Genomic DNA, 130,576 nt, shown 5'->3' on the forward strand with positions numbered 1-130,576 from the left:
TGGATGATGGATGATGGATGGATGGACGGGTGGTGGATGGATGGATGATGGATGGATGATGGATGATGGATGGATGGACGGGTGGTGGATGGATGGATGATGGATGGATGATGGATGGATGATGGATGGATGATGAATGATGGATGGATGATGGATGATGGATGGATGGATGGATGGATGATGGATGGATGATGGATGATGGATGGATGGATGATGGATGGATGATGGATGATGGATGATGGATGGATGATGGATGATGGATGATGGATGATGGATGGTGGATGGATGGACGGGTGGTGGGTGGATGGATGATGGATGGATGATGGATGATGGATGGATGGACGGGTGGTGGATGGATGGATGATGGATGGATGATGGATGATGGATGGATGGACGGGTGGTGGATGGATGGATGATGGATGGATGATGGATGGATGATGGATGGATGATGAATGATGGATGGATGATGGATGATGGATGGATGGATGGATGGATGATGGATGATGGATGGATGATGGATGATGGATGATGGATGGATGATGGATGATGGATGATGGATGATGGATGGTGGATGGATGATGGATGGATGATGGATGATGGATGATGGATGGATGATGGATGATGGATGATGGATGATGGATGGTGGATGATGGACGGGTGGTGGGTGGTGCAGTAGTGAGCACATACATTTCCCGTTTAGCAGACAAGCTCTCTCTGAGAGCTCTCTCAGAGGTCCTGGTCCCAACTCTTCCAAAAACCTGCTTTCTGCCCCTCTGGGCTCGGTTTCCCCATCTGCTCTGTGAGTGCCATGGCGTCGAGTACCGTGCCTGCTCGTCCCCCACACCAAACCCAGGTGCCTGGGAGTCAGGCCCAGGACACAGCCCGGCCACAGAGCCAGGGTCAGCACCTCCAGCCAGCCATCCTCCTGGGACCAGCCAGCCAGGGAGCGCTCTGCCCGCCAGCGTTGCCATGGGAACCCGGCACGGCTCATTTCCTCCCTGGCCGGTGAAGGACAGACTCTGAAGTGGCCGGCGGCACCGGCCTTGCCCGCCAGCTCCGACCTCACGCTGCCATCCCGGGCCGCTACCCTTTTCTGCCGCAAACAGACGGAGGCGGGCCCTGAGCCGTCGTGCCCACAGGGCCTGTCCTGGGAGCTGGGACACCAAGGGAGCAGCGGAGTGGAAGCAGTCAGCAAGGCAGATGCTCTGTGGGCCCCGCGGGAACGGGCGTGGGGCGTGGGTGACACAGGAGCACGGCCCACACAGTGCGGGCGGCCGGGCCTCACAGCTCCCTGAGGTGCGGTGCCCTGGACGTCTGTGAGTCGAGCCACGAGGCCGCCGGCCGCCGGGAGAGGCTGGGCCCAGCAGGGTCACACGCTCCATCAGCTCCGAGTTTCTGGGACTGACGCGCTCCCCGACCCCATGGTTCTGGGTCTTTCCGATCGGGAATCAGAGAGCTGGGCAGCACTGTCTCGTCAAGGGCAAGGGCAAGGCCCCTTCAGCGGCGGTGGTCGGGGAGGGCGGCGGGGGGAGGAAGGAGCAGGGCCAAGCGTTGCGGGCAGAGGGAACGGCTGTGCAAAGGGCCGTTGGGCCGGCAGCGGTGTGCGTGTCGGAGAGGCCTGGCCGCCGGGCTCACAGGTCCCTCTGGGCCTGAGGGTCCTGGCGGCCGCAGGGGCTCAGGTAGAGGGTAGCCCACACCGCTGGGCGGCCCTTCCTCCCGCCCGGCCCCCCTGAGGCCGCCCCGAGCTGCCGGCTGGGGCTCCTGTCCCGGGCTGCCTCGCTCTGTGACTGTGAGTCCGGGCAGGGGCAGCTGAGCGCCTGCAGCCCCGTTCAGGTCTGGCGACCCCAAGGTGGGCCTGGGCCTGCTGCCTCCTCATGTGCCGCTGAGCGGGGCTCCCCAGTGCCCGGTGGGCGCACAGAACAGGGGGGACCTGGGAGGGCCTCTCGTCAAAGCCACATCCCCACGCAGCTCGTGACTCATCACGCTGAGGGGCAGAGCCCCTAAGAGCCCACGTGCGGGGGTGCAGCCACGGCAGGGCGTCCCGGGGATCTGAGGCCCCCGACCCCAGCGGTGCCCATCCAGCGGCCTGCCAGCCCTCGAAGCGAGTCCCTCCGGCTCCGGGCTCCAGGCGGCCCCAGCTCAGGAGTGAGAGGCCTCCGCCCACACAGCAGGCCAGGCGCCCAGGCCTCAGTGAAGCGAGGTAGGGGCAGCCGGTCCTCTCTGGGCCGGGGCCAGGGAAGAGGCGGTTCCGGGACCTGCACATGGGCCAGCCTCTCGGTGCCCAGAGCAGGGCAGGGCCAGTGCCCCACCCGCTGCTGCCAGGCCACAGCAGCCAGCCAGCTTCCCTCGGGGGAGAGGAGGCCTGGCTGTGTCTCCCCCGGCCTGTCTCCCCTGGCCGTGTCTCCCCCGGCCTTCTCCAACGACTGTGCTGGGACCCACCCCACCATCAGCGGAGGCCCCTCGGCCGGGCCTGTCCCGGGGAGTGTGCTGGGAACCAGGCACTGCGGGTGGCGGGCTGGGCGGCCACGGGGACCCGGAGACCGTGAGGGGGCCCGAGACGCCCGTCTACACTCTTTGGCGCCTCCATCTGCTCTTTGGCTGCAAATCAAGAATTAGGAGGTCAGCCCTGGCCGATGTTGCTCAGTGGATAGCGCGTCGGCCTGCAGGCTGAAGGGTCCCGAGTCGATTCCAGTCGAGGGCACAGGCCCGGGTTGCAGGCTTGATCCCCAGTGTGGGTCGTGCAGGAGGCAGCCGATCCATGATTCTCTCTCCCTCGCCCTTCCTCTGAGATCTGCGTACATATATGAAAGAATCGGTCACGGAGGTGCTGCCATGGTGTGGGCACGGACACTGAGCACCCTCCCAGGCCCGGGTGTGGGCACCGACACTGACCACCCTCCCAGGCCCGGGTGTGGGGACGAACACTGAGCACCCACTCAGGCCCGGGTGTGGGGACGGGACACTGAGCTCCCTCCCAGGCCCGGGTGTGGGGACGGACACTGAGCACCCACTCAGGCCCGGGTGTGGGCACCGACACTGAGGACCCTCCCAGGCCCGGGTGTGGGGACGGGGCACTGAGCACCCTCCCAGGCCCGGGTGTGGGGACGGGACACTGAGCTCCCTCCCAGGCCCGGGTGTGGGGACGGGACACTGAGCACCCTCCCAGGCCCGGGTGTGGGGACGGGGCACTGAGCACCCTCCCAGGCCCGGGTGTGGGGACGGACACTGAGGTCCCTCCCAGGCCCTGGTGTGGGCACGGGGCAAGAGCACCTGGACCCCGAAGGGCGGGCAGGAGGTAGGCACATGGGAAGGACGGGCATCCCTGCCTCCCGTGGCCTTGCTGAGCCGGAAGTCAGTCCCACCCACACCCCACACCCAGTGCCCACCGTGCAGCCCACCCCTCACCCTCCAAGCGGCCCGCGGCGGCCCCCCGGCCAGCAGTGGACGAGGGAGTGAGCGAGAGGGAGCGAGAGGAATGAGCCACGGGGAGAGCGAGGCACTTCAGCAGTTCAGTCCCCTGGGGGTAGGGACACCCCGTGGTCCCAACACACAGGCTGCCGTGTCCCTCCTCCCCGACCTGGACGGAGGGTGCGTAGTTGTCATCTCCCCGCGTCGCCTGCAGGTGCAGCCGGGCGGCGGGGTGGGCGGCGGGGACCGCCGATGGCGGCGTTCTGGAGGGAGGCCCCCCTCTTAGCATCTCTGGGCCCACAGGTCCCCACATTCGACATCATCATAACACTTCCCAGGCATGGCCATTGCGAGCCGGCCACAGCCCTCCTGTCCCCCGACGCGTCCCCTCTGTCTCCGAGGGCTCCTGTCCCGGCCCAGACCTGGGCCCCCACCCCCGCGCCAGGAGCCCGCCCCAGCGCACAGCCTGGGCACCCACCTGCGCCTCAGAGCTCAGCGCTGGGCCAGGGTTCGCTTTTTAGAGTTCCGCCTCCAGGGCCGCCTCTCCGCTGCCCACGGCCACGGCCACGGCGTCCTGCTGCCGGGAATACTCCTCGCCGCCCCACGGGGCCACCCTCAGCGCCAGCTTGATTCTCCCGCGGGTCCCCCACTTCCGCCAACAACAGGCCGACAGGAGCGGAGGCTTCCTTCCCGCGGGCGCCCGCTCCCAGCTCCGTGCCTCGGCCTGAAGCCAGCTGTGGGAGTGTCTGACCCGTGTGATTTAACTTGGTTTGGGGAGATAAAAACACCTCTTACCTGCGCAAAAGTCAAAATAGGGTTTAAAAGACACTCAGGATTCTCAGTTCTCCTTAATGGCGACCTTGTGCCCTGCGCTGGATTTTCCTTCCTTCCTTTTTGCAAAATACTTCCATGGATAGGCAGGTAGGTAAGGTAGATAGATGATAGATGATAGATAGATGATGGATGATCGATATAGATAGGCAGATAGTGTGGACGGAAAAAAAAAAAAAGCCACATGCTGACCTGACAGCTCAGGGGAGGCCTGCGTGGCAGTCTTGCAACCTCAGAGACCTAAAGTCACCACAAAGGATGGTCTGAAATTAAACTTTAACAAAAAGCAGTGAGGGTGGGTAGTCACCTCCTAGGCCGGTATCTCCCCTGACAAGGTCAATCTTATCTTAACTGAGCTTATTGTCTTTTTGCATCTCCGATAACATGTAAAATGACAGGGTAACTTGTAACTTCCCTTTTTCCAGACTCCTCAGGGCACAACCAAATGCCCTGGGCGCCAGGACAGGGACCACCAATCCCTTCATTGTGATGGTTACCATGTTAACTATCCTGTACCCACCAAGAAAACAAAGAACGTGTCTATCATTTTACTCTTTATCCAATCCCAGAGGCCCCCCCTCCTTTGCTTTCTCCCGCCTCTCTACTCTCTGTCACCAATGGATTTCCTGTAACCCACCTATGTCTCCGCCTTCGATTGCAAGGTATAAAAATAGAGGAAACCCCGCCATTCTCCGGGCGTTATCCCAATCCGCTGAAACTCTGTTTCCCAGCAATTGTCAACAGTTTGGCTCAAATAAACTCACAAAAATTCTTCACAGGTTTGAATGTTTTTCCGTGAACAATATATAGATGATAGATAGATTGGCAGATAGATAGATTGGTAGATAGATAGAGGATAGGTAGGCATGTGGTGTGCATGTGCATATGCATGCGTGTGCGTGTGCGTGTGCGCGCCCTCCTCCCCGCTCCCCACTCCTCCCCTGCCCGCGGCAGCGCACCTTCAACCGCAGACCCTCTCGCTCTGGGCTCGTCTCACTCCCAGGACCCCGGGCCCAGCGCCCTCCCTCGAGGCACGGTCCAGGCTGCGGCTCTGCTCCCGGGTGGCAGGCGATGAGTGGCCACCGTGCGCCCCCCCCGCCCCCCACACACAATGCCTCCTGCTCACAGAGGCCCTGTGGAGCCGCCCCTGGAGCCGCCCCTGGGTGAGCGGAGCACCCGCCGGGGCTGCACCGGGACCCTGGGAGGCCCTCCCGCTCCTGCCCGCGAGGCGCTGCGGCTCCAACAGGAAGGAAGCCAGCTGAGTGTGGCTTTTGGGCGCGTTTCTTCACTGCAAGCATCTCTCCGGCTGTCGCCATCCGTCTCTCCTACACGCCGATTGTCCACGTCTTTTATCCACTTTCTGCAGAATTTTTTATTTCGTATTTAATTGGGTTTATTCGGTCGCACACACCAGGTTCCGGAGACAAACCAGGGGTCCGAAATGCCCACCGCGGAGCGAGAAGGCCAACACCCTGGTGCCCGCCCCCCCCCCCCCCCCCGAGGGCAGGGGGCACCGCCGCTCCGGGAACCGTAGGGCAGGTTCCAGCCAGGCCCAGCTCAGGCCCAGCTCAGGCCCAGCTCAGGCCCAGCCCAGGCCAAATCACCCCCCACCCCCCCACACCCGGAACCCCAGGTCCCCAAGCCCAGCCCCAGGGGAAGCAGGCTGGGCAGCACAGCTCTGGCAAGGGAGAGAGAAAGGCGCCGCCTGCTGGGGGCCCGGAGCCGCGGGTGTGTTAAGAGGCTCCGGGAACGGAGGGGACCAGCCAGGTGACGAGAAGTAAACCCACGTCCAGACACACGAGTGAGGCTGCGGCCCGAGACGGAGGGGAGCCGCACGGACCGTGGTCACCACGCCCCTCCCCGAGGTCAGGGGCGGCGGGCGGGCCTGCCCAGGCCCTGTCTCTCAGCCCCAGGGAGGGGCAGGCGGCTGCCCGGGCGCGGGCTGTGGGGCTCGGGGGCCAGGCAGGGAGAAGGAGCGCCATCCCATCCACCAGAGGCTGCGGGTCCATCCGGGTCGCGTGCACACAGGAGGCCGCCACCATGCTCTGTCTCACATCCTGTTTCTCTCTCCCCTGTCTCTCTCCCTTCCTCTCTCAAATCAATAAAAACACACTCTCGGGCGAGGATAAATAAATAAATGTGACAAATGAAAGCAATGCCACCAGCACAGCCACGGGCAGCCTGAGAGGTGAGTCAGCGTGGGTCCCCAGTGGGCCCAGCCACGGGGGGAGGGAGGGCGCGGAGGGCGTGGAGGGCGCGGAGGGGTCTGGGTCACGGTTCCTCCCGACCTCGGGCTCTGAGATGCGCCCGATGCCTTTCTGCGCCCGCCCTTTGCTGAGCGTCTCCCCATCTGGGGAAGGGGCGCTCGGTGGACCCGGGAGGCAGCCTGGCCAGGACAGGCGGCCTGGCTGAGAGGGCAGAGAGGGGGTGCAGGACAGCCCCCAGAACTCAGCCTGCACTGCCGGGTGCTCCCTGCCAGCCCCCACTTCCTTTTTTAAAATGTTTCCATTGGCTTTTAGAGAGGGAGGGAGGGAGAGGGACAGAGAGATGGCAATGATGAGAGAGAACCATGGATCGGCTGCCTCCTGCACACACTCCCCTCCCCCCACACACACACACCCCACTGGGGACCAAGCCTGCAACAGAGGCACATGCCCTTGACCGGAATCGAACCTGGGACCCTTCAGTCCACAGGCCGACGCTCTATCCACTGAGCCACACCAGCCAGGGCAGCCACTGCCTCTGTGAGAGACCGCACCGCGCGGGTCTCTGGCCACCGCGTGGCCCTGCCGCGTCAGCTCTCGGACAGTGAGAGTCCAGCTGTGGATGTCAGTGTAGAACTTGCAGAGTGAGGAGTGGAAAGGAAACCCCTTCTCCACAGAGGCCATGTGGGTGGGTACTGACTTCACACGGCGCACGCCCACCTTCTTGGGCCCTTGGGCGCAGAGTCCCGGACCAGCCAGCAGCCCCGCCTCAGCCAGGTGCCCAGGAGGAGCGCCCAGGACCCAGTGTTCCAGGTGACACCAGGCAGGTGCGGGCTGCGCCCCAGCACTGAGGCCTGCACTGCGGCCCCCCCTGCCAAGCACTTCCCTCTGGCCCATCCCGGCTGGTTCTGACTCACGGTCACTCCAAGGGCACATTCCAGGGTCAGGCGGGGCCCCCTCCCACTTGGGGAAGGGTTTCTCTTGCTGCCCTGCCTGGGGGCTGTGCATTCCTGTCTTCAGACCTAAAGACTGTCCGACCCACGCCCCACCAGACCCACCCCACCCCCGGGGCGCTCACCGTGTGCAGGCACGGGGCGGAATGGGGCCCAGCCCCTGTGCAGAGGCTGAGGGGCTAATCCACCGCCCAGGTGGCACAGCGGATGCAGAGCAGCAGGGAACCTGAGCTCACGACCCTGCTCCTTGTCACACCCCAGCCCTCCACCCAAGGCTCACCCAGTGGGGCAGGACAGGCAGACGAGGGACAGCGTTCCAGTTTAGAGACTGGAAAGGGGGTCACACGCATTAACATGTTAAAAAGCACAATACATGTGACATAGAAGGAGCATTCCATAAAATCCAATCTCTCTCTCTCTCTCTTTTTTAATCCTCACCCGAGGATATTTTTCCATTGATTTTTAGAGAGAAGGAAAGACAGAGAGAAACATCGATTGGTTGCCTCCTGCAGGTCTGACCAGGGCCCGGGCCGGGGAGGAGCCTGCAACTAAAGTACGTGCCCTTGACCCAAATCAACCCCGGGACCCTTCAGTCCACAGGCCGACGCTCTCTCCACTGAGGCAAGCTGGCAAGAGCTAAAACTCAATCTCTGTTCTTAAGATGTCTTAGCTGTTAATCTGATAAGAGCCTCTCCCCAAAACCTTGGGACGGCCGTCCGAGTTAATGGGCAAGTGCTGAAAGCTGGCCTCCGAGGCGCAGGGACACAGGGTGCCCGCGGGCAGGCAGCCTTCCCACTCACGGTCAGCCTGGATGTGACCGGGCAGCGGGGGAAGGTGTGAAGAAACAACGCTGTATTCACGGACGGCGGTGTGCGCACCAGGCTCTGGAGAGTCTAGAGCAGGCGTCCTCAAACTACGGCCCGCGGGCCACATGCAGGTGTTTTTGCCGTTTTGTTTTTTTACTTCAAAGTAAGATATGTGCAGTGTGCACTGGAATTTGCTCATAGTTTTTTTTAAACTCTAGTCCGGCCCTCCAACGGTCTGAGGGACAGTGAACTGGCCCCCTGTTTAAAAAGTTTGAGGACCCCTGGTCTAGAGAAAGATGGTCATGAACAGGGAGTTGAGCTAAGTTGTTGGGTTCAAAATCTATGTGCAAGATTCCACTTTCATCCCATAGGTGAGCAACTATGGTGGAAAAATAAGTTTCATGATAGACATTATTACAGAATCCAAGTCCGGGGGTGGTGCGCAGCGGCACCTCCAGGAAAGGCAGAAAACGGGTCAGAGGCCCAGAGAGGCCCCAGCGAAAGGAGACCAGGCCGGGGCTAGAAAACTATAGATTCTCCTGGGTGTGTTGACTCCTCCCAACTTGATTTATAGGATCAAAGGAACTTCTACCCAAATCCCAATCCAGTGTTCCTGGAAGGAAAATGCTGAACGCAAGATGCATAGGGAACGCAAAGTCAATCCAACACACACGCCGGCCTGGCTCCGGTGCGTCGGAGGCTAAAACCCACCACGGCTGCCCGTGCAGTTTCACCGTGAAGCCCCGTGATCAAAGGGGAGGGCGTGCCCTACCGGACGTGGGGCACACAGTGACAGGGAACATTCAAAATCAGATGTCACAGGAGCCGTCTCCGCACAGGAAGGCACGGTCCGACTTCTACGGAGAAGAGAGGAAAGGGGTCTGGGTGGCCGGGTCTTCTCTCTACCAATCCCCCTCCCCTCGCCCCCCTGCTCCCCTACCGGCCCGAAACCTCCGTTAAGGAAGCCCTAGCGCATTCGGCAGCAGTCCGGGCGCCCGGCATCACGAGGCCGCGGCGTGGTTGCCTGGGAAACGCTCACGTGCCGCCGCAGGGCTTCCTGGGCCTTGTAGTTCGCCGGCGGCCTCGCCTGGGCTGGTCGCGCGGGAAGGACTACAACTCCCAGGAGGCGGCGCGGCAGGGCGGGGCCTGGCGGGACCGCTAGGCAGAGGCACTGGGTCTCCCCGACCAGAGGAAGATGGCGTCGCGGAGGGACGGACCCGGGCTGCGCGGGCTCCTGGCGCCGCCGCTGCTGCTGCTGTTGCTGCCTCCGCTGCTCGCGCCCTGGCCGGCGGCGGGCCACGGCGGCAAGTACTCGCGGGAGAAGAACGAGCCCGAGCGGCCCTCGCAGCGCGAGCCCGCGGCGGAGTTCCGCATGGAGAAGCTGAACCAGCTGTGGGACAAGGCCCAGCGGGTGAGCGGCGGCGGGGCGCACCTGCCGCGGGGGGTGCGGGCCTCCCCGGGTCCGCGGCCGGCGGGGGCGCACCTGCCGCGGGGGGTGCGGGCCTCCGGAGCTGCGCGTGTTGCTTCATCCCGTCCGGCGCTGCGATCTCGACTCTGCGGCGCGCTCTCCAGTTCCTCTCTGGTCCAGTGCGCGGGGGGGCTCGGGTGGCCTCGGGTGTTGCGAGACCCGTGAGCCGTGGGCGGGGCGGCCTGGGCGCCCGCGGTGTGGGTGGGTGGGGCTGAGGGAAGCCCTCCGGTCGGTGCCGCCCTCTGGGCTCGGGGTCGCCGTGCGCTCTGGTGCTGCGGGGCGAGCGCTCAGGGACAAAGTCTGGGAGCCCCACGTTCTTTTCAGGGGTGCTGGGCCCCACTCGGTGGTTAAAGCTGGCGAAGCGCTTGGCCTCCGGGCGCGAGGGCGATGGTGTGAACGCCCCGCGTCCCGTGCGCCGCGCCGCCTGTGGCCTCGTTCCCTTCCCTGGGGCGCCACCTCCCTCTGCTCCAGGAGGGGCTCTGGAAGGGTCCCCGAGGGCGGGAAGGCTACCAGGAGGTGGGCTGGCCTGCTCTGTCCCTGGGGCTCCTTCCCTGAGCCACCATCAAGAAAGGGGAGGGTGCTGGAGGCCTCCAGGGGCCAGCGCAGCGGTGACCTCGCCCTGCCGGCCTCCTTGCGCTGTGCTCCGCCAGAGACCATAGCTGCGGGGAAACATCGGTGTGTGAGCCGCGCATTGGTTGGCTGCCTCCTGCATGCGCCCCAACCAGGGCCGGGTCCAGCCTGCACCAGACTCCATCCCGGACCTTCCGCCTGTGGCCAGACCAGCTAGGGCCCAGTAGTTTCTTTTAATCTGCCGAGATGTGGCTGACAGGCAGAAGGCGCAGTTAGGTACACACCCGGGTGAGTTGGAAGTGGAGGGGTCCCTGTGCGGCCATCGCCACCACCAGACATCCCCTGGTTTCTGCCCAGTGCTCCGTCCGCGTGTGGGTTGCCTCCCGGCATTGATGGTTTCTTCTGCTGCTTAACCTTGGACCTTCTGCTTTGCCTTTGGCTTCTCTTAACCAGCTCTTTTCCCAGGAGGCATCGACATTGGACTGGAACTTACAGCGATCCTAAAGATCCAGGGAGTGGGGGCGGGTGGGCGTCCTGTGCCCGCAGGCTCAGGCCCCTGCGGGCAGGTGGCTCCCTGGGGACCTGGGGTGGCGACCATGCCGAGCTGTAGACGGTTCAGACGAAGCCGGTAGTCTCACGCCCAGGGCGCAGGGCCCTTCAAAGTCCTGCAGGAGCGGGTGCGGGGTTTGAAGGGCTGGGACCGGGCTCTGTCTCCTGCTGGCCTTCCAGTGTCTGGGTCAGCCTGTCTCCGGGCCGTGTTGTCGGCCGTCAAGCAGCGGGGTCAGGTGTCCCCTGTCCCGCCGCAGCTGCAGCTCTCCCCCGTGGACCTGTCCGAGCTCCACGCCGACCTGAAGATCCAGGAGAGGGATGAGTTCGCCTGGAAGAAGCTGAAGGCCGAAGGCTTGGATGAGGACGGGGAGAAGGAAGCGAAGCTTATCCGCAACCTCAACGGTACCTCCTTCCTCCTGACCCGAGGGGCGGGCACCCGGCTGCACTTCCACTCGGCTTGTGGGCGGGAGCGGGCCTGCGGGCCGGGCCGCGGGCAGCTTTTCCAGTTCCCAGGTATTCATTGCACCGATGACATACGGGTCTCGGTGACACGGCCTGAGGAGCTGACCCACCGGCCAGGGCCCCACCGGGTGGCTCAGTGGGGGCCCTTCTGCAGCTTAGGGAGAGGGCTGGGTGGTCTGACGTCAGGACCCCTTCCCCCCCGCCCCCCCCCCCCGCCAGCTCACATCGAGCCCCGGGGGTCTGGCTTCCAGGTGGAGGGAGTTCCGGGCACAGGCTGCCTGTACCTCTAGACAGACGGGAGGCCGAGCCGAGAGCAGGCGGGCACAGCGCAGTGCCCAGCGCAGGCGCTCGCTGAGGGCAGACGGGCGAGGCGCTGGTGCGGAGGGCATGGGCCGAGGTGCCCCTCGCCGACTGGTTGTGTCCACAGGAAGGGCTGGGGTCGGCGGAGAGACTGAAAGGCGAGGGAAGCCCACGCCAGTTTCTGGGGAAGGAGGTGGGTGGGTGGGGAAGGGCCAAGGCCAGACCAGGGGCTTGTCCCAAAGCCCTGCCCCACGGGGCGCTGGGAGCCGGGCTGCTGACAGCCCCCGAAGCAGCCCAGCTGAGGGAAGTAGCGGCGCGTGCCTGGCTGCCCGCGGCGTTTCTCCTGTGGAAACCGCTCCCTCCAAACAAAGGGGGTCCCGGTTAGGGGTCCCCTCCGGCCACCCTGCGTCTGGGCACATGTCTCCGCATCCCCAGAAATGGGCTGTGAAAACCGCCACGCCGGTAATGACCCCTGTCCCGCGGGACCTGCTCCCTGTGGGAGCTACGAGGCGAGGCGGCCAGCGCTGGCGGGAGGGGTCAGGTTTGTCTTGGTTCTGCTGGGCCCGGTGGTCGCCGGAAACCAGGCGGAGGCGGAACCTGGGAAAGGGGAGGCGGCCTGCCAGCCGGCGGGAGAGCTGCTGGCCGGCCCCACGGACCCAGGGCCGGCGTGACTGGCGCCCACTGCCCTCCTAGTCATCCTGGCCAAGTACCGGCTGGACGGCAGGAAGGACGCCCGGGCCCTCCGCAGCAACTCGCTCGCCGAGGGCACCGAGCAGGACAGCCTGGAGGACCCCCGGCTGGAGAAGCTGTGGCACAAGGTACCGGGCGCACCCTCGTGTCCTGCTGTTTCTCTGGGGGGGGGGGGGGGGGGTGTGGCTCTGTAGGACCTCGTTACCCACCTGTCACCCATGGTCCTGGGTGGGGGGCACCTGAGGTGTGGACGAGGAGCCGCCCTGGGCGGTGTTCACGCAGGCTCCCCCCAGGCAAAGACCTCCGGGAAGTTCTCCAGGGACGAGCTGGACAAGCTGTGGCGGGAGTTCCAGCACCATCGGGAGAAGGTGCGCGAGTACAACGTCCTGCTGGAGACGCTGAGCAGGACCGAAGGTGTGTGCAGCCCCCCTCTCCCCCGTGACAGCCCTGCTCCCAGGGCGCCCTGCTCGCTGCGGGGGGAGCTGCGGGAGGCCGTCAGGGTGCCTTTGCGGGTGCGGGACGGGTCGATGGAGCACCTAGTGACCTGGTCTCCGCGGCCTCTCCACAAACACCGTTTGGCTGCTGTGGCCTCTGGTGGCACCGTTGTGTGGTCGGTGGCTCCCCCCCCCCCCCAGGCCCCGGGCCTCACCGGGCACCCGCTTCGCCTCCCAGAGATCCAGGAGAACGCCATCAGCCCCTCGGACATGCGCCGCCCGCAGGAGGAGGTGCTGCACAGCCGGCATGCGGATCTCAAGGACCGGCTGCGGCGCATCAGCCAGGGCTACGACCGGCTGCGGAGAGTCAGCCACCAGGGCTACGGCGCCGAGGCCGGTGAGCTCGGGCGGGCGGGGCGGGGCGGGGCCCACGGGCAGGCCCTCCTTCGCAAGTTCTCTGAAAGGTACACGCCATCCCTTCACATCCATGGTCCCTCGGCCCGTGTATCGGTCGGTACAGCTGGTTACGCCGCAGTAACACGCAGCTCCACACGCGGTGGCTCGTTCATACCCACACTGCCTTCTGGAGCCCAGTGCTCACACCGGGACCGCGCAGGGGCCTGGCAGGAAGTGGCCACGTCCAGCGCGTCCCGTACCTGCGGCTGAGCACGTGGGGGACGGGTGCCCACGGCGCTTCCCAAGGGTGCACACACGTGCGCGCACACACACACGCTCACGGGCCCCTGTGCATCACACACATGCCCACACCTGCACGCTCACACCCTGTGCCGGCGCACACGCAGCCGGGGCCACGCCGCCGTGCGGGTCTGAGGTGGCCCTGTTCTCCACAGAGTTCGAGGAGCCGCGGGTGATCGACCTGTGGGACCTGGCCCGGTCCGCCAACTTCTCGGAGAAGGAGCTGGAGGCCTTTCGGGTGAGCAGGGCACGGGCTGCCTGTCCTGTCGTCTCCCGGCGGCTGGGCAGGGGCTGCGGCCTCTTTATCCCTGACTGCAGCCGTGGCCCCTCCCAGGGCCTGCTCCTGCCCGCCCCCCTCTGTCCCCCTCCATCCCTGTCCGCCCCCCTCCGACCCCCTCCGTCCCCCTCCGCCCTTCTCCGCCCTCCTCTATACCTGCCCGTCCCCTTCCATCCACCTCCGTTCCCCTCCACTCCCCTCCGCCCCCCGCCGACCCCCTCCGCCTCCAGTGCAGCGGCCTCCCCGTGTGCGCGGGCTGCAGGGGGCTGCAGGGGGCCGCGGCTGCCGGGAGGTGGGGAGTCAGCGACTGGGCCGTTGCAGGAGGAGCTGAAGCACTTTGAAGTGAAGATTGAGAAGCACAACCACTACCAGAAGCAGCTGGAGATTTCGCACCAGAAGCTGCGGCACGTGGAGCGGTTTGGTGACCACGAGCACGTGAGCCGGAACAAGGAGCGCTACGCCATGCTGGAGGAGAAGACCAAGGAGCTGGGCTACAAGGCGGGTGCCGCCCCGGGCCTCGGCTTCCTGGGGGGGGAGGGACGGCAGGCGGGGGGGGGCAGGGCTTCCCAGCTCCCCCGCCCACTCCAGGCCTGCAAGGCTGGGACCTGGGGGCGGGGCTAATGCTCTGGCCCCTCTGGGTGGAGCCGGGGCGGTGGCGGCAGTGGGCTCAGCCTGTCCCCGGCCCGGCTCCCCTGCCCGGCTCACCTGCCGCGCTCTGTAGGTGAAGAAGCACCTGCAGGACCTGTCGGGCCGCATCTCCCGGGCGCGCCACAACGAGCTCTGAGGACCGTCCTGGCGCGGCCCGCGCTCAGGGTGGCGTCTTCGTGAGCGGGACCTGGGACCGAGGGGCCATGCCCAGCAGGGCGGTGGCCTCAGATGCCGCGTGTGCCTGGCGCAGGCCCCTGCTCCGCACCGAGCGCTGATTCGCCTGCAGCGTCACACCGCGGGACCCCCAACCCTGCCGCGGGAACCCGGCCTGAAAGCCCCGTGCGAAGATTGTATTTAATTCGTCCGTGACTGCCACTCGCTGTCCCTGTCTCACTGTGTCTGCCGCTCGGCCTCGGCCCACGGTGGCTCCGGGCACTGCCAGCTGGAAGTCCCCCTCCCCTCCCCACCCCACGCCCCGTCTTCCCTGATGCATGAGAGGAGGGAGGGCGGCTCGGGGGTGATTCTCAGCCCTGCGGGCACCCCGCGGGGAGGAGCCTCGGGTGGTCTAAGGGGCACCTCCCCAGGTTGGCACCTGGAAGAAGCTCGGCCATCAGGCACTCATCCCTTGTTGGAAGGAACCCCGGGCAGCGTGCTAGTGTTCGTGGGGTTGGGGTGCCGGGAGGGCTCCCCGCAGCCACTGGGTCCCCAGCAGGGCAGCTTTCCTGCTGGGCCTCTACACCATGTCTGTACTGGCCACTGCCAGGCCTCGGGCAGGGGGCCCAGAGCCGTGCCCTGTGCCTGGCCAGTAAGAGGCCTGGGACGAGTCTGGGCCCGGGACATGGAGGTGAGCAGAGGGGACATGGGACTCAGTTTACCTGAGTTGTTGACAGCCTGGCCTTCAGACGGTGTGGGTGGTGGTTCCTGCTCCCGGAGGAGATGGCTGAGGTGGGGGGAGTGGCCGTCACGGGGCGTGCACAGACCGCCTCCAGTGTGCTGTCCAGGGAGTGGGGCCCACCCCAGGACCCCCCACGCTCCTATAGCTAGCCACTTGGCCTGTGACCCCCACGTTCAACTACCAAGCCCAGCCCCAGCGTGTGGGATCTGTGGGTGGGCCCTGGGGGGTGGTTGGGTCCGAGGGGGGAGCCCCACTCGGGGAGCGCCTCTTCCTGCCGGGCGAGGTGGTGGCTTTCTGGACACCAGGTCCGTCTGCTCCCTCGTCTTGGATTTCCCGCCCCTGGGACAAATAAAGGCTTAAGCCACCCGTGTGCGGGTTTCTGTTCAGGGACCCTGACAGACAAGCCAGGCGACTTCCCTGTTTGAGCTTCACAGGTGTGAGTGTGTGTGTGTGCGCGCGCGCGCACGCGCCTCGGCCTCCTTGCCTTGGATGAGGCCAGCCCTGTGTGTATGTGCTTGTGTATATGTATGTGTGTGTGTCTCGGCCTCCGTGCCTTCGGTGAGGCCGGCCCCGTCCCCAGAAGTGCCCCGTGTCCAGTGTCCCGTCCCGTCTGCTGTGGTCACGCCCTCGCTGTGGGTGGGTGTGCGTCGTTCTGGACAGTGGTGGGTAGGTGTGAGCCTCTGGCGGCCACAGGGCTGCCCGGGCTCCCGGAGGCAGTGAGGCTGGGGGCCGACGGCCTCGGGCTTGGGTGGCGTTTGTTCCTCTGGTCGGTCTGAGGGCCACCGGAGGAAGTCACAGTCCTGGTTCCCGTGATGAGTGACGTGGGCGCCCACGTGGCCGCCACGGCGCAGGCAACAGCCCCACTGGAGGCACTCCCTTCCCTTTAATCGTCACCCGAGGACATTGGGGGGGGAGAAACGTCCCGCATGCACCCCGACCAGGGTATATGCCCTTGACCGGAACCGAGCCCACAACCCTTAGCTCCGCAGGCCAACGCGCTAACCACTGACCACACCGGCCAGGGCGGCCCCTGGCTCTGTCACCGTAGTTGCTGTTGCCCGTCCCTGCGTTTCACGTGAACAGACGGCCCGTCGGCGTGGTTTCCCCTCTGTCCCAGCCCCGTCTGCTAGGGAGCCGCTCCCTGTAGCCGGGTGGGTCTGAGGGAGGCGCGAGGTCCTGCCGCTGGGTGCACAGCCTGATCAGCCCTGGACGCGCGGAAGGAGTGCGCATCCGTCTTCCCAGGCCATGAGGGACTTTTCCACACACATCTTGGAATCGGCTTCTGAACTTGAACAGAAAAGCTGCTGGACTTCTGACAGGATGGCCTTGACCTCGGGCCGGGGGAGTGGCGTCCTAGCAACGCTGGCTCTCTGGTCGCGGGCACTGCTCGGTCCCTCTCCTCCGCTCGCCTGTCCTCAGCACGGCCGCCCGCGTCTCCCGGATCCACTCCTGGGTACCAGGTGCCTCATGCTGTGGTGAACAGGTTTCTGGTTTGTTTTTTGAGTAGTTTCTGTCCCCTGGGTTCACGTGTCAGTGGTCCGTCCACACGACCGCTCCCCCTCTGCCCTGGCCCGCGGCCGTCCACCTTCCTCCAGGGGCGTCGCGGATCTGCTGTGACGAGACCCCGAAGGTTGGTCTCTGGGAGCGACAGTCAGCGGGTTTTTGATGCCTGAGTGTAAAGGAAGTTGGCACGGGCCACAGAGCCCATTCCTGTGAGCATCAGCCGTGCTGGCGCCTGCAGCTCCCTCTCCGCTGTCTGTCGTGTCTCTGTTGCAGTGAGCTGGCCTAAAGAAGGTGAAGTGTCCGGCTGCAGGCGCGGCGTGGCTGGCGTGGCCTCGCTCCTGAGTGGGGGCTGGGGTCCGTGGGGCACCCGCCAGGCTGGAATCTCCTTGTGCCAAGTCTTAAGAACTCAGCTTTTAAAAACAGGCACGGGACTGTTTAGATTTTCCAATTGTTTTTTAAAAAATAAATGTTTGTCAAGGAATTTCCTCTGAGTTGTCCAGCGTTGGTCCTGCCCCTGGTCTCCCCGCTGTTGGCCGGCTCGAGTGGGATCTGCTCCCCGGAAGCTGCTGGTGTGCTGTGGCCAGGACGTGCGCCCTCCCCCCAGGGACCGGCCCTGGAGCCTCAGCGCTGGCCCTGCCCTGCCCTGCCCACCTGCAGCGTCTGATGCCTCCGCCTGCGAGGGGGCCAGGCCTGACTACGCCTTGACTCCCCAACTCAGGTCAGAGGTCGCTCAGAAGGTGGGGCTCGTGTCCTGCAGACCAAGACGCCGAGGGAGGACAGATGGAGGGTCAGCGCTCGCGCTCCCCATGGCGGCTCCCGCAGGCGCGCTCTTTAGTGGGCTGGGGAGTCGGTGGGAGGGAGAGGGACTGATGGATGCAGGATGGATGGACGGACTGACAGGCTGGTAGGTGGACAGAGGGAGGATGGATGGGGGAGGGTAGGAGGGAGGGAGGGATGCCTGAGCGGCCGGTTGGAGCCCCGGCGAGGTGGAACAGCCCATCTCATCTCCGAGACCAGGTGGGGCCCAGAGGACGGCCTGGTGCCCAGGCCTCGGGGTGGCAGGAAGCCCACCACCAGCCCCCACCCCCACCCCCGCACAGTCACAAACATGCTCCCCCAAAGCCACGGGCACCACTGGAAGGAAACACCGAACCCCACCTGGACCCACACGCTGGGGCTAAGCCCACCCTGAGCCCTTGGCCTGGCTGGTGGCTCAGTGGTTAGAGCGCTGGCCCTCAGACAAGGGTCGCAGGTTCGATTCTGGGCGAGGGCATGTACCTCCACTGTGGCTGGGTCCTGGGCACCGGTCAGGGCGCATGCGGGAGGCAACCAATTGATAGAAGACTAAACTGCAGGGCCGCCCACCAGACAGCCCGGGAGAGGAAGCCCAGCCCTTCAGGAAGACCACGTGGGTTACTAAAGAGAGCGCTGGTAGGAGAAACCAAGATGGCGGCATAAGGTAAACACCTAACTGTTGCCTACCACAACAATTTTGAAACTACAACTGGAAAACAGAGTGCACACTGTCCAGAACCACCGGAAAGCTGGCAGAGTGGAAAACCTACAACTAGAGAAAAAAAGAAGAAAAAAAAAAGAGAGGGGGGGGGACGCTGAGCCTCAGGAGCTGTGGAGGTGCGGAGATCCGTGAGCGTGGAAAGGGCGGGCGGCTGAATATGCGGCAGGCTTGCTCGCAGCGCGCGGAGAGGGAGGGCAGCAGACGCTGCGTGGCCAGCTTTCTCGTTCGGGAGAAAAACAAAACCTCCCGACTGCACTGAAATCCAGCTGCGGTCGGGGAGAAACTGGGCTGTTTGGCAGCGGGCGAAGCTTGAAAGCTGCCTTCTCTCAGAGGCGCGCAGCCATTGATTAGGGCACGGAGAAACGGCCCCTCTTAGGGCGGAGCAGACGGGAAACCAAAGCTTGTCTGTGCCACCCTGAGACTCCGCCCCATCCAAGCTGAGCACAGAAGCTCTCCCAGCGGAGACACTGCTGATCCTCACAGCCAGCTGGCTTGGAGATCAATTCCCGCCAGTGATACCAACAATCCCAACCACTCTGAACTCCAGTTTCTGGGGACACGCGGGGAACCCAGACGCCTACGGGACTCTCGGCCATCAGTCGGAGAGTGAGAGTGACTTTTCTGTCGGTGTGGACGACACCAAATTTCAACCACTCTCATAAGGGACACATTCAAGAGGCAGACTCAGTGAGCACCAAAGCCCTACTGTGTCTCCAGCACAGCAATTCTTCCGTTATAGACACAGCAGGCCCTCACAACCAATTGGACCAGAGGTCAATTCCTCCCAGTGTACCAACAGCAATCAGGGCTTTTAACTACACCAAGACTTTCCACTCAGCCCACAAAGGGGAGTACCAAGAGCGACCACCTAGGGTGATTGGGGAAGCTGAGCTACTGGCCCCTATAGGTCACCGACCACACAAAGCCACTCCATCAACACAAGGAGGCAGCAAAATGTGGAGACATCGAAGTATGTCACAAGTAGGAGAGATAGATGAAAGCAAACTAATGGAAGACACAGTGTTCAGAACCATATTTATAAGGTTACTCAAGAATCTTCTAAAAACCTCTAAGAAACTTGAAGAGACCTTCAAGGACCTAAATGAGAATACCAAAAAAATGGAAAAGGACCAGTCAGAAATTATGCATACACTGTCTGAAATAAAGAATATACAGAGTAGACCACGGCACCCGAAGAGTCAAACCAAAGATCTGGAATATGAGGAAGAAAAAAACACCCAACCAGAGAGGCGGAAAGAAAGAAGAATCCAAAAGTGTGAGGATAGCATAAGGAGCCTCCGGGATGGCTTTAAGCGTACCAATATCCGAATTTTGAGGGTGCCAGAAGAGAGAGAGCAAGATACTGAAAACCTATTTGAAGAAATAGTGACCAAAAACTTCCCCCACCTGGTGAAAGAAATAGACATACAAGTTCAGGAAACGCACAGAACCCCAAACAAGAGGAATCCAAAGAGGACCACACCAAGACACATCATAATTAAAATGCCAAGTGCAAAAGACAAAGAGAGGATCTTACAAGCAGCAAGAGAAAAACAGTTAATTACCTACAAGGGAGCACCCATACGACTGTCAGCTGATTTCTCAACAGAAACTATGCAGGCCAGACGGGAATGGCAAGAAATATTCAAAGTGATGGATAGCAAGAACCTACAACCAAGACTACTCTACCCAGCAAAGTTATCATTCAGAATTGAAGGGCAGATAAAGAGCTTCACAGATAAGAAAAAGCTAAAGGAGTTCATCACCACCAAACCAGTATTATATGAAACTAGAGGCCCGGTGCATGACATTCATGCACTGGGGAGCGGCGGGGGGCGGGGGGGGGAGCCTCAGCCCGGCCTGTACCTTCTCGCAGTCTGGGACCCCTTGGGGGATGTCTGCCTGCCAGCTTAGGCCCAATCCCTAAGCCCCCTAAGCTGGCAGGCAGAGATCCCTCTCGCAGTCCGGGACCCCTTGCTCCTTACTGCCTGCCTGCAGTGGAAACAGGAGAGGCTCCCACCACTGTCACTGGGCTAGCCAGCTGTCTGGCTGAGCAGTGCTCCCCCTGTGGGAGCCCACTGATCACCAGGAAGCAGCTCCTGCGTTGAGCATCTGCCTCTGGTGGTCAGTGCGCATCATAGCAACCAGTCGTTCTGCCCTTCGGTCAATTTGCATATTACGCTTTTATTATATAGGATGCTGAAAGGTATTCTTTAAAAAGAGGAAAAAGAAGCAAAAAGTAAAGATAAAAATTATGAACAACAAATACATATCTATCAACAAGTGATTCTAAAAATCAAGTGAATTAAAAATCTGAGGAACAGAATAAACTGGTGAACATAATAGAATCAGAGGCATAGAATGGGAGTGGATTGATAATTCTCAGGGGGAAAGGGGTGTCTGTGTGGGGGGTATGGGAAGAGACTGGACAAAAATCATACACCTGTGGATAAGGACAGCGGAGGGGAGGGAACCGGGTGATGGGGAGATATGGGGGGGAAAAAGGAGAAACAATTGTAATAATCTGAACAATAAAGATTTATTTAAAAAAATAAATAAATAAATATGCAAATGGTAAAAAAAATAAAATAAAGAGACCGCTGGTGGCTTTAAATGTTTACACGACTGACTGCTGGTCCTGAGAAGCCGTCAGGGAACATTGGCATCACTAACGACGTGGGCCAGCCCTCCCAGGGCCGGCTCGGCCGCGGCTCCGCCCCGAGCGCAGGGCAGCGATGCACAGGGGCCTGGGCGGGACGTGGGCCTCACTCATCGCTCGGGCGGCCGCCACCTCGGAAGGGAGGGCAGGCGCATCCCAGGGCCATCGGCAGGCAGCCCTGGTCCGGGCACCGGCCATGCCCCCGCTGGGGCCAGCAGGCCGTGAGCCACGGAACGCAGACCTCGGGGGTGGGCACAGGTGGCCGCCGGGCCCACTGTCGCCACTGCTCAGCCACGGGCCATCAGTCACTGGGGCGACGCCGCTCAGCGAGGGGCCCCTTCGTCCTGGGCTCCAGCTGGGCCAGCCGCTCCTCGCGGGCCTGTGCGTGCTGGGCCCCCGCCCGCCGGGCTGCCGCCGTGGCCGCCAGGTCGATCTGCGCGTAGCCGGAGGTGCTGGCCCCTGGAAGAGGCCCCAGGTGAGCCGGCCCCGGGGCCGCGGAAGTCGCTCCTCCCGCAGGGGCCTCGGTGGGACTGGGCGCGGGGCTGGGGGTCCCACCCACGCCCTCCACCCAGCAGGGCCTGAGCGGGGAGGGGGTCCTGGGCAGGAGCCCAGCTCAGCAGGAGGAAGCACAGGGCGGCTGAGGGCCCAGCGCCCGGTTAAGGCCCCACTCCCGTGGGCCGTGGGGGGACCCACCTCGCACGCCCGCGCCCGCCTCGGGGAGCTCCAGGCCCAGGTAGTGCAGCTGCTTCGCCGCGGAGGAGGGGCTGGCGGGGACGTTCACGTAGGCGGGCGCCGGGCCTCCTGCAGGGACAGGGCTGTGAGTCCCGGGGCTGAGAGCTCCCACCAGCCCCTCACAGCCCCCACCTCACTCCTCCAGGGCCACGTCCCTCCCTGACCGTCCCCTCCCCTTCACCCCGGGCTTCGGAGAGGGGTGCCCCACCCCCCACCCGCAATGCCCACTGCAGCCCAGTGACCACACCCTCTGTCTTTGGCCCCCTGCATGCCACCCACCCTCCACCCTAACCCCCAACCACCCCTCCTGGCCACTCCCTCCTCAGGTCCCTGCACCCCGCTCCTCCCACGCAGGACACCTCACTCGGTCCAGGCCCCTAGGCCGTCCCGGGTGACCGCCTACTCCAGGTCTCAGGAACCCCTCCCGAGCCCACATGTCCATCCACAGTGACACCTCCTCCAGGATGGCCTCAGGCACTTCATGTCCCCTCCAACATCCAAGACCTGCCCACTGGGTTCTGGCAGGGCCCCAAGATGCACACGCCCCGCCCTGCCTGCCTGGCTGGGGCAGGACTGACACGGGCCCAGGCCCCCTCCCCAGCAGCCCCCCTCCTGCCTCAGGCTCCATGGCAGCGCTGCCCTCTCCGCTGCAGGTTTCCTGGCTGGGCCGTCCCTGCAGCCACTGTGACCGCCCCTCCCGTCCCGTGCGAGCTGGGGCCGAGGCCAAGCCTACCTGGGTGTGTCGGGGGCGCAGGGGGTGAGGCGGCGGCTCCCTAGACCAGAGAGAGCCGGGTCAGCCATGGCCTGCTCCCACCCCTGCACCAGCCGAGCCGGGAGCTGACCCCAAGAGCCGCCCCGGAGAGACCAGCCTGGGCCCCTCGCCGTGTGCCCCCGGACTCGCCTGTCCCCGCGCCCGGCGCCCGCAGGCCCCGTGGGGAGAGGATGGGGCCAGGCCGCCTGCCCCCGCTGAGCTGGACCCCAGGACAAGGCTGTGGCGTGCAGCCCTGGCCGGGCCGTGCCTCTCCCAGGTGTGGACAGAGCCAGAGAGGAGGGGCGCTGGGGGCCCCAGAGCAGGGGACTCTGACCGGAAGGAGGGAGGGGTGGCCCTGGCCTCGGGCTCCCGGTCCCCCCGGGAGGGGCAGGGCAGGGGCCGGACAGTGTCCTGGAGAGGGCAGCCCAGCAGCGGGGTGTCGAGGTGGGGCTGGGAGCTGGCGGGGTGCCTGGCCTGCTCTCGGGGAAGGCGAGGGGCTGCCGGGCTCAGCACACGCCCCCCCCCCCCAGTCCGGGCCAGGCTGTGCACCTGCTCCAGGAGCCCTGTGCACGGGCCTTGGCCGGGGCCTGACCTCCCACACCCGGCGCAGGCCCCTGCCTCCAGGAGGGGCACTCACACAGGCCGCCCTGCCCTCGGCGCCCCCACGGCACCTGCTTCGGGGCTAGTCCTGCAGGTGCCTACCAAGCCCTGTGCTGTGGGGGGTGAGGGGCACAGCAGGTGCCGGGGCGTGAGCTGCATGCGTCCCTCCCTGGGGGCCGGCAGGGCAGGCACAGGCGGAGCCGGGGGACAGGGCTCGGGGCTCCTGAGGAGCGTCCGCCTCTGGGTGCCCCGGCCCTGCCACTGGCAGGAAGCCCCACGCGGCCCACCCGCCCTGGGAAGGAGGCGGGCCCAAAAGGCTGTGCTGGGAGCCCCGCCCCAGCCTGGGCCATCCTGGGACCCAGGGGGAGCACGAGGCACGAAATGCCTGGCCCCGAGAGCCCCAAAGGCCACAGCCACAGGGTCAGAGGCCATTCCCATGAAGGGTCCCGCCCTCCTCAGGTGAGGATGTGAGGCTGAGGGCTAGGGTTAGGGCTAGGGTTAGGGTTAGGGCTAGGGTTAGGGCTAGGACTAGGGTTAGGGCTAGATTTGGGTTAGGGTTAGGGCTAGGGTTAGGGTTAGGGCTAGGGTTAGGGTTAGGGTTAGGGCTAGGGTTAGGGTTAGGGCTAGGGCTAGGGCTAGGGTTAGGGCTAGGGTTAGGGTTAAGGCTAGGGTTAGGGTTAGGGCTAGGGCTAGGGCTAGGGTTAGGGTTAGGGTTAGGGTTAGGGTTAGGGTTAGGGCTAGGGTTAGGGTTAGGGTTAGGGCTAGGGTTAGGGCTAGGGTTAGGGTTAGGGCTAGGGCTAGGGCTAGGGCTAGGGTTAGGGTTAGGGTTAGTGTTAGGGTTAGGGCTAGGGCTAGGGTTAGGGTTAGGGTTAGTGTTAGGGCTAGGGCTAGGGTTAGGGTTAGGGCTAGGGTTAGTGTTAGGGTTAGGGCTAGGGTTAGGGTTAGGGCTAGGGTTAGGGTTAGGGCTAGGGTTAGGGTTAGGGCTAGGGTTAGGGCTAGGGCTAGGGTTAGGGTTAGGGTTAGGGTTAGGGCTAGGGCTAGGGTTAGTGTTAGGATATGACCTGCATTAGGGTTAGGGTTAGGGTTAGGGTTAGGGTTAGGGTTAGGGTGAGGGTGAGGGTGAGGTTTAGGGTGAGCATGAGGGTGTCGGGTTCGTTTAGGGTTAGGGTTAGGGTTAGGGTTAGGGTTAGGGTTAGGGTGAGGGTGAGGGTGAGGTTTAGGGTGAGCATGAGGGTGAGGTGTTCTTTTAGGGTTAGGGTTAGGGTTAGGGTTAGGGTTAGGGTTAGGGTTAGGGTGAGGGTGAGGGTGAGGGTGAGGTTTAGGGTGAGCATGAGGGTGAGGTGTTCTTTTAGGGTTAGGGTTAGGGTTAGGGTTAGGGTTTGGGTGAGGTTTAGGGTGAGCATGAGGGTGAGGTGTTCGTTTAGGGTTAGGGTTAGGGTGAGGGTTAGGGTGAGGGTGAGGGTGAGGTTTAGGGTGAGCATGAGGGTGAGGTGTTCTTTTAGGGTTAGGGTTAGGGTTAGGGTTAGGGTTAGGGTTTGGGTGAGGTTTAGGGTGAGCATGAGGGTGAGGTGTTCGTTTAGGGTTAGGGTTAGGGTGAGGGTTAGGGTGAGGGTGAGGGTGAGGTTTAGGGTTAGGGTTAGGGTTAGGGTTAGGGTTAGGGTTAGGGTTAGGGTGAGGTTTAGGGTTAGGGTGAGGTTTAGGGTGAGCATGAGGGTGAGGTGTTCTTTTAGGGTTAGGGTTAGGGTTAGGGTTAGGGTTAGGGTTAGGGTTAGGGTTAGGGTTAGGGCCAGGGCTAGGTGAGGGTGAGGGTGAGGTTTAGGGTGAGCATGAGGGTGAGGTGTTCTTTTAGGGTTAGGGTTAGGGTTAGGGTGAGGGTGAGGGTGAGGTTTAGGGTGAGCATGAGGGTGAGGTGTTCTTTTAGGGTTAGGGCAAAGAAGGCAACTCAAACTCTGGGGCCTCAGTCTGCTCTGGTCAGAGTGACGCTGGCCCTTACTGTTGATAAGGGACTCAGGCCCAGAGGCCCCGTGTAGTTTTGGCAGTACTGAGCCCAGCCCTCCGGGTCTCGCCCTGCTCGCTGGCAGCTGTAGCTCACAGCCCTGTCGATGTGCAGGCGGCCTGCGGGGTCCCTGTTGGGTGGAGGTGATAATGGCTGCGTTTGTAACGATAACTTTGCCAACACACCTCTAAAGACACCCTCTCCGTGTGCCCGGGAGCCAGGCCTGCTGGCCCTTCTGTGGAGGAGGAAACTGAGGCTCAGACAGGTGGAGTGACTTCCGGGCCCCCTGGCCAATAGGAGGGCCCAGCTCTCCCCAAGCCCGCCTTTCCCACCTGCAGTGCTGCAGGGCCCACACCACTGGGGTGTAAATGAGGGTGAAGGAGGGTGACAGGACAGGACCTGCCCCAGGACATGCAGGGAAGACCGTGGTGGGGTCCCTGGAGCTCACCACCCACGTGGACAGCCGGGAGCGAGGGCAGCCGAGCTCCGAGCCAGCACCCTCCCTGGCCCAGAACACGAGTGTCCACCTCCCCTGGACCCGGCAGCCACCTGCCTGTGCCCCAGGGGCCTCTGAGGACCTCACTGTGGTCTCCAGTGAACACTCAGAGACCACATATGTGCACACACATCATACAGACCACACACATGCACACACCATTTGTGCACATGCATGCACAAAACAACATGCACGCATGCTGCATGCACACGGACACGTCACACCAGGCGTGCACACACAGATGTGCATACATATACATAGGTGCACGCACACAGCTGCACATCACATACAATACACATCTGCACACACGTGCACACATAACACCCAACAATGCACACGTGCACACACACGAGCCCCAGAGGCTGTCTGAAGCCGCCACTCGTTTTCCACACGCAGCGCATTGAGGCTTTAAGCGGCTGGACAGGCGCTCGGATCCCTGCGGAGCGGGTGGGCGGGTGGGCGGGGTGGGGAGCGCTGGCCAAACAGAACAGGACAAGGTGGTAAGAAAAGAAGGTTTATTTCCGGTCTAAGAATTCATTACAAACTGTCAGGCTCTGAAAATGTCAAAGAGCAACAACCGTCTTCATCCGACAGTGACGGTGTGCAGCGGACAGGGCCGGGGAGCGCCGGGTGGTGCCGGAGGGACGAAGCCGCCCAGAGTCCCGGATCGCCGGGCCGAGGCTCCTCTGACACCGCAGAGCGGACGCCCAGCCGAGCAGACAGCCCTCCCCGCAGGCGGCCGAGCAGCCGCAGGCCCAGCCAGGCCCGGCCTCCGGGCGCAGAGGGACAGCCCGGCGGGCCCCCCCGCTTCCGCCGCCGCCTTCCAGCCCTCGGCAGCCGGGCCCCCAGGCTGGTCTCGGGGAGGCTCGGCCCCCCCCCGCCCTGCCGGACCGTCCCGTCCAGGACGCGCGGTTGGCGGTCCCGGAGTCAGGAGATCCGGCCCCACAAGTCCCTGCGCCTCCTGAGCCTCAGTTTCCCCCCCGCAGGACAGGCCGCCTGTGGGTGTGGGTGTGGGTGTGGGTGTGGGTCCGGGTCCGAGGAGGAGGCGGGGACAAGGCTGTCTCGGGCTCACGTCCCCGGACCGGACGCGTGAACGGAGCGGACACGGAGGGACTTAACCTCGGCGGCGGGCGGTGCCTGCGCGACGGGGGAGGGGACCCGACCGAGCCGCGGGCCGGGCGTCCGAGGCCGCAGTGGGCCGGGTGGGGGCGCCTCTGGGCCGAGCAGGGCCAGGCCTGGCCCCGCCCACCGCACGCCCAGCCCCCGCCCCGTGAACCCAGAGGCACTTCCGGCAGCGCCAGGTGCCAGGTGGGGCCCCGGTCCTGCGGGTCCGCCAGCGGCTGCAACACCCCCCCCTGCGGTCCCGACGCCCCGAAGGCCGGCCTGGGGTGCGGCCCTCCCCCGAGCGGCCGCCTAGGGAGCGGGGTTTACCTTGAGTCCTCCGCAGACGGCGCACGGGGAAAAGAAAGCCGGCGGGGGCCCCGCGCGGAGGCCGCCTGCTTCCCAGGGCTCTCGGGGGGCCGGGCCGGGCGGGGCCGCCTCGCTGCCCGGGGCCTCCGTCTCCTGGCCCCGCCGTCTCGCGCCCAGCCGGCCAGAGGGACACCCCGCGGACGTCGGGCCGCCCGGGTCCCCGGCCGCACCGTCGCCCGGGCCGCCCTGCGCCGCCGGGGTCCGGTCCCGGGGGGCCTGGCGCAGGCTGCGGGGCGTGTCGTAGTGCGGCCGCGGGGCGCCGGGCACCTGGTACTCCGCGGCCCCGGGCGGGCAGGCGCACAGGCGGGGCTCGGGCGCCCCCGCCGCCGGCGGCAGGCTGAGCTGCGAGCCGAACTCCTCGCCCGCGCGCCACACGTCCAGGCTGCTCCCCGCGCAGGACGAGCAGCTGCCCGAGTAGGAGGAGTGGCTGCCCGTGGCGATGCCGCTGTCCGAGGAGCTCTGGCGGCCCAGCTCCTGCAGCTGCCGCGGCCGCAGCGGCCTGGGGGGCGGCCGGGAGGCGCCCGGCGCGGCCTCCCCGAGGGCGGCAGCCGCCAGCCCGGGCCCCTCCTGCGAGGCGCTGGCGGAGGACGAGGACTGCTCCGGCCACGCGGCCAGCCGGCTGCCGGCGCTGACGTCCGAGTGGCTGGCCTCCGACGAGGAGCTGGACAGGCTGCGGTCGTCCCCTGGGCGGAGGGAGGGCGGCGCTCTTAGCGGGGACTCCCCGGCCCCGCCCCTCCCCAAGCCGCCGCGGCCTCGCCCCGTGGCTGCCCCTGGCGCCCAGGGCGGCACCTAGTGCCGGGCAGTGAGTGGGGATGAACGGTGAAAGGGTGGAGAGCACCGAGGGAGGGGGCGAAGGCTTGGAGGTCGCGAAGGCCCCGCCCCGCCCTCGCCCAGCCCCGCGGCCGTACCTCCGCTGCCCGGCCGGCCGCAGTGCGAGAGGAGGCTGAGCCGCTTCTCCAGCTGCAGGGCCTCCAGGGCCTCCTGGGCCACTCGCTCCTCCGCGGTGGGGGGCCCCCCGGGGCCGGCGTCTGCGGCAGAGGAACCACGAGAGGCAGCCCCAGCCTCCCCCCCCCCCCCCCAGGACCTCCGCCGCGGCCCACGCGCTGCCCGGGACTCCAGGTGAGCCCGGCCTGTCAGGGCCACGTGCACCCGGGGCAGCGCCCACGCCACGCCGGCCCCGGGGACCCGCTGGGAGCCCGCCGGCCACCCCCCTGCAGCCGCGCCTCGCCCGGGCTGCAAGGCAGGGCAGCGCCAGCAGAGGGCGCTGCGGGCGCCCAGCGGAGGACCGGGAAGACGGGCCGTGCAGCCCCCGCCCACCGCCCCTGCGACCTCAGGGGCCAGCGCCGCTCAGAGGTCCCCGAGTCCCGTCCGGTCGGGGCTGCTGGCGGACCCGCTGCCCACCCTGTCCCGGCCAGCAGGGTGGCCGCAGGGGGAGCCCGTGCCCAGGCCCAGCGGCGCCAGCTCGGCCCCCTCCTGCGGGGGGTGGGGAGCAGGGCAGGGCCGAGGGACCCTCCCGCTGGGACCGCTCCCCACGCACCTGGGAGGACCGGCCGCAGCCCGGCGGGGCCCTTGGTCGGGGAGATGCCCCGGACGATGCAGTCGAACAGGAAGCTGATCCGCTCCCCCTCGGCCGAGGCCAGGAAGAAGACGCCGGCCCCTGCGGGGACAGCCCGTCAGCCCGGCCCACCGAGGCGGACCCTGCGGGGCCCAGGGGGCGGGACGGGGGACCCTGCGCAGAGCCAGGAGACCCGTCAGGAGCATCCCCGCCCCCCGCCCCCCCGCCGGGATGAGTCTCAGCTCCACACCCTGACGTCTTCAGAGCCCTCTCCCGGGGACCAGCCGCACCCCCCTCCTGTGCGACAGGAACGGGTGGGGAGGAGCTGGCAGAGGGGTCCCGGCTGCACGGAGCCCAGCAGCCCCCCCACATCTCCGAGTCCATCTGAGGGGGCAGCAGGGAGCCTTGAGCAGGGCCCACCCCCGGGAGGGGTAGTGACTTTAGCCACGTCAGGGCCACACCTGTCCCCTTACCCAGGGTCATGAGTGGTGAGGAGGTGCTGGCCTCCCTGCCGCAGCCAGCGCCTGCCCCGCCGTGCCAGCCCGTGTGCAGGTCTGCTGTGGGCCTGTGCCCCCCCCCTCGCCCCCGCAAAGGAAGGGCCCGTGAGGACCCCAGCCCCAGGGTGGACAGAGGGGGCGCCTAGGCAGAGGGGGTGCCTGGGGCAGGGGGGGTGCCTGGGGCAGGGGGGCGGGGGGTGCCTGGGGTGGGGGGAGTGCCTGGGGCAGGGGGGGCGCCTGGGGCTGAGGGTGCCTGGGGCTGGGGGGCGCCTGGGGCTAGGGGGGCGCCTGGGGCAGGGGGCGCCTGGGGCTAGGGGGCGCCTGGGGCGGGGGCGCCTGGGGCAGGGGGCGCCTGGGGCAGGGGGCGCCTGGGGTCTGCTGCTGAGGTGGCAGAGCAGAGGGCAGGCGGGGTGAGTGAGCAGCGGCCAGGGTGAATGAAATCCCTCACGGCATGAATGGGATGTCAGTCACGGGGGCTGAGCGGCGGTGGCCTCAGCGCTCAGGAATGCCCGCGGCCCAGGCCTCTCCCGTTGCCCAGGGAAAGGTCCCTGGCGCCCTGAGCAGCCCCACCCCTGGCAGTGCCACTTGCTGCCCGAGGGGCCTGGCACAGGGTCAGTGCCCTGGGTCGGATGCAATGCCCCCAGCCTGCGACCTGCTGCTGCAGAGACGGGAAGCTGAGGCCCACAGGGGACAAGAAGTGGGCTCGAGCCAGGACCCCACAGGGACCCCCACGAGGCCCAGCCGCCGCCTCGCCCGCGGCGCCCACCAAGGGCCAGGCGTCTAATCCCAGCGCCCGGCAGCTGGCAGCCGCAGGGCACAGCCAGTCCCCCGACTATAAAAAACCACATTACCAGGGGAGCCACCGCGCATTCCCCGCGTCTGCCAGCGCCCGCTGCGGGCCAGGCGGCTGCCCACGGGCTCCCCAGGGGAGGGGGCGCTCCTGACCACAAGCTGCTGGACGTGGAGCAGCCTGAGGGCCGGGAGGCTGGGCGGGCCCCGAGGCCGAGTCCCCCGAACCCACTAGGTACAGCGAGCCCCGTGGAGCAGGGAGGACAGGAGGGAGGACGGGCGGGAGAGACGGGGTGGCAGAGGGCGGAGGGCGGAGGAATGTGCAGAAGCCACGCCGTCCAGAGACCCTGGGCCGAATGGGATTGCCTCCCACTTGGAGGAGCAACACCCGTCAGAAGTGAGCGGCCTCAGAGCCGGGCCTCGAGCTCCTCGCCTGACCTGACAGGTTCCTGTCCCCTGACCACAGCTCACAAACGTCCCTCCGTCCCTCCGTCCCTCCCTCCGTCCCTTGTCCCTCCGTCCCTCTGACCCTCCGTCTGCTGCCAGTGGAGGGGGCGGGGCCGCGGCTCAGGCTGCCCAGGCCACTGCACTAGACGGGCTGGTGCTGGGGAGGGGCTCCAGGCTGCACCCCCACCCTGGGACCCTCACCTCACCCCTCCTCACACCCCGGCCGCCCCTCCGGCGCCCCCTTCAATCACCACCTTGTTAGGGGGCCCGGAACCCAGAGGCCCCTCCCCCGACAGCTGCTGGGAACGCGCCCCCTCAACGGGCACCGCCTCAGGCCCTGCCTCCACGTCCGCACCCCGCCCGGTGCCACCTCACACCGTCCGCTGGGCCCGGCCTCCCAGCTCCGCCACCTGGGAACCTTGGCCTGGCCAGGCGCACGGGCTCCCCGGGTCGAGGAGAGCAGGGGCTCCAGGCCCCGGCAGCAGCAGTCGCCACCCCACGGCCACAGCAGGGCCACATCCCCCAGAGCCACGCCCACACCCGCCAGCCATGCCAGCCAGACCCCGCGCAGCCTCGGCAGGGACGCGGAGACAGCCCCGCAGGCGGCCAGCGTCCCCGAGGCCAGGTCCGCCCGCCGCTGCCAGGCCTCCCGCCCACCCGCTGCCCGCCCGGCCCTCGGCTGGCCTGGCCTCCCCCGGGGCGGGCAGCCCTCCCCCTCCCTGCCCGGGCGGGCCCAGGAGCCTGGTCCCGGGTGCGAGCGCTTCTCCGCGTGCCCCGCGCCCGCCTGTTCTTTCTTTTCTTTAAATCTCACTGCGGCCTCAGAGGCAGGCCGCCCTGTGGCCCGAAGGCCTCGGTGCCCCCCGCAGCTTCCTGCGGGCCCTCCTCTCACTCGGGGTCGGGGCCGGGGTCAGCACCCAGCGCCAGTCTGAGAGACACCACCCGGGCCCGGCCGGTCCCCAGCCGCCCGCCAAGCGGGTGTGAGCGTGGGGCCAGTGCCCCGGCCGCAGACTTACAGTAGCCACACCTGGTCCCGCCTTCCAGGATGAACCCGTTGGGCACCGCCCCGTAGCGCCGGAGGTCCGACAGCTTCCACTGCCCCGCCACGGCCGGGGGCACGTCCCTGGCCACGACCAGCAGGTCGTTGCAGAGGTGGAGGGTGGCCGGGCCGCACTCCAGCTTGGTGCCCGGGGCCACCGTCACGGGGAACCTGTGCACTGAGCCGGGCAGGGAGAGGGCATCAGCGGGGGCAGGGAGAGGGCATCAGCGGGGGCAGAGGGCAGAGGGCATCAGCGGGGGCAGGGAGAGGGCAGCAGCGGGGGCAGGGAGAGGGCAGCAGCGGGGGCAGGGAGAGGGCATCAGCGGGGGCAGGGAGAGGGCATCAGCGGGGGCAGGGAGAGGGCATCAGCGGGGGCAGAGGGCAGAGGGCATCAGCGGGGGCAGAGGGCAGAGGGCATCAGCGGGGGCAGAGGGCAGAGGGCATCAGCGGGGGCAGGGAGAGGGCAGGGAGCGTGCAGAGGGCAGCACCAGCCACGGCGGCTGCCCTCAGCTCCCTGGCCTTCAAGGCGGACAAGCCCTCGGAGCGGCTGCCCTGCCCGTTCCTGCCCCCACAGCCGGGCTTGGCTCTGGGTGGCTCCTCACGGAACCTCCCTCAGGAAGCAGCCCCGTGCAGCCCATTTCACAGACGGGGAAACTGAGGCTCAGGGATAGTGCAGCGCCTGGCGACAGGGCGCTCAGGAAACGCGGGCCCTCCCCTCCCGGTTAGGGGTCTCCCTGGTGCTGAGCTCACTCATCCCCCCTGGAAAGGGGTGTACATCCGGGGGGACCGGTCCCCTGCGCGGCACTGCACCATCCCCCCCCCTCCGCGCCCGGCCGTCGTGGGCACGGATGGAGGCTGCGCCCAGGCCCAGGCGCAGGGCACTCACCCTCGCCGAGGGCGTGGCGGATGCGGGCGTCCCAGGCGCACATGGCCTCGCGGCTGTCGAAGCCGAGCATGACGGCCTGCGACAGGCAGACGACGGCCAGCGTGTGGGCCAGGCCCTCGTAGGCCAGGCCGGGCTCCAGGCCGCAGATGTCCTCCAGCGTCAGGCTGCTGCGCTCCCGCAGGCCCTTGGCGCGCTCCGCCCGGTCCCTGTAGGCCAGCATCAGCAGGCAGTCTGCGGGGCGGCGGGGTGGGGCGTCAGGGCGCCAGCCGGCACCCGCCCCAGGGTCCCCTGCACCCCGCCCCAGGGGGTGACCCCGAGCAAGCCACTTAGCCATTTTGCCTCCGTGTGCTGGGGCTCAGGATGTCACACGCCCCACCGGTTACCCCAATGGTAAAGCCGGCAGCTGCTGGGGGGGGGGAGGGGCATCGGCGCTCCACACTGAGCCACAAATGCGGCTGCACCTCCACCGTGCGGCCCCCACCCCTACCCCCAGTCTTTGGTTGGGGTGCCGCATTCCCAGTTACGTGTGGGGCGCCCCGAATCCTGCAGGAAAGCGCGAGACATCGCCCAGGGGAGCAGAGCAGGGACGCTGGCGCTTTGATCCCTGACCAGCAGAGCCAACCCCCCCCCACCCCCCATGGACGGACGCTGCCCCTCCCCTCCCCTGCCCCTCCCCTCCCCTCCCCTGCCCCTGCCCTGCCCCTGCCCCTGCCCTGCCCCTGCCCCTGCCCCTAATGAGCAGCGGTGCTGGCTGGCTCCTGACCGGTCCGGCCTGAGCAAGGGGACCTGAGCGACATCGAGGCCACCACCCACCCGCAGACTCCACCCCCGCCGCGCCCCTCTGCCCCGTGGGGTGACAGCGGGTGGCTGGGTCCCAGCAAACCCGCGCTGACAAACTCGGTGAGGGGACAGTGCTGGGTCCTCACCTCCTGCTTAGCACCTGGCCACTGTGTTTAGAACGCTTCCATCAGAAAAATGCAAAGATTTCCCATTTTGAGAAAAAAAAAAAAGAAATCAGAACCCGTCAGAGGTTCCAGCGTGTTCTCTCCCACGTGTGGCCCAGAAGCAGCCGCGGCGGGCCCCAGGGTCAGTCACACGGCGGCATGACAGGCGCATGTCCCATGGAAATGTCCCCCACGTGTCACCAGAGGCCGAGGAGTCAGAACGCGAGGGAGCGGCGATCACAGAAGGACCAGCAGGGGACGCGGGAGACTCCTCGTGGGCCAGGGGGAGCCGCAGGGCAGGCAGTTGCAGGGGAGCAGGCCGGGGACAGCCCCCCCCCCGCGCCCCCCACAGCAGCCCCGCCCCCGTCCCCTCAGCGCTGGGAGCCTCTCTGTCCATCTGAGAAAGGGGCACACCCACCCCGGGAGCCGAGGCCCTGACCTGGCCGCCGGCCACACAGGGGCACCTGGGACCATCTCGGGTCCCTAAACACAGGGAAGGGTGCACACTGACCACTGACCCACCCCAGCCCTGCAGGGAGGGGGCAGTCGGGGACTGGCGCCGGTGGGAACGGCAAAGGGCCCGCCCTGTCAGGACCCTGCAAGTCCCTCCCTGTCCCCTGGGGGCCACTCCCACCTCCCCTCTGCCCCGCAGCCTCCCCGCCGCCCCTCGGCCCTCCTGCTCAGGGCAGCCTGGGGACCCAGGGGCAGCGGGCAGCCAGGCGCTGAGCGGGACGGAGAAGCCGTGAGGGAGGGTGATGGGGAGGGACAGGCACCCACGGCAGGCACCTGGGCTCAGCGTCAGAGAACAGACTGACTTCTGCGTGATGGAAGGAGCCGGCCCAGCAGCCCCACAGGGAACAGCATCGTGCTGGAGGGAACAGCCAGTGCAAAGGCTCAGAGGCAGGGACCCAGAGGGCTGGGCCTGCATGAGGGGGAGGGGAAGCGTGGTCCCAGATCAGCATTTAGGTCAGGGGGCCTGGAGCCCCATTCCAACGCCCCCGGGAGTCTGCGGGCTCTCAGCCAAGGGGCCTGGCCTGGCTGCGTGTGGAGAGGGGACGCGGGTGACTGCAGAGCCTCCAGCTCCAGCCGCCGCTCAGGAGAGAGGCGCTGGCTGGGCCGCCTGCGGTCACCACGGCGACACTCCGGGGAGCCTCACTCACAGGCCCTCCTGGAGGCGGAGGAGGGAAAGGAAGAGGAAGGATGCTGGGCCGGGGGGCGGGGGCCGGGCTGGGGTGCTGTCCTGGACACGTGAGCCAGAGGCCTATAGGGCCGAAGGCGGCGTGCCCCCAGCAGCTGAATGTAAAAATAGCCGTGGAGTCATGAGCACGCAAAGGCCTTTACGGGGGGGGGCGGGGGGGGGGCCTGCAGCGAAGACCAGGGCCCGAAGCTGCTGGAGATGGAGGGCCACACGCGGACGAGGCCGGCCGGAGCCGGGACAGAGGCCGGAGGAGCAGCCGCTGCATTGAGCCCTGAGAGGTCACAGTGACCTTGAGGCGTGTCTTCAGGAGAGCCGCTGCTGAGCCGGGATCTGCCGATGGTGTAGGCAGGGGGTGGGGAGTGGGGGGGGGCAGCCCCAGGCACTGGGGCTTGGGGACCACTGGCCGGGCTGGTCTGCAGGCGCCTCAGTGGCAGCCAGGAGGCACCGTGTGCCACGCAGGCCCGCTCCCCAGCTGGTGCAGGAAGGACGCGGGTCCAGGCTGGGCACCTGGGCATGGAGGGCGTGGGGGCGCACACAGGCCTTGGGGCACACAGGCTCCGGGGGCCCGGGCCTGGGCAGGGAGCACCCCATGTGAGCAGAGCCAGATAGGAGCCGAGGGGCCCCAGCTGCACCCACACTGTCCAGGCTGCCTGCCTGGCCGGGACCCACGCCTCATGCCCATCGGACACAGAGCATCCAAGGCCAGGAGACCCTCCGCATCACCCATCACCACCAGCCGGGGCCCACCCGCAGCGCTGACACCCCGGGAGGCCCTGGGACGCTTCGCCCCCCCCCCCCCCGCAGCTGTGCAGGTGCTGCCGAGAGCAGTGGGGCCCCCAGCCCCTCACCCAGCAGGTCCCCCTGCCAGGCTGCCCGCGAGGACCCGGGCTGCTCGGGCACCCGCCTCAGCACTGACCCGGGGGACAGGGCAGCCTGCGCGGGGCTGGGGGCAGGCTCTGCCCATAATAACGCCCGAGGCCCTGCCAGCGCTTCTCGGGGCTGGACGCAGCCCCCAGGGCACCCGCACAGGACGAGGTGAAGAGGGACCCCTAGCGTGGTGGGCCGGGAGCACCCAACGCTCCACTCCGGAAGCACCTCTGGACCCTCATCCCCAGGCAGCACCCTCCGGGCCGCACGCGACCCCCCCCCCCCCCCACCATCCTGAGCCTCAGCCGGGAGGAAGGGAGACGCTGCCCGGCCACCAGCGTGGGCCTGGGCCGCAGAGGGACCGGGCACGAATCCCCTGCCCGGAGAGAGGCTGAGGCCAGGACACGTTAGGCCCTGCGGGGAAGGTCTACCGGGTCTGCTGCCCCACAGGGTGCCCTCTGCGCCCTGGCTACCCCACAGGGTGCCCTCCGCGCCCTGGCTACCCCACAGGGTGCCCTCCGCGCCCTGGCTACCCCACAGGGTGCCCTCCTCGCCCTGGCTACCCCACAGGGTGCCCTCCGCGCCCTGGCTACCCGACAGGGTGCCCTCCGCGCCCTGGCTACCCCACAGGGTGCCCTCCGCGCCACGCACCCGCTGCCTCCGTGAGCGTGCGGGCCCTCCCGGGACGTACGTGTCTACGACGCGAGGGCAGGGCTGGTCCCCTCCTTCCCAGGCTCCCCCGTCGCCTCACCAGGGTCTGGGGGTCTCAGCTGTGAAGTCCTCACGGAGGGACCCTGCTCCCCGCACCCGAGCCCCTGGGGGAGCTGGTCTTCAGGGCGGGCAGGGAGGGGCCCGGATGGGTCGCAGCCCCAGCACCCGGCACATGGTGGGGGGGCAGGGCCTCTGCCTTGGTCTGAGGCGCCTGCAGTCCTCACGCCGGCAGGGTGGGCGCCACCCAGAGGGGCAGACCCTGGCCCGCGAGGCCCTGCGTGTCCGCCCGCCCGCTCCTCTCCGGCAGCTCCGCCCTCGGGCTCCGGGCTCCGGGCACTCTCCGGCGGTGGCTGCTCCACGATTCTGCCCTCTTTGGGGCCCGCGCTCCCCCGGCACCCCGCACGCTCACTCGCAGCTGATACCGGCATGAAGGCCACCCCGGGCTGAAATCACTGCCCCCCGCCAGACAAAGACCAACCCCAGGGCTGCTCTTCCAGGGGGACCCCCGGGTCTGCACAGGCCCCAGCTCACCACAGCCCTGCACCAGCACATGGGCCTCCCCTGCCAGCCCCACGCCCTCCCGCTTCCCTGGAGTTCCCGGGACGGGGCACCAGGCACAGGGGCCGGCAGGGGAGGCCCAGCAGGGAGTGAGTCCGGCCCAAAGCGGGCCTTGCGCTGCATCCGCGAGGTGCAGGCTCTGCAGAAGGGACGGAGGAGGGGACCCAGGAGAACAGGAGGCTCCCCACACCCCCTCTGGGAAGCGCCAGGCACGCAGGCTCCGGAAGACTGGCCGCCCGTGTGGGGCAGGGCGCGCCCCCCAGCATCCCACACAGCCCCGCCGGGCGGCTCCGGGCACCTGTCTCCCCAGCAGCTGCAGCCGGCGCCCAGCTTCCCAAGGGCCCAGCCACCCCGCAGGGGAGGATGCCCAGCTTCGGGCTCAGGGCGGCGTCCTCCCAGCCGGGGCGCCGCCTGGTGTGTGTGTGGGGGTGCCCCTCTGGGCCATTCTCTCCTCCAGGAGGGCTGTCCCCCACCCCCAGCCCCGCACCAGGGCCCGCAGCCCGGCCCCTGCTCTACCTGGGCAGGTGGGGAGGCTGCGGGGCAGGAGGGGAGGCTGCGGGGCAGGTGGGGAGGCTGCGGGGCAGGTGGGGAGGCCAGGCCCCACCCATCGGCTCCCGGCCCTCGGGCCCCTGCGGGCTGGGGGAGGGGCAGCCGGCTCCCGCACGGACCCCCTCCGCCCCGCAGGCCTGGCCGCCCCCCGCCCCCGGGCGCAGCCGGCCTCTGGAAAGAGGGTCCTCGCCCGCCCGGGCCTGGGGGTCTGACGCGGCGGCTCCGGCCCCGCACCGGCCCGCGGTGGGTCCGGCTTCCCGGGAGGAGGCCGAGGCCGCCGCGCTCTCCGGTTACAGCCTCAGCCCCGGTGCCGCCGGCTATTTCGGGCGAGCTGGCCGCGCTCCGGCCGCCCCGCGCAGGAGGCCACGGCGCCCGCTCCCCGCGCCCCGCGCCCCGCGCCCCGCTCCCCGCGCTCCCCGCCCCGCCAGGCCGCCCGCGCCCCGCTCACCTGCCACGGGCGACGGCTTGCGCAGCACCAGCCACCTACTCTTCCACTGCGGGGACAGAGGGCGTGAGCGGCCGCCCGCGCCCGCCCGCCCCCGCCCGCCGCGCGCCCGCACCTTCTTGCCGTCCCGCAGCTTGACCTGGCCCTCCACCAGCGCCGCCTCGGTCATCTTCTGTCATGGTGCCCGCCGCCGCCGCCGCCGCCCGGCCCAGGGTCACTTTCAAAATAGCTCGGAGGCGCGGGGCGGGGCGGGGCGGGGCGGGGCTCGGCGAGGTGTGCGCTCCCCGGCTCCGCCCGCAGCCACGCGGGGCGCTCGGCCCGTCAGAACCCGCAGCCTGTGGCTCCGAGCCGGCGCCCGCGGTGCCGAGGTGCTGCTCCCCGCCCCAAGCAAAGCGGACACCCCTCTGCCCACGTCCCCGGTTTAAAGCTGCTGCCCCACCGCCCTGGCCCCGCGGGCACCTGCCCCTCCCGTCGCCAGGCTGTCCCCAGACGCCCTGACTACAGACGGACTCTGGGGCGACTCAGCCCGCCCGTCAGTCCCCTCTCCTCTCCCTCGGAGGTCGCCCCACTCCCCAGCGGGGTGACGGGGGGGGGGGGGTCCTAGCGCATGGCCTGGGGCGCGAACCCCAGCTCAGCTGCTGCCGGGTGTCTGGTCCCCTGCAGCCGCGGGGAGGCCCTTCGCAGGGAGCGGGCGGGGGGAGGGGACTCAGCGCCAGGGTCCTCCTGCACCTGTAGCTCCAGCTCAGCGGCCCGGGTTCCCCAGGAGCCCAGGGGGTTGGGGGACCTGGCAGGGCTGCATCCCGGCGTCAGCCAGCCCCCATCGCTGACTCCAGGAACACCCAGGGTCAGGGGCGAGGCAGAGGCGGGGCGCTGCTCCACTGAAGTCCCCTCAAGGGCTCATGCTCTGGCCGAGGAGAGGGAAGACGTGGCGTGGTGGCGTCCCGTTAACCCGGAGTCCGAGCCAGGAAGCTGCCCCGGGGCCGGGTCTCTACACGGTCTGGGTCCGGTCTGGGTCCTTCGGGCTGGGTCCTGCCACCCACAGGGCAGGACGTGACTCAGAGCCACAGGTCCGCTCCGTCCGCCCGAGTGGCTGAGCCTGGACCGGGTGGGAGCGTGGCTGGGTGCAGAGAGCCAGGCCCCCCACTGGGGGGCTCCTCCCCACCGCCCCCGGGGTCTGAGAGGGGAGGTCCCCGGGGGTCTGAGAGGGGAGGTCCCCGGGGGTCTGAGAGGGGAGGTCCCCAGGGGTCTGAGAGGGCAGGCCCCCGGGGGTCTGAGAGGGGAGGTCCCTGGGGGCCACCCGCTTGACGGGATGCCCTGGATGTCTTGTCAGGGCCCAGGTGGAGCAGGGCTGGGAGCAGCTTGGCCCCGCCCCCGCCCGCCATCACCTGCATGGCTACCACAGCCCCCCCCCGCAGCTGCCCGCCATAGAGGCCCATTCATGCGCCCACATGTCTCAGGCCCCGGGCTGGCCCTGGACAGCTGGCACGGGCGGGGTGGTGGCTGGGGGCTGTGGCCACCGCCACATCCGCCACCCCAGGCGCCTGGCACTCGGTCATCCCTGCCGGGAGGGACGTGCCTGCATTCTTGAGGGCTGGCCCTGGCCCAGCTCCCGCCACGCCTGGCGCTGCACCGCTCCCGGACGGCCAGGGAAATTCGGCCTCAGCCGGGACAGAGTCCCCGCCCCTCCAGGGCCGCAGGGCTGCTGAAAGGCAGGGGCCTCAGCGCGGCTCCCACTCAGGACGCTGGGTCGGCTCCAGCCCCTGCTCCTCAGTTCCTGCTGCAGACCCCGTGTGTGTCCCCCAGGTCATGTGTGAAGTCCAGCCCTTTGTGTGCCGGTGTCAGGAGGAGGGGCCTTGGGAGGTGAGCAGGTCACGAGGGTGGAGCCCCCACGGGGGATTAGTGACCTTCTCAGGAGAGACACCTGAGGACACAGCCTGGAAGCGAGCTCCCCGGGAGCCCGGCCGCTGGCCTCTGGCCGCTGGGACTGTGAGAGCCTCCTGAGCGCATGCTCTGAGGTTGGCAGAGCCTTGAGGTCAGACATTGAAGAGCACGAGGAAGGAGATTATAGGCCAGTCTCACGCAGAAACGCAAAAGTCAAATCCTAAACAGAAATAGAAGCAAATCTGAAAAGAGCTCATAAAAAACAATAGTGTGACCGACAGCCAGGGTCCTCGCAGGCTGGCGTGACAGGACAAGCTGTATGGGTTTATTCACACGGCGTCATTGTGGGGGCCCCGGGGCGCTCTGCAGCCCTGGCTCCTCCAGACTGGGGCGAGGGAGGGGGAGGGGCGAGGAGCGAGGGGGGGGTGAGTTGCCGCAACTGTCCAGGGCCATGTGCGTGTGTGGGGAGTGGCCGCCGGTGGGGGGTCTGGGTGTACCGTGTGCTCGGCCACTGGAACAAAGCACCACAGACTGGGGGCTTCAGCCAGGGACACGGCGCCTCACTGTTCGGGCGAGGTCCCGGGGGGCGATGCCCACAGGGAGGAGCCGCTGCTCAGGCCGGTCCTTGGCTGTCGATGGCCACCTTCCCTGGTGGCATTCACAGCGGCTCCCCACTGTGTGTGTCTGCGCCCCACTCTCCCTTCCTTACAAGGACACCTGGTGCTGGGCCAGGGCCCACCCTGACCTCATGCGAGCCTGGTCACTCTGTAAAGGTCTTCTCTCCCGACAGTCACATTCTGAGGTCCTGAGGCCAACATGTGGGTTTCAGAAGGTACAACCTGTAACACTGAGGTGACCCCAAGGCAGGGAGCAGGGAACTCATCCTCCATCTCACTCCGCTCCTTCTCGGATGCCTGCGGGCTCCCTGAGGCCCCCCATAACCAGGGCACAGAGGTCATCGACCAGCCTGCGCCATCAGCCTCCTGGGCCGGGCACAAGCCTGGGGGCGGGGCCCAGGGACGAAGCTGGCTCACACCTGGCTCAGCACAGCTCCTCAGGAATGCAAAGCTGGCTTGACCCTAGACCAGTGACTCCCCCTAGCTGTGAGTCAGCTCTAACAGATCCACACCCAGCACCGGGGAGAAGGGCAGAGAGCTCGGCGGGAGGTGTATGCGGGCCTGGGTCGCGGCCTCAGAGGGGAGGCTGGGTTGGGGCAGCGGGCCAGGCTGGGCGAGCTGTGTTCTCGGGAGCAGCTTTATTGCCAGGAGGCAGGGACGGGCAAGGAGGCGCAGGGCCCGGGGGTGGGGTCTCAGGCGGTGTCTGCAGGCCGCTTCGGGGGCCGGATCCGGTCGTTGATCCAGCCCACGTAGTTGGCCACACGGGTGTAGACGCCGGGCTTGTTGAGCCGCCCACAGCCGTCGCCCCAGCTGATGATGCCGTACAGGTGGGCCACGCCGTTCTTCTCGCAGACCAGGGGGCCGCCCGAGTCCCCCTGCGGCAGAGCTGCCTGTCAGAGCCGAGGCCAGCTCCTCGGCACCCTGGAAAGAGCCCCCCCACTCCCTGGCCACATCCGAGGTGTGTGACCTGGGAAGACTGACGGGCCTCTCTGGGCCTCAGTTTCCCCATCTATGACGGGGGAGGACGCCGCTCCTCCGCCTCAGGCTGCACACACAGGTCCCGCCTGGATGTGCGTGCTGCTGGGACTGGCTGATGGGAGAGCCCCGGCGAGAGCTCTGGGGGAAGAGGCCGGCCTTTGGGGTCGCGTGGCCAGCCCTGCCCCGGTTGAGCTGGGCTGTCCGGCCTCAGGCTCCCGGTCTGTGTGAGAGGCTGTCTCTGCCCCACTGTGGGGCCCTCCAGCAGCGGGGGGGACGGGGGTGGGGGCGCGTGTGCTGTCTGTCTGGGCTCCCGCTGGCCCTGCGGGCCGGGTCCCCTTCCCCGGGGCGCGCAGGTCTGAGGCCGGGCTCACCTGGCAGGCGTCAGACTTGCAGTCGAAGTAGCCGGCGCACAGCATGTTGGGGCTGATGTCGGCCCCGTACACCTCGGGGCTGCTGCACTTGTGGTCGGCCACCAGGGGCACCAGCGCCTCCCGCAGGGAGCTGGAGTAGCCGCTCAGGTCTGCGGGCAGGGACCCGTGTCAGGGGGGGCGAGGCTCCCGGGCTCCCCGCTGCCCAGCGGCCCCCACCGCCACGCACTCTCGTCCTGGTGGCCCCAGCCCGCGATCTGGCACTTGTGTCCGGCGGGGAAGGGGCTGCTGGGCTCAGGCAGGCAGATGGGCTGGACGAACTGGGAGCGGACGGCACAGCGGTCCCCCTTCTTCCTCAGCCGGATCAGGACTGGGCGGGAGAGAGCCAGAGGTCAGCCGGGGTGGGGGGTCCGTGATGGACACAGCGTGGCCGCGGAGTCGCACCAGGGGCGCCCTGCTGGGCGAGAGGCTGTGACAGGAAGACCCAGAAGGGGCAGGAAGGCCAGGCCAGGCCCCTCCCCACGCCTCTGTCCCTCCGTCCACCCCTCTTCACATTCGCGGACCTGAGGACTCTCCCAGGATTCTCCGGGTGCCCACCCGCCCCTCCTGGCTGCACCCCCGCATGCCCTGAGCCTCACCAAGGTCATGGTCGCTGGGGTTGAACACCGAGTACAGGGGGTACGGGATGTACTTCTCAATGCGAAATGCCTGTGTCACGTCCGTCGTGAGGTTGAACAAGTGCTGGCCCAGGACCACAGAGACGCTCTCCTTTGGGGGGCTGTGGGGGGGGGGCAGCAGGGCTCTGGCCTCCCCTCTGGGCCCTGGGTTGGCTCTCCCTGCACCCATGGGGGCCAGCGTCCCAGAGACAGCCCCTCGGTCAGCCCCAGGCCCTGTCGGCACCTCCGCCTTCCCATCTGCTGTGCACGAGGGTCCCTCTCCCTCTGCTCAGCCCTCCTGGCCACTGGGGGACCTCGGCCACTCAGCCCTCCCAGGCCTTAGGCCTTCTGGGAAACGGCTCCCACGCCCTGGGCAGCCGATGCCCAGCGCACCGTGGGGCTCGGTGCCCCCGCCCCCGGGCAGGGCCCGAGGCTGGGCGGCCAGTGAGCGCAGGGCTGGGGACCCAGGCCTTGAGCGGGAGGGGATCCCAGCTGAGCCTTTGTGTCCTCTAAGGGGCGGGCCCTCCTGCGAGCCCACCTGGGGGGCCCAAGAGTCTGAGCCACGCCCTCAACCTCCTTCCTTCTTCCCTGTCCACATCTGTCCCGTCCCAGACTTGTGGCCAGCGTGCCCCCACCAAGCCTGGCCCCGCCCGGCTCCTCCCTCAACGTGGGAGTGGGTGCCTGCTCCCCTCCCCCAGCCTCTGAACCCTCAATGCCATCCTGGGGAGGCTCAGCCAAGCGCCTGCTGAATAACCGGTCAGCACAGGACTTGTGCCCACTCAGCCCCGCCCCCACGCTGCCGTCCCTGGGGTGACCACGGGGGTGCACCGCCAACCCCCCAGTCTTCCCCCAGCTCCTGACTCCTGAGCTGCACTGTCAGGACAGTCCCCGCCCCCAGGCTTCCGCTCAGAGGGGCCGGTCCCGCTGGGAGCGAGGGGCGGGCCCACACCCCGCAGCCCGCCCACTGGGCGGGGCCTCGAGTCCCAGCGCCCGAAGCCACCGGCAGTCCAGGGGCGGGGCTGGCGGGGCTGCAGGGGGCAGGCCCCGCCCGTCCCTACTGCGCATGCCTGACTACCCCCCCTCCCCCCGGGCACACAGACACACCCCGCGCCCCGAGGCCGCCCTCCCTCCCGGAGCCCCCGACAGCGAGAGCCTGGCGCCGCAGAATGGCAGGGATGGCGTCGGGCAGGGACCCGGTCTCTGCGGCGCCCAGTCCCACGGAGGCAGAGGGCGGCGCGGCCCGGGAGCGGAGGCACCAAAGGATGGAGGTGGCGCGGGTGGCGTGTGGACGGGCGGCTGGTGGGAGGACGGGTGGGGTGGGGTGGAGAGCCGCAGCGGTGGGTGGCTGCGCGGGGGTGGAGGCAGGGTCGGGGGGCAGGCGGGGGAGCCGGGCAGCCCACCTGTGGGAGAAGCAGTGGGCGGCAGACACGACCCAGCAGGTGTGGACCAGGCTCCCCGCGCAGAAGCTGTCCCCGATGTAGATGGCGGCCAGCCAGGGGTGCGAGCCGGGCAGCGAGGACGAGCCCCCGATGATGCGGGGCCGCAGGAAGTTCCTCTTCTTGTGCCGCCGGCCGCAGGCCGGGCGCGCAGCGGGGGCAGCCCCAGGCAGCCTCAGCAGGGCCAGGTCGGGTGGGTGCTGGGTTCTGGTGAGGGATTCTGGGGGCACAGGTCGCTGGTCACACGTGCCCCAGGCTGCACCCACCTGCCACCGTCAGGCCCCTGGGCGTTCACCCCCTCCCTCCCCATCCTGGCAGCCCCTCTGGACGAGGGTGCAGGGCTGGCCCCGCTCCGCCTCCGGGCACGGGACTCACGCTCTGAGCCTGTTTCCTCGTCTGTAGGAGGAGACCCCAATCCCAGGCTTTGGGGGGACCAGAGTGGCCTGCACACCTGGCAGGTGTTAGGGACCCCAGAGGCAAGGCCTTGGGGGAGCTGCCCACCCCAGCGTCTGCCGGCAGGGTGCCTGCTGGCACACCGCCCTGCATGGTTCGGGTGCGAGAGCTGCCCAGGGACCTGGGGACCGGCCTGCCTGCTGACTCCTGGGACCAGCCCTGCCCGGGAGCCCGTCTCCATCTCTCAGGTGGGCAGCGGCCTCGGAGAGAAGAGGCCGGGAGTGGGGGTGGGAGTGGGAGTGGGATGGGGCGGCGCCGCCCACCCTGCTCCCCCCTCCGGCCGCCGCGCACCGCAGGCCGCCAGGCGGCAGTACTCCCAGGAGAGCGCGTGCTCCTTCACCACGTAGCACCAGGGCCGCTCGTCCTTGTCGGGGTTCCTGGGGGCAGGGGAGGCGGTGGGTGCTGTCACGCTGCCCTCCGCGAGGGACGCGGGACAGGGGCAGGGGGACCCTTGCGGGGGTCCCTTCACCCATCGGAGCGGCCTGTGCTCGCTCTGCGATGGACGCAGGGGCCTGGGGCCTGGGGCCTGGCCCCGCCTGGCCCTTCTCGCCGGGGACGAGCCCCACAGGAAGGCCTCCCCAGGACGGACCCTGCCCCCGGGGAGGTGGCCCCGGGCCGGGCCAGTGCTGACCGGCAGTAGGCGTGGGGGCCCAGGCCGAGCAGCGCCGCGGCGGCCACCGAGTCCACGTGCAGCTCCTGGTAGAGCAGGTCCGAGTTCCAGGCCAGGCAGCTGAGGCCCGAGGCCGCCGTGCTGGCCACGCCCCGGTACTCCGTGCCGTTCCCCACGAAGCAGCTCTGTGCGGGCACTGTGGGCGGCGGCGGTGAGCCTGGGCCCGAGGCCGCCCCGCCCCGCCTGCCCAGGGGCCGAGCCACTCACCGATGTTGCAGAGCCTCCCGGCGTGGCCCGGGGCGCAGGCACAGACGGTGGTCCCGGTGGCCACAACCAGGTGGCAGGTGCCCCCATTCAGGCACGGGCTGCTCAGGCAAGCTGGGGGAGGGCTCAGAAGCTAGGCTCGGGCCGGACGCCTGGGTGGTCCCCGCTGAGTCCCTTCCCCTGGCATGGGACGCCCAGTGGGAAGGCTCTGCCCCCCGCCCAGCTGGGGTACCTGTGTGGCGTGTGTCCTCACACTGGACCCGGCCCCCCGCACACTCGCACTGCTCCACGCGGCCCTGGTGCACGCGGGCCCAGCTGTCGCCCTCCTCCAGGTACTCGTAGCGGGTCTCGTCGAAGCATTTCTCTGGGGACCACACCATGTGTCCCTGCTCTCTGCACACCACTGCCCCGTGCAGCCCCCCCGCATACGGGGGCGCCCCTCCTCCCAGCACCCGGCCAGGCCCCGCGGCCCCCAGCCTCCACTCACCCGTGCCACAGTCCTTGCCGGTGTAGGCCACGGGGCAGGTGCAGTGGTGGGAGCTGGGGTCCTGGGTGTTGGTGCAGGAGCCCCCATTGAGGCAGGGGCTGGAGGCACAGGGGTCCAGAGCCGCTGGAGACACGCAGGAGGGTGGGTGGGGGTCTCAGCCCGACCAGTCTGCCCCCCACTCTTCCCCTCGCTGCTTGCCTCTGTTGGGCCTGCCACCTTAAAGATGCCCCTTCTGGGGTCCCGGGAAGGGGGTCCTGGGAGGGAATGCCGGCCGCCCACAGCCCCACTCGGCACTCAGGGCCTGTGGCTCTGCACCTGGGAGCCTGGGAGCCCGACCACCCCGTCAGGCAGCACAGTCCCCTCCCTTGTGACCTGGGACCATCACAGGCAGGGCTGCCAGCACCTGCAGACGGGGCTGGCCTGTGGCCGCAGGGCCTGGCCTGGCCACCAGGGGGTGTCTTGCTCCCAGCAATGGACAAAGCAACCCTGTGGCCCCAGAGGGGGGGTCCCCTGGCTGATGGCTCCCCTGCCCCTGTCCCCTGGGCTCCCACCCCCTTCAGCATGTTGACTGGATGCCCCAGGCTCAGCCCACACAGGCCCAGCCCCCTCCTGGCCTGGGCTCAGGCCTCCCGACCCCCCGGACCCACCTGGGCCCTCCGGGGGCGCGGAGCCCTGCATGCAGTAGCCCCAGGCCCGGTCGCGGTCATAGTTGTGAGTCGTGGCACACCTGGGGGCGACGTGTGCGGTGACGTGGGTGCCAGACCAGAGACCTGCCCCTCCCGCCCGAGGCTGCGGCTCTCTGCGTGGCAGCACGCACTCACGCCCATTCGGTCATGCGTTCATTCACCACACCGGTGTCACCGTCTGAGCGGAGGGTGGGAGGGGCCGTGGGACCAGGAGGGGGAGACCCTGCCCAGCGGGACCCACCACTTCCTGTGGGCGCTGCCCTCCGACGTGCAGGAATGGAGCAGGCGGCCGCCCAAGCGGAAGGGGAACCGGCAGGGCTGCCCGTCCTCGGTGAGCACTGCGGGGAGGCGGCCAGCGTCACGGGGCTCCCCCCCAGCCTCACCCACTCCCCACCCACCCGTCCAGGTGCAGCCCCCCTCCTCCAGGAAGCCCCCCTGACCGACCTGGGCCCCCAGGGCTGCTGCTGGAGGGGGCCGCCCTGGGTGGGGAGGTGAGCCCCCCACCACGGGGACCCTCTGTCTCTGGAGTGCTCGTGGGTGAGGTCGTGGGGGTCACTGAGGTCACAGGAACAGTGGGGGTCCTGGAGGTCACTGTGGCATTAGGTTCTCTGGACTCCGTGTGGTTCTAGGAGGAGCCGAGAGCTGCGACAGCATCCGCGTGGGACCGGCCCCCCAACACTCAGGCCCTGCCCCGGGCCTCACGTACTTGGGCCCTCAGACCTCGGAGTGGGGACCGGGTGACACGGGACACCCTGAGGGTCCAACAAGCCCTCCCGCCGAGCCCAACAGGCCGCCGAGACAGAGCTGGCTCAGGGCCGGCCCGCCTGCTCGATCCTGGGCCTAGCACTGCGGTGAGGCCCTCCGAGGCCCCACCCCCACCTCAAACTCTCAGACCCCCATGCCCCGAGGTGGGGGCCCAGTAAGTTAGATGCCCAGGTTCTGCCCTGCCCACCAGCCCAGCACTCCCACCGCACCCCCATGGCCAGCCTTCAGCACCTTGGGCCCCTCGCCCGCTCCACACCCGGCCCTGGCTCGGCCTCAGGACCCAGAGTGGGCACAGGGAGCCCCAGGTCACAGCGCGATGGGTCAGTGCTCACCCTGCCAGCCTGGGGCTGGGCCCTGAGAGGCGCCAGCAGCAGCAGCAGCAGCAGCAGGGACAGTCCGGGCAGGGGGCAGGGGCTGGGGACCCAGGCCCAGCGCCCCATGGCTCCTCCCGCGCTGGTATGAGGGCAGCAGGAGTCAGGAGCAGAGTGGCCGGGGCAGGTGGGGTCAAGGCCGCCTGGAAATGATTAACCGGCTGCCTCCCCTGCCGGCCCACAGGCCCGCATCTGCTGCCCAGCTCACCCACAGGGCCGGCCTCCCCTCTGCTCTCAGCCACAGGGTCCTGGACAGGACAGGGTCCTGGGTCTCCCAGATGGCATGCAGGCAGGGGCCCGGGCCCCCAGCCCGGCTTCCGGTTCCCGCGTGGCCGCGGAGCTGGCCACTGAGGGTTTAAGCAGCCTGTAACCAGAGCAGCTGCGTGTCTGCTCTTTCCTGCCCGGCCTGCAGGGGGTGCTGCCAGGCGCAGAGGAGGCTGGGCGCGCTGGGCTGCGTGTGGCAGTGACCCAGGATGGGGACCTCTGCTGCCCCTCCAGGAGGAGCCTGGGCGGGGGGCCGGGCAGTGCAACACGGGGAGCAGGACCAGAGCCCCTCGGGCTGCCCTGACCTGGGGTGTCCAGGAGTTCCCCTCCCCACCTCTCCTGGACTCCCTCTCTGGTCCCCAGCAGAGCCGAGGCCAGGTACCCAGGGGCCATGAAGGGCCAGAGGCCTGGCTTGGGGTCCTGCCCTCTGTGACCTGGGCTGGGCAGTGCCCGCACACAGCAGTTACCCCTCCCGGCCCAGAATGCCGGCCGCCCGCACGGGGTGCAGGGGGGCTGGCACTGCACCCGCCTCGCTGCGCCCAGGAGGAGAGGGCCCTGGGCACGTGGGTGCCGCCCGTCTTCGTTCCCACACCTCCCCTAGGCCCCCTCCCTGGAAGCACCCAGAACCCACGGCCTGGCTCTGTTCTCTGGCCTCTGACAAACCCAATAAGACAAGACCCCACCCCTTCCCCACCAACTGAGGATGGCAGACCGAGGGGCGGGGGCCCTCAGCACTGAGCTGTACACTGGGGCTCCAGCGAGGCAACCTGGGACCAGGGCGCCATCTCCGTCTGCTTCAACCCAACACCACACAGGGCCCTGCCGCTGACCTGCCACCGTCCCCTCCTGACTTGGCTCAAGCCGTTCTGGAATCAAGCTCGCTCCAGCCTCAGGGGCTGGGCACGGCCCTGCCACTCTTGCCCAGGCCTTCGGCTCAGGTGATCCCTCCACAGACAGGTCAAGGGCATGGCAGCCTGCAGGTCCCCACTGTGCCCGGAGAGGAGCCTGCGCTGACCTGCAGGGGGTGGTGTGGATTGGACGAGACCAGGGCCTGGCCCGCAGGCTCACTTCCTCAAGCCCCTCCCACATGGTCCTGGAGGCCATGGCAACGCCTCCAAGGACAAGGACACGAGGATGGAGGACAGACGGCCTGGGGCCCAGCACCCAGCAGGAGGCCAACGCGGGGTCCTCGAAGACACTTTATTGGGGGAAGGCTGGAGGCCGCGGCAGGGGGCGGGCCCAGGAGCCCTCCGAGCCAGCCCTCCGCCTTCTGGGTGGCTTCCAAGGGCGCGGTGGCCGGGGAGGCCGCCAAAGGCCCTCCCGATGGCTGCGGCCGCCCCGGGACACGGCCTTCGGATTCATGTCCAGGCGTGCAGCTTGGGGGTCCAGGGGCATGGGGCCCGCCGGCGGGCGGGCTGCGGGCGGCCTCAGACGAAGGTGGCGTGGTGCGGGCTGGCTTTGGGCTTGGCGGGCCCACCTGCGACGGGGCTCAGGCCGGGGAGGTCTGGTGCGGGGGGCCTGCTGGCCTGTGGCCTCCGGGGGCCCATCCACACCCCTGGAGCCCTGCAGCCTGGGCCAGGGGCCGAGCCAGTGACCAAATCCACATCGATGATCGTGTTGACCGGGAGGCCTCGGCTGCTGTGGGCCCTGCCTCCTGTCACAGGGAGAAGAGAGAGGCTGTCACCATCACCCCTAGGCCTGCAGACACCCCGCAGGAGTCCCCACCCACCTGCCCTGCACGGACACTGGCCGTGGGACGGGTTCCTCAAATGCCCAAATGCATCCCGCAGGCTGGCCACCCCTGACCTTAGCCTCGGCCGGGGTCAGGGGTCTGCAGACCGCCAGCCTCAAGCCCCAGCCCCTCGGGGCCCCCTGCACGTCCGGGTGGCGGAGGCCCTGGCAGACGCCACACAGTGTGGGGAAGGTCCCAGGCCGCGGGGGCGCAGGCATGAATCGAGTGAGGAGGGCAGGGGCTGGGGCCCCAGTGCTGGGGGTGCAGGGCCCAGGTTCTGTGCCCGGGCACCCGGGGAGCCCCTACTGGTCACAGGAACACCCAGGGCTCCCTGCGCCCTGCCCTCATCCAGTCTGTGCCAGGCCAGCCCGGGTCCTTCAAAAGCTGTTCAGCACCTGGGCCCTGCCCCGCCTGCCCCTGCCCCCCTCATCCCGCCCCTCCCGCTGGCGCCCCCCGGCCGGCCCGCCCAGCCGAGGACGCTGAACTGCCCCTGGCGGGGCTGTGAGTGGGAGGTGTGCGGTGAGCGCTGCAGGAATGAGGATTTCTGGGCCCCAGGAGGGGCTGGGATGGCAAAGGAACTGGAGGGGGAGAGGAGGGGTCCCGGGGCCCCACGAGGCTGCAGGGACCCAGTGGAGAGCAGTGGGGGTGGGGAGGGGGCTGTCAGCACGAGAGACCTCCCTGCCGCCCTGGGCTCAGGGACAGAGCCGGCCCTGCTGAGACCCCCTCATCTTCCCTGACCCCCCCCCCCCCCCAGGCTACTGTGGCCCCAACTCTCCTGGGCTGTCTGCGGGGCTTGTCCTTAGGCCAAGGGCAGCTGGGGCCACAGGAAGTGGGTGCCAAGGGACGGGCCCCTTGCCTGGGCTAGGGGGGAGCCAGCTCTGGGTGGGGCTGTTCCAGACAGGACTGGCCCTCAGCACGGCCCCAGGCACTCCGGCCCCACACACAGACCTCCCTGCCAGCCTCGCTGCGGGACGCAGCTCACAGGCCAGCGTGGGGCAGGGGCGGCTCCAGAGCCCCCGTGCCCGCCCAGCCTGGCTGTCAGCTGTCCACCTCAGGCCCATGTCCTCACTCACAGTCCTTCCTGGCACCTGCCTGGGTTCTGGCTGCGCTCTCCTACCCCTTGGCCACACCCGGGCCTCGTGCCGTCCCCCGAGCGGACAGTCTGCCCCTCCTGCAGGCTGCTCAGTGCCCAGTGCTCCGCCTCAGCCCCAGGAGTCCTCGGGCCGCCAGAAACGCCTAGGCCCTGGGGTGGGCAGCCCCGACTCCGTGCTAGGAACCTCTGGGCGGGCCGCAGAGCCCGGGCGAGGCGCTGGAGGACGGAGACCTGTCTCCAGGCGCAGTCCCCAGGGGCCGGCATGGGTGGGCTTGGCAGAGGCTCCTAGCCCCGGTGCCCTCCACGCCCTCCTCTGGCTCACTGCCAGGACGGGGCGGGCTGTGCCGCCCAGGTTAGGGATGCCAGGGCCTGGCGTAGAATCTATAGGGTGTCGGTGAGCCCAGGGCCGAGGGCTCTCAGGTGCCCACGGCGAGCAGGCATCTCAGCCCGTGACCCACAACAGACGTGGAGTCCTGCCCCACGGACCAGCCCTCCCTGGGCCTTGGTTTCCCCAGCCTGGCTCCGCTTCCTCCGTGGGGTCAGAAGCCTGTGTCCCCAGCTGCTCTGCGGCCCCAAAGTCCCACCCTACTGCACCCCAGGCCTCCATGAGCGCCTCCACGTGGCCCCCAGGGCTTCCCCCTGGCTCGTCGGTGTCAGAGTGCCTGGCGGCCGGGCCAGGCGTGTCCTATTCAAAACAATGGGGAAGGGTTTCCCCCTGAGGTCCGAGGGCCCAGTCCTTTGGTCATTCATCACACACACCACTAGGCCTGCCCACTGGGATCCACCGTCCCCGTCTGTCACTGGGCCCCCATGCTCCACACGGCGGCTGCAGGGTGGGAGGGCGCTTCCATTTAGCTTCAGGGTGGAGAGGGCAGGGTTTGCCCCAGGTTCTCTGCCCGCTCGGGGGCATTTGGAGAGTCAAGGACCTGCGGCCCCACTCAGGCCAGGAGCCTGGCCCCTCCCGTCCAGCCCTGACGGCCCGGGGCGACAGAAGCTGCAGGGGCAGGCTCAGCCTCAGCCCGGAGCCAGAGCCGGGACAGCTCAGCAGGCCAGGGCGGGCATGCCGTGTCGGGGACGGGGCAGCTGGTGCAGGCCAAGGACCGGTATCGTGGGGGGTGGCCAAGGTCCAGGCCCTTCCTGCCTGCCCGGCCCAGATCTGCTTTCTGAGTGAGTGGCAGCCCCAGGCCTGTGACTCAGTGGCAGCAGCCCAGCCCCGTGCAGCAGACGGGCGCCGAGGCCTGGTGCCAGGGCTGCCGGAGCAGCTGCCCGCCTGGCCTCCTGGCAGGCAGGCAACACGGGACCCCACAGGGCCCCGGGACCATTTCCAAAGGGGGCCTGTGCCACTCCCTCTACCAGATGTGCGGCTGGGCCGGGACCTTGCCTCCGCCTCCGCCTCAGGTCGCCCTGCGGGCCCCTCCCCCCAGGGCTCCACAGCCCCACATCAGCTGACGAATTCTGTGGTTCCAGCTCCCGTCAGCCCCTGGGGGCCCAGCTGGAACGCCCACCGCAATCGGGGCGCCAGAGCCACCTCAGCTGCCGTCCCCGGGCCCTTCCTGCCCCCAGAGGGACCCTCCTTGTCCTCCTTCGCTGTGACTTCTGCCCACATGCTCTGACTCGTCTGCTAGGCGGGTCCTTTGTGTCCTTCCAGGCCACCCTGCCACTCCTCCGTGAAGCCTCCCGGGGTGCCCCTCACTCTCACAGCACAAGGAGACTGGGCACAGCTACACGGAAATATGGGGAGGGGAGGGGAGGGGCAGCCCTGGACACCCCACCCACCCGACGCTTCCTCGGAGGCGGAGTCCCTGTGAGCAAGAACCTCACAGCCCCAACCAAAGCCCTGGCTCTGCTCGTGGCACACACAGCCCCCTCCACTCGGACCCAGCGGGTGGGGCGGCGCTGTGACAGGCAGGGGCGGGGTTAAAGGTCCTCATGCAGCCCTAACGGTTTGGCTCAGTGGATGGAGCGTTGGCCTGTGGACTGAAAGGTCCCAGGTTCGATTCCGGTCAAGGGCATGTACCTTGGTTGCGGGCACATCCGCAGTAGGGGGTGTGCAGGAGGCAGCTGATCGATGTTTCTCTCTCATCGATGTTTCTAACTCTCTATCCCTTGCCCTTCCTCTCTGTAAAAAATCAATAAAATATATATTTAAAAAAAAAAAAAAGGTCCTCATGCAGCCAGTGCGTGCTGAGCGCCCTTGGGTGAGGCCACGTCCAAGGAGAATGGGGACGGAGGCTTTGACGACCCGACCCAAGGGCTGAGCCCAGGGAACAGAGGGCGCCTGTCATCAGGTGGGAAGCCTGAGCCGGGAGCGGGCACACCGTGCCGGGGCGCACCGAGCTCGGAGCGTGGAGCCGCAGGGGCCGGTGGGAACTGAGAGCCAGCCCACCACAGGGCAGCCGCGAGTCTCGGCCCCGGCCCCCGGGAACAGGCGGGAGAATCGGGCCTGGCCGCCTCCCCTCCCAAGGCGACAGCAGAGGCCGATGCCCGCCGAGCACTGCTGCGCTCAGGGAGAGGCCCGGGCTGCCCCCGCCCCGCTGCCCATGCGCGCGTCACCGCCGCCTCACAGGGCTGCCTGTGGGTACTTGCAGGGTGCTTGAGAGCATCTGCCGAGTGAACGACCTATCTTAAAAGCCACTAGATCGCCCTGGCTGGTGTGACTCAGTGGATAGAGTGTCGGCCTGGGGGCTGAGGGGTCCCGGGTTTGATTCCAATCAAGGGCACATGCCCAGGTTGCAGGCTCGATCCCCAGTGTGGGGCGTGCATGAGGCAGCCGATCCATGATTCTCTCTCATTCTTGATGTTTGTCTCTCTCTCCTTCTCTGAAATCAATAAAAGATATATATATATATATATATGGAAAAGCCACTCTGTTAGGGTGAACCCACTGGAGTCCCTAAAAATGTGTACGCTTTCCTTGGAGTAAAACACATCTATAGTTTGCTGAAGTGGCCATAGGTAGTCACGGGAAAGAAAGTTTTAGTCCAGTCCAGTGATGAGCTGTGGAGTTTATTCCTCCTGGAAGAACACGGACCCAGGCACGGGCGACAGGACACAGGTGCGCAGGGAGCAGGGGAGTCGCAGTGCGTGCGGCAGGCGACAGCATGCACCCTGGCTCCGCGCGGGGGTGCGCTCTGGGGGAAGGCGCCGGCGGTCCCCACAGCGCAGGTCCTCCACAAGCCACCAGGGAAGCAGGGGTAACGCCCCCAACAGGTGCGGCTGCAGGTCCCGCAGGACCCAGGCCACCCTGGCGGGTGAGCACGGGGCGTCCCATCGCCTGCCAGCGGATCGGGACCGGCAGCGTCCGGGAGTCACGAGTGTGCGGAGGAGCAGGGCGGCCCGCTCTGTCAGCGTGGACACCGAGCAGGCGCCCTGTCCACCCAGCGGGGACGCACACGGGCCATGCACAGTGCGGGCGGGTGGGAGGGCTCTTGGAAGCCCCTCACAGCAGGCCGGAGCCTCGCCTCAACTTCCAGCTGCGGCTCCTGGGGACAGTCCCTCCGCCAGCCGTACGTCACCGAGCTCGGTGAACCACCCAACTCACGCTTCCGGCAGTTCAGCGCAATGCCTGTGACTGGCCGCGGTCCGGACACCGAGCCTGCCTGGCCCAGGCCTCCGCCCCGAGATGGGCTCCGTGCCACGCGTGGTCCTAAGTCACCTGGGCGTCACTCACCCCTCAAGACAAATGCTTTTGTTCAGTCTCGAGACAAACACGAACCAGGCTAGCTCTCCTCATTTTAAGGAACACATACATTTCCGGACTCCCCGGACAGGGGGCGAGGGGTGAGGAGCCGCTGTCTGCTCACACAACACGGCACACGCCGGGAGGCCTCCGGGACCCGTCCTGACCACACTCCGACCTCAGCTGTGCCTGACACCTCCTGGCAGACCAGCCCACAGTAACTATGGTAACAGAGGGGACGTGCCGTGGAAGAGCCTCGTTAGACGATCACGGGGCAGAGGGCCGACCTCCCACAGCTGTGTCTTTTTTTATTGGGGACCACGTGGACGTTCCCGGGGGACATCCCCGGGGGACAGTGGAGAGCAGAGTCAGAGGTGAGCAGGGGAGCCATGCCCGGCGGTACCTGGAGTGGGAGGTCCTGCCGGGTCCTGCGGGGCAGGGGGGGGCGGCAGCAAAGTGCTGTTGGGGCTGCTGATGTCCCCCTCCCCGGTGAGCATCAGGTCGGCCACGTGTTCGCCCTCCAGGGTCTGGACGCCCCCGGCCTCCGCTTCCGGCATGTGGGGCGTGGGCGTTGTGGGGGTCGTGGAGGTGCAGAAGGGGGGGCTGTCAGCGGAGCTGGGGCTGGTGGCTGGGCTGGTGGGGTGCTCTCGGGGCCGGGGTGCCTTCTCCTGGCCGGGGAGGCCGGGCTCGGGGGTGCTCGGGGGCAAGCGCAGGAACTCGGGCAGCACCAGGTCTTCCTTCCTCAGCAGCCCGCGCTGGTCGTCGGCCCTGTTGCTCTGAGCCTTGGAAATAAGCTCAAAAAACGCTGTTGGGAGGAAACCCCGTGGACCGAGTGTGAGAGCCTCACCCTCTGCCCGCAGCCACAGTGCACGTCTGGAACGTTCTCGGCTCGCTGTCCTACTGCCTTCACTGCAGGCTGCGGCAGGAGGTCCCGCACCCCTAGCACCTCGGCCCACAGAACTGCAGTAAGGCCCGGGCTTCTAGAACAATCCAAAGCAGCCCTAAGCCTCCCCCAAATCTGTGAAGTCCAGACCCAGTCACCCACACCCATGACCCCCCACGGCCGTGCTGACAGCTTGGGGTGCTGGCTGTGCTCTGGCGGGGACGTGGCGCTGGGGACCTTGACACGCAGCCCTGGCCCCTCCCACATGGAGTGACCGCAGAGGCTGCGGCACGGCAGGGCCGGCGGCCGGGTGAGCCGCCTGGGCCAGAGGAGGGCCCGGAGGGGCGGTGCGAAGGGCCTTGGTGGTGGCACCAAGCCTGGGCTCTGGAGTCCGGTTTACACGGAGCCCCTCAGCCCTTGGGCCCCTCCGCGCCCTCCACACCTGCCGGCCTGGCTCTGGCGGCTCCTCCAGAGCCATCTTCCTGGAGGGCGCTTCCAGTGGAGCTCAAGGCCACGGTCAAAGGAGAAGGGCCCGGCTGGGCTTCTCTAGCATCCAACTGCTCTCAGGCGTGAACCAGGACAAGGGCTTTCAAACCTGACATCTTAATGCCTCTCAGGAAGGCGCCAGCCAACCTCAGCGCAGGTGTGCGCTCCTGCTCTCTGCCCGAGAGCCCACACCGCGGGGCTGTGGCTGCAGGGTTATGGCTGTAAGGGGGTTGTGAGGGGCGTAAGGGTTATGGCTGTAAGGGGGGTTGTGAGGGGCATAGGGTTATGGCTGTAAGGGGGTTGTGAGGGGCGTAAGGGTTATGGCTGTAAGGGGGGTTGTGAGGGGCATAGGGTTAGGGCTGTAAGGGGGTTGTGAGGGGTGTAGGGTTATGGCTATAAGGAGGGTTGTGAGGGGTATAGGGTTATGGCTGTAGGGTTATGGCTCTAAGGGGGGTTGTGAGAGGTGTAGGGTTATGGCTGTAAGGAGGGTTGTGAGGGGTGTAGGGTTATGGCTATAAGGGGGGTTGTGAGGGGTATAGGGTTAGGGCTGTAAGGGGGTTGTGAGGGGTGTAGGGTTATGGCTGTAGGATTATGGCTATAAGGGGGGTTGTGAGGGGTGTAGGGTTATGGCTGTAGGATTATGGCTATAAGGGGGGTTGTGAGGGGTGTAGGGTTATGGCTGTAAGGGGGTTGTGAGGGGTGTAGGGTTATGGCTGAAAGGGGGGACTTCACAGGGAGCTGGGCTGCTGAGCAGGAGGAACTCTGGGTTAATATCCGGGTCACAGTGACAAGTATGAGTCCTGATTCTGCTTTTCTGTTAGATGTTTCCAAAGGGGAGACTACCACCCCTCTCCATCTCTGCGGTGCCTCCTGTAGGCCTCCCGCAGTTCAGGGCAGAGGTCGGGGACCCGGGCCTGCTCGCCTGGCGCCGCCTGCTGAGGACCTTCTGACACTACTGAGTCTCCATCCAGCGGGGACAGAGACGGAGGGAGCCGGGGAGCCTGCCAGGACCACCACGCTGCCCCTGCCCCCCAGGGGTCCTCCCTGACTCCGAGGGGCCCGGCTCTCAGTCTGCAAACTGGGGTTCAGCCCCAGACTGACACGGAGGAACACACTCTCATGTGACAGGGAACACAGTCACCCCAATGTCAATCGCTCAGAGAAGGCGCTAATGAGAGGACTAGAGACGGACACTGTATTCACTAAAACACGTGCAAGTTTAAAAAGTACACATACCCTCTGCTTCGTCCAAATTAATTTTCTGATATTTTTTTTTCCCAATCTTTGCAATAGATTCTTCTCTCTTTGAAAGCCGGGGATCCCTAGCATTTTTTCCATTTTCTCCTTTTATTTTAATAGAATTAGACTTGCCTAGTGTTCTCTCCTCTCCCTGCATCAGAAGGAAAGTCAAAGTTCTACTCACAGTTCAGACACGACAGCACAGTTCACAGTGACAGGCGGGGTTTGAAACGGGAGCCACGACAAGGATTCACACCCAGAGCACGTCGGGCTCTGTGCCCAGCACAGGGCAGCGTCAGGCCCTGGGAGCAGCCCAGCGGGGGGGGGGGGGGGGGGCGCGAGGACACTGAGAGGGGCTGCCAGCCCGACCAGAGAGGGGTGGGCACCAGCGGGCAGCACACGGCTCTCTGGGGAGCACATGACCGGCATGCGGGGAGTGGGGCACGCTGCGGGCCGGGCGGGGGATTACCGTAGCCGAGAAATTCCTGGAGCTGGAGCTGCCCGCTGTGGTCTGTTTGAGCGGCGTCCCTCTCTGTTTATCTGCGGGTCAGAGCAGAGAGGAGCGTTGGTCACAGTGCACACTGACCCAGCATCAGTCTATGTTATTGTATTCGTAGAGCAAAGCTGGAGCGGCGAAGGAGTGGCCTGTCCCTTACCAATCTGCACACAAAGGCCCAACGCCCCGGGCAGGACCAGGGGCGGGACGTCTCCTCCGCCTTGGCCAGGGCAGGACATGCTGTGTGTGTGTGTGTGTGTGTGTGTGAGTGTGTGTGTGTGTGTGTGAGTGTATGTGTGTGTGAGTGTGTGTGTGTGAGTGTGTGTGAGTGTGTGAGTGCGCGTGTGTGTGTGTGTGTGCGTGCGTGAGTGCGCGTGTGTGTGTGAGTGTGTGTGAGTGTGTGTGCATGTGAGTGTGTGTGTGAGTGTGTGTGTGTGAGTGTGTGTGTGTGTGAGTGCGTGTGAGTGTGTGCGTGTGAGTGTGTGTGTGTGTGAGTGTGAGTGTGTGGAGAGGGCCACAGGCGGCTGGACACCATGTACTGGGATATGTGGAGGTGAGGCGATTAAAGAGCTTGTTTTGTGGACTGTTTGGTGTGAATATTCTCTAGAAAAATAGTCACATATTTTCAAATACAACCGTTGCCCCAAGTCAGGGCTGTGGTCGGGCCTCAATGGCCAACCCAGCCCCAAGTCCACCTCTCCGGCCCCACTGGGCGGCAGGAAGCGCCACGTGGCCTCCCCGCAGCTGCTCAGACGCCCTGCACCTGCCCGCGGCCCGGCCTGCAGCTCCACTGCGCCCAAGCGGCCTGAGGCCAGGCGGGGCCGGCCCTGAGCAGGCGGGAGGGGCAGGCGCAGGCACCCCAGGCCAGGGCAGGCAGGACCGGCTCCGCTTTCCCAAGGGGAGGAGCCACACCAGGGCCACCGCAGGTCCCTGGGGGAGGCAGCAGGCATCTGGGAACTGAGCCAGCCCTCGGGGTCATCTGGTCCAAGCCCCCGCTGGGCCTGCCCGAAAGCTCTCCAGGAGACGCCGCTGCGGGGAGGCAGGGGCGGGCTGTGGGGCCAGGCGGCAGCACCTCCCGGAGGAGCTCCGTAAACCACAGGTTCCCGCACCCCGGGGACAACGGGACTGCAACACCCCAGTCCACGAGGCCCCGGGTGTCCCTCGTTCACAGGACCAGAGCTGTGTCTCTCTGTCTCGTTAACGCCCCCACACCAGGCGTGCTGACCTCGGGGCAGTCTGGGCACACGGGGCCTGTCACCGGGCCTGTCACCTGCTGCCTCTGCTCAGGCCTCAGATGGCCCGGCTCTGCGGGGGGCGGGGGCGGGGCCTCTGGTGGGCTCGGGATGGGCTGGTGGGAGGCAGCAAGAGGGGCTCCAGGCTTGCTCACCTTTCCCTCTGGAGGGGTCCTTCTCCTCCAAGATGACCCGCTGTCCATCCAGGCTCGATATGGGGGCGCCGAGGTCCAGGGGCTCCCTCTCGCCACTCTAGAGACCAAGGCGGTGCACCACGTGACTCACCAAACCAGAACTTTCCAGAACACCTGCCTGTCATCCAGCTGCTAACAGCAAGACCGGTCCAGCCTTGATGTAGTCGCACGCCAGGTGACCCCGGGTGCCACCACCTCGGCCGGGCTGCCCGAAGGCAGTCCAGAGGTGCCAGCCCGAAGCCCCGGGTGCCTGGAACGCAAGTGACAGCTGGTGGCCTCCCTGTGCCAGATCCAAACCTGGGGCGAGGACACTTGGCGAGGCCGCAAACCTCTCAGCCCACCAACGTCCTGTTCCAATGGCATTGAGTTGGCATCCAGGTCTCACCCTGCTCACAACCTGGCCGGGCCTCGTCCCACTCCTGTGGGCAGTTAGGGCGTGAGCAGGACAGCTGCCTTTGTGGACAAGGCGCGGAGCGGGGCCGAGGTGGGACACGGTGGGGCGGGGTGGGGGGGGACACACCAGCTATTTAGGACCCACAGCCGCTGTTTAAAAGAAACCTGCACTTGGAGCCGGCTTCTTAAATTCCCCGATGGCCGGAGAACCGAAGTGCCTGAGGCCACTGCCTGCAGAAGGCCAGGCCGGAGCTCGCCCAGTGAGGCGGCCACCACGCTGGCCCTGCCTCTCTCATGATGTCGGTTCCAGTGGACGCTCACATTCAGGGAAGGGTAGCTGGTGTCCACAGAAAAGCCACGTGTCACAGCCTCCACACCCGGGAGCCCTGACCACCGGCCAGCCCCAAGTCCCACCACAGCCCTGACTAACCCATTTACAGACAGGGACACTGAGGCCAGACGGGTCACGCAGTAGCTTGGGGTCTCAGGAGAGAGAGAGGGAGGCCCGGGGAGCCCGGTCCGCCCTCTCCGCCAGCACGTGGGACTCTGGGCGGTGCTCCCTGCTGAGGGAGGCGGGGGCCTCGGGCTTCCCGGGCTCCACACCAACTTCACACCCTCCTCTCCTTCACGGCAAAGATCTTGCACAACCTTAGGGCTCGTGTCAGAAAAAACTAAAACGCTAGAATATTTTAAGTCACAGCTCCAGTAGTTTATTTTCTAAAAAAATGAGAACGCAGGCAAACTAAATCATAAATCACTGTATTTTGAAGCCAACAGGTGCAGCTTGCTAGACAGGCAGTGACGCCAGAATAGATGGGGGCTTGGCCAACAGCCTGCGACGGGCCTGGGTTACAGCAGTTACAGCGACAGCGGTTACAGCGACCGGACTGCTGGCCCCGCCCCGCCTGCCCTCTGCCCGGGTTTTCTTCCTCAGCCGCCCGGCCTGGGAATGCCGGCGGAGACGGGACTTGGGGCATTTTTTTGTTTTGCTAATTCTCACTCAGGGACACTTTTCCTTTGATTTCTAGAGAGAGAGGAAGTGAGGGGAGAGACAGACAGAGAGAAATATCGATGCAAGAGATAACATCGATTGGTTGCTTCCCGCACGACCCTGACCAGGGCCGGGGATGAAGCCTGCAACCGAGGTATGTGCCCTTGACCGGAATTGAACCCGGGACCCTTCAGTCCGTGGCTGACGCTCTACCCACTGAGGCAAAGCTGCCAGGGCGGGAAATTTCATGGGAAGATGCGCCCGAGGCAGCCGGCCTGCTGAGCTGCGCCGGGCGCAGGGCGGAGGTGCCTGTCTGCTGGGACCTGCACCTGCTCAGCAGAGCTCAGGGGGTCTTGTTTGCTTCTCATTTTGGTTTCCCAGGACCAAAACCACCTCTCAAATCCCAGCCCAGCCCCAGCCCCCTGGGAATGACTGAGTCTAAAGAAACCAGCGTTTCCCTCCACAGGATGAGACAGTGGGGGACGGAGGCGACACCTCCCACCTGGCCAGCGTGGAGCAGAGCTGAGGGTGTCGCAGCTGCTCGCGCACCTGGTGCCACCACGGCGCTACTGGTGGGACCTCAGGCACAGGCCCTGCGGACAGGCACCCAGTTTGCCAGCTCAGGGAGCTCATCACAGGCCCCCACGTCACTCACCAGCCTGGCCACCAGCTCGCTCAGGTGCAGGCCGTACTTGGCCACCACGGGCCGCAGCACCTCCGTGACGGGCTTGGTGGGCTTGGCCTTGAGTCCCACGGAGCGGTTAATGGGGACCAGATCCAGCCTGTGGGGGAGAAGCGTGAGCACATCCACGCCATCCACCCAGCCTTCACTTCGCTGCGCCGGGCCCTGATCCAGCCCAGGTTCTGGCTGAGGAAGCGAGCTGCGGTGGCTCCTGGAAGGTTTTCTGGGGGGTGAGGGGCTGTCACACCAGCAGAGAGAGAACCCCTCCCTCACAGGATGGCCAACTCCATGCAGCCTGCCCACCCCTGGGTGTGGCCCTCTGTGGTCAGGGGACAGGGAGAGCGACCCGCTGCCCCACCCCGTTCAGGACGGGCCCAGCATTCTGGGAGCTCACGGGAATGGCAACTGCATTTTTCTCACCGAAACAAAGTCCGCTTTTCTAGGCGCAGGTCCCTGGACGCCAAGATGCTGCTGTCCTGATGCAGCACCAGGGGCTTGGGGACCAGGAGGGAACAAGAGGTGGGGTCAGAGGAGCGGGCGCATGGCAGCACACCCAGGTGCTGCGGACGCCCAGGTGCTGCGGACGCCCAGGTGCAGCGGACGCCCAGGTGCTGCGGAGGCGCAGCTGCACCCAGACCCACACGAGCATGCAGGGGCCCAGCCGCAGGACCCGCCCTCCACGGCCTCCAGCAAACGCCTTAGACACAGCGCAGAGAGGTCAACGCCAGGGCCTAACACCAAGGGCCAGGAGGGCAGCCGGGCGGGTCCCCCGCCGTTACCTTGTCCCCGCCCACCAGGAAGAGGTCCACGGCGGCCCCGTTGATGCCGTGCCGCTCGCAGAGCCCGGCCAGGACCTCCTTGATGGGGAGCCCCGCCCGGACCAGCGCCGTGCAGGGCGTCCCGTCGGGCAGCTGGATGCGGCAGTGCTTGGCGGCCTTGTCCCTCTCGGGCGCCAGCGTCCTGCAGGCCTCTGACTGGGGAAGAGATGGCGCCGGGTCACGGGGAGCTTGCGGGCACCCCAAGAAGAGCTAAGGGAGCTGGCACGCACCTAGGGTGACCACATCCAGCTCCAGAGATGTGGACCCGCGGGGACACCCGTGCTGTGCACTCGGGTGGGGCCACGCTAGCACAGGGACAGCCATGGGCTTCCTCCTGCCCAGACACTATTCTCAGCCTTGCCCAGCCGCAGACCCAAATGCTGCTGGGCCCACGTGTAGCCGGCTCCCCCAGAGCAGGCCGCGCTGTGACGCTGAGCTGCCCTCGCCCACCTCTGTCCTTGGGGCGGGGACCACACGCGGGCTGGGATACACACAGGGGCCCGAGGACCCGCCCAGCGGGGGCCCCTCTGCTGTTTCCCGTCATCTTTCTGCCCGACCTCCCGGCCCAGGCTCCAAGGCCCCTCCGAAAGGAACAGCCTGATCTAGGGGAGGGCACGTCAGCCTGAGGGCAGGGGCTGGGAAGCCACTGAGGGGCAGGCAGGGGCTGGGGGGCAGAGGGGGGCTTGGGCTCCACCCATGTTTGGTGCTGGCAGGGGGCTGCCCTGTCAGCATGAGGGACAGACCCCGCTGTCTGCCCAGGGAATGCTAGCTGCCTCCTCCTGGAGCAGGATGGCGTTCACCTGCCAGCCCCGCCCAGGAGCAGCGGGACACACGTGCAGGACAGGGCGGGCCTCTCACCACAGCAGCATCCGGGCAGGGCTGGTCAGCGGCAGGACTCACGCCCAGGCCCAGAGCTCGGGAAACTGCTAGTCAGCACTCGACCCCTGCGCCAGCCAGCGGTGCTCAGAGGCAGGGCTCCTGGGCGGCGGGATGTGGGTGAGGCCAGCCCCGGGCAGCGGGGGTCTCTCCTGACCCCTCCCCTGGGCCTGAGTCACAACTCGCTTCCTCACCAGAAACGCCCTGCACAGGCCCTCCTGTGGAGCTGGCCTGCTGGTCACTTCCGGTCATGTTTCCTGGGGACGCTGTAAGTCCCCCCCACATGATTCAGAGAGCTGCTTTGTAGGCGGTAGACCGATGGCAAAAGGCCCAGCAACCCCTCCCACAGACAAGTGATCACGCCCTGCGTCCTGGGGGCCCGCGGAGCGGTGGCGAGTGACGCCCGGTCAGCCCTGGCAGCGGAGAAGAGGTTCTGCACCGCTGCCCAACAGGTCCCGGCGACCAGACGCCGCAGCGGTCAGGCTGCCCAACTGGGCTCGCACAGTCGCCACCCAGGCCGCGGGTCCCCCAGGCAACCAGACAACCAGAGGGCGGGTGTGAGGACAGAGAGGAGCCCCCGGGGCCCCCCCAATCACGCGAGGTCTGGGCAGTGGGATGTTCAAGGACGAAGCCCCCGCCTTCAGTTTTCTGTTCTCAGGGGGTTCCGACAGCGTAACTGAATGAGAACCAGGCTTCCAAAATGACCCGAGCTGGCCGCAGTCCGCGGAGCACCCGTCCCCCGGCTCCTCACCCGTCTCGGGAGCCCTCCTCAGGCGGGGCGTGTGGCTTGGTGACCAGACACACCGCGGGCTCCGTGAGGCGGCGCGGCCTGTGGGCCGAGGGCAGGCGGGGACTTACCAGGTCCAGGCTCCCGGCGGAGGACACGGAGCCCTGCGACTCCCTGCGGCCCAGGCCTCCGTTGGCGTGCGGGGGGTCTTGATGGGAAACACAGCGACTCAGAATCACACAGCCTTGCTTGTCTCCTCCACACAGAAACCCACCTCCTGGTCACAGCTCCCACCCCACTCCCTCAGGCTGAGCACACGCAGGCCAAGGACAGAAGGCAGGACGGAAGGCAGGACCAACAGGTCTTCAGAGGTCCTGCCCTGCCCTCCCCCGTCACCCCCTCCCGGGGCTGCTGCCGCCCGGGAGCCCCCACAGCTGCAGAGACAGGCTCCACCCTGTCCCCGCCCTGTCCCGCCACCGGTGCAGCTGGCTCGGGCAGGTCAGGGCGCGGGGCAGTGCTCCTGGGCAGGACCTCCCTCCCTTCGTTTAACCTGGAATTCTTATCCAACTGGTGGTTTCTGGGCCTAAGCAGAAACTGTCCCCTGTGGACAGTGGTGAACACCCAGCGGTCACCACACCTTTACCTGTGGCTCGTGTCACGTCTTCCCACCAAGTCCTAGATGAGTCCCGCCCCCACCGCGGTCACTGACTGAACTCATGTGACCCCAGGCTGAGCTGGGAACCATGAAAACCCACCTAGAAGGGCCTTTGCCAACCTGGGGTCTGCTCCCCAGTCCCTGCTGTGCCGGCCCGGGGGCCACGGTGGGGCACGGACACAGGGGTACCGGGTCCCCTGACCTTCTGAACCATTGGCCCACCTTCCAAAAGCTACGATTCCCACGTCACCAAGTCCGGACTCCTGGGCAGTGCTCTCTAACGAGCCGCCAGACGTGGGGACCCCAGCCTCCGGGTCCTGTCGGGGGACAGACTGCACGAGGCGCGCATGACCGTCTCCCCGGCACAGCCTTTGAGATTTACAATAAAAAATGACAATTTGGACAAAACGTGTGGGCACACCGTGGCCTACTCTGAACCCCAGGAGGGGAGGGCGGTGCAGCCCGCGCACCGGACCAGAGCCCCGCCAGGACGGAGCCGCCCGGGAGCGCGGGCCTCGGTGCTCTCTCCTGCTTGGGTGTGTTTTCCAAACGTTCCCAGCACCTATTCCTGCTGGAGCCAGAGGAGCACAGGAGAGGACAGACAGCGGAGGGGTGCGGAGGACCGACAGCCCCGCCCGCCTGGCGGCCGCATGTGCCCACTGCCCTGGCCCGCGACCGCACACCACAAACCGTTTGTGTGGTCCCCGTGGCCCTTCTTCTTCTGGGACCGCCCGGTGCTCCTGGTCCTGGACCAGGAGAAAAACACGCCCTTCCGCTTCCGCTCGCTGTCCTCGTCCAGGTCTTCGTTCAGGGACCGTCCTGACCGCGATTTCCCAGTCAGCTGTCGTCAAGTGGAAAACGTTGAGAAAACCATGTGCGTGGCTTCCACACGCATGGCGCGCACTAGGCAGCTGAGGAGCAGCAGCGAGGGAATGAGAGCTGCTCTACAGGCGACGCAGGCCCGTCCAGAGACGGCAGCTGGACCCCAGCGGACCCCCCGCCTGGCCTCAGCACGCCGGGTCCGAGGAGGTGCCCTGCATTCTCCGCGTGCGAAGGAACCCCACGTGGCCCAGCTTCCCTCCCGCAGAGCAGCTCCCACCCGGGACACGGCCGCGGACACGAGCATGACAGGCGGCACCTTCTTTGGCGTGGACACGTTGGAGTGGTCCGAGCTGACGCTGTGCTTGGAGGCCGGGCTGCTGGGCACCTGCTGCGAGTCGGGGAGGGAGCGGCCCTCCACCTCGGCCAGAATGCACTCCTGGTACAGCGGGGACTTCAGGAAGCGCGTGTAGCTGTCAAACTTCATCAGGTTGAAAATCTGCGGAGCCCATGCAACAACGTTGGTTAAGAGCAACAGGATGTCAGCCCTGCAGGCGCGGGGCTGGGACCTCAGGCACCTCGGGCCTATTCTGAAAGGACGTCATTAGCCCATTTTCTCCACCCTCGCCCCAGAGTTCCTTTCCAAAGTTCCTTTACATCTGCCTACTCTTTCCCGTAACACGCAGCCTTTCATTTGACACTTAAAACCAGCGAGTCCCAGCACCCCCCATGGAGCCAGCACCACGAGGAGACAGCACAGCGAGGTGCGACCTTGGGGAGCTGTACTTGACAAGAATGGCCCCAAACCAGTCCCACCAGTGAGGCTCAGGGGTTGAGCATCGAATTATAAACCAGGAGGTCATGGTTCAATTCCTGGTCAGGGCACAGGCCCAGGTTGCAGGCTCGATCCCCAGGAGGGGGCGTGCAGGAGGCAGCTGATCCATGATGCTCTCTCATCACTGATGTTTCTATCTCTCTCTTTCTCTCTCTCTTCCTCTTTGAAATAAAAACACATTTAGAAAAAAAAATGACCTAAACCGGTGGGCATCTGGAGGGAGCAAGGCCTGCGTGGGACACGCCTCCCTCTTTATCCCATGACTCGGTGGCTCCGCAGCAGGGCTCTGGACAGCCTGTGGGACACGCTCTACAACGCAGGCTACATAACACGGGGTCCAGGCACACTTGCTACCACAGTGACGCGCTGAAATGGGAAACTCCAAGCTTACATAGCGGCTGGGCAAGAGTAAGTGTACACAGCACAAATAAAGAAGGGTACAAGAATAAACCGTTTCTCCTACTCACAACTGCAACCCGACTTCGGCCCCTCCCTGCGCCAGCAGCACCGTGCCTGTGATTTCCCCTCCCCCCAGACGCGGCCGTGGGGGGTGCGCACGCGGCCGTGGGGGGCGCGCACGCGGCAGTGGGACTGGATGGTCATTGCAGGCGGCCCCTGAGACCCGGGGTCTGGTTGGCCACACCTGACACCAGAGCCCAGGCGGGGAAGGCAGTTCCTTCCTCCCCAGCTCGCCGACCGGCTCCTCCCCTCCCCGCCTGGTGGCACTTGGGAGCGCGCTGTCTGGGACCCGAGCCCTCTTCCCCGCACCTGGCCAGAGTCCCTGCGGCAACGGCAATGGAGGCACGGGCTCACCTGGAGCTGCTGCTCCTTGAACATGTCGGGGTGCGGGGCGCTGAGAATGTCGTCTGCCAGCTGGGCCTGGCTGTCGATGTTGACAGGCGTGGTGGCTTTGCTGCACAGGAACGTGCTGAAAATCTCCCGGGCCCTGTAGGAGAGCTGCCGGGACATGCGTGTGAGCCATGTGCAGACCACAGCCCCCCCAGCTCCCGGCTGGAGACAGCCCGGGGGCAGTAAGCACTCCTTGGTTGAATAAACAAAGCACAGGCCAGCATGAGACCGAACTTTCCCGATGGGTGAGTCCTAGTATGCGGCTCACAGGCTTGGGCGGCACCGCCACGGCGGGCGCCAGGTGCCGGTCCGTGCGCTGGTCTCTGTGAAGTGGGGCTGGGTGGGTGCAGCCCTGGGGTCACGCGCTGACAAGTGGCCTCACTAGATGAGAGGGGCCCAGGCTGCCGGGGGCCGGGACCGCCTCCTGCCTGAAGCCCTCGCGCTGCCCTCCCCACACTGCGCGGGGGCGCGGCTGCTGGCAGGCATTTCGCAGGCTGTGCTCAGCACCGGGAAATGCCACCGCGGCCCAAGAAGCCCGCTCTGAGAGAGTGCGAGCCGTGTGAGGATGCTTCCACACCCTCTCCACCGCCCCGCATGCCCCCACGACATCCTGCCCACGGCCACCCCTTCCCGGGCACGGAGCATGCGTACCTCTTTTTTGTCGTGTGCGGGCACATGATTAAAGTATTCACAGGCCTGCCAGAACAGAATGTTTTCTTCACTGAATTCCTTCCTTAGAAAGTCCTAGAAAAACATGGTCAGTGAACTTCCACCCGCGCTCGGAGAAGTGGGTCCGTATTCCCGGGGCCCGCCTCCCCGCGGACTGCTCTTCACCTTTCCTACTTCCCTCTCAGAGCGGGGCTGGGCACGGGCCATGGTTTGGCCGAGGCCGGACATACCAAAGCCGCTGTACGGGAAGGAGCCCCCACGCGGCAGCCGCTGGCACGGCGCCCAGACCCCTTGGGCAGCAGGACCCGCCCACGGCGCTGCCCTCCGGGCCTTTACAAGATTTGGATGCTGAGCCGGGCCCGTCCTACTCACAGAGAAGTACCGCACACCGAGGGGGTCCTGCAGGAGGCGCTCAAAGGACACGGCCCAGCTGGCGACCCTCCTCTCGCGCAGGCGCCTGCAGCTCTGCACGCTGGGGAGGCTGGCATTGCTGCTCAGGCTGTGGTTGCTCACGCAGTCCTTCAGGTCAGCGCCGTTCAGCTCTGTGGGACCAGCACAGACCTCACTGTGGGGGCGGCCCCACTCCTGCCCGCGGCAGCGACCAAGGGCTCTCACCAGTGTCTCCTCCGGCACCGCACCGGGCACCGCACCGAGCGCCCCGACGGCCCTGTGCTCTTCTAGGCACAGCGGACAGAGCGCGGGCCGGCGGCGCAGGGCGGCACCCTCAGCAGAGAAGGCGGCCACAGCCACAGGCCGTCCGGTCCGGGGCTCCCGAGGGAGTGCGCCTGTGAGGAGCGCGTGGGGGGCAGGACGTGGCCTGTGGAGCCGCCCACGCCCACGCGCGCACTCCTGCACTGGGCTGGGCCCGAGCGCAGCCTCCAGGCCATGTCCAGAGGGGGTGTTCCGGCACCGTGTCGGTGGGACAGCTCGGGGACAGGCCACCCGACGCGGCAAGCGCCGCCTGTGCCGCAGGAGGCTGGCTGCCGAGCCATCTGCAAAACGGCACTAGAGACTGCCTAAGCACATGCGCACACATGACACTAACATGACACTGCGTGTCAACTGTGATGGATAAACTAAAAAGCATTTTAAACGCAGGAAGAACAGATGGGTAATACAGTACAGCGAGATTCAAACGGAAACTAAGAGCCGTGGCTGCATTGTCTTCATGTGAGCTCTCGAATAATGCCCCCACGGCACCCTCACCACCTCCTGTGAGCACCTGGATGCCAGTCCCCGCGTGGCAGGCCTGGCAGTGAAACCTGAGAGGAAGGGGTAGAGGCCAGCCGGGCAGGAAGAGGGACATGTCCTACAACTGAGATGGCAAGCTGCCCCATGAAACAGCGCCCATTCCGCGTGTTCCTGCGTGGCTCTCCGTCTGCCCGCCCTGGGACTTGTGCGCAGCCCGCTGTCTGGCTGGTCGTGGTGAGGCGACAAGTGCACTAGGTAATTGGCTCCAGCTCCAGGCCAACCACTTAGAAGGCGTCTTAGCAGTGACGAGGGCGGGAGCGGGGAGAAAACAGGTGAGGGGTGGGGGCGAGTGAAGCCTTGACAGCCCCTGTGGTCAGCAGGCACGCTCGCCTTTAGATGAGCCCCCTCCACAGACGTGCTGACAATGAGGCCCACGGCTCAAGGGGCAGCCCGGAGCCCGGGGCTGCGAAGGAGGCCAGGCGCAGACCCCGCACCCGGGAGCGGGAGCCTTCGGGGCCAGGAAAGCAAAGCCAGGGACTTGGCCACTTGGGATCCGCGTGCTCACTGGAAGCCCCTTTCTCCTAACGGCCCCGGGAGCATTCCCACATGGAAAGGCAAACAGGGCGGAGAGTCATCCGATCGCTGTGCCGCCACAGGAAAACCCAAGGCAGACTCAGAAGCTACGTGAGACCGGAGGTCACTGACTCTTCCCTGAGGCCGCTCAGCCCAGCAGGCGTGCGGCGCGTGAGAGGAAACGCGGCCCACACGCAAGCACGCACCGCAGCAGGCCCAGGGCCCAGGCCGGGCCTCGTGCCTACAGAACACCTGGAGATGCCTGGCCACACACTTCCCCACGCGGGCAGCTCTCCGTCCCACGTGTCGAACTGAGGACCCAGGGTCCTGTGAAAAGCACCTCACAGGTGGTCTGGTCCTAAGTCCCTCCCTGGGCGGGCAGAGTGCGTGGTCCGCCCAGGCCTCTACCTTCTGTAGTAAAGGTTTCTCTCTGCCTGGAGCCAGCCCTGCCCGTATCTGTGCCTCTAGGTAACACACCTGTGACATGCCTCCTTGAAGCTGTAACCACCGGAAGGGGGAAGAACGAAGAACGAAGAGCTAACAGGGCAGGATCCTGTCTGTAATCCGATCCCCTCGCTCTCCCGCCTCCTGTAATCTCCTTACATCCCCTCCTGATTCAAACGCACAAACAAGCTGCCAACTCATTCTCGGAGCATCTGGGATCTGCTCCCAGCATATGCTCAAATAAACTCTTATAAAAATTCTCTACAGGTTTGGATGTTTTGTGCGTCGACAGGATGTAGGAAATACTCCCATGTACACTCTCACACGCATGTGCGCGCTCTCTCTCTCTCTCTCTCTCTCTCTCTCTCTCTCTCTGGGGCTGGGGTCCTAGACGGGGCCCAGCTCTGAGTTTGATGTCTGTCCAGTAACTGGAGCATTGAGGGGCTCAACACCATGACGTTAATGCTCCCCAATTAACATCCAACCCAACGCACTTCCCACCAGATGTTGATGAGACCAGACAAGCTGCGTGGGAAGGCTCGTGTGGAAAACCAAGCCTGAAACACCGGAGAACAAAACAAAACAAGGGATGAGCAGGGCCAGCCCTCCCTACAGTAGCCAGGTCGCCGCTGGTCCTCGGCTGGTGCGGAAAGAGACACATCACTGGACAGAACGCAGCTGGGTCGCTCAGTCAGCGGTGCAGGCCCCGCCGGATAGCCGCTGAAAAACAGGCGATCGATCCCTCCAACACACTAAAGCCAATGCCACTGACCAAAGACATAAGTGTAACCACAAAATTAAGAAGCACGAGAAAAAACCAGAGTCCCATCTTAAAGTATCTGATGAGGAGCCGCACAACACAAGCCCGGAACATAGGAGACAACAGTGATTCGACGGCACAGGCCGGTGGGCGCCAGAGGTGGTGCAGGTGGTGGCATGGGGGGAGGGGCAAGGTGGAAACTTCCAGGTATAAAAGGAACGCGTGCTGCGAACTTAACGGACGGCATGGGGACTGCAGTTAGCAACACTGTGTTGTGTGTTGAAAGTTGCTGAGAGAACAGATCTGAAGAGTTCTCTTCATGGCCCTGGCCAGGTATCCCAGTTGGTTGGAGCATCGTCCCAATACACCAAAGTTACAGGTTCAATCTCCGATCAGGGCACACACAAGAAGCAAACCAACGGCCCTGGCCAGTTTGGCTCAGTGGATAGAACGTCAGCCCGCAGATTGAAGGGTGGTGTGTTTGATTCTGGTCAAGGGGTATACCTCGGTTGCAATCTCAATCCCTGGCCCAGATCGAGACAATCAATCGATGTGTCTCTCTTACATTGATGTTTCTCTCTGTGTCTCTCCCCAGACCTTTCACTCTCTCTAAAAATCAATGGAAAAAATATCCTCAGGTAAGGATTAACAAAAAAACACAAAGCAACCAATGAATGCATAAAGAAGTGGAACAATGAATTAATGTTTCTCAAATCAATAAATTTAAAAAAAAGTTCTCATCACAAGAAAAGTTTCTGTAACCATGTGAGGTGATAGACATTAACTAGACTTATTGTGGTGATCACTTCACAACATATACACATCAAATCATTATAGTACACCTAAACTAACACTGTACATCAATTATCCTATATAATAAAAGCCTAATACGCTAAGTGTCTAGTCGTTCGTTCAACCAATCAAAGCATAATATGCTAATGATATGCTAAGGCCGCTCAACTGCTCACTATGATGTGCACTGACCACCAGGGGGCACACAGTCGACCAGTCAACCAATCACTATGATGTGCACTGACCATCAGAGGGTAGATGCTCCGACCAGTAGGTGAGCTTGCTGCTGGGGTCCGGCTGATCGGGACTAAGTGAGATGGGCCAGACACGCCCTGGAGCCCTCCCACATTCCCTCCCTGGCTGGCCAACCTCCCATGTCCCTCCCCGGCCCCGATCGTGCACCGATGGGGTCCCTCGGCCTGGCCTGTGCCCTCTCGCAATCCAGGACCCCTCGGGGGATGTTGGAGAGCCGGTTTTGGCCCGATCCAGCAGGCCAGGCCGAGGGACGCCACTGGTGCACGAATTTGTGCACTGGGCCTCTAGTGTCTCAATAAAAAAATAAAATAAATAAAATAAAATCTCTGTAAAAAACACCATAAGCTAAGTCAAAAGACAAAAAAGAAACCTCAGGGGAATATATATAACCCATTACACACACAAAGGACTCATTTTCTTTATGTTTAGAAGTCCTTCATGTCAATAAGAAAAAGCTCCATAAATCAGAGGAGCACGGAGAAGAGTATGGACGGTGACCAGCAAGGGCCACGGTGGCTGCTAACCTCGTGGAGGCGTGTGCAGCTCCACCCCCATAAGCTACAGGGGAATTTAACGAGGAGCCACTTGACACCTACTGCGGCCAACATCGCCCTCAGCAGGACCTGAGCAGAGGGGCCCTGTGTCTTTTACGTTGATAAACAAGATGATCTCACAAAATGAATGAGCTCTTTTTAAAACGCTCGCATTATGAGCACCAGCACATCTATCACGAGCTGTTTTTCCCTGGAGGCAATGAAGGTGCCGTGAGGACCGAGGGGTGAGCAGAGTCAGCCGCCCTCGGGGAAGTGGGGAAGCCCCCAGGACAGGCGAGCTCGTGCCCCGGGGACAGTGATACACAGGGAAGGCCCAGAAGAGGCGCTTCTTTCCACGCACGAGGTGGGCAGCCCTGAGCTCTGTCCCTGCAGGCCAGTGAGGGGGCCGGGGCCGGGGCCTCGGGGCCGGGGAGGCAGGAGGAAGACACCGCAAACTGCAGCCGAGCTGCGAGCCAGCCGCAGGTGTGGGAGCCGTTATTTCCCATGAAAGGTGTTTGGATTCCAACAGCACAAGCAGATGGGCCTAGAGGACTGCCTGCTGTGCCAGCAGCACACAGGGCCACACGGAGGAGAGGCTGTCCACTCTGCTGAGAAGGGACCCCACACCCCCGACCCTGGGGTCCTCGCTCTCACTGTCCTCTGACCCCACAGGGTCAGAGCATTCCTGCTCCTTCCTTCCAGCCTCCATTCTCGCCTATGGAAACGCACCCGCCACTGTTGTTTCTGACTGAACACCCCATGCCTGCTTCCTGACCCTCAGCTCAAAAACCAGGGGTGCTACAGACGAGACAGCAGACAGGGACGGGGAGGCCAGGCCGCACACCACCCGAGGCCGCACCCCAGCGCTCCCCGCTGCGCAGCCGGGGCTCCTGCAGGGCCGGGGCACAGAGCAGCCCATACAGAGCGCCTTCCCTCAGGGACCTCCGCGTGCACTCCCTGCGGCGGGTCCCTGCAGGACGGGAGAGCCACGCAGTGGTGGAGAGCCTGGGGTCGGGGGAAGGCGGGAGCTGCCCTCGTGGGTTACCAAAGCCCAGCACTCCCTGCGTCCGCGCCTCACAAGGGAAGGCCCTCGCCTCGGATATCCACCTCCAAGGCTGAACCTAGTGCACACCCTTTGGGCCGCTCTCGGCCTGCTCTTGACACAGGGAGAATGGCGCACGTTTATGAAGGATGACCTTGAACCTGAAATGGACTTCCTTCCAAGGCCAGGATTCCCACCCACCTCCAAGGCCAGGAGAGGGCGTCCCCAGAGGCCCCCTGCTGCCTGTGCTCCCTCGGGTCAGGTGTGTGGGAAACCAGGCATCGCCCCCAGAAGAGTCCACCCACCGCCCAGCAGGGCCACTTTAGGGACATTTCCTGGTTTTCGGTGTCACTGTTGTGGTTTCCTTTTCTTGCAATTGGCCAGCTGAGTCAGAAGAATGCTTTCCTGGTGATTGGGTTTCTAAAGTCCATTTCAGATTTGCTGAAACTGGAAACGCCACCCCTTTAAGTGGCTGGACACACCTGTGGGCTGCCTGGTGCAAGCAGTACTGCAAGGTATTCATGTCAGAGACCTGTAACCAGGCTTTACCCGCTACTGTCCCTCCCGACTGTCTCACCCAGACCAGCACCTCGAGTCAAGCACAGCCAGTGTTTACCTCCTGACCCCAGGGCGCCTCCGGGCCGCGGCCGCCTGTGCCCACTGACTCAGCCCCACACACATACCTGGAGACCGAACAAGCCAGCCTGCCCCCGCCAACCACAAGGCGCACAGACCGCGCGAGGACTTTACCTGGGTAGAGCTGATAAGAGCCACTGTGATGCCATTTAACCAAATACTTCCAACCATTCACTGCAAACCACCCCTCTGAATCCATACCAGGCTCAGCCGGCACAGCCCCCGGGGCCCCGGGCAAAGGCTCGGGCCACACACAGAGACATTGTTCCTTAGCTCGCTCCCCAAGGAGGAAATTAGTGCGCTTTCTCCAGCGACGCAAAGGCAGGCAGACAAAGGCGACTCCCTGCCTGCAGCTCCGGAGGGAAAGCAATAGTGCCCGGAGCACACAGCAGCGCGGGCACATGTATAATTCACGGGCCTTAGCCTGTGCTGCGGCGGGCTGAATTATTTACAGCCCAGCGCGGTGCAGACGCCGCATCGGAGCCACAAGGCCCCAGACCAAGAGGCTGGGCTTTGGCGCACGGCTCTGCCTGGGTAACTGGCTCTTACAGCGGGAAGGAAAAAGTACTTGTAGCTTCTTATAACATGTACCAGTGCCCCGGTGCACGGATTCGTGCACATTGAAGGAAATTAATTAGAAGGTGGCTGGCGGGGCGGGACTGGGCGAAACAAGCCAGGCATGCCCTGGAGCCAACCTCCCGGGGTCCCTCCCCGGCAGCCGCACCTGGGGCAGCGCCATGACTCAAAGGACGTCTGCAGGATGAGTGGGGTCCCTACGGCAGGTGGGGTCACTCAGCCTGGCCTGCTGGGATTGGGCCAAAACCAGCTCTCTGACATCCCCCGAGGGTTCCCAGATTGCAAGAGGGCGATTCTCAGGTGACAACGCACCCCAGAATCGGGCTCCCTCCTCTCTGGTTCTGGGGTGCGTCACCCTAGAACCACTGCTGCCAAGTCACCGCAGCTCGGCAGCTCCTGCATTGAGCGCCTGCCCCCTGGTGGTCAGTGCGCATCATAGCTACCGGTTGGACGGTTGCTGAGCCTTTTATATATATAGATAAGGGTGCAAACTCTTACCTCCCTATGGATCTTCAGTCTAAACACTTTTCACCTCACAGACATGAAACGGACCTTTTTCATGGTGAGTAATCATCAGAGACTGCGTGGTGGCGGGAGAAACAGTCAGCCCTACGCAGCTACACCACGAGCCGCGCAAGGGCAAGGAGCCTTAGCACAGGCCGCACGGCTCCCGGAGGCACGGCTGCACCCCCGTGGCTGGGGACTGGCGGGGCCGGCCACTGCGGCGCAAACAACCACAACTGGGTGACGGCCCCGGAAAAAGGTGTTACCTCAACCTCAACACTGCCCAGAAAACGGCTCTGGGAAACGGCCTGAAGATGAAGATGGCCTCAGTGGGTCTTACCTTCCTCTCAATGCCCTTTGACCTCAAGTCCCTGCAGCACAGGACCACGCCCCAGCGAGGCTGTGGAGCGGGAGCAGCGGAGCGCCAGGCTCTGCCCTTGTCGCAGGCCCCCGGCCTCTGTCCCCTCGTGGTCGTGAGGACAGAGCAGTGCAGACACGACCAGCAGACAGAGCTCCTGGCAGAGTGAGTAACCCGGGACAGGCAGCGCCTGGGAGGCCTTCCCTCGCACTGGGATCGCCCCTTTCGCACGTGCCGTCTGTTTGGGACAACTTCTTATTTGATGTAATTTCAAACCTGCAGAAAGCTTCCTAGAATAGCAGAAGGAATCCCACACGCCTTGCAGCCAGCTCACCGCTACCTATTGCCCTGTTTCCCATATCAGTCTCCTGTCTCTCCCCCTCACTCCCTTCTTCCCATTCCTTTCCCCTAACACTCACGCACACGCTCTCTCTCTCTCTCACACACACACACACATATTCACGCATGCACACACACTCATGTACATACACTCACACTCTCACACTCACTCATATGTGTGTGCACTCTCACACTCATGCACACATGCACATTTACACACACTGATATACATGCACACATACTCACACTCATGCATATTCATACTCTTAAACTCACACACATACACACACTTTCACGTTCACACACACCCGCACGCACATGTGTACCCACTCATGCACACTTACACACACACACATGCATACACATACACGCACCCACTCACACGCATAACTTCCTCCAAACTATCTGAATTACTTTGGAGACAGCAAACCTCTTTGCCCCTAAACACCTCAGTGCACAGACACTCCCTTCCATGACCACAGCACAGCTACCCAAACTGGGAACACAACACAGTCCCTTCTCCAGTTCCATCAATAATGTCCTTTCCAGCCATTTCCTGCCAGTCCAGGGTCGAATTCAGGGTCACTTAATGGTCACATCTCTTTAAAAGCCTTTATTCTTGCCCCAATCCCTGCAAAAAGTTAGTTTGTCCCCTGATGAGAAAACCCAGACACAAGGATATCCAAGCCCACGTGATCTATCACACACCCCCACCCCCAAGCCCAGATGACCACCCCCCAGGATTCAGACAAGGACCGAGGGGACGGACCTTCACCCAGCGCAGCCTTGGGCCCTCCTGATAACTGGACCCCACAGCACCTCCTCAGAACGGAGCCTAGAAACCAGTGATCGAATCCAATCAGCCCATTTCCCAGAGGAAGTGGTGGAGGTCTAAGACCCATGACCTGCCTGAGAGCAGTCAGTGGCAGGGCTGGGACTTCCTCCCGGCGTCACAGGTCATGGGCTCCCCCAGCCTGGCCCCCCGGGCAGATTTCATAGCCAGGACAGGAGGAAAGGGTCTCAGGCTCCCCGTGCACTGCACTCTGCAGACCGCGAGGGCCCGAGGAGATGGGGGCGGGGGCCGGAACCCGAGCCTCCCGAGGCAGCTTGGAGTGGAGCGAGCCTGTCCGAGGCAGAGCCCGGCCCGCCTCCTGCCTGACAGGACGCGGCTTCTGGAGCGCGAAATGCCAGGCAGATGGGAAACGGGGAGCTCACAGCCCGCGAGTGGGCAGGGCGGCAACTGCAAAGGGTTCGTGTGGGAGGTGGGAGAGACGGACGTGTGTGAATCCTGTCGCCTGTCACACTGATGTCCGGGACTCCAGGCTGAGAGCTCCCGACTCCACCCGCAGCACCGACCGAGTCCAAGGAGACAGGGCGTTTTCCAAGCCCTGGACACCGCCCCCCCACCCCCCGCCCCAGCATGCGGATTGCAATGAAAAAAGTTTACATTATCCACTTCCCAAGTAATTTCTGTGTGGAATTAATGTCATTCATCTCAACAAATACATATGCTTTATGAAGAGTTCATTTTTATTGATTTTAGAGAGAGGGAGAGAGAAGCAACTATGGAAGAGAGAACCATGGATCGGTCGCCTCCTGCATGCATGCTGACTGAGGACTGAACCCGCATCCTTTTGGTGTACGGGATGACGCTCCAACCTACTGAGCCACCCGACCAGGGCATGAAGACGTTCTTTTGTCTGCCGGAGCCACACAGGAAGTGTGGGCCCAGCTGTGGCCTGTGCCTGTCTGGGACACTGCACGCAGAAGCCCAAGTCCCCAAACGAGCTCCACGAGAAAGACTCAGATGGTGCTGAAGCCCCCCAGGCAGGGGGCGCCCCGCACGGGCCCGCATGGAGCCCCTGAGTGGAGAGGCCAGGCCACAGGCACCTTCCCTCCAGGGTGGGGCTGGAGAGCCAGTGCTCAGCGCAGTGCCCTTGACCCGAATCAAACCCAGGACCCTTCAGTCCACGGGCCGACCCTCTACCCACTGAGCCAAGCTGGCCAGAGCTTGAAACTGAACTTTTAGCCATCTAAGCGGGGAGTCTATCTCCTCTGGGGCGTTCTCTCCTCCGGATCTGTAGCCCGCTTCGGACCTGCCCCAGCTCGGTCTCTGCCAGGCCCTCCAGGCAATGTGAGCACTCCCAGGGCCGACGGCATGGACAGCGAGCACCAGAGTCACACTAACACGGCAGCCCCCACGCTCAGCTCTCCTGGGGGAGGTGCTGCTCTGGTGCGTCGGATGTTAAGCACGTGACCCTCAGCCACGCTGCCAGGTGCCCTGGGCCCCGCTCTGCAGGAGAGAACTGAGGCCGCAGCCGGCCCAGAGCTGGGTTAAACCTGGACAGTTGATCCCAGAGCCACCACATGTTCCACCGCCCCACGGCCCTCCCCAGGCCCCTCCCACGATGGAGAGCCACCTTTCTGCGTGATCTGCTCGTCAGATCTACCAAGACACCAAGCGCATGACAGACCGCGAATTCCCAGCTGCGCGCTTCCTGCCAACCCTTTCCTGCTGCCAGACACCTACCCAGTGGCTCCACCTCAAACCGAGTGAGCCCCTCCACGGGCTCAGGCCCGCGCAGCGCTCTGGGACTGCCCACTGCCCGTTTCTCCCCCGCCTCCTTCCCGACCAGCCCCGCAGGTGCCGGCGGAAGCTCAGGTGGGTTTGGGTCCCCTCTCACCGGACTCCACACTCTGCTCATGGACACCGTCGCTCTCCCTCAGCTTTCCAGCTCCCCGCTGCTCTCCGTGCTCCCGGCCCCTCCTACCTCCCCAAACGCAGCTTGCGGGCCCAGCCGCCCAGGCGCCGCACTCGCACTCGCACCGTCTGTCTCCTCCACCGCGGCCCGCATCACATCCCAGCTGGGCCCTGCGTGGAAAAAGGAATCTTGCCCCGACTCACATCACACACCGACCCAGCCCAGAGGACAGAGGCAGCAGCGGCTTTCCCTGCTCGGCCTCAGGAAGGAGCCCTGCTCCAAAGCGACGGCGCCAACCTTCCGCACCTCACGGACCTCCCGCAGTCCCTGGACCCCCGGTTGGCGACCGCTGCTCTCCAGGACAGAGAGGCTCTGCCAGGAAGGAACAAAGGGCAAACTGGGTGGTAGCAAGAACAACTTTGGTCATCAAAAGACACCACCAACGCCCGGCCGGCGTGGCTCCGTGGTTGAGCGCTGACCTATGGACCAGGAGGTCACAGTTCAATTCCCGGTCAGGGCACAGGCCCAGGTTGCAGGCTCGATCCCCAGTGTGGGGGTGCAGGAGGCAGCCGGTCCATGATTCTCTCTCATCAGTGATGTTTGTCTCTCTCTCCCTCTCCCTTCCTCTCTGAAATCAATAAAAGTATGTTTAAAAAAACTTTTTAAAGAAGGACAGCAGGTGTAAGAGAATGAGCAGTTAGCTGCGGAGGGGCTCCCTCTGCATAAATGCACCACAAGGGCCAGCTCCAAAGCACGCTTCAGTCTCCGGTAAGTCCGTAAGGAAGGCCACACGCTCTACCAGGAAGATGAGCGAAAGCCTCGCACAGGCACTTCGCACCAGAAGAGATCCAAACGCCAAGAACCTAAGGCGTGTCCACTCCGTGCCAGGCAGCCGGCTGTGTGCACTTTCCTATAGGTTGTTCTCTGACCAAAAGCTCACATCACACGCAGAGTTGAACCGAAAATACATCTGAAGTGCTTGAATACGGCAGTTTCAGGAAAGGTGAGAGCAGGTCTTTCTGAATCAGTGTCATTTAATGTAAAATTAACTTTGTCTAATGAGGTAAGTTACTCTAATTAGACGCTTGTTATCTGCACTCCTTTCTAGATTTGTTATCTGCATTTCACCTTCAACCTGGCCAAGCCCGCGTGGGGACTTGTCGGTAGGGAACGAGGGGCTCCCTAAGTGAGCACCGTCCTGTGTTGGTCTGGCTCCCTGTCTGCCGGGCCGGGCCGGGCGGGGAAACGTGTGTTCGTGCTGCCCATGTCCCCAGCACACAGGTCTGTGGACACTGAAGGTGACGTGCCCATCAGCGGGAGGAAGGACGAGGGCACAGTGGCAGGGGCCACCCGGCTACAGTGAGGAGCGTGTGAATGAAGGCGAGAGGCACCGGGGGCGCCTGCCCTTGTCCCCGCCGCCGGCGCCCCACAGCCTCCTGGCCTTGGAAGTGCACAGTCACGTGCAGCGCTGGCCCTGGTGTTTGTCCACGTGACACCGGACAGGCCAGGAGCCCCCCCGAGGAGGGAAGCCCCTCCAAGTTCCCTCCGAGCAGACAGGGGCACTGGTTCCTGGAGAGATGTGGGCGGCGCTGGCAAGGCGGGGTGCCCCCACGAGCAGGCAGTGGTGACGCCACCAGATGCCTGCAGAAGAGCAGGCCTGGCACAGGCAGGGCGGGACCTCAGTGTGCATCCCCCAGCTCCCTCCGGTGCCGGGACTTGACAACAGAGCGCAAGGTCCGCCAGAACACGCGGGAACGTGGGGTAATCAGCTCAGTCACTGACCGCTCCCATGTGCCCAACCTGAGGTGGGCTGCAGCACCAGGGACAGGGTGGTACAACAGCCCACTCCCCCTGGCGTGAGGGCATTTCACCCTCAGGTGATGGGAAACCACCGACGTTCTTTGTGCAAGGAAGGGCGATGGCCTGAGTTTTGTTCTTAAAATTTTTTAAAATATATTTTATTGATTTTTTACAGAGAGGAAGGGAGAGGGAGAGAGTGTTAGAAGCACCGATGAGAGAGAAACATCAATCAGCTGCCTCCTGCACACACCCCACCGGGGATGTGCCCGCAACCAAGGTACATGCCCTTGACCGGAATTGAACCTGGGACCCTTGAGTCCGCAGGCCGACATTCTATCCACTGAGCCAAACCGGTCAGGGCATGTTCTTAAATTTTTAAAAATATATTTTTATTGATTTCAGAGAGGAAGGGAGAGGGAGAGAGAGAGAAACATCAATGATGAGAGAGAATCATCAAGTGGCTGCCTCCTGCACGCCCCCTACTGGGGATCAAGCCGCAACCCGGGCATATGCCCTAGACCGGAATCGAACCCGGGACCTTTCAGTCTGCAGGCCGATGCTCCATCCGCTGAGCTGAACCGGCCAGGGCTGTTGTTAATTTTACAGACCAGATCCGACATTAGAGTGGAAATCTGTGTCGCCAGCATCCCGCTTCCGGCCATGATGGAGGGACCGGGCACGACTTCTCCCGCCGTATGTTACCAGAAAACTGGGGAAGGGTGCGAAGCAACAGCTCTTACAAGTCAGAGCAGCCACTGCAAGCTTCCGGGTCCCGAAGGCTAAGAGGGGAAGGAGGTGCACCCGGAGATCGAGCGCCCAGCACCTGCCAGGGGCACTTTACACACGTGAGCCGGGCAGGGGGACCCCAGCAGGGAGGGCTCTCCCACTGGCCTGCAGCACCGGAGGTTAGAACGAGGGAGGCCACAGGAAAAGAGCCCGTGGAGAAGGAGACCCTGAGTCGCTGCTGAATTCTAAGTTGTGCGTGCAAAACAGGAGAAACCCTGCAAGGCAAAGGACAGCTGGGAGGGGCAGGCTGAGCCGGTCCCAGGACGCCCAGGACCGGGAGATTTGAGTCCCCACCAGTTCTTATTGGACACCTGGCCTTCAAAGGAGGCCCACGTGTGTTCCTAAATAATGGCGCTAAGCCAGCCTTCCGTGAAGCCACGTTCAACTTTCCTAAGAAAGCCTAAAAACAAGCCTCAAGCGCATCAAGCCCACCCACAAGTAACGTCATTCCTATTTAAACAAACCTCCGTACCCTGCAAAGGAAGACAACCAAACCCAGAAACCCAGCCCCAACTCAAAAATCACCAGACCTGGGAAGATACAGAAAAATATGACTCGAACCAGGAGAAAGATCAGTCAATAGGAGTGATGGGAACCTGAAGACACTTAGAGATGCCGTGAACATGCTCAAGGGTTTAAAGGAAAGCATGAACACAATGAGAGAGTGAAGGGCTATGAAAGCCAAAAGCCACTGCTAGAGAGAAAAACACAATCACAGAAATGAAGAGCTCACAGGATGGAAGCAAGAGCATGTTAGACATGCAGAAGCATTTAAAGAGCAGAAGAAATCATGAAACATGAAGTGTATGGGGGGAAGGAGTGAAAGCGAACAGGCCTCGATGGCCTGTGGGAAGCTCACGTAGCTTAGTGTAGTGGTAATTAAGTCCCCAGAGTCAGGGGAGGGGCAGGGGGGGGGGGACAGTGCACACACCCCACCCCGCCCAGGACTCGTCATCACTGAATGCCGACACCAGCAGGAGAGAAAAGTCTGAAACACTCTCTTTCACTGGTGCACCCGCCTGCCCACCCACCCGCCCGGAGGCACATCCTTTACCTTGCACAGCGCATCTACTTGGGGGGGGGGGGGGGGTGTCCTAATTTGCATACGAGCTTCTCAGGTAGAGGCCTTGAGAACCGCCACTGAGCCCTCCCTAACCTCAGGGTCTATTTCTAGACCTCTCTCCGAAATTATTTTGGCCAATCAGATCTTCAGCTTTCCCTCAGCATATTCTCTTGAGAGTGAATCTGCTAAAATTTCCAGACCAATGTGCAGTTCCTTGGTAAAAAGCTTCAAGCACATAAAACAATATTTATTATTTTAGTCACGTCCTCATTATAGTGCGAAGGGCTCCCCGAGGCAGCCACACGGGCTCCCGCTGACAGGCTTCCTGCTCCTTCAGAGGCTTCCCAGGAGCCAGGTGCAGCGGAAGGACACACACCTGCTTGCAGGCGGGCCTTGGGGGAGTGAGGAGCGGACAGAGGGGCCCCCAGGGGCTTCCACTGTGACCTCCGTGCTTTAGACAAGCATGCCCAAATGCTAGCACATCACTTCTCGGAGGCAGGTGTGTGGTCACGGGTCTTACTACTTTTGAACTTCTATTCGCTTGGAAAAGATCCCACAACATGAACAGTTCCTGATCACACTCTCTCCAACACCCGGAGCAGCGGAAGGAACAGTGCCGGGAGGCGTCCTGGCGGGCACCGAGTCGGCTTCCAGAGCGAAGCGCCCGTCCGCCTGGCGCTCACAGACTCCGTGCTCCGTGCCCGGAGCCACACTGTGGTCTCTGGCTGCCAGGAACCAATTCCAGCATGTAATAATTACAAGAGTTTCATCAAAAGGTTGGTGAAACTTGGGGGGCTCAACAAGGGCTGAGCCACATATGTAGTTTACCTGTTGGAACGGCCAAACTGCACTTCCCCCAAACCTGAATAGGATAATCATTTGCTGCCAGACAGCTCAGGGCATGTTATTGCCTCCTGTTGGCCAAACACCTGAACAGCTGTAGGCTATTCCCCAAACTGACAATGCTTCTGTACCCTACCCTTTGAAGTGTGTTATCTCCACCTTGGGCTTGGGACAAATTGTGTTAATAAAAAGCACGGGTCCTTAGACAAGGGGAAGTCTTTAGCTCCTTTAGCTGAAGCTCCTCTGACCCCCAATACCTTTCAAAATTATCTTTCGTCTCCGGACTCCTCTTTAATCATCTATGCATCAGCCCCTTTCTCCAGATTGCTGAACCCTTCTTAATGCTGGGACAAGAACCCCGGCATCTGGCGGCATCTTTACATTCCCAAGCAAACCATAAGGAATGCGATGCATCAAACCTAACAGAGGGTTCTGGTTAAACACCCTCCTCACACAGCAATTACACATCGCCGTGAGTCCATCTCCACCACCTAGCAAACATGTTTGACAAATGTGCAATTAGGCTGCACTGCCTTTCTGAGAAGGAAAATGTGAATTCACCCACACTCTGCCAATGCCGTGGCTCTGCGCGAGAGCCCACACTCTCCTCTCCTCCAGGGTCACTTGCCGAAGCTATGACAGCGACCACCTTGGGTTTGAAAGGGGGATGCAGTTTAGCCCCGCCTCAACCTCACCCTGCTGGGCCCGAGGTTGGCAGTGAGGGTTGGGTCACCATGCGGTGCCTCCACCCTGCCCCGCAGAGCAGCCCTGGCACACGGGCAGAGAAGATGCTGTAGGCCCGGAGCAGAGAGGAGGGCGAAGAGGGAGAGGGATGCCCTCAGAGGTGGGAGGTCGGCCTGTGAGCTGTGCAGTGGGGGCAGAACCCACACCTCCCCTCCCTGGCCATGTCCCCTCCCCGCCTCCCTCCCCACCGCCCCGTGAGGATGAGGTGCGCGTGGAACCGCATAGGCAAAGGCACTGCCAGCCAACAACTCAAGGCCCGGGGAGTCGTTCTGTGAGTTGCACCTACTCTCACGTGGGGGGTGATGTAGAGGAGCGGCTGATACTCAGGATCAGGGCTGGCAGTCAGCACAGGCTCATCTGAGAGGCTGCCCCAGGCGGGGACAGCACGCTGGTGGCAGAGACCGCGTGTGCCTGAGGGGCCTTGGGAGACCAGGGTGGGGGACGGCGCCCGCTGAGGCAGGAGGAAGCACTAACAAAACCCGAGGCAGCTCTGAGCAGGCGGAGAGCAGTGCCAGATCTAGGAGGTCACAGGAAGGTCACGGACACGGTCATGGACCCGGGCCCACCCCCACGGGAGACTCAGGGCCCCGCGTGGAGGGGAAGCCGAGCAGGAGCGTGGACAAGCTAAGCCGGAGTACTGATGAAGCGGCCACCGTGGAGGCATCACGTGGACGTGTCACAGACCCGGGGCCAGAGCAGGTTCCTTCGAGGACTTTGCCACGCTCACGGCCTGATGTGTGCCTGTGGATGGGGGCATCGGGCACCCCAAGTTCTCCACTGCAGAAGTCAGACCCAGACATGGCAGAGAACACCCCACCTTTGAGGATGGGGGGAAGGGGGCCTTGGCAAAGCTGCTTAGTACAGAGTGAAAAATGAGAGAAATAAAATAAGAACCAACTTTGTTTCAATAAAGCTGCGAGGTCCGAGCGGGGGAGCAGGGGACGGGGGCTCTGTCCCGTCAGCATGGAGGGTCTCACCTACTTCTTCCCAACCACGCCGCACCTCACATGCTGCCGAGTGTGAGGGGTCCTGTGTGCACACGTCTGAATGGTTTCCCACGCGGCAGGTCAGGCCTCGCTCTAATGCTGGAATGTTCTTCCCTTCCTTGAGGCGGGACCTGCCTCCCTGGCCCCCAGCCCGGCCTGGCTCACCCTCAGAGACTGACCTCCGGCCCTCCCAGCGCGTGGCCTGGGGAGCTGGCGTTGGGAGCCCCTTTTCCTCTGAGAGGGGGACCCTGGAGTTGACAAAGACTCCAAAAGCGGCATTGTCCAACTTCCTTAAAACGAAGCCACAGAGCGCCATGGTGAGCACGCGAATAAAGGTGTCATTGTGAGAGGAGCAGAGTTAACTGCGTCCAAACCACCTCCCTGACAAGACTGGACACAGCGTTGTGGAGGGAGTGGCGTACTCTCCGCCAAGCGAGGCTGATGGCGAGCCCAGCCCACCTGCCAGCCTCTCGTTCCCAGGGCCCGGGTCACCGCTCCAGCCGAGCATCTTCCCCATGGAAACCGCTGCCGGAGCCCAGACCCCGGACCAGCCAGGACGCCTGCTCTACACGACACAAACACCTCTGCGGGGAAACACCCGAGGTCCCCCCCCCCGCCCCCCCCCCCCGTCCTCTCAAGCTCCTCCCACCGCTGCGGGAGGCGGACAGGCTAGGGTCTCCTTCTTCCTCCGACGCGCCCAGGAAGTGGGGTCAGGGCCTGCAGGGGCTGTGGGCGAGGGGTGGGAGCCGAGGGCGCACAGCAGCTCTGGCTCAGCAGCCACTTCCCCGCTGTCTCGGCGGCCCTGAGCCATCGCCCAGTGCCTGCCTCGTGCCTGCGCCGGGGAAGACGGCAGAAAGTAAGCCATGTGTCCTACAACGAGCGTGCAAATTAAAGGAGAGGACCTTTTCTTCTCACGTATGATCAGTAAAGAAACAGAAGAAGGAAAAAGAATAAAAACATGACAAAGACTTAGTGAAACCTATCTCAGCGGCCTGGCGGGTTCCTGAAAGCAGAGCGTGCTCACGGAACAGCGCCTCCTCCTGCTCCTCGGCCACGAGGGCATCAGGGGCCAGCCCACCCGGTGCAGCAGGGTCTGAGGCGGCAGGGAAGGTAGAACGGGGGTGGAAAGCCCCCCCCGGAGGGGAACCACTGCCACCAGCCAGGACACCACTTCCTTAGGAAGGACACGGGGCCTAGGAGCGGACTTCCCCACCTGGAAGTTCAGCTTTTTAAAAAGCACACAACGGACTTAGCATGACGCGCCTCGGCGCTTGCATCTACTGCGGACAGAAGAAAACTTCAGGGACAGACAAAGCCTAATACCTTTGATTCGATTGAACACAATGAATAAACGTCTCAAAGGGATGCGTTTCCTGCAGAAATGCGTCTTCTACCAGAAGAGAGGCTGGGGCACAGTAGAAGGAGAGCATGGACACATCTCTAAAACCACTCGCTTTATCCTGGGTTTGGTGACAGGTCCGACGGCTTTTTAAGGAAGTGATTCCCACTCCTGGCTCAGGCCGGATCAAGTGACCTGGCTACCACTGCACAGAAAGTGGGTAACACAATTCCCTTTATTAAAGAAATAAATCCCCAAACACGGACTTCCGTCCTGTGCAGGCTCAGCTCCAGGTGTGACCTCGCCTGTGACTGCGGGCAGACGCCCTCACCCTGCCCAGGGCTGGCCGCCAGGTGCCCTCCCGGGCAAGCAACCCGCTCCCAGGCCCAGGGGGAAGGCAGCGGCTGTGGGACAACATGAAGTGCCTAGAAAACAACACTTGGCTTCTCTCTAGTGACAAGAGGCGCCTCAACCCGCTGCCCCCACTCGGGCGCTAGGCTGTGGCCTGGACTCAGACCCACGGCCAGCACACGCGTGCGGAGGAAGTGCTAGCACGTTCTGACAAATTATAACGTTCCCCTCGCAGAGGACAGAGGGATAGATTAATTAAAATCCTGTAAAAACCACCTGTGAACATAAAGGCTTTGGTGAGTATTAGAAGAATCAAGGGATCTTTGGAAGAAACGCTCCCAGTCACCTTGGAGTTCAAAACGAACCCTGAGCGAGCAGGGGAGTCAGAGGCCTCGGCCGTCCCCTTTGGGCCAGTCCCACCCAGGACCCCACGTGCACAATGACTACAGACAGAGCTTCTGCCCCTCCCCCACTCTGACCACCCAGGACCCTCTCCTGGGAAAGGGAACGTTAGCGGCTGAGAGCGCCCCGAGCTTCCAGAGCGGCTCAGCCCGTAGAGCTCTGAGCCGGCCGGGGTGCCGAGCAGGCTCCCCCACAGGCGCAGGCTCGGGCTTGTCAGCCAGGGTGTGGGCTCGCCACCAGCTGCCTTCACGCGGAAATTCAGGTTCACCACGCGTCTGCGGGGAACGGCTTCCAGAGCACGTCGCGGGCACCGGGGAGCGAGGGGAAGCCCCCCACTAGCCCTAACCCCCGCCCCCCATGGAAATGGCAAAGAAAACACCTATTGTGAGTGAGTTCATGGCAAATACACTTCCACAATTTGAAAAGTTATTAAAAATAATAAAAATAGACATCAGAAAGTGTGACTTACCGCCGTCAGACACAGTTGCAGACTGAAAGAAAAGAGAGAGAGACATGAGTTAATTAGGCCTCATGGCAAAGTGGGACACAGCAGTCCCTCCGGGAACACAGCCGGCTGCTCCGAGGCTCGCTCCCCGCAGGTGCCCAGCAAACCAGACACCTCAGTGAGTCAAGTGCGCTCCCACTTCCTGAGCGGACTCCGCCCAGCCGTGGGTGAGCCCGGCCGCACCAGGACGGGCGGAAGTCCCCGTCACTTCATTGGGAAAGAACAAATCCCAGCACGTCGGGCCCAGCCTCACGAGAGCCTCGGGGAGAGCACGGCTACACGTTCACCTGAGCAGTGAGGCTGCGGCGGGGCACCGTCTCAAGGGGGCAGGCGACCTGCCATCCGTCCCTTCAGTGCCGCTGGCTTGCAAGTGGCTGTGCCCGGTGTGCCAGCGCTGGCCTGGGCACAACACACCCCACTCGGTGCCTGCACCCTGGTACCAGGCTGCTGGTACCCCCTCCACTGCCCAGGGCAGGCCGGATGGCAGACCACCAGGCCCAGCCACGCCAGGTGTGGGAGGAGGGGCGCAGCAGGCAGGCGGGGGCCCCTGGTTTCCAAGGAGGGCCCCTGGCAGAGGGCGAGGCTGGAGGAGGAGGGCCGGCTCCGCACGGGGACAGGGCCATGTGCTGCAGCCGGGACGGAAGGAGGCGGCGGTGGAGGGAGGCCTGGACTGACAGACGCTCAACAACAAACGCGGCTGGAGTCCCGGCCGGGCGGCAGAGGCTGAGGGCTATGGGGATGCGCTCGCAGCGGACGGCTCGGGGCTGCCTCATGGGAAGGTCACTTCCACCTGGACGTGTGGAGGGAGGAGAATCCGCGGAGGTGGGGGAAGGGTAGGAGCCGGTGGGGCGCTTGGAGGGGAGCAGGCTCGGGGCAGGGTGACTTGCACCCTGTTGAGATGTCCTAGTCCCAGCACAGCCACAGCTGGGGGAACAGCGCGCAGGCCCAGCCCCAGGCAGCAGCCTCTCCTGTCGCCCTGCGGTCAGGGGACGGGGTGCACGGAAGCCTCCCGGCTCGGAAAGAGGAGTAAACCCCACTTCTCAGTGGCTGCAGACCCAGGCTCCAGCCTGGAAATGGGTCCCCCCGGTCTGCAGACGGAGGGAGCCCGGAGGCAGGGTGTGGGCAGGCTTTGCCGAAGACGCGGTCACAGAGGATGCAGACGAGAAGAGCATCCAGACTTGTGCCTTGGAGGCCACACACCACACCCCTGCCCTGATCCTGCGCCCCCCAACAAGCGGAAGTCATGTGTAAGACCCCTCAGGCCAAAATGCCAACAAGCGAAGCCCAGAGGTACCGGGGTTGCCAGGCTCCCAGGGAGACCCATTACGATGGGGGGCACCACCTGGCCTCCGTGGCGGGGGCGGGGCCTGCCCGAGTGTCTGAGGGTGAAACACTGTCAGCTGGCACTCTGTGCTTCTGCCTGCTGGTCCATGCCCAATGCGTGCCCCAAACCTCGCCCTCAGCCTGCACGGAAGAGGGACGGGGCTCTCCCTCACCTGCGGGGCCTGCACCGGAGCCCAGGAGCCAGTTAGGGGACCACCTTCCCCCAGGAGGGCCTGCCACTCTTCTAACCGTCCTGAGTCCTGGGTCAGAAACTCCGAAACTGCCGCTCGGCACCTCATCCGTGACTTTCCGGGCGAAACGTGGCGGCTGTGTGTCCGGTTTTTAACTGTCATCCTGCCAAGAGCACCCTGCGGCCCGTCCCTGGCTACCGGGCTCCATCACAGAAGCGGGCAGGTCTCCTTCCTGGTGGGCAGAGGCCATGACGGCTGTCCCTCTCCCACACTCACCACCGACCACCCAGCCAAGCTGAACGTTAGAGACTATCAAGGACAAATGACTCCGAGACGAGGAGAGGGAAATCTGCGAGGCACACACACCAGAAACTGAGTGTCCAACAGCCGCATCTGAGAAACAAATCACCGGGTGCCAGCCGCAGGGCCGTGAGGACGGCCCACCTCAGGGTGCAGGCATGGCTGAACCAAGTGCTCGGCTGGAGCGGAGCAGACAGAGGCCCTGCAAACCCTCCACACTGGCCCCCAGGGCCCTGAGATGAGGTCCGGGGGGGGGGGGGGGGGTCGCTGCAGCCAGAGACGGAAGAAGGTGACAGCTGAGTGGGATGCCCGAGGGGCAGGGAGAGGTGGGCTCAGCATGCCCGCGGAGGGCTCAGTGGGAGGCTGCGCTCCAGCCTTGGGGCCTTCGGTGCGAAGCACGCGGGTCCAGGGCCCGGTCCACAACGTGCTGCTGGCAGGGCACGGTGTTTATTTTCCGGTGCAGCTTTAGGATTGTGGAAAAACTGTGACGACAGCACAGTAACAAACAGGCTTTTTAATAAAGTGCTGCTCCCAAAAAAGCAAGGCGAGTCCCTGGGACAGAGAGCGGTCAGCAAATGCCACCACTGCCGGGCAGGGCTGGGCGTCGCGCAGTGCGGGCCGCTCAGAGATGCCCAGGCAGGCAGCCACACACAAGGCCTGGGGAGAAAGCAGCCGCGCGAATATGAGCTCACAATTCAAAAATCCCCCAAAACCAAGGAAAACCCTCCATGAGAAAGAGCCAGCAGAATGGACAGTAGTGGAACTGAGACACTGGGAAGTCCTACCTAACACAGGATGTCAGAGGACCATGGGGGTGTAGAGAAGTGAAAGCTGCATAAAGAGGAGGAAGGCGGCAGGTGTGAAAATCACCCCATCGGATGCCTGCCAACGAAAGCTACAACTGCTGCAATTGGACGCTCAGTGGAGAGGCTGCGGACATGAGAAGGCTGGAGAGGTTAGGGAATGGGAAGGCAGACTCGGGAAAAACGAGGCAGAGGCGAGAACAGGAGTGCGCAGCGCGGGTGGCGAGCACGGGGGAAGCCCTGAAAGCGCCCACCCCGCGCCGTCCCAGCAGGCGCCGCTCAAGGTGCCCACCAGGAAGGTGCCGGGTTCTAGAGGCCTCGGGGGCCAGCACCGTCCAGGAAGGACTCAAAATCCCGAGCCACAGCCTCACTCTATCTCCTTCCCTTCCCCGAGTCTGGGTCGCTGTGCCAAGAGCATTTCCCAAGACCAGACTCTAAGGAAAGTTCTAGGCATCTGGGGTGGCCTCTGTGTACTGAGGGTTCTCCTGGAGGGGCCAACGAGGACTCCAAGGTCACGGATGTCCCCTGCCCACCCCACATCTGCTTGTAACTGCGGAACCAGCTCGGACTGGTCCTGTCCGAGTCCCACGAGGCCCAGAACCGCAGTTCCAACCTGGGACGCACGCTCACGAGGGACACCTGTGCGCCCTTCACTGCACCCACCGTGGAGCCAAAGGGCCGGGACCGGGCCAGACAGGAGACACAGCCTTTCAGCGTCAAGGGCCCGCTGTCCAGGAAGGGCCCCCGCAGGGTTGAGCCTGGCCTCCTGTGTTTGGGCTGATCTGCTCACAAACTAAAGCTTTTTTCTTTTCTCAAAAGCTGGCACCATCGTGTTGGCTGCCATGCGCACCAGGCAGCGAGCTCTGTCCAGAAACCCTTGATAAAAGGTAAGTTGACCCTGGGATCGCTCCATCACAAGTCAGTGTGAAGAGTGCCACCGGGAAGAGCCCAGCCCTTTATTCACGGTCTCCACCTCCTCTGTTCACAGCCCAACCAGACGGTAACCTGAAAGGAAAGCCTGGAGACAGTAAATGTCACCCGGACATAAAACCACCGTCCTCCATCCAGGTCACATATGAGCGAGAAACAGGCTACTTAACTTGCAAATGAATAAGGTGTAGTTACCATAACCCACCTCCGGCTGCTAACACGTGCGGATGCGCAGGCGCACACCGGAGCGTGGCAGAGCCCGACCCAGCTCCTCCTGCGCGGGAGCACCCAGGATGCGAAGCAGCGGAGGAGCGCGTGGCCGGGCTTCATTCTCCCAGGCGGCGGGTGTACAGGGGCGGAGCAGGCAGTGCCACGGGGAGGGCTGGCAGGGGAGAGGAGGGCGGGAGTGCCCTGTGGAGAGTGGGGGATACAGCGTGCTTCCCTGGTGGCAGTGCTTGGTGTGGGGTGGAGGTGCAGGCAGACAACCCACAGCCTGGGGTGGTGGGAGAGGCAGGTGACCCAAATCCTGTCATTCTGCCTTGGGACTGACCGCAGGCCCAACTCTGAGACGCTGCCCTCGGAAGCCTGGTTTGCACGCTTTGAGCACATCCTGGCCGACCGGCAACGCAGTTCACAATGGAAGCCCCGAGATCATTCCAGAACACCCACAGAGGCACGCAGCTCCGGTGACTCTGAAAGTTAGGCGTTGCCAGGCCCTTGGCTTCCGCTAGGCCACGGGAACATTTTTATGAAGTAAGACCTAACATTCCTCCCGTTTATTGGTACCGGTACAATGTGCTTTACTAACGTGCTTGCATTTTCTGCACTTTCTGGGTTCCTCCCCAATCCACGTGCTATACTTACAGAGAACAGCCACAAAGCACGCTGCCAGGGCAAAGGGCCCGGGAAGCCGGCACGGAAGGAGGCAGCTTCTCAAGGTCTAGGCGAAGCCTCCGGCTGGACCCCGCCCTGGCGTAGGTACCCGGTGCTAAAGGGGCTCACCCGCGTCTGCGGAGGGGCTCACTGCAGGCTCAGCCCGCGAGCGCCGCCTGAGGGCCAGGCGGCTGCGGACACCGGCAGTTCAGTGGGAGCTGACCTGGGTTTATTCTTGGCAGGAATTCGGCCCACACACGTTCGGTGGAAATTTTATTTTGGGTTAATGTTTAGAAAGTTGAGATGATTTATATGAAAAGTGGTATATGATGAATCTAGCCTTTACCAAGGCTGATTCTGTTAGTAACATTAGACAGTGGCGATTAGGAGAATACATCATTTCCACATTACTTTGGTATGTAGTAATATACAGTAATTTAAGTTTTCAATTTTGAGGCACTGACAAATTTCCTACCTGGGACGTAAAAAACATCAAATAACCACATATGACTCTTAAATAGGAACCAAAGGCCTGCAAGTTGCCCAAACACAGCCAATGTTTTGAATACAAAGAGAAAGATATGAATAAGCCAAACGCTGTAAACCTTAATGTAACAATCCAATTTGTGCCTTAGATTTCACTTTAAAAACTTGATCATTTAAGCTTTAAGGCAACTCCTGGCTGGCCCTGGAGCAGCACTGAGCAGGTCCGTGTGGGGCCGGGAAGGCCGGAGAGGCGGGACCTGCGGCTGAAGACCCAAGGGCATGGCGGGCCCACAGGTCCCAGCCCACTGGTGGGAACGCATGACTGCACCCAGCCCCGCTCTGCCTGCTCACCAGCCTGCCTCTGCCCCCTGCCCCGGGGCCTGCACACCCAGCCAGGACCCGCTAGGCAAGCATGTCAAACTCATGCTTACTCTAGGGAGCTGTCAAGCCACTTCAATGGGCGTGAGCAGCACTTGTTAACAAAGGGACGAAGATGAGACGGGAGGACGGGAAAGGAAACACCAAGTGCACCCAGGGTTATGCTGTCCTTGACCCGGCTTCAGAGCTGTGTGCATGTGAGCACACACCACATGTGTGTGCGAGGTCCTGGCGTGACTCCCAGGACTCTGAGAGCTGCTGTCAGAAGAACCAGCCCCTCGTGCCCCAGCCGGTAGCACCCCAACTCTCACCTGCAGCCTCAGCTGGTGAGCCCGCACACGTGGGCTGCAGCTCCCCCCTCTCAGGAGCCTTCCTTGCCAGGCCCCTGAGGCAGGCTCCCCGCAGCCGTGATGACTGTCCTTGAAGGGCAGCCTCAGGTCCCGGGGGTTTGGGACATGAGTGACCTCCCGCAGCCGGGCAGGGCCTGAGCACAGGGGCTGTGCTCCATGGCCCATCCCCACACTAGGGTTCCACAGTGGCTCATCCCGCCACCCATGTTCCCCATGTGCACACACGCACACACACTATTCTTTCCAGCAGGTGCAACCAGGACCACTGGACAGAGGCACAGCAGGCGAGGCGGGGGCACCTTTTTCTAGGTTCGAGCCATGATGCTCACCAGGAAGTTTCTGTGAGACGGGATGGAGGCACGGTGGGTGGGCTCAGTGCCACAGAGCGACAAACAGGACAGCTGGACACGGGCGAGGGATGTGGAGAAGGAGGCGGAGCCATCACAGTGCAGCGCAGTGTACAAAGCCTGAGAGGGAGGCAGGTTGGTCGATCGAGGGTCAGAGCTCCTGTGAATCTCTCTGCAAAGTGTGTGTGTACACGCGTGTGCATGCACATGGGAGTGTGTGTGTCCCAGAGAGCTCTTTGATGTTCAATAAGATCAGAAGGAGCCAAGCCAGGCGAGCCCAGCGACAGGACCGTCAGCCGCGTTGCAGCCATGCCTGACGAGGCAGCACCACGCTGGGGATTCGACGTGCACATTGGACCTTACACAGAACCCCAACCTCTGGCCCAAGCTAACAGAGTCCCCAAAACAGAGATGGGGACAGGGTCCGGATGACACTGGGGAGGTGGCATCCCAACAGGACAGCACTGAGCCGCAGCGCCATCGGCGTGATCACTGGTGTGGCGGAGGCCTCGGGGGACGTGGCACCGGCATACTTCCCGGGCGGACCCTGTTGCCGCGAGCTCCTCCAAGTACACAGCCGCCTTTCCACGCTGGGGACGAGCCTGAGGCCCCCTCTTGCCTGAACTTGAACCCCAGCCTCAGGGGAACGTTTTCTCCTAGCAGCCGAGGCTTATGAATCCTCCGACCAGTCAACCTTGAGCTGGAGCCCTGCGTGCCCCCCAGGCTGTCCCAGCCGCAGAGCCTGGTGCAGGGGCCGTAGGTGCGGGCCTGGGAATGCGGCCGAGATGGCCCCCGGCTCCCCTGCTCCCCTGCTCAGGCCCGCCCCCGCCGCCTCTCCCCTCCCCCAGCTCCTGTGCTGGGGCTGGAGATGAATCCAGACCCCGCCTCAGGGGGCAGCCTGGACAGGGGCCTAGGCAGTGCCCCAGCTGTCACAGGAGGGACAGTGTGGAGGCCTCAGGGTCAGCCTGTGAGAAGGGCAGGGCTCTGAGGGGCGAGCAGATGTAGGGTGTGTAGGAGTCCAAGTCCGACGTGGGCACTTCGCCACCAGGCCTCCTGCACTTCCAGGGAATGGAGGGACATGGACGTGCTGTGGGTCTGGGGTGGGGGCAGTCTCTAAGTGACAGCGCAGAGGACCTGGGGCAGGAGGGAAGCGGGAGGCCCGAGGACAGCCCCTGCTCAGTTGCGGGGTGGGAGAGGGCACAGCGGGACGTGCTCGCATGCTGCCCGCAGGCCCGGGCGGAGGAGACGGCAGGAAGGAAGGCTGCATGCACGGGGCCTGCGTCTGCGTGAAAAGGGGAAGCTGCGGGACAGCCTGGAGCAGCGTTTCCCTCATGCACGCCTTCTTACACAGATAACAGTGAGCAAAGCTGACCCTGAGGGGGGCAAGCAGCCGCCCCAAAAGGCGGCGCCCCCCATTGGCTTTAGGTCCCCAGAGGTGTGGGCCGAGGAGGTGCGCGAAGGGCTGCCTGGCCAGGCATCTGCGGGGGGCCATCTGGGAGGAGGAGGTGGTCGGCACACGGCGGTTCATCTGAGCTGGGAAAGGGCGCCGAATGCCGCAGGACTCGGGCCAGCGTGAGCTCATCCTCACAGGCTCAGGCGGGGGCGCCTCCAGCACATCAGCCCACAGAAGGGCACACCTGACGCGCTCACACCCAGGGCCACCAGCAGCCTCGCCACGGCTCCCCGTGCACCCCACGCCCCCTCCGGGCGGTCCCTGCTTCTCTGGGACCCAGGCTGTGCAGAGGGCACACCTTCCTGCCCAGGCTGCCTGCCCGGTGGCCGGAAGAGGAACAGGCAGAGTCCTGGTCAGTGGCGCAGGGGACGACGGCTGGCTCTGAAGCCAGAGCCCCCTCGCATCACGGGCAGCCCTGACTCCTCCGAGCGCGCTGTCTTCCTCGTGCAAACGCGCAGCCTCCGCTCCACACCAGGGCGGCCTCCTCCAGCCTCCGCTCCGCCCAGCCTCGGGGGCCCTCGGCGCCTCTGAGTGCGCAGGGGCTCCTGCTGCCGGGAAAGGCAGCCCTGACTGGGCCTGGTTGCCCCTCTGGTCCTGCAGAGCCCGGTGCAGAGGCAAAGCCCTGGTCTGGGGAAAGCTCCTTCCCTCAGCCCCTTGCAGCCCCAGGCACCTGCCCGGCCGACCAAAGTCAAAGCTAACCTGCCACAGCCCACGTGCCCCCAAACCGAGACACATGCCTCTGCCGAGTGTGCGACACGCAGAGCCGGTCCTTTAGGACCAGGAAGGGAAGGAAGGACAGACCACAGCAGTGGCAGCCCCGTGCGGCCCTGCACCTGAGCCGGCACTGAGGGAGGGTGCACGGAGCCTGGCGGCACATGCCCCGCACACAGAGCAGGAGGACGCAGGGCGAGGCAGCAGGCCAACGTGCCCTGGGCCCTGATGGGACTTGCTCCTGCTGCTCAGAGGATGGAAAGGACCGCCGTGTGCGACGCTGCGACTGCCAGGGAGTCCCCTGCTGCCCCTGCCCTGCCCCTGGCTTAGGAAGCCTCACCTAGCCCAGGCCCCGCAGGGAATGCTGTCACGGCCTCCTGGACGGGCACAGGGACTCGGGAAGCGAGGCTCCGTCAGACACAGCAGGTGCGCGGGGTGCCAGTCCAAGGGGGGTACAGGAAGCTTGTTAAAGCTTCTCCCGTGACACTCCACATTTCTCTCAGGCTGTGGGCTTCCGTGTCTCCTCAACCAGTATCTTACGGCATCTGGACTGTGACAACCGCTGTGATGTGGCTTAAGGACGATGACGGCTCTGCTTGGCAAGGGGCGGGGACACTTGCAGGCAGGCTGCATCTCACTCGTCAAGACGGGAAGCCGATGTGTGCATTCGGCCGGAGGCCCTGCGCTCGTCCTGGGCCGGCACTCCGGCGGCTCCCGGCGCCTCTCCCGGCGCCTGAGGATCATGGGAAACAGCGCCTATAAAGGCTTACGATTCTCTACTTCACATGAAAGCAGCTCCGAGGAGCACAGCCCTTTACAAGCCCTGTCACAAAGCACGGCTTTTACAGAGCACACGCCCTCTGGATGGGAGCCCAGCATTCCATCCCCTCCCCTCCCATTTTCAAGATGAACAAGCTGAGGCTCAGAGAGGAGCACCCTCCCACCGGCCCTCCAGCCTCACCCCCTGCCCATGTGACCTAGCACCACTGCAGGGCTGGCTGCGAGGACTAACCGGGGCCCCGGGGGCTACGGCACCGACCCCCACCTGCCACCGCCGGCTCCACGAGGGAGCCGCTCAGTTTTTGTGGCTTAAGATACGCGCACACCAGCGGCCTCCGTGACCAGCTCGTCCGCCAGCGTGCGCACTGCCGACATCTCACAGTAACCACCACTACGCAGGCCAGCACACGGCACTCCAGTCTCCTTTTCTACAAACGCGGAACCAAAGCCCACCTTTTCAACAACTCGCCTGAAGGTCCTATTGAAATGAAAACGCAGCCCCCACAGGGTAGGAATAACTTCCTGGGTCCTCTGTGGACATGACTGGCCGGGAACTAACTTGTGCAGCCGGAGAGAAGCGGGACGTAAGCCGCTCCCAGGGCCGGGGCAGCGGGCCGCCCACACTCCGCAGCCCGCCCGCCCACGGCTGCGCCAGGGCTCCGACCAAGCACACGCTGAACGTCTCCCAAGCACATGAAACCTGCATGCGTTTCATCAGCACAACCCTGGCCTGTCCAGCCGCCCGAGTGGAAGGAAGGGTGTCGCTCATGTTCCCACCCCACCCTCCAGCCGCCACATCTGAGTGCGCTCCCCCCGACCCCCCCGGCCTCTCACAAGGCCCTAATTAGGGATTAGGACAACAAGCGCGGATGAGACAGCTCTCAGAAAGCATGAACTTTAAACTGGCCCCTGTAATTAGTGACAATCTCCTATAAATAACTTCAATTCACTTCTGCCTTCTATCAGCACAGCAAGAGCCACAAGAGGAAAATAAAAAGCATTCTTTTCAGACCGTCTCAAACCTTTAAAAAATGTTTACAGTAAGTTCAACTTTATAAGCTGAGGTAATAGCCCGTCATTAGAGGGCCGCAGTTCCCTAGGTCTGTATATGCAACAGAATCAACTCATGACATTTAACCCTTTGCACTCGCTTGCTTTTTTCTCAATTCCTTTATTCTAATGCTAACCTTGTCGAGTCACACTCGACATCCGAGTGCAAAAGGTTAAAAAAGTAAGACATGACAGTGGTAAAGAGTAGGCTAGGTTTTGAAATGTGCTATTCCAACACAATTAGTTCACTCAGCGCTCCCACCTCCAGCATCACTGTGGGGAGGACGAGAAGGCTGACGGGGCACCGGCAGCGGGGTCCTGAGAGGCAGGCTGGACCCGGCGTGACGGGCCGCCACCAGCTCACTCTGAGCGCTGGTGTGCGGTCCCAGAGCCAGGCATCACCGCCACGGGACTCCGCCCAGCTCCGGGAGGCAGACGCGAAACAAGCGTTTTCAAAGTGTTCAGCTAACACAGCCATCCGCTAGCAGCTGAGCACAGAGCGGCAATGGAGATGCCGAGCCTTCGCACACGACTCTGTTTAAATGACCCGCGGCTGGAAGGACTCACCTGCTGATCATCTGAAGCGTGCGTCTCCTCGGACGTCCCTTCTCCCAAATCCATCTTAAGACAGAAAACGCCCGCACCTCAGCAGGCACGCAGCGCTGAGATCTACCATTAACCCCGCGGCACGCCTGTGCGCGGCAGGAAAGTTTAAAGACGTTGCAGATGAAGTTCCATTCCGCTCTCCTCGTAACCCGTGGCAACAGGACACTGCAGGAAGCTGTGGCTGGCCAGGGACTCAGACTCTGATTGTCTCGTGCAGCGAAAAAAGCCGTTTACGTAAATCACGCTGTGAGATCACTTTTAAAGTATTTCCTCCACCAAATCAGGAGAATCAAGTGCAGCCGACAGGGGCGATCTCCCGGCCGCACAGCAGCTGCCGAGAAGCTGAGAGAACGCCGAGCAGCAGCTCCGTGCGGTCCCCGCCGTAATGACAGCTCTATTATTAGCCTCCACACGTGTGCAGCGCGGGGCCAGCCGCGGGCTCCGCGTCTCCCTCACCCTTTCCTGGGGCCTCTCCCAGGGCCTGCTGGGCCTGCCTCCCCACATCCAACACACCTGGAAGGGAGGGCAGCACGGCAGGTCCTGGTTTGGGGAAGGAGGAAGCAAAGACGAGTCTAGAACCTGGTGGCCCTGGGACGCCCTGTGAGGGCCCATCACCCGAAGTGCCCCACACCGTCCATGTGATGGCAGGGACGTCCGGGCCTCGCTGGATGGGCTCCTGGAAGGGCAGAAGGGCAGACCTCAGGGAGTGTCTTGTCCGGGGTTGCAAACACAGCGCCCACGTGGACACCTGCTGGGAGGGCGCTGAGCCCGCCTGCCTTTCGCTCTTCCCCGGAGGACCCCCAGCTCCCAGTGGGCACTCACAACACAGCTCTGCCTGTCACAGAAACGTGCACCTGCCTGGGAGTGGACATTACAGACAGAAACAGCCTCGGCTCAAGCTTCCTCAGACAGCTTTGCTCAAGAGACCTGCACACAGCACAGAAAAGGTATAAAAGAGAGAGGAGCAGGGAGGGGTCAGAGGCCTCATCATCACCTGACCACCGCCGCTGAGCGCAGAAACTGCCCAGCCTGGCGCCCAGCACATGCTGGGGTGGGGTGGGGGGGCGGCAAGGATTGGGTGAGTAGAAAGAGGAGGAGGAAAAGGACAAAAAGGAGGAAAACAAGGAGGAGGAGGTGGTAGTGGTGATGGAGAAGTAGGAGGGAGGAGGAGGAAGAGAAGGAGGAGGAGGAGGTAGAGAAAGAAGAGGAGGAGGAGGTAGAAAAGGAGGAGGAGGAGGAGGAGGTAGAGGAGGAGGAGGAGGAGGAGGAGGTAGAGAAAGAAGAGGAGGAGGAGGAGGAGAAGGAGGAGGAGGGGGGGGGAGGAGGAGGAGGAGGAGGAGGAGGAGAAGGAGGAGGAGGAGGAAATGGTAGAGGAGGAGGAGGCACCACCCAACTCCGCCCCATCCCTGGCCTCAGGTAAGGTGTCTGACCTTTTGCTGTCTCCTGACCCAGTCCCCGGCCCTGGTGTGGACCACACGACCTGTAATTCTAGCTGCCCCTTCCTTCCCAGCGCCCACTGCTCACCGTCAGCTCGGCGGTGCCCTGTCCAGCGCCCACCCTCTGGGGCACTCCTGGCACAGCCACCTGCTCAGTGCTGGTGACGGCCGGGGCCAGCCCGACGAGGACAGGGCTGCTAGCGTTTGTTCCCTGCTGTCCCTTGAGCAGAAATGCACGGAGCGGGTGTTTGAGGACCACTCACGGACACATCCTAGGACAGCGGTCGCCAACCTTCCGGACCTCACAGACCACCAGTTGGCGACCGCTGTCCTAGAATGCGTCCCAAGTGAATAGGGTTTTAAAGAGAATTAAGATCATTTCCTATGTAAACGACGTAAAGGCTAGATGAGTACATGAAGGACCAAAACAAGCAAAAACTTCGGAGTTAATTTCTCCTAGAGATAAAAACAGCAAACTTAACAAGTAAGATTTTTTTTTTTTAAAGCTCATTTTGAAGTGTCTGTGTACATTGCACCCTGGATCACGTGAACTCCGTGACTACAGTGCGGCCCGGAGGTGAGCCAGGGCTGGGAGGAATGTAGCAAACCGGCCAAGAGACGAAGAAGGCAAAGCGACCAAAGAAGGCAATGGCGGCCTGAGTCTCGGGTCTCTGCAGGTCCGCCTGCCTCGGCGGAGGCCAGCCTGACAGCAAGCACCGGGCAGTTCAAACAGACGCACAGAGCCTGGCCACAGGGCGGGCAGCCTCAGAGCCGCCCGCCCGCCCTCTCCCCTCCCCAAGTGGAGAAGTCTGGACACGGGCGCCCCCTGCTGTCCAAGACGCACGGCCAGTTCCTGTCATCAACACCAGAAATGGGCGGGGGGGGGGGGGGGGGGGGGGGTCCTCCAGCAAATACTCAGACCAAGCCTGTCAAACTCAAAGGCTAACACGGGCCAAATAACAAGGTGTAAGTTGATGTGGGCCACAAAAAAACAAAAGCGTCCATTTTCATAGAAACGTAGGTTTATTTCGATAGAGACATGCTGAATACAAAGGGCTGAATTAAATGAGTCATCGTTAACATAAAATAATGGAACATTTTAATAAAAATTAACATTTTTCTTGAACATTAACTTACCAGACACTGAATAACCGCACAAATTAACAAGCGTCACCCAAATAAACCTATTTTTCTTGCTCTCCAAAAGTGAAATATTTCCTGTTGCACACACCAAATAAGTCAGTCCACGACTAATGACGTGGCCATCGGCTGCTAAAATATTCACTGCTAGTATTAGTGGAGAGAAATGGTGCGCCTGCGCGTAAGGCGTAAGGGAAATGAATGCAACATGATGATAGTGACCAGTCACTAGCGAACGTTGTAGTTCGTTATTAATAATTATGTATAACAGGATATTGTAAAAATTAAGTTATGAAATGTTTATTAAAACATTCCTTACATACTGTTATACTGGTGGGCTGCAAAAATATTCGTTGTGGGCCACATGTGGCCTGCGGCCTCGAGTTTGACATGCTTGCTCTAGACGGTGATGCAGAGGGAGGGCCCGGATGGAGGGGCTGGGGGCGCTGTGAGCGGCAGGAGGAGCCGTCAGGGGCTGTGATAAGGGATGGGGCGCTCCAGTGTCCTGGGCTGGGACCAGGCCACAGCTAGCCAGCCAGGGAGTCCAGGGCAGCAGGACAGGGGCCTGACACTGGTCAGCGGTGGTCAGGAAAAGGGTGGAGTCTCGGGCGATGGGGAGGGGCTGGAGGACCCCACCCACCGTCTAGAGAACAGCCTAGAGCAGGGCTGGGAGCAAGCTGGCCACTGGCCACACAGGGCGCCCCCGGCTTTGCGGGCGATACACTACCACTCAGCTCTGCCTTCAGCGTGAAAACAGCAAAGATGTGCGAAGGGCCTGACCACGTGCCAACAACACTGTATTCGCCAGACTCTGCCCAGGCCGCTCCCCACCCCTCTCTAGTCCAAAGCGTGGGGCCCTCCTGTCTTTGGAAACGAGCTCCGCGTGGGAGGGTGGCTGCTGGCCCCAAGGGCCTGCACTGCCCCCTGGGGAGTCTCAGCCCCTGCCAGCCTCCATGCTGCCCGAGGGGCCTTGCAAACAGACGCCTGGCTCTCCGGAGGGGTGCCCAGAGCAGGCCGGAACTCAGGGCAGGCGGGGCTCTCACTGGGCTCCCGCAGGCTGCGCCACACTACGGAAACGCGAGGTCTCAGCCGCACCGCCCCCCTCTGTCCCGGGACACACTGGCTGTGCCCTGTCCCAAGACCATCAGGTGGCTGGCCCCCTCTTAGCACCAAGGGCTCGGCGTGGACAGTCCCTCCTCAGAGCAGCCACCGGACCAGGGCATGCGAGGGCACCCCATCTCTCCCCCACACCTGGCCTTGCTCCCCACCGCCCGCCACCGCCCCCCACGGTCAACGAAGTCACGAAGTCGCCTGCCTGACGTCTCCCAGTTGAACACCTGTCGGCCATGGCTCTCACCTGGAGAGCAATTCCCAAGAGCAGGACGCGCCACAGCTCCTGGGGACAGACGCGCAGACCAGGCTGCCAGAGCTCGGGGTGCTGGGAAAGGCAGCTGGGAGCCGAGGGTGCAGGAGCGAGGCTCTAAGCCAGCCCGCCGGGAAAGGGCTCCATGGGCTCGGACAATTCCTTATCCCCTGGCACTGGCACCTCGCCTCAGTTTCCCGCTCAGTAAAGCAGAAACAGTGATAGTTCCTGCGGCCCAGGGGTCACAATGTGTCCAGTGACGGGGCAGGTCATGGACACAGGCGGGGCCATTAGCCTCGTGTGGCCCATCAGGGCACGGGGCCCTGGGAGGGGGATCTGCCCTCAGGGAGTGGGGACACTGCGGTCCTCACCACATTACATGGAAGTCATGAGCCACGGAGACCCCAGGGGGCGGCAGAGGTGGTGTCTGAGGGTGACAGCGGAGAACGGGGACCTCCAGGGCTCAGCGCCCCCTACCAAGTTACAGCCTTTGAACCAAGTGTGGCGGACACGGTGGACTCCTGAGTTCCTGTCCACCCCAAGGCTGCCGGCGGACAGAATGTGATACTTTAAGTCCCAATGAGACCAAGAGGAGTCTGGGAGTGCCAGCCTCCCCAGCAGGCGTGGGCCTGGCTCCTGCAGGCTGTGTCCTCACTCCCGCTGTCCCTGGCTGCACAGCCCGTCTCCGCGCCTGTCCCACACTCTGCCCATGGCCCCTGCAGGCCCTGCGGGTCAGGTACCAGGTCTTCTCCCAGACGTCCCCTCTGCCATTCCATAGCAAGGGTCTCATTCTTCCCCTCCACCTCCTGTCTCAAGAGCCCCTTTCCCACAATCTGTCACTAGCTCCTGTCCTCTCCTTCACACTCCCTCCACACGCCCTAGGCCCCTGGGTTCCATCTTCCTCTCTCAGGCTCATCTGTAAAACCCTGACCCTAGCGGCCAACGCCGCCGACTCCAGCATCTCAGCAGGCCTGGGAGAGACACACCCATGCCGATCATTTTCACAGCAAATTCAGAAAAGAGCACAAATGGGAAATACACGCTTCTGTGATTTATCCCAAAGTGAAGCCTGCATAGCCTCACCCAGGTCATAACGAAAGCATAGTGATGTTCTAGTTTTTTTTCTTTAAAACACACACACACACACACACACACACACAAGAGGCCCAGTGCATGAATTCGTGCACCAGTGGGGTTCCTTGGCCTGGCCTGCAGGACCAGGCCAAAACGGGCTCTCTGACATCCCCCAAGGGGTCCCAGATTGCGAAAGGGTGCAGGCCAGGCCAAGGGACCCCACCGGTGCATGATCAGGGCCGGGGAGGGATGCGGAAGGTTGGCCAGCTGGGGAGGGACCACGGAAGGGCTCCAGGGCATGTTCGGCCTGTCTTGCTCAGTCCTGATCGGCCAGACCCCAGCAGCAAGCTAACCTACCAGTCAGAGCATCTGCCCCCTGGTAGTCAGTGCATGTCATAGTGAGCAGTTGAGCAGCCTTAGCATATCATTTGCATATTACGCTTTGATTGGTTGAATGGATGGCCAGACGACCAGACACTTAGCATATTAGGTTTTTATTATATAGGATGTATATTTACTTATTTATTTATTTATTTTCAGAGAGGAAGAGAGAAGGAAACATCAATGATGAGAGAGAATCATTCATCAGCTGCCTCCTGCATGCCCCCTACCAGGGATTGAGCCTGCAACCCAGGCATGTGCCCTGACCGGAAATTGAACCATGACCTCCTGGTTCATAGGTCGACGCTCAACCACTGAGCCACACTGGCCAGGCTCTAGTTTTTCTTAATAGTTCTATGCTGAACACACAACCAAAAGCCATGGCTTAGTCTAGCCTGTTTTCAGCTTCTCTGAATGGAGTCCTACAGACGCACTGCGTGTGTCTGCCCTCTCTGTGACGTGTGTCCAGGCAGCCACAGAGCATCCCTGTGCATGCTCCCTGTGGCTGGGCAGTTAGGCTGCTCTGGCTCAGGAGTCGACCACGGCTGTGAGGCCTCGTGCACGTCGCCTGGTACTCAGGAGGGACATTCTGGGTGCAGCGGAACTGCCGAGTCACAGGGCACTTTACCTTCAAACACGGTCGATGCGTCAAGCACGCCCCCCAGGGGCTTATCAGAGAGTGGGCTGCTTCATGTCCACAGACACATCTGCCTCTGGTCACTGGGGCCACTCTGGTGTACGAGCCTCCCTGTGGCTGTAACTTGCGCCTCCCTGGTGACTAATGTGGTTGGAAACCTCTTCAATGTGGCTTTGCTACTGGGGTATCATCTCTCATCAAATGCCTGTTAGACGCTCTGGCCACTCTGCTCCCGGAGGCGCGCTCAGGACAAACGGGCCTTCAGTACGGGCGTCTGGATGCTGCAGTCCCCAAGCTTCCCGGAGTCCCAGTGGGCGACCCCTGCCTTGATGGTCAGTGCTCCGTGTCTGGGGCAGAGTCTTTTCCCCCCACCTCCATGGAGCTGTGTCTGTGACCCTCAGTGACCCCCCTGCTCTGCAGTCAGACCTGCACAGCTGGGCCCATCCTGTCTGTATGACGTGGGAATCCAGTTTCTTTCTTTCTTTGTTTTTTTCTCCGCTTTTCCCAGCACCACTAAAAAAAACCAAACTCACCCTGCTCTGGACACACAGCCCAGGTGCTATCTTCTACTCCATGTCTGTCTGTCTATCCTGAGCCAGCATTTACAGTCTTAAATTGCTCTTACACTTCATCGTTTTGATAGCTGATAGAGGAAGTTCTCCTATCGTATTTTACTTCAAGAATATCTTGGCTAGCCCTAGCCGGTTTGGCTCAGTGGCTAGAGCGTCGGCCTGTGGACTGAAGGGTCCCTGGTTCAATTCCGGTCAAGGGCACATGCCTGGGTTGCGCGCTCGATCCCCAGTAGGGGGCGCACAGGAGGCAGCCAATCAATGATTCTCATCATTGAAGTTTCTATCTCTCCCTCTCCCTTCCTCTCTAAAATCAATAAAAAATACATGTATTTTTAAAAAGTGCACTGAATCTGTAGGTCATTTTCTAACTATATCCAAAACTAATCTTTGTATATTGACCATAGATCCAGCAACCTTGCTAAACTCACTTATTCATTTTAATAACCTATAGATTCTTATAGATTTTGTTACAATAGTATCTTGTGAGAATAGTAACATTAAATTTTTCTTTCCAAGCCTTTTAACTTCTACTGTTTTACTTTCATGGTACAGTGACAAGGACGTGCAATGAAAATCAAAACAGAAATGGCACCAGCAATGTCGTTTGTTCCCGATCTCAAAGGGAAAGCTTAAGTATGATACCTGTTCTAGGGGATTTTATACCCTTATCAGATTAAGGGAATTCCCTTTAATTCCTATTTTAACTTTTGTGGGAGTTTTTTAACCATGAATGGATACTGAATTATATATTTTTAAAATATATTTTTATTGATTTTAGAGAGGAAGTGAGAGGGAGCAAACCTAAAGCTGCTCTAATAGTAAAGCCGATTCAATTTTTAAGAAAAATGGACAAAAGGAAAGAACCACATCAAAAGGTAGTCTCTGTATCTGCGCCTCAGCATCGCACCTTTAAGGGGTAATGCTGGGCCCCTCCTTCCTCCCAGACTTGTGAGGCTGAACAGGTTCATGTATGAAGGGCTGAGCCAGCACCTGGCACAGGGACTACAGCACTGACGCTCTGCGGCCTGGGCACACGGGCTGGGGCAGCACAGTGACCGCCGTGTGTGAGGAAGTGGTGCCCCCGCGAGGGGAGCGGAGCAGGATCCGGGTGGAATGCAAAGGAGAGTCAGATGCGCCAGTAAGCTTTCCATTTCTAAAAACCTGGAGAGTAAAAGAGGGAAAACGGAAAGGCTTACCTCGAGGTCATCAAGGGAGCGAGTGACACTAAATCTCTTGGATCTTCCGAACGATCTCCGCGCAGAGGCGCGCTGAGAAGTCTGAGCGAGACCAAGTCCCCGCCCAAATTTTGAGCCCTAAACACAAAGAAAAGGAAAACTGAGTTACCTCCAGGGGAGAGGTGCTAGCTTTGCCTGAGGCACCACCTTGCAGGGAAGAGAGGGCCCAGGAAGCCAGACTGTGTCCCCCGGGAAAATGGCATGACCTGCGGACATCACCTCAATAAAAGCAGAGCCAAAGCCACGGCTGCCCAGGTCTCCAGGGGCTTGCTCTGTCCCTTACAACTCTGCGCCCCCCCCTCCGCCCCGAGAACGACCCCGCCTCACCTCCAGGCACCAGGGATCTGCGCCCCCCCCCCCCCCCCCCACGAGCAGACGAACAGCACGGGAACGTGCAGTGAGAGAATAGGGTCATTAACAAAGGCTGGTTTCACAAGGCCCCGCTGTGGCTGAATTTCATGAGCGTCGGGGAAACCAAAGAATCCCGACATTCAGCTGGCGTCTGAAGCCCAAACCGACTCAGGTGCCGGAAATAACCAGCCAGTGAAACATCTTGTTCTTTCTCCGGGAAATTACTATAATTAATTCACTGTTATTATGCTAGACACTTCTCTGAATGTGATCGTGGTTCCAGCAAATAAGTCACCACATCTTTCAAACAAAAGCATGGCAGCTGAAAACATCTGATTTCCCGGGGCCTTGAGCCCTAAGTGCCCTCACGGAGGGCAGGCGGGGAGCGCCGAGGAAACGCAAGGGCCCTGGGAGGGAGAGGGAGCCATCTGGGCTGGGCCAGACCCCGAGGAGGCTGGGAATCATCTCCCTGAGAGTGAGGACGCCGGAGGGCGGGCCAGGTACCTCGCTCTGCTCCCCTGGAGCCTGGAGCAGACTCGGTGGCCCCCAGAGAGGGTCAGCGCGCACTGTCAAAGGAACTGGTACCCAGTCCTCCAGCCCAGGGCAGCTCAGAGCTTGGAGCGCCCTCTGGCGGAGTGTCATCCCGCAGATCAGGGCTCTCAGTGGAGGCTGCTCCTGTTTCCTCCCTTCCTTGGGATTCGGGCAGTGATGCAAGGTCGCCCTAGGCATTGTTTGCACAGGGTCAGGATAAAGCCGGGCATATTCTCCAGATATGTTTACAATCTATTTTAAAACTTCCTGTTATTGTGCTAGAACAGTGGTCGGCAAATCGCTGCTCTCGAGCCACATGCGGCTCTTTGGCCCCTTGAGTGTGGCTCTTCCACAAAATACCACGGCCTGGGCGAGTCTATTTTGAAGAAGTGGCGTTAGAAGAAGTTTAAGTTTAAAAAATTTGACTCTCAAAAGAAATTTCAATTGTTGTCCTGTTGATATTTGGCTCTGCTGACTAATGAGTTTGCCGACCACTGGGCTAGAAAAACGTGTTGAATGCGGGCCCTCCTGGGCTGCCTGAGAGCTGAGCCTGTGGTCAGCTGTGCCCCTGGGACTCAGCAAGGCTTCCGATGCCAGGCCTCGCGGTGCCACTCGGGCTCCCGCAGCTACCTCCCTGCCTCAGTGCCGTCCCTCCCTCTCGGTTCCCTGTGCCAGTCCTGCTGTGTTCTCCATCTCCTGGCTGGATCCTACCTGTTACAGTCCCACTGTGCAAAGGGAGGCACTGAAGCCACCGCCACCACGGAGCAGTGACAGGACTCAACCATGGGACACGCAGGCCTCTGGCATCTGGCTCCTTCCCTGTCCCAAGGCCTCTCCCTCTGCTCATTGACAGCACGTCCTTCTCCCCTTTCCGGCCTGTCGCCGGCTCATCCTGACACACCTCAGCCCGCTCAGGCCAGGCCAGGAGGGACACAGGGACCCTCCTCTCCACTCTGGAAGCTTCTGCACTCCAACTGAGGAGGCCGTGCGGGGTGACCCTGAGCTAATAACGCAGGGGAACCCATTTAGCAAAGTAAAAAGCAACCAATGAATTTCAAGGGCTTACAGAAGGGACCCAATAAAACACAGTGCATGACACACTTGTGTGGCACCGCTGTCATTACAAAGGGCACTGCAGGAGTCTCAGCACTCACTGGCCACTGACCGGCAAGCTGTTTAACACGCACCAGCGTGTCAGTAAAATGAAAAGGAAGGCTCCAGCCTGAGGAGCTCACAGAACCCCACCAGGGCCCAAAGGAGGCCTGGCCCGTGAGCTGGGGAACTCGAGGCTTACCTCCCAACACGAGCCATAACGACTCCTCACAAGCGTCCCGTTCGTCTGTGACAGTGCGGCAACACCGCCCCTCTCTCAAGGATGTCTCTGTCACGTGGATGTTTCTCTCTCTCTCTCCCCCGCTCCATCCCTCCCTCCCACTCTCTCTAAAAAAAATCAATGGAAAAAATGCCCCAGGTGAGGATTAACAACAAAAGGGTGTATTGCCTCCCCCCATGGACTTCAAAGAGGCACAGGGGCAGGACCCCGCAGGCACCAGCAGTAGGAAAGGGTAGGAAGGAGGGGAGACCCTCACCTGGGCTGTGAGAAGTCACCGTCCCTTCCAGCCCGCCTGTCCCGCCAGAGCAAGGGCCTGCTGGGGATGAGACCACTTGAGGGCGGCTCCAGGCGAGACGGAGCCTCAGCACACAATCCCAGCAGACACCTGCGGCCACCGCTAGGGGAAGCAGCGGGGGCCTGGCAGCTGGTGTGCTGTCATTGCACCAGTCACTGACTCAGTCAGCCAGTCAAGTTCACGTTCACTAAACCAGCCCCCGCAGGCTTACCTTTTTGTCTTCCTTAGTCTTCCTAGCATTTCGATGGGGACCAAAAATGTTCTGCATCCCGAACGCCTTCCTGGACCAGTCCCTCTTCTGGGTGCTCAGCAGGGGCTGCGCCAGGCTGCCCTCCAGCCGGTAGCGGTCAGCGGGAATCTTGCTCATGGGAGGGGGCAGCGTGCCGCAGTTGATGCTGGACCACCCGTCAGTGGAGTCCGTGTAAGACTCCTGGTCACTGGCATGTCCGCACTGCCACTCCTGCAGGACGTGGACCGGAAGCCACCGCTGGCCAAACCCACCGCCAGGGCCCACGGTGCCTCTCTTGGAAGGAGGGACCGAACTCCGCACGGGGGCCGGGGGGACCTCCACGTGAGAAGTGGGCCCCAAATGCTTACTGAAGTCCCAGCCCCTGTCAGCCTGTGGAGCGGCTTCAAATGGGGGCCCTGCCTCGGGGTCGTGGATAAAGGCCCCATTCCAGGGGGTGCCCCAAGGCTGGGAGCCCCTCCCACCCGCACCCTCCCAGGTGCTGCTGCTGGGGCCATGTCTGCTGGAGCTGGCGCCCAGGTCCACCACAAGCACCCGGCTGCTTCTCTCCTCCTGGTTGAAATTCCCAATGCCACTGTCGCTGTTGCTGCTGGTGCTGGTGTTCTGGTGGGCATCGGCGTCCCCGTCCGCGAAGGCCCGGGCGCGCACACCCTCAATCAGCTCGCCCATGTCCCGGTACAGCACAGAGATGAACTGGAGGACCGGCAGGGAGGACGCCGGGAATTCCAGGCAGCCATTGGTGTCAGGGTCAGCTGTGCACTCAAACCCGAACCGCCGGGCGATGCCCTGGTGGATCTTGTGATTGAACAAGTCTGGGTCCACCATGAACACGTGGCAGGAAGTCCGCAAGACGCCCTCGCCCTCCCGCGCCAGGCTGCCGTCGTCGCTGCTCTGCATGGTCACAAGCCCGAAGAACCGTCGGTCGTCGGGGCACACGGCGCTGAAGGCCAGCTTCTCGGCGGGGTACTCGGCCAGCACGGCGGCCTTGTCGGTGCACAGCTGCACGCCGTCGTGCATGATCTTCATGGTCACCAGGGAGTGGATCTTCTGCTCGGCCCGCAGGCGCCGCAGGCAGCCGCGAATGGCCTGGAAGCTGTCGGCCTCCAGGCTGCAGCTCGTGGAAGGAAGTTCGATGGAACCCAAATAGCCAACGACCATGGCGACGTTTAAAATACTTGCATCTAATCCAAACTCTTCCTGATTCTCTAGTCCAAGACTGAAAACCGAGTCGTCATTGATAACGTGGGAGATCTCCTTGGAAAGCAGGCCGGGCTGCGGGTCGCCTACACTTTCCTGCCCAAGGTCGAATCGCGCAGCCGCCGACTCTGAGAGAGACCTCTGCTTCAGTTTCGAGGGCTCTGAGCTGCTTGCATGCAGACGAGGGTTTTCGAAGATCATGCTGAAAATCCCACCCGACTGCATGTCCTCGACGACTCTCTCGGCTCTGTTGATGCCTAGCGCTTTGGAATCGAGTCTGGGCTTCCGCCAGCCTCTCCCGTCATAGAAGCCCACCTCCTCGTCACTGGAGCAGGACTCCAGGTGACCGAGGCCTTCGCCCACCACCATGTGCAGGACCCCGGAGCATTTCCCGATGAGTTTAACCACGTCCTCATGGGACGCTTTCTTCACGTTGATTTCATTGACAGCGAGTATCTGGTCTCCGGCGCGGAGGCCCACAAAATCGGCAGGGCTCCCCCTCATGACACAGCTGAGCACACAGGGCGCCTGGCCGGAAAGGGTGAACCCGTAGCCTGCTCTCCCTCTGGCAACCTCCACACTCCTCAGGCGAGGGGGTGCCGTCCCCTGTGGCGGGCGCTCCACTGTGTCCCCCGCTCTGTACATCTCAGCGCGCCTCCCAGGACAGGAGCATCGTCCCCGGGGACCCACAGTTCAGAGAACGCTTGCTGCTGCCATCCTCTTCTAGAAATGCCGCCCTGAGGAAGAAAAACAACAGCTCGTCATTCAGAGCCCAGGCCTCCCCTGCTTACTAGTATGACCTGAACTCGAAAAGGTATCTCATAGCAAACCCGTCACCAAGTAGTCTCCAGTTACCAAGTAAATGGCAGTGAGGAGAGGCAGTAAATCTTAGGCTAAGAATTTCCTTCCAAAGTGGGAAATGTCTCCCAGGACGGGTCCCCCTCAACACCGACCCCTCCTGCGAGGCTGCCCTGGGGACTCTGCAGGACCCACTTCCTGGCACTGTTCCACCTCCCGATCCAGACAGAAGAGAAGGGACCTGGAGACCCTCACACTCCCAGTGTGGCCCGAAGCCCAGCCACCGCCAGGGGCTCCCCTGCAGACCGATGTGTCTGAGGGGCATTTGAACCCAGGGCAGAGTCGGACTGAAACGCGGCGCTGGCTACAGACTCGGGGTCTCACTCCTGAGACAGCCCAGGTCCACCCGTGCGTGATCGATCACTAGGAAGGTTTCCCCCGGACGGCACCTGCTGATGACTCATGGTCCACCCCCCACCCCCCCAATTAATGTCTGCGAACACGGTACCGTGTGGGGAAAACATCCGTCTCAAACACCTCAGTGCACACCAGAGGCCACCCGACACAGCAGAGGAAACCTCCGAAAACAGCGCAGGAGTTCAGCACTAACAGGCAGTCCAAGGCGTGTGCTCCGAACAGAAACCCTGGCGAATACGCTAGCTGCCTACGCAGTCATGATCCCGCAGCTGAAGGCCCTAGCAGACAAGGCGCCGGTGCGGCACCTGCTACGGCTGCGGTGCGGGCTGGGTTCACACAGGGCTACTTCGGTGGGCTCTTCGCCACGCCGCCGCCTCCCGGTTCCCCATTAGCGCACAAGCACATGTCTGTGCAGGAAGTGACCTCTTTGAAGTATTTCTGCTGGCAACAATTATTAATCTGGTCTCAAAGGGTCCATCAAGTCCTTGGTAGCTTTACCCCCTAATCTGAGCATTACTGTAAGTTTAGGAAGTGGGTGGTCAGCCACCAGCATTGTTAGTATGCATGTCGTTGAGTAATTTACAATAGTCTGAGCAGAAGAGTATGCTCTGTTCAAAATGCTCCCATTCAGCATTTTGTTATTATGCAAGTTTTTACATGCTTGTTCGTTTTTTAATGAATTCTTGAGGTTTTACCACTTCAAGCCCCAAGAAACCAAAGGCCAAGCTGCAGGGGCGCGTGGCAGGCGCCTCGGTTCTGGTCTCCAGGAGCACGGCCCGCCTTCCCACGTATTTCATTGCTAAGCAGCCAAACAAGAACTTACACACAGAAAAGCAGCTCTTGGAACTGGGAAATGCAGCAGAGATAAACAATCAGGAGCGAGGAGAAGGCAGCAAGGGAGAGAAGAAATTCAAGACTGGCAAATTTAAGGACATTTCACTTCTTTGAACACAGAGATTTGTTTACAGTTAATAACGTTACAATGAAATGGAATTCCAAAAATATGAAGTTGAAGAAACAGGCTAGTGTCATATGCACCACATAAAGTTTTAAACACTACCCTTAAACACTCCTCACCCCCCCACTCCCCGCAGGCTGCGAGGAAGAGGTGGCGGCCCCAAAGGGAGGGAGCGCCCAAGGCCTCCGGGCAGAAGGAAGGCCGGGAACAGGATCCCTGCGCAGCTGCTTGAATATTTTATCGCTGGTTCCTGGTGTCTCCGCTACAGAAGGCCTCACACCAAGCAGCATCTCTAACTCAGAACTTTTCCCTTTTTTAACGTGTGGAGAAGAAAATCTAGATTTAGCAGAAAATTATACTATTTTAACTTACAAAGGTCCATTTTACTGTTTCAAAAATATTAACATACTAGAGGCCCGGTGCACGGATCCATGCACCGGTGGGGTCCCTCGGCCTGGCCTGTGGGGTTGAGTGGACCTCCGCACTGCCACAGCCCAGCCTTACCCGCCAGCTTGTCGGGCTCCAGCCGGCTGTCTGTGTCAATCCTGCTCAGCCCGGCCCCGCTGCACCTGCCACCGCCAGAGCTCAGGCGTGCAGGGGGAGTGTCCGAGGGAAAGGCTTGCGCCACTGTCGCAGCTGCGCTCACCAGTGGTGAGCCCGGCATCTGGTGCCCATCTGTCAGCTGAGCGGCGCTCCAGCTGTGGGAGCGCACTAACCACCAGGGGGCAGCTCCTGCTTTGAGCATCTGCCCCCTGGTGGTCAGTGCGCATCATAGCTACCGGCTGGTCATCCAATCATCTGGTTGCTTAGGCTTTTATATATATATATTAGAGGCCTGGTGCACGAATTCATGCACAGGTGGGGTCCCTTGGTCTGGCTGGTGATCAAGGCCTATCGGGGGGCCTGCCGGCCAGAGGGAGGGACCCCGGGAGATTGGCTGGCCAGCCCCTGCATTAGGGCCGGTCAGGGAGGGAGGGGCCACAGGAGATTGGCTGTGGGAGCACATGGACCACCAGGAGGCAGCTCCTGCATTGAGCGTCTGCCCCCTGGTGGTCAGTGTGCATCATAGCAACTGGTCGACCAGTCATTCCGATTGTTCGGATTGTTCAGTTGTAACGGTCACTTAGACTTTTATACATATAGACTAGAGGCCTGGTGCACGAATTCATGCACAGGTGGGGTCCCTCAGCCTGGCTGGCGATTGGGGCCGTCTCACCCAGTCCCAATTGGGGCCGATCGGGGCCAGCTGGCTGGTGGGAGGTACTGCAGGAGGTTGGCCGGCCACGGGAGGTTGGCGTGTGAGCGCACTGACCACCCAGCTGGCCATGGGGAGGGACCGCGGGAGGTTGGCTGGCCATGGGAGGTTGGCTGTGGGAGTGCACTGACCACCGGGGGCAGTGCCTGCGTCGAGCATATGCCCTGGTGGTCGGTGCGCATCACAGCTACCGGCCGGTCATCTGGTCGCTTAGGCTTTTATATAGATAGATAATTGACCCTTGAACAGTGCGGGGGTTAGCGGCACCGGAAACGCATGCGTAAGTTTTTTTTTTTTTTTGTATATTTTATTGATTTTTTACAGAGAGGAAGAGAGAGGGATAGAGAGTAGAAACATCGATGAGAGAGAAACATCGATCAGCTGCCTCTTGCACACCCCCTAATGGGGATGTGCCCGCAACCAAGGTACATGCCCTTGAGCGGAATCGAACCTGGGACCCTTGAGTCCGCAGGCCAACGCTCTATCCACTGAGCCAAACCGGTTTCGGCCGCATGCGTAAGTTTTGACTCCCCCCAAACTTAACTCCAGTCCCTTGGTATCTGTGGGGAATGGGTTCCAGGACCCCCGCAGACACCCAAATCCGAGGATGCGCTAGTCCCTCACACAGTATCGCATGAAGCTACACACAGTCAGCCCTTCACATCCGAGGACTCCCAACCACGGGTCAAAAATACTGTTTTCAATCTGCGGTTGGCTGACTCCAAGGATGCAAAACTTGGGGTACTGAGGGCTGACTATATATTTTTTGAAAAACCCACATATAAGTGGACCTGCACAGCTCAAACCCACGTTGTCCAAGGGTCACCTGTACTACATATTGATTCTAATCCTCTGTAACGTGGTTTACCTCAAGCAAGATCCACAGGATTACGAATGAAGAGGAACAAGTGAGCACAAGCTCCTGTCTAAGGTAAAAATGTACGCCCTCCAACGGCGAGGAAACTGTGTGCTAGATCATACTGGCTGGGCTCACGCCAGGCATTGAGGACAGCAGACACCTCAGCCCCAGAGGACAGAAAGGCACCCGAGTCCGGGAAAACTGTCTCCCTGTCACTGGCCTGACGCAGGGTGACGCGGGGCTCTCCTGTCACTTCCCACAGCTCCCTACGAGTGTGTGGGGCTTAGCATCGGAAGGAACTTCTTTCATTCACATCATACTGGAATGCCCTCTGCACACAGGGACGTAAGGTCTCAATGGAGGAAAGCAGCTTGGCAGAAGGCAGGAAGCAGACATGCGGTGGCGATGGCGGCCACAGCAGAGGGGGCAGGAGCCAGGGCGAGGGGGAGAGCTGGTAGGAGCTCCCAGTCAGCCGGCCTCCCATGCAGGCCAGCAGTCCAGCACTCAGCCTCTTCTCTGGTGCCACCTTGCCCACCTACACCTGCCCCCACCTCCTTCTGGCTCATCTTCCTAACCCAGCATCACCCTGCTCACACCCATGACGCTTCCCGAGGGACCCAGCCTTACCCCCAGCCTGCCATCCGAGGCCGCCCTCACCAGGCCCCTACCCAAAGCTCAACGTCACCTCAGGCAGTCCATCCTCACAGCCCCAGGATTTTCCCAGGATTTTCCTGCCCACTCATTCATCCGTTCGCGTGTCCATTCAATGACTGCCGAGGGGCTTCGACAGCAGCACCAGGTAGACAGTTATGAACAGGTGACCAGAGATGGCCCTGATCCCCTGGGGCCCTGCCCCTGGGGACAAGACAGCTCAGCAGGTCGGTATGTCCACACAGGTCGGGGACACACACAGGAAGGCCCACAGCCCTGACTCCATCTGAGAAGTTACTCTCCCCTCAACACACCCCCTTCCTCGGCTGCCCCTTGGCTCAGCTCGGATCCCCCCCCCCCCCCCCCCGCCTGAGGCCCCACTAACTCCTCCAATCCTCACTCGCCCCAACTGCCCTGCACAGCACTGGGCCCCACGATTGGGCTGTGCCTGCTGTCCATCGCCAGCCCAGGGGCACACTGTGCAGCCCCCGTAGCTTTCTGAGGCAGAGCTGTGGGCAGTCATGAGAAGCTGGGAGTAGCAGCTGGGCGCCGCCTGCCAGGGCCGGGCTGCACAAGGCCCAGGTGTGCACTGGAGGGATCCTGACTGTGCGGAAGACCACCATCAGCTCAGGCAGGGCCAGGAGCCCCACCTGGCTCCCCCAGGCCCCCAAACAGGACTGAGCCCAAGGGGCTCAAAGAGCAGGGCTGACCTCCCCCAGCCAGTGGGCCGCTTCCGCCCAAGAGCTCTGGCACCAGCCTGGCGGTGACCGAGTCGGGAAAAGTAAACAAGACCAGCCGAGCAACATCCTTTCAGGGTCTACAGCTGATGGGAGTGCGGGGCTATTTCTAATTCCAGAGACAAATTCTTGTTCAATAATCTTGAAATACTGAAGGTTAAATCGTGTCAATTTCTCCTTCCCTTTTTATCTCTACTTAATATTTGTTTGTGGTTTTTAAACCGGGGCAAAGTGAGCCTATAAACAGAGTTGCTGGATTTAGTGAGTCAAAATACAGGACACCTAGATGTGAATTTCAGACATAAGACGAATAACATTTAGTATAAGTATGTCCCAACACCGCACAGCAGGTTGTATCTGGCCCATCTGTGCAGGGACAGATGAGGCGGCACGTCTTGCCGGCCCGACCCAGTGGCCCTGGGCTCCTCCTTGCCGGAGCCTGGCTCCCATGATCCCACCTGGACATCACCTTCCACCCCCACTACCCCTCCCAGCCACTTCCCAGGGCGGAGCTGACGGCGGCAGGCCAAGAACAGGAGGGGCAGGCCAAGCCGTGTCCACCTGCACAGCGTGACCATCACCCGGCCTCACCCCCAAACGAAGGACCAGGAAGGACAGGCCTCCTAGGTGACTCCCCCACCATACAAATGTGGTCTTGCCCTACGCAACCCACGGAAAAGCGGCGACTGCTGGCCTGGCGTGTGTCTGTTTTCACTGGGGCCGCAGGGAATCGTTCTGCTCGCGTGTCTCCGTCACTCGCAGGAAGACAAGGCAAACTGCATGTGCACGAGGTCCTGGGCGCCGCGTCGCAGGCGTGTGAGGGAGAAGCTGCTAGCCCAGTCCGCACACAGGGTGCTGGGGGCAGACCACTTTAAAACTACTTTTTTTAATATATATATTTTTTTATTGATTTCCGAGAGGAAGGGAGAGTGAGAGATGGAAACATCGATGAGAGAGAAACATTGATTGGCTGCCTCCTGCACGCCCCCTACTGGGGATCGAGCCTGCAACCTGGGCATGTGCCCTTGGCCAGAATCGAACCTGGGACCCTTCAGTCCGCAGGCCAACGCTCTATCCACTGAGCCAAACCGGCAAGGGTGGCAGATCACTTTTAGATGCAAGGGGGGAGGAATGGCCAGAGGAAGTCATGTGGGCAGGAGGCCCTGTCCCCCTCCTGACCCCACATGGCTCCTCACCTCCCAGGTCCAGGCAGGGTGGATAATGGGCTGAATGGTAGACCCAAAGACCTAAAGTCCTAATCCCCAGAACCTGGAAATGTGACCTTATTTGGAAAAAGGATCTTTGCAGCTGGAATCAGAAGCTTTGAGATGGGGAAATGACCTGGAATTATCCCCATTCAAGAGAAGCACACAGCTACACTGAGTGGCCAGATTATTATGATCTCTGAACGCATAATAATCTGGCCACTCTCTATATATGTATATTAGAATTCGTGCATGGGTGGGGTCTGGCCAGCCTGGCCAGGGGGAGGGGACATGGGCGGTTGGCCAACCTGCCTGCTGGTCGAACTCCTGGTCGAGGGGACAATTTGCATATTAGCCTTTTATTACATAGGATATACACTGAGTGGCCAGATTATTATGCGTTCAGAGATCATCATCATCTGGCCACTCAGTGTATATCCCCACAGCTTCTTCACCCACCAATCAGGTGGACCCTAAATGTAATCACAAGTGGCCTTATAAGAGGGAGGCAGAGGGAAGAGGGGAGATCAGACACAGGGAGATGCCATGTGAAGACAGGACAGAGACTGGAGTGATGTGGCCCCGAGCCCAGGACTGCTGGCACCACCGGAGCTGGGAGGGGCAGGCAGGACCCTCCCCAGCGCCTCCAGGAGGAGCACAGCCCTGCCACACCCAGACTTCTGGCCTCAGAACGGGGAGTGAATAAATGTCTGCGGCTTTCAGCCACCCACTTTGTGGTACTTCGTTACAACAGCCACAGGAAAGGAATACAAGGGGTAGGCCCAGGGAACCCTCCTCCTCCTGGGACCCACTGCCCGACCCTCGCAGTGAGGAGCTGACCGGCTGCTAAATGCTTAACTCCACAGAACCGTCCTTCTGGGCTGGACTCCAGGAAATGAGGGGCTCTGGTGCACGGGACAGTCCGGGCACCTCACTCTGCCCAAGGGCCCCCCAGCTCCTCTGGCCTGCACTCAGGAGGAGTCAGGAGGAGTCATAGCCTGGCACATAGTAGGGGCTTGGAACAGATGTGCTACATGAAGACCTGAGCTGCCTCCTGGGCACAAACCGAGTCACAGCGATGACACTACAAGCCTGGACGTGACCTAATTCGCACCATCGCTAACAGGTGCTGAGCACGTCCTGCGTGTCAGACGTAGTTCCCCACCATTTTACACAGATTATCTGTGGACCCTGAGAAAGAAGATGCCTAATTAAGAAGGGGTCCTGGCGGCTTACCTGGGCTTAAATTAAAAAATAAATCAATAAAAGCTGCACTGAGATACCCACCTCAGCACTCAACTGCCTCCTGCAGCGTGTTCCTGTGGGCTGAGCCAGGAGTTCCTGGAACCTATTTCAACCAATAGGACTGAGGCTTTCCCCACCCAAGAGAAGCACACAGCTCTGTCCCCACAGCTTCTTCACCCACCAATCAGGACAGTGCCTTTTGGACCAATCAGTGAGGATTTGGATCCCTCATTTGCATGAGGACAGACCAATCAGGGACCAGGAGCAGGGACTTCTGTCTATAAGCTTCCCTCTGGCCCTGAGAGCCCGCTTTCCCTTTCCCCAAAGGCTCCCTTTCCCTGGCTTCACTGGAGCAGAGGAGCAGAGCAGAGCAGCCAGGAGCGGAGTGGGGCAGAGCTGCCTGCTGGAAGGGGCCTGGCCCAGGCTGCCTCACAGCCATGCTGTCTCCACAGCTGTGCTGGGCCACAATTGATGGTTTGCATAAAGTTTCCTTCTTCACTGCACCCCAAATTGGGGATTCCTGTTGGTGTTGAATTAGCACCAAGGAGGCTGACACACCATCCTTGCTGTTCACCTATTTTATAGTCAGAAACCGTGGCACAGAAGAGTAGTTTGCCCGTGGTCAAACCAGGTACCAGATGAGGTCAAGAACGTGGTACCGAAAGGCAAAAATCTGCACCTTTGCCTCAGCCGGAGCCCGAGCCCTGGTAAACGCGCAGTGGGCCCGGAGAGCAGCCGCCTCTGGGAGGCCAAAGCAGCCCGGGCCTTACCCCTAAGTGTCTCTCATCAGAGGAAGACAAGAACGTACAGCCTCTCCTGCCGCATGCTCACCAAACCCCACCCGAAGCAGGCACCTCTCAGGCTGACGCAGGGAGCCCAGCGCAGGCTTCGCCTCACCCTAACGGCTTTGTGAGGGAAAGGCTGTCAGGCTGGAGTGGCTCACTCCCCATTACTTGGTTCTCCAGAGGAGACGACTGATCACAGGCGATCAGGGCGCGGAAAGCCTCATGCACTCTCCTTGCTGCTCAGTCAAGTTCCAAGCAGGTTCAACATCTAAAGACCAAGGATCTGAAGGCTCTGGAGAGCCCTGAAGAGCAGGCAGAACCCGGGAGGGAGCTGTCCCCTAAAGGGGGGCTGCAATGGATAAGACGGTCAGGCGGGCGTCTGCACAGGGACTGGAGCTCGGGGAAAGCGCGTTCCTCCCAGCTTTGAGCCAGGGAATGGAGTGTGGGCGTGGCGGGGTGCCTGGGAAGAGAGGGGGCCATCCCAGGACCTCAGAAAGGAGGAGCTGGAGAGCGGAAGCCCTGAAATCTGTTCATAAACTAAGCCCGGTCCTTGGCCAGCCCGGAGCTGCCAGGCAGAAGGTGAGTCCATGGAGCAGCAGGAGGCGGCTGGCAGGCAAGTGCACCGAGTGGCGATTACACAGAGATTTCAGTTCGAGTCCAAAGTAACTTCCAGAACAAAACACAACACTCTTTTTTGAAAAGAATCATTGCAATGGACATCCACGATGTCTAGTACACAACCAAATACTTCCAGATGTTCAGACATAGTGTGACCGCGGTCAAGAGAAAGGAGGTCAACAGAAACAGATCCTGAGGTAACCCAGGGGCTGAAATTAGCAAATAAGAGCTAAAGGCAGCTAATAAAGCGTGTCAAGGATTTAATGGGAAATATGGTCACAATAAACAGATGGCGTATCTCAGCAGAGACAGAAACTATAAAGCAGCACCAGGTGGAAATGTGTGTCCACTTCTGAAGAGAGCTGCCAAGGGAGCGAGTGGCCATCAGCTCCCCAAAGTAAAGACCAGCGGCTCTACCAGACCTGAGCCCGAAGCCAGGCTCATCTCCTTTCCTGGGCCACCTTCTCCAGGATGGCTCCAGCCTCCCCTCCGGGGCAGGGCCGGGCAGGGCACCCACAAGGCCCTTCCGGACACGCAGCGGCAGCACCCCTGGCTTAGAGCGGCCGGCGGACCAGGAGGTGCAGGAGATGGCTCAGCACAGTCCTTTCAGCAGTCAAGTCAGGAGCACTGGGCTACAGGGTGGTCCCCAAAGACACAGGTCCTGGCTCCTGGAATGGTGTGATTCACTTGGGGTCCTGGTACACACGGGTGGGCCAAGAACGGAATGACAAGGGTCCTTACGGGAGGGAGGGAGGAAGGCGGGGCGCAACCAGGGAAGCAAGGGGGTGGGCACTGGGGTGGGAGGCTGAGGCCAGCCTCCAAAGCTGAAAAGGGGCAGGAAGGTTCTCCCGCCCTGAGCCCCCTGAGGCTGCCCCGAGGTTTCAGCCCAGCGAGACCCAGAGGAATGTTAGTGGCTAAGCCCCGAAGTTGGTGGTACTTGGTCTCAGCAGCCCCGGGAAAGTCCTACAAGTGCTAATAAGCAAGCAAAACGCTGATTGGAAATGCCACCAAGTTCACAGAAAACACCCTGGCTCGGGTTCTGTGTGCTTCCACCAGTGTGTTCTTTTCTGCTTCACCCTACAGCGAGGTTCGGTCCATTTCAGACAAAGGTAAGTGTCAAAAGGCAGTAAAATCAGAAGCGAACCTGCTGCCCATCTGCGGGCTGCAGCCCCGGCCTCCTCATCCTGAGCCTGGGGCCGCCCCACCCCCGACGTCCAGCCCCAGGCCAGCTCCTCTTGCCTGGCCCCGGCCCTTCCTCCAGATGGTCACCCCAACAAGGGGCTCTGGGCCCCTCCTCTTTGCCCACGGGCCGCTCGGTGCCTCCCTGCCCTCCTGACCCTCCCTAACGCTGCCACCCTGACCCTCTGGCACCCGCCCCCGCCTCCCCCTCCACAGCCCAAGTCCATGGCCTTGCCACAGCCCTCCTCTTGGGGGACCTCCCTGCGACCTGGCCACTGCGGCCCTCCTCAGCCCCCATCATCAGCCCCCCAGGGCCCGGCGGTGGGCGCCTCAGCCATGTGCCCACCCGTGCGAGGAGCACCCCGCAGCCGAGGTCCTACGTGGGCACTTCACGTCCTCAAAACCACGGGGCAAGGAGACATTTTCAAGAAACTTCACACTTAGGACAACTGTATTTCTAAAGTGACCTCGGGCTCTCCTGCTCGTCGCCCTCCCCCCACTGCCCCTCTGGGCCCCCATGGGGCCGGGTCTCCCTCCCCGGGGAAGCGGGTGGCCCTTCCAGGCAGACCTCCCTGCCCTGCAGGTCACAGGTGCCCAAGGGCAGCCGCCTGCGAGCACCGCGGACCCCAAGGCAGGCCCCAGTCCCAACCCACCCCACCCACCAACGGGGAAACGGAGGCACGCACACCTGGCCACCTGCCCGAGGCCAGATCCGTGGCCGTGGCCAGGCCCACTCGGGGCCTCCGTCTCCCCGACCACCCGCACGGCGGCGGCGTCTGGGAGCGGGAGGGGGGCCGGGCTCAGTGAATTTGCTGAGTCGGGGTCCCTGGAGACGCCTCTGCCCAACAATGCGGCGCCTGTTAGGTCCGGCCAGGGAACCAGGACCGCCGGGGCGAGCGGGCACGGGCACGGCGGGCACGGGGCGGGGGGCGCGGGGAACGCGGGGTGGGGGTGCGGGGGGCGCAGGGGCGCGGGGGCGCAGGGGCCGGGTCCGCCCCAACGCCGCCCACCCCGCCCGCCCCCAGCCTGGCCGACCCGCCCCGCAGCACCGCGAGGCCTCGCAGCGACCCACACACGGGCCCCGACGAGTGCCCTGCGCTGGGCCGGGAACAAAAGGCGGGCAGCCGGCGGCCGGGCCGGGCCGGGGAGAGACTCTCTGAGGAGGCGGCGGCCTGAGGAGCGGGACCGGCCGGCGCCCTGCACCCCACGTCGCGCTGGGCGGGGCCGGCGGCCGAGGGCGCTCGCTCGCGCCCGGAGAAGAAAGAAAGCGGGGCGGGGCGGCCCTGCGCCCGCCCGCAACCTACCCGCTCGCTCCGCCGCCCGCGTCCGCGCCGCCCGCGCCGCCCGCGCGCCCAACGGTCTCCTCAGCCGCCGCCGCCTGGGGTAAGGGGCGGGGCCCGGGACAAGGGGCGGGGCCGGGCCTGGTGGGCGGGGCCGGCGGGTGGGGCATCCGGGGGCGTGGTCGTGTTTGGGCGTGGCCTCAGGGCGAGGTAGGGCGTGGCCTCCACGGGTGTGGGCGTGTCTCAGGAGGCAGCGGAGCGCAGTTTATGGGTGGGTCGGAGCCTCCAGGGGGCGGGGCCTGCACGGGGCGCCAAACCGGACGTGCGGCCAGGCCGCTAGGGGCGGGGCATCCAGGGGACCAAGGTGGGAAGAAACAAGGGCGGGGCCTTGAGATGGGAGGCGGGCCTCCCAGGCAGGGGGCGGGACTTCCGCTGCCCGAGCTGTGACCACGGATCCCGCTCAGCCCTACGCCCCCCGCTTCAGTCCCCTCCGGGCCACCTCTAGGTCCCCTCGGTGCCCCCGCCGGGCCCGCCCGCCCCCTCTTCCGACTGCCTTCCGGACTTTGATGCTCGTCGAGATCGCATTCAGGGGAAATCGTTTTAAAGGCGGAGAGTGGCTCGCCTCCCGCAGGTGGGAGGCCAGGCCTGCGGAGCCCAGCGCGGCTGGTGGCGGGCCCAGGGGCCTGCCCCCCACCGCCCGCAGCCGCCTCTGCCCCCTGGACCTTCCTGGGGTCGCTCCCCGCCCCCAGCCGTCTTCTTCCTCCGCGGTCGCTGTTTCTGTGGCAGTGACGTCCCTCTTGTCACCGGCCCGCCTGCCGAGGACTTCCAGGAGGGGCCTCGGGGTTACTGTGCGGTGGGGGGTGGGGGGGGGGCAAGTCCAGGACTCCGGGCGGCCCCCAGGATGCAGCCAGCACCCAAGCCTGGCTGAATCTCCTGGGCTGTCTGTCAAGCCGTGGTGACAAGTCCCCGGCCATGACAGTGCAGCCGCCATTGGCTGGGACCATCAGAGAACCTAGGTTATGCGTTCACATGCCCTCCATGCGCCCCAAGCACAGCGAGGGCGACCTTTCCACGGCCTGGCATGGTGCCTCTTCCCCTGTATTTGCAAAGCAAACACCCCCATGGCGCCGTGGAGCGGGGAGGCGGCGTTAGAGGAGCCCTCCGGCAGGACAGGAAGCGGTGACTCGGGGCCATTGTCTACAACAGGACTGCCGGGACCAAATGTGTCCCCCAGCACGGCCTGTTGAAGCCGACCCCTGTGAGATGGAGCTAGGAGGTGAGGCCCCCGGGAGGTGAGTAGGCCAGGAGGGTAGAGCCCCCTGGAATGGGAGTAGCGCCTTTATAAGAGACCCCAGAGCACCCTGTCCCTCCCCCCGCGTGAGGTGACAGTGAGGGGGCGCTGGCCATGAGCCGGGACCTGGGCTCCTCTGCTGGGGGCTTGGTCGCGGACTTGCAGCCTCCAGAACGCGGCAAAGTGAGGGCCCGGTGCCCCACCCCCACCTGGGGTGTGTGTTTGTTACAGCAGCAGGACGGACTGAGACAGGCACCCACAGGGTGCAGGCCGCCAGGCAGCTGGGGACACTGCCCCTTCGGACCCACCGCGTTCCGCCTCCCGCATCCTGGCTTCTCTCGCCTCGTCCCAGCCCAGGCCTGCTTTTCCCTCCTCGTCTTTCCTCTCCCCAGTGCTGGGTGCTCTGCTCCTTCCTCCTCCGGCCTCCTCGCGGGAGCCCCTCCTGCCGTCCTTCCCCCTAAACACCTCACTCTGCCTGCCACCCTCCAAACACGCACCCTGGGGCTCCGTGCAGCCCGCCCGTCTTCCTGCTCTTCTGCGTGGGCCACCTGCTTTGTTTGACTTCAAGGATAAGCCCCTCCCTCCCCCTCCCCCTCCCCCTCCCCCTCCCCAGTCCCTTTGGCAGCTCTTCATCCTCAGGTCCTTTGTCATTACTGCGTCCCAGGAGGAAACACATGGCTTCCCGAGTGGGGAAACTTGAGAGGAGCCCCATCTGCAGGCCCCCAGGGGCTGGGGCGCAGCCGGACAGACAGCAGGACGGGACCAGCACCACCTCTAGGGCCGAGAGTGGGGGCAGCCCCGAGGTTAGGGAACCCAGAGAAGGCGGGGGGGGGGGGGCAGGGGAGAGAGAGTCTCTCTCTCTCTCTCTCTCTCTCTCTCTCTCTCTTTTTGTTAATCCTCACCCCAGGATATTTTTCCATTGATTTTTAGAGAGAGTGGAAGGGAGGGGGAGAGACAGATAGAAGAAATATCGATGTGAGAGAGACACATGGATTGGTTGCCTCCCGCATGCGTCCTGACCAAGGCGGGGGATGGAGCCTGCAACTGAGGTAGGTGCTCTTGACCGGAATTGAACTCGGGACCCTTCAGTCCACAGTCCGACCCTCTATCCACTGAGCCAAACCGGCAGGAACATACTTCTGTAGTGTCCACTCCTTCTGCCACGTGGATGTCCCCAGGCCAGCTTCCCCCGCCCCCCCCCCGCCCCCCGCAGGACATCCGCAAGGGCCATCCACACTGCTGACCCCGCCCCGCACCTCGCCTCTCAGCCAGGCTCCCAGCACGGGCTTGCCCACCACAGCCAGCCACCAGCCAGTCACCGCCTCACTGGCCACCATGGAGCCAAGGCCTGGTCCCAAGAGTGCCCCTCACGTGGGATGCACCTGCATCCTCCTAGGTCGTGAGCTGGAGTCGCTAACAGGGCGCATTCTCCTCAGCCCACTTCAAGTCAGCCCACTTCACAGATGGAGACTGAGGCTCCAGCAGGGCCTGAGCGGCCCCCACTGAGCGGCAGAGCTGGGATTGGACTCCCAGCGCCCCACAGCGCCACAGCCCCTCCTCCAGCACCCCGCCCGCCCCGCCCCGCCTCCCTGGGCCGCGCATCCGCCCCGAATGCCCCGGTGGCCGGCCATCGCACAAAGAAATCCCAGCTGCCTGCTCCCGAGGCCCGCCAGGCCTCCACGAAGCCCCTCTCTGCCTCCACCAGCTGAGGGGACGGGACGGGGACGGGGACGGGATCGGGCTTGGCAGCCAGGCACCCTCAGCGCCCGCTGGAGTGAGGCGGGTCCGAGGGGTCAAGCCGGGTGCTCCTCCTGTCCCCAGCTGGTGCCCGCCTGCCCCTGCCCTTGGCGGGCCTGCTGAGAGCCACCTGCTCCCACGCCTGCCGGCTCCCTCCTCACCTGTCAGGCCCAGCTCAGGTGTCTCCTACCCCTGCCCCCTGCCCACGTGGCAAGGAGCCACTCCCGCGCACCCATCAGGCTCATACACACGTGTCACCGTCCTGTCACTCTGAGGAGGTCGGTTCACATCTGTCTGATGCCCCCACACTCCTCACCCCCACCCTGGAGCTCCCGGACAGGGGGACAACCGACATCAGACCTGCCCGAGCCCCCGCTGCGCCAGGCGTGCTAGGCGTGGGGGCACGGTGTCCCGGGCCCAGAGCTGTGGGTGGGCCAGCCCAGCAGGTGCGACGGCCCAGGTGGCCCGCGGCGGAGAGGCTGCAGGGCCTCTGGGAGGGGCTTGGAGACCAGGCAGATGTGTTTCAGGGAGAGCCCTGGCTACACGGAGGGGCCGGACCACAGCAAGGCCGGGGGGGGGGGGGGGGGAGGGGGGCGGGGGTGACGCTGTGGAGCGGGGACCGTGACCGCCTCAGAGAGGGACCGTGACGGCCTCGGAGAGGGAAGGCGGCCTGGGGAAGTGGCCACGTGGCCTGGGGAGGCTGGAGTTGGGGGGACAGGAGTGGGGTGGGGCCCTGGACCAAGGACCTAGGGGGCAGAGGGCCAGCCCCCAGGGGTCGGGGAGCTGGGCCACAGGACTTAGACGCGGGCCGAGGGCGCCAGGCACCTGCCGTGCTGACTCCCAGCTCCCCCACGGGGTCTGTCCAGGGAGCAAGCCCTCCCGCCCGGACGTCTGCCCCCCCCCCCCCCGGGTCTGGGACGGGTCAGGCTCCGCGAACACACTGAATGGAAGGAAGTGCCATGCGGTTGGCACCCAGGCGGCACGGAGCCGCGAACAGGGCGCGTTCTCCTCAGTAGCCTCAGGTGAACCAGGGACATCGCCACCCACTGGGACGGGCGCTAACTGAGCAGCCCCTGCTCCCGCCATGGGACGCGGGCACCCCGCTTGTCCTGGGCCCCGAGAAGGGGTCCCACCACCGGCGTGGGGTGCGGTGCGCCTCCTCTGTGCTGTGTCCCCGCAGAGCGGACACTGGGACCCGGCTGTGTCCCAGGCAGCCGAGCCCACCCCACACCCTGAGTCTGTGGGCACGAGGGCTGCCGTTCGCCTGGCCCCCGAGGCAGAGCCCAGGACGGCAGCGGGCGGTGGTTCCGGGGGCCGAGGACGGAGGGCCGAGATGCCGCTGAGCCCCAGGCCTCAGTCCGCTCGCTCTCCCCTCCCAGCCCTCCGCCTGCAGCGTCAGAAAGGGGTGCCTGGCCAGGTCACAGCGTGGGGGAGGGCAGGGGAGGGGGCCTCTCTGGGCTTTGGCAGCCCTGGTCCCAGGCAAACTGGGAGGCCGGTCGCCCCACCTCTGAGCGCCTCGCCAGGACCAGGAGACGCTCCAGGCGGGAAGGCCGGCCTCTGGCGGTTCCTCTGTGGGAGCCACTTCCCCAGCGCACCCCTCCAGCGGCTGGCAGGGCTCCTGGGGGCAGAGCTCCGTCCCCTCCTGCCCCCTGACGCGCCCCAGAGACCCCGTGCCTGGCTCTCACCCTCGGGGCGGTCAGGGCGGACTGCTGGGAGAAGGTGAAGACAGGGGTCTCTCTCCGACTTAAAACGAGGCCTTTACACATGGAGGAGGCCGCCTGGGCGCTGCTTTGCCTGTCCTCCTCGGCCGCTTCCTCCCAGTGCTCACGGCCATCAGCCTGAACAGCCGGTGCCGCCGTGACCTGGGCTCCGCGCCCTCTGCAGACGGCAGGAGGCTGTTCCGCTGGCCGCGCCCAGTGCAGCCCGGGTTGTGCGTGAATGCAGCCTCGCTGACGTTCCTGTCGTGGTTCCGAGGGGCACCGTGGGGCCAGCCCCGATGCACGCTCCTCAGACGGCCCCTTGGCTGACCGCCTGCCCGCCCGCAGCCACGTCTCCCGGAACGGCCGGCCCGCCCTGCCCGGCCCAGGGAGGCGCCCGGTCCGCGCAGGCTTTTGGCTGTTCACCTTTCCCTCCACCTTTCCCTCCCCGTCCCGACGGCACCACGTCACCCCTCCCGGGCCGTCCTCCGTGTTTAAATGTCTCACTGGCCTGTGGAAAATGCAGTCGGCTCGTATTAAATAAAACGACCCACCTCACCCACCCTTGGGTCTGGCCCGACGCAGCCCTAAGTAAGGGGCGCTCGGCTCACGGACACTCCCGGCTGCCCCGAGGCGGCCTAGAGGCGCGCCCGCTCCTGGGAGCCCGTGGAACAGCCGCGATGGAGACGTGGAGAAATCCACTGCGACAGTGTTTTGTGAGGCTCCGTGGCACCCGCTCCTCCCCAAGAGGAGCTTTGACAAGTCTGTTCACCTTGTGAGAATAAACAAGTCATCTTTTCTGTCAAAGAACAGTTTAGACAGCCGCCATTTTGGACTGTGTGACTTGGCAGCCGCCATGTTGGCAGCATGGCTTGCAGCTCCCTGGGGGCCACCATCTTGAAACCGCAAAGGCCAACACCTCCCTTTGAATGAGCCAATCGCGAAAGACCGTGTGCCTGAGCTCCAATCAAGAGCAAAGGACGGGTCACGTGCGTCAGGGATTATAAAGCCGAGCAGCCCGCCTGCTGGGTGTGCAGGTGCCTCCAGACCACGTGTGCGCACCCCTCTACGTAGAAGTAAAGATGTCTGCCTTGCTGCCTGGCTCCCGAGGATGTTTTGTGTTCTACCAGGACCCCTGACTTGGGGGCTCGCCGTATTTCTAACAACCTGCCTGTCATCTCAGCCTCGGGACGCTCACTGTGGCCCAGCGAGGGAAAGGGCTGGCACTGCCCCCCGCGGGTGCCACGGGGCTGCGGGAGGCGAGGCGTCCGCTCCCGTGGTTACCGGAGAAGCCGAGGAGAACAAGCAGCATACCTTCCTATCGGGCTGGTAGGCCGGTCGCTGCAAGGGAGCCTTTATGGACTCAGCTCCCGGAGAGACGGCTCCTCCCCGACCAGTGTCCGCACCTGCCACAGGAGTCGGGCCACGTGTTGGTGGCGGGGGAGCAGGGAGGAACAGCCCAGCCCCGGTCGGTGTGGCTCAGTGGATAGAGCGTTGGCCCGCGGACTGAAGGGTCCCGGGTTTGATTCCGGTCAGGACACATGTCCCGGTTGTAGGCTCGATCCCCAGTGTGGGGCGTGCAGGAGGCAGCCAATCCATGATTCTCTCTCATCATTGATGTTTCTCTCTCCCGCTCCCTTCCTCTCTGAAATCAATAGAAATACATTCAAAAATAAAACAGAGGAACAGCCCAGCCTCAGGACCCGTCACTCAGCACCCCGTCTGCCCCTCCCACCCAGACTCCAACGTCGCAGAGGAAGTGAGAGGCGGGCTGGACGGAGCGGTGTGCCAGTCCTCCGCCGCCTCCCGGCCCTGGGATCCCAGCGCGGCCGGAGTCAGGTCTAAGGTGAAGCAAATAGACCCGAAACTGCAGCCAGGCCCCTCGGCAGCCCTGCGGGGGGAGTGAGGGGGGGCGCACAGGGCCTAGCGTGGGCCCACAGCCACCTGACTGGGGGCACCACGGAGCGCCGCGCCCAAACTGAGGAAACAGATTGCATTCTGTGGGAAAGAAGCAAAGCAAAATAAAAATATTACATCTCACTCTCCACTGTTTATTTGCACACGATGTTTGGAATGGGACAGAAGTGACAAGACATGGGAGGAAGTAGAAAAATATAGCCTGTAATAAAAACCATCAAAAGATGTAGACCCCACGTGACCCAGTAACTGAAATGAGCCAACACGCAATGGGAGAATGCACAGATCAAGATGGAAGGAGTAATAGAGAAATGAGGTGTTCTGGAAGAGAAATGGGAACTCTAAAAATCTCCAAAGAAATGGAAAAACTGAAAGCTAGAATATCACCATATCTGGAATTAAAAGTGTACTGGCGAAGCTGCCAGACACTGGAAAAGAGGGTTTCAGTAAGCTCAGCACGTCGATCTGAACAATCCACACTACCCCAGAGAAACACGAGTGAGCCACGAGAAAAGAGCGCCTGTGACTGTGGACAACACCCCGCGATGCGCCGTGCGTAATTAAAGTCCCAGGAACATAACACGGGGGAGGTATATTGGCAGAAATAGCGGCCAAAATTTTCTCAAATTTGATTTTTTAAAAATCAATCCATAGATTCCCCAAACTCAGCAAACCTTAAACAGAATGCACACAAAGAACACCACCGAGGCACCCATTTCTGAAAACAAGAACTAAAATCTTTGAAGCAGCCAGGGAAATAGATACATTATAGCCCGGCCGGCGGGGCTCCGTGGTTGAGCGTCAACCTATGAACCAGGAGGTCAGAGTTCGATTTCCGGTCAGGGCACATGCCTGGGTTGCGGGCTCCATCCCCAGTGTGGGGCGTGCAGGAGGCAGCTGATCCATGATTCCCTCTCATCATTGATGCTCTCTCTCTCCCTCTCCCTTCCTCTCTGACATCAATAAACATCTATTTTTTTTTAAAAAAAGACTTGCTATGAGCTACAGTAATCGAGAGAAGGTAACGTGCAGGCCCGTGGAACCGAGTGAAGTTGACCCGCTGTAAAGCCAACGCCCTGCGGGAAGGGGAGACTTTAACCCCGATGCTGGGACCCGGGTGCCTGGGGAACTGAACCGGGCTCTAACTCACATCACATCCAGGGACTGACCTGAGGCGGATCCAGGACCCGAGCACAGTCACAGCTTCCGGATACAACACGGGAAGTCTGAGACCTTCAGGACACACGGAGCTCCGGCCAGAGAAAAATAAATCAGGTCATCTTGATTTTCTCAAAAGCAACATCTCTGCCACCCACAGACACCATTCGCTCCCCCTCCCCACACGGTGGTGCCCAGGCTGAACGGACTCACCGCCCTCCCTCCCCCCGACAGCCGCACAGAACGCGGACACGCCGGCTGCCGGGCGCCTGCCTGCCGTCAGGACGAGACACGGGCGGTGAGCCCCGGGAGCCCCTGCTCTCTGCCTGGCCCCGTGCAGCAGGGGACACCTCGGATCTGCAGGCCCCCCAGGAGGCAGCCTCTCGTGGGCCCAGGCTCGGACCCAGAGGGAGGCTGAGGGCCTGGCGGACCCGGGGCCAGGCTGTGTGATCGGGGGTGACACATCGACCTTGGGGCCCCAAGTCTGGGATGTAGGTTCCACTCCACCTGAGGGGAGAGTCCCAGCGCCCCAAACCCACTTTCCCAGCGCGGGGTGGGCGCAGAGGCGGGCTCCGGCAGCGTTACTATTCTCGGCTGTAAGCTAAGCAGCTGCCCATTAAAATTCCATTAGTTTCAAAGCTTGAGCTGCAGTTGATATTTCTAATTATTGGGAATTAAAATTGTCCCAGTAATTTAAGGATAATTGCGGGCGATGCCAGCTGGCGCCCCGAGCCGCACTGCTCCCCGCAGAACGTGCAAGGTCTCTGAACAGGAGAGGCAGGCGTCGGGAAGCGAGGGGAGGGGGTGGTGCAGAGCCTGGGACGAGGAGGGAGGGCACCACCGTGCGGGACTGAGGGCACGCAGTGTGACAAGCTGGGCCGTGGGAGGAGGAGCGGCTGGGCCAGGGAGGGCGGGTGGGGGTGGGGATGGGTGCCCAGGTCCCCCCACTCAGGTGAGCCAGTCCCGCCCTCTGCCCGCCCTGGCTCCCAGCCGGCAGGGCCCCCGAGGTGCTCCCGAGGGAGGATCGTCCCTGTATCGTCTGTGACCACCTGCGCCCCCTGGGCGGCACCATCAGAGACGGGACGAGGACCCGGCTGTGCCCTCAGCATCCCAGCGCTGAGGCCGGCCGGTGCCCAGGAGGCCGTGGAACGGGCCACCGAGAAGCTCAGGGCCACGCTCACGGCACCAGTGACCCAGACCCACTCGGCCTCCATGTCCCCCCCCCCCCCCCCCCCCGCTGCTCAGCATCCACCCCAACCCCTGCAGCCCTCCCGCCACGGCCCCCACCCCCCTCAATCGCTGCCGCCGAGCACAGTGAGAAAGTGCTGAGCAGGCCCAGCCACGGCCATGGCTCTAGGGCCACACGGATGTTTCCGGGGAGCGGCTGCGCAGAACTGACCCCCGATGGGCCACGTGCACAGCCAGGCCGGCCAGCGGGGCCCAGTGCCGGTCACACGGTGATCCTGTGGGGGCGCCTTGTGGAGGCGGGGGGCCCGAGCTGGCCAGCTGGGCCTTCCCCACGGCCCTCCCCGTGCCCCACTGCGCAGCGGTGCCGCGGCCCCAGGCATCCCTGCCCGACGATGGGCGCAGTGACCTCACGTGGCGGCCGGACTGGCCTTGGTGGGAACGTGCACGCCATGGAGACGGGCGAGTTCCCAAGCTAGGGCCCAGCCACAGCAGGGTTTGTGCCCATGCGCGGGGCTGGGGAAGGGGTCTTGCCACCCAGCTGGTGACCTCTGCACCCCTGGTGACCTCTGCCAGGCCGGGTGACTTCCGCACCCCGGTGACCTCCGCCTGGCTGGGTGACGGCCTGGCTGGGTGACCTCTGCCTGGCTGGGTGACCTCCGCCTGGCTGGGTGACCTCCGTAGCCCTGGGTGACGGCCTGGCTGGCTCAGGGCCCCGGGAGTGTCCAATGAGCAGCGGCGTTGCCCCGGTGCCCACAGCAGCCTCCTGCCCTCTCTCCCCGCCCCCAGCAGATGGCCCAGCGCAGCCAGAGGGGGCTTCTCCGACCAGAAGCCACTCCATGACGCCCGCCACTAGCCCACCCTCCGTGTCACCTCAGAGCCTGTGGCCTGGGCAGCAGCGTGCCAGTCCCAGGGCAGGAGGCACTTAGTACCCAGCCTCCTTTGCAACCAGAGACCGGAGCCCAAGGAGTCGAGGAGCTTCTAGAAAGGTCGCCACTGGCCGGGACGGAGCCTCTGAGGCAGCTGCCCGCCTCTGCCCCCTGCCCCCCACTCCCCTGCCGCCTCCCCGCTGAGTCCAGCCCCTCCCCATGGGCCCACCTTCCCTGCCCACGATCACATCCCACGTG

The 130,576-nt window shown here is 63.3% G+C and overlaps 4 protein-coding genes across 17 annotated transcripts; 1 reads left to right on the top strand and 3 right to left on the bottom strand.

Moving 5' to 3' along the window:
• The first annotated feature begins 9,368 nt into the window (after positions 1-9,368).
• Positions 9,369-15,556, top strand: LRPAP1 (LDL receptor related protein associated protein 1). Its single transcript, XM_079766756.1, has 8 exons — positions 9,369-9,613; positions 11,047-11,191; positions 12,245-12,369; positions 12,535-12,655; positions 12,914-13,072; positions 13,527-13,609; positions 13,970-14,146; positions 14,370-15,556. The coding sequence occupies exons 1-8, from the start codon at positions 9,398-9,400 to the stop codon at positions 14,430-14,432; spliced, it is 1,089 nt and encodes a 362-aa protein (XP_079622882.1). The 5' UTR covers positions 9,369-9,397; the 3' UTR covers positions 14,433-15,556.
• Positions 15,557-20,848: 5,292 nt separating this feature from the next.
• On the bottom strand, positions 20,849-37,605 carry DOK7 (docking protein 7). 10 transcript variants are annotated; one of them, XM_079785512.1, is made up of 10 exons: positions 37,512-37,605; positions 37,400-37,445; positions 32,125-32,355; positions 31,216-31,416; positions 28,452-28,571; positions 27,823-27,942; positions 26,876-27,597; positions 22,320-22,374; positions 21,563-21,670; positions 20,849-21,328 (listed from the first exon to the last, which is right to left on the bottom strand). In XM_079785512.1, exons 1-10 carry the CDS (start codon positions 37,563-37,565, stop codon positions 21,171-21,173), a joined length of 1,815 nt encoding a protein of 604 aa, XP_079641638.1. In that variant the 5' UTR covers positions 37,566-37,605; the 3' UTR covers positions 20,849-21,170. The 10 variants fall into 10 exon arrangements, with proteins under 10 accessions (XP_079641638.1, XP_079641645.1, XP_079641642.1 ...); XM_079785519.1 differs by lacking the exons at positions 20,849-21,328; positions 22,320-22,374 and having other exon boundaries at positions 21,583-21,670; XM_079785516.1 differs by lacking the exons at positions 20,849-21,328; positions 22,320-22,374; positions 37,400-37,445 and adding an exon at positions 28,943-29,034 and having other exon boundaries at positions 21,583-21,670; positions 32,125-32,330; positions 37,512-37,602.
• A 1,433-nt stretch (positions 37,606-39,038) lies between these two features.
• Positions 39,039-47,207, bottom strand: HGFAC (HGF activator). Of its 2 annotated transcripts, none has more exons than XM_079767691.1 (14): positions 46,930-47,207; positions 46,277-46,457; positions 46,074-46,170; positions 45,794-45,873; positions 45,147-45,269; positions 44,892-45,023; positions 44,663-44,773; positions 44,417-44,591; positions 44,077-44,162; positions 43,297-43,552; positions 41,879-42,018; positions 41,470-41,610; positions 41,244-41,392; positions 39,039-40,769 (listed from the first exon to the last, which is right to left on the bottom strand). In XM_079767691.1, the coding sequence occupies exons 1-14, from the start codon at positions 47,035-47,037 to the stop codon at positions 40,587-40,589; spliced, it is 1,962 nt and encodes a 653-aa protein (XP_079623817.1). In that variant the 5' UTR covers positions 47,038-47,207; the 3' UTR covers positions 39,039-40,586. The 2 variants fall into 2 exon arrangements, with proteins under 2 accessions (XP_079623817.1, XP_079623818.1); XM_079767692.1 differs by having other exon boundaries at positions 43,297-43,588.
• Positions 47,208-47,830: 623 nt separating this feature from the next.
• On the bottom strand, positions 47,831-120,581 carry RGS12 (regulator of G protein signaling 12). Of its 4 annotated transcripts, none has more exons than XM_079767606.1 (18): positions 120,489-120,581; positions 107,245-109,214; positions 104,485-104,601; positions 86,069-86,090; positions 66,953-67,122; positions 66,563-66,655; positions 65,876-66,019; positions 64,547-64,726; positions 64,099-64,249; positions 62,885-62,961; positions 61,112-61,306; positions 60,753-60,826; positions 60,306-60,432; positions 58,228-58,324; positions 56,814-56,884; positions 56,342-56,495; positions 54,140-54,541; positions 47,835-48,886 (listed from the first exon to the last, which is right to left on the bottom strand). In XM_079767606.1, the coding sequence occupies exons 2-18, from the start codon at positions 109,120-109,122 to the stop codon at positions 48,660-48,662; spliced, it is 4,179 nt and encodes a 1,392-aa protein (XP_079623732.1). In that variant the 5' UTR covers positions 109,123-109,214; positions 120,489-120,581; the 3' UTR covers positions 47,835-48,659. The 4 variants fall into 4 exon arrangements, with proteins under 4 accessions (XP_079623735.1, XP_079623732.1, XP_079623733.1 ...); XM_079767607.1 differs by lacking the exon at positions 47,835-48,886 and adding an exon at positions 50,924-53,957; XM_079767609.1 differs by lacking the exons at positions 104,485-104,601; positions 107,245-109,214; positions 120,489-120,581 and adding an exon at positions 96,647-97,940 and having other exon boundaries at positions 47,831-48,886.
• Between the last annotated feature and the right edge of the window lie 9,995 nt (positions 120,582-130,576).

This window comes from Cnephaeus nilssonii (assembly GCF_951640355.1).
Source record: "Cnephaeus nilssonii genome assembly, chromosome: 1".
Lineage (NCBI taxonomy): Eukaryota > Metazoa > Chordata > Mammalia > Chiroptera > Vespertilionidae > Cnephaeus > Cnephaeus nilssonii.

Bases quoted from the DNA above. Each gene is read 5' to 3' on its own strand.
- LRPAP1 (XM_079766756.1), top strand. From the start codon at position 9,398: ATGGCGTCGCGGAGGGACGGACCCGGGCTGCGCGGGCTCCTGGCGCCG. The intron at 9,614-11,046 runs GTGAGCGGCGGC...GTCCCGCCGCAG, and splicing joins TGTGGGACAAGGCCCAGCGG to CTGCAGCTCTCCCCCGTGGA. The intron at 12,656-12,913 runs GTGTGTGCAGCC...TTCGCCTCCCAG, and splicing joins GACGCTGAGCAGGACCGAAG to AGATCCAGGAGAACGCCATC.
- DOK7 (XM_079785512.1), bottom strand. From the start codon at position 37,565: ATGACCGAGGCGGCGCTGGTGGAGGGCCAGGTCAAGCTGCGGGACGGC. The intron at 37,446-37,511 runs GTGCGGGCGCGC...CTGTCCCCGCAG, and splicing joins AGCTGCGGGACGGCAAGAAG to TGGAAGAGTAGGTGGCTGGT. The intron at 27,943-28,451 runs GTGCGTGGGGAG...CCTCTGCCGCAG, and splicing joins GCTGCGGCCGGTCCTCCCAG to ACGCCGGCCCCGGGGGGCCC.
- HGFAC (XM_079767692.1), bottom strand. From the start codon at position 47,037: ATGGGGCGCTGGGCCTGGGTCCCCAGCCCCTGCCCCCTGCCCGGACTG. The intron at 46,458-46,929 runs GTGAGCACTGAC...GGCTCCTCCTAG, and splicing joins CCCAGCCCCAGGCTGGCAGG to AACCACACGGAGTCCAGAGA. The intron at 45,874-46,073 runs GTGGGTCCCGCT...CGTCGCCCCCAG, and splicing joins GGCAGCGCCCACAGGAAGTG to GTGTGCCACGACTCACAACT.
- RGS12 (XM_079767606.1), bottom strand. From the start codon at position 109,122: ATGTACAGAGCGGGGGACACAGTGGAGCGCCCGCCACAGGGGACGGCA. The intron at 58,325-60,305 runs GTGAGTGACGTG...CTTGGTCTCTAG, and splicing joins GCGAGCTGGTGGCCAGGCTG to AGTGGCGAGAGGGAGCCCCT. The intron at 54,542-56,341 runs GTATGTGTACTT...TCCTCCCAACAG, and splicing joins TAATTTGGACGAAGCAGAGG to CGTTTTTTGAGCTTATTTCC.